The sequence below is a fragment of the Phaseolus vulgaris genome, chromosome 4, assembly GCF_000499845.2.
Source record: "Phaseolus vulgaris cultivar G19833 chromosome 4, P. vulgaris v2.0, whole genome shotgun sequence".
In the NCBI taxonomy this organism is placed as follows: Eukaryota; Viridiplantae; Streptophyta; class Magnoliopsida; order Fabales; family Fabaceae; genus Phaseolus; species Phaseolus vulgaris.
The window spans coordinates 7,934,767-8,078,945 of record NC_023756.2 but is presented as its reverse complement, the minus strand read 5'-3'; the positions used below and the strand labels follow the sequence as shown (position 1 = coordinate 8,078,945).

At 31.5% G+C, this 144,179-nt stretch overlaps 11 protein-coding genes and 1 long non-coding RNA gene across 21 annotated transcripts in view; 3 read left to right on the top strand and 9 right to left on the bottom strand.

Annotated features, from left to right (window-relative positions):
* LOC137837151 (protein FAR1-RELATED SEQUENCE 5-like) overlaps positions 1-3,668 on the top strand; it is a 5,400-nt gene extending 1,732 nt beyond the window's left edge. For all 3 annotated transcript variants that reach the window (XM_068646031.1, XM_068646030.1, XM_068646032.1), the window contains exon 2: positions 958-3,668. In XM_068646031.1, the coding sequence (XP_068502132.1) occupies positions 962-3,397 (2,436 nt within the window). In that variant the 5' untranslated portion in view covers positions 958-961 and the 3' untranslated portion in view covers positions 3,398-3,668. The remainder of the gene's footprint in view (positions 1-957) is intronic.
* Positions 3,669-4,040: 372 nt separating this feature from the next.
* On the bottom strand, positions 4,041-8,431 carry LOC137837152 (protein WVD2-like 4). 4 transcript variants are annotated; one of them, XM_068646034.1, is made up of 9 exons: positions 8,239-8,431; positions 6,984-7,586; positions 6,362-6,904; positions 6,176-6,231; positions 5,994-6,062; positions 5,752-5,827; positions 5,596-5,658; positions 5,371-5,484; positions 4,041-4,531 (listed from the first exon to the last, which is right to left on the bottom strand). In XM_068646034.1, the coding sequence occupies exons 1-9, from the start codon at positions 8,308-8,310 to the stop codon at positions 4,283-4,285; spliced, it is 1,845 nt and encodes a 614-aa protein (XP_068502135.1). In that variant the 5' UTR covers positions 8,311-8,431; the 3' UTR covers positions 4,041-4,282. The 4 variants fall into 4 exon arrangements, with proteins under 4 accessions (XP_068502135.1, XP_068502134.1, XP_068502137.1 ...); XM_068646033.1 differs by having other exon boundaries at positions 6,362-6,907; positions 8,239-8,398; XM_068646036.1 differs by having other exon boundaries at positions 6,984-7,624; positions 8,239-8,379.
* A 9,702-nt stretch (positions 8,432-18,133) lies between these two features.
* On the bottom strand, positions 18,134-27,165 carry LOC137837150 (peptidyl serine alpha-galactosyltransferase-like). Of its 2 annotated transcripts, none has more exons than XM_068646028.1 (9): positions 26,891-27,165; positions 26,290-26,679; positions 25,030-25,200; positions 24,397-24,640; positions 24,014-24,214; positions 23,265-23,740; positions 22,736-22,900; positions 22,307-22,550; positions 18,134-19,293 (listed from the first exon to the last, which is right to left on the bottom strand). In XM_068646028.1, exons 2-9 carry the CDS (start codon positions 26,580-26,582, stop codon positions 18,643-18,645), a joined length of 2,445 nt encoding a protein of 814 aa, XP_068502129.1. In that variant the 5' UTR covers positions 26,583-26,679; positions 26,891-27,165; the 3' UTR covers positions 18,134-18,642. The 2 variants fall into 2 exon arrangements, with proteins under 2 accessions (XP_068502129.1, XP_068502130.1); XM_068646029.1 differs by having other exon boundaries at positions 26,910-27,027.
* Positions 27,166-32,768: 5,603 nt separating this feature from the next.
* Positions 32,769-35,586, top strand: LOC137837149 (pentatricopeptide repeat-containing protein At1g79490, mitochondrial). Of its 2 annotated transcripts, XM_068646027.1 has the most exons (2): positions 32,793-32,930; positions 33,096-35,586. In XM_068646027.1, exon 2 carries the CDS (start codon positions 33,168-33,170, stop codon positions 35,433-35,435), a length of 2,268 nt encoding a protein of 755 aa, XP_068502128.1. In that variant the 5' UTR covers positions 32,793-32,930; positions 33,096-33,167; the 3' UTR covers positions 35,436-35,586. The 2 variants fall into 2 exon arrangements, with proteins under 2 accessions (XP_068502127.1, XP_068502128.1); XM_068646026.1 differs by having other exon boundaries at positions 32,769-35,586.
* Positions 35,587-45,629: 10,043 nt separating this feature from the next.
* LOC137837148 (myb-related protein 315-like) lies at positions 45,630-47,114 on the bottom strand. The gene is made up of 3 exons (XM_068646025.1): positions 46,888-47,114; positions 46,667-46,796; positions 45,630-46,345 (listed from the first exon to the last, which is right to left on the bottom strand). The coding sequence occupies exons 1-3, from the start codon at positions 47,018-47,020 to the stop codon at positions 45,781-45,783; spliced, it is 828 nt and encodes a 275-aa protein (XP_068502126.1). The 5' UTR covers positions 47,021-47,114; the 3' UTR covers positions 45,630-45,780.
* A 7,280-nt stretch (positions 47,115-54,394) lies between these two features.
* Positions 54,395-55,846, bottom strand: LOC137836416 (uncharacterized). 2 transcript variants are annotated; one of them, XR_011085261.1, is made up of 5 exons: positions 55,421-55,846; positions 55,101-55,336; positions 54,674-55,024; positions 54,528-54,597; positions 54,395-54,451 (listed from the first exon to the last, which is right to left on the bottom strand). XR_011085261.1 is itself a non-coding variant. In XM_068645136.1 (3 exons), the coding sequence occupies exons 1-3, from the start codon at positions 55,835-55,837 to the stop codon at positions 54,853-54,855; spliced, it is 825 nt and encodes a 274-aa protein (XP_068501237.1). In that variant the 5' UTR covers positions 55,838-55,846; the 3' UTR covers positions 54,412-54,852. The 2 variants fall into 2 exon arrangements, 1 of the variants encoding a protein (XP_068501237.1); XM_068645136.1 differs by having other exon boundaries at positions 54,412-55,024.
* Positions 55,847-69,079: 13,233 nt separating this feature from the next.
* LOC137837147 (uncharacterized) lies at positions 69,080-70,846 on the top strand. Its single transcript, XR_011085373.1, has 5 exons — positions 69,080-69,664; positions 69,755-69,963; positions 70,074-70,289; positions 70,372-70,525; positions 70,668-70,846. It is a non-coding gene; the product is annotated as an uncharacterized lncRNA (long non-coding RNA).
* Positions 70,847-77,329: 6,483 nt separating this feature from the next.
* LOC137836415 (glyceraldehyde-3-phosphate dehydrogenase, cytosolic-like) lies at positions 77,330-80,934 on the bottom strand. Its single transcript, XM_068645135.1, has 11 exons — positions 80,901-80,934; positions 80,312-80,412; positions 79,625-79,740; positions 79,445-79,544; positions 79,063-79,209; positions 78,909-78,969; positions 78,732-78,829; positions 78,426-78,568; positions 78,236-78,319; positions 77,970-78,059; positions 77,330-77,647 (listed from the first exon to the last, which is right to left on the bottom strand). Exons 1-11 carry the CDS (start codon positions 80,929-80,931, stop codon positions 77,602-77,604), a joined length of 1,017 nt encoding a protein of 338 aa, XP_068501236.1. The 5' UTR covers positions 80,932-80,934; the 3' UTR covers positions 77,330-77,601.
* Positions 80,935-85,745: 4,811 nt separating this feature from the next.
* On the bottom strand, positions 85,746-86,717 carry LOC137838240 (uncharacterized). The gene is made up of 2 exons (XM_068647494.1): positions 86,315-86,717; positions 85,746-86,080 (listed from the first exon to the last, which is right to left on the bottom strand). The coding sequence occupies exons 1-2, from the start codon at positions 86,715-86,717 to the stop codon at positions 85,746-85,748; spliced, it is 738 nt and encodes a 245-aa protein (XP_068503595.1).
* Positions 86,718-92,206: 5,489 nt separating this feature from the next.
* Positions 92,207-95,537, bottom strand: LOC137836414 (glyceraldehyde-3-phosphate dehydrogenase, cytosolic-like). Its single transcript, XM_068645134.1, has 11 exons — positions 95,424-95,537; positions 95,114-95,214; positions 94,874-94,989; positions 94,678-94,777; positions 94,292-94,438; positions 94,136-94,196; positions 93,959-94,056; positions 93,650-93,792; positions 93,479-93,562; positions 92,872-92,961; positions 92,207-92,546 (listed from the first exon to the last, which is right to left on the bottom strand). Exons 1-11 carry the CDS (start codon positions 95,452-95,454, stop codon positions 92,504-92,506), a joined length of 1,014 nt encoding a protein of 337 aa, XP_068501235.1. The 5' UTR covers positions 95,455-95,537; the 3' UTR covers positions 92,207-92,503.
* Positions 95,538-102,149: 6,612 nt separating this feature from the next.
* LOC137837146 (probable carboxylesterase 11) lies at positions 102,150-106,733 on the bottom strand. Its single transcript, XM_068646023.1, has 2 exons — positions 105,652-106,733; positions 102,150-103,212 (listed from the first exon to the last, which is right to left on the bottom strand). Exons 1-2 carry the CDS (start codon positions 106,446-106,448, stop codon positions 102,675-102,677), a joined length of 1,335 nt encoding a protein of 444 aa, XP_068502124.1. The 5' UTR covers positions 106,449-106,733; the 3' UTR covers positions 102,150-102,674.
* Positions 106,734-125,272: 18,539 nt separating this feature from the next.
* LOC137837145 (serine/threonine protein phosphatase 2A 57 kDa regulatory subunit B' theta isoform-like) lies at positions 125,273-133,161 on the bottom strand. Of its 2 annotated transcripts, none has more exons than XM_068646021.1 (3): positions 132,786-133,161; positions 130,909-132,433; positions 125,273-126,182 (listed from the first exon to the last, which is right to left on the bottom strand). In XM_068646021.1, the coding sequence occupies exons 2-3, from the start codon at positions 132,133-132,135 to the stop codon at positions 125,799-125,801; spliced, it is 1,611 nt and encodes a 536-aa protein (XP_068502122.1). In that variant the 5' UTR covers positions 132,136-132,433; positions 132,786-133,161; the 3' UTR covers positions 125,273-125,798. The 2 variants fall into 2 exon arrangements, with proteins under 2 accessions (XP_068502122.1, XP_068502123.1); XM_068646022.1 differs by having other exon boundaries at positions 130,909-132,449; positions 132,786-133,130.
* Between the last annotated feature and the right edge of the window lie 11,018 nt (positions 133,162-144,179).

Genomic DNA, 144,179 nt, shown 5'->3' with positions numbered 1-144,179 from the left:
CACTCTTCTCTTTTTCAAATATATGAAATATACATCAGCTGAGTATGTAACTCACTTATTTCTTATCACATATAAATTCAAAACCCTTGTTAAAATTATGTTGTTCCATACCATTTTTTTTCCTGTTAAAGAAGTTTTAAATTAGTTATCCTATCCTTTTTGTCCCTCTAGAGAAGAAAAATGTAGAGTGATGTAAATGAACATATGGACGATCAAGTGATGTTTGATTGAATCTAAGGGTTTGAAATGAAACCCTGGTTTTCATTGAATCACATCAACTCTTTGGTGCCATCTCTAACATTCTATGGTGATGTTGAGACAACCCATGACTTCTGTAGCAACATTCTATTCTCTCCCCGTGGCAGTGCTCTGTTCTTTATCTGAGACTGAGCTTCTTTTGGCCTTTTCATGTGTCTTTCTTCTTTGTTATTTACTCTGTTCCCTTTTGTATGTCTTCAATTTTTGGTGATCTAAAATTGTCTTTAAATTTAGATGTTTTAAAATTTTGGGCATTTGTATATTTATAATATTTGTAACTATTTATATTCTTTACCGATTTCATCTATAATATACTATTTTGAGCAATTATAATATTTATGACATCTGTCCCACCTCGATGTTTTCAGGATTATCCAGGATTCATAACTATGATTTAAAACTTTTGAAGTATTTTTTTCCTTCTAACCTGTAGCCTAGAGATCTTATAACATGTTTTGTTCTGATATAATTTGAAATTTCTGTATTTGGATACCTTCAAAATCACAGTGGATACCCCAAAACCATGTAAAAAACATTATTTTTCCAAAGCAAGTTGCTTCCCATTAAATTAAAATTGGTTATGGCTCCTCTCACCACCACCCTAAACACCTTATTAATGTGTGTATTATGCTGTCTGTCATGTGTTGCTGCTGCATTATTCGCCCTTACATGTTTTCCTTGTGTATATTTTGAGTACAGGTTGATGGAGGGTACTGAACCTGATATAGAAAGGCAGCCCCTGGAAGATGCAGAAAAAGAATGTCCAATATCTGCCGAGGTGGTAATTGATATGGGGCAAGAGAGTCAGACTCGGAACCCCAGTGATTCTTCTGTAGCAGACACTATTAAGGTCATTGACACTGGGAATGAGTGTACAGATCCGAATGTTTGTCCTGTTGACCATAGTCACATGGAAATTAATGATGAATGCCAGACATCAAATATTTTCCATGTTGACAAATTTCATAATGATAATGTCAGTAGTGGACAGCTGTGTGAGAACCCCTGTGCTACATCTGTTAATGTATCAATGCCTAGTACTGATGTGAAAAATGAGAACGAAATATATGTGGCACCAAAAATTGGTATGGAGTTTGAATCAGAAGACAATGCTTACAAATGTTATAGCATGTATGCTGTCCAGAAAGGTTTTAGCGTAAGAAAGGATTTTGTCAACAAAAGTAGGATAAATGGTGCAGTGGTATCCAGAAGATACACATGCCATAGACAGGGTTATCGGCCAAACAAAAATGGTACATTCTTGAGGAAATTTCAGCAGGAAACAAGAACTGGTTGTTTGGCACACATGACTATTGCTCGTCAGCCAAATGGCAAGTTTCAGGTCACTCATTTTGAAACTGAACACAATCATGAGTTTGTAACACCCTGTACTGCTCATATGTTACCGTCACAGAAAAGATTGAGTTTTGCTCAAGCTATTGAAGCAAACTTAACTGTATCCGGGTTAGATGAGGTACCAAAACTGGGAATGGGATTTGACTCAGACGAGCATGCATATGAATTTTATAATACATATGCTGGACGTGTTGGTTTCAGTGTAAGAAAAGATTATGTAAATAGGAGTAAAATTGATGGTGCTGTGGCATCTAGACGATTTACTTGCTTCAGAGAAGGTTTTCGGCAGAAAGACAGACGAGATATGAATCCAAAGAGACCTCGGAAGGATACTAGAATTGGATGTTTGGCCCAACTGGTTATTTCTCGCCAACCTGATGGTAGGTATCATGTTACACACTTTGAAGAAAAGCATAATCATGAACTTGTTGCTGCTTGTAGAGTGCACTTGTTAAGATCACAAAAGGGGCTAACTGCTACTCAAATTGAAAACTTAGTAGATGGGTCCAACTTGCTGCCTACATCAACCTCTGAAACCAATTGCAAGGCTCGTCTTGGTTCTGATCCCATAGGCCGTGATTATAAACTACCTTTCAAATGTACTATCAACATAAAAGAGGGAGAAATTGAAAAGATTAAGCATCACTTCCGAAGCAAGCAATCAAAGAATCCTTCTTTCTTTTACGCATTCCAGCTTGATGCTGATGATCAAATAACTAATATATTTTGGGCTGATACAAAGATGATGGTAGATTACACTGATTTTGGTGATGTTGTTTGTTTTGATAGCAGTTATAAATACTATAAGGACTCCCGGCCATTTGTTCCATTCCTTGGTATAAATAATCACCAGCAAATGACTATCTTTGGGGCTGCACTTCTTTATAACGAATCTGTAGAATCTTTGAAGTGGCTGTTTGTAGTTTTCCTTCAGGCAATGTCTGGAAGAAAGCCAAAGACAATACTGACAGATCTAGATGTTGTAACAGCTGAAGCACTCAATGCCATACTACCCGAAACAAATCATCGAGTTTGTGTATGGCATGTCTATCAAGATGCCCTCAAGCATCTGAGTCATGTTTCTGCTGGATCTGATTCTTTTGTAAATGATTTAAGAAGCTGCCTTTTTCATCACGAGGAGGAGGACTATTTTGTTAATGAATGGAATGCTCTCATGGACAACTATAATCTGTGGGAAAATGAATGGTTACAACAAATATTTGGAAGCAGAGATCGATGGGCCATAGCATATCGAAGACAATTTTTTTGTGCCGACATAGAAAGCATGCTACTGAGAGAAAATCTTAGTGGCAACTTGAAAAGGTACCTAAAGCACGACTCCGACATTCTTCCACTTTTCAAGTATCTTGTTAAAGTTGTTACTGATTGGCACTACAAGGAATTAGATGCCAATTTTGACATGAGCCAGCGTATGCCACCGCTGCTGGGGAATATCATTACGTTAAAGCATGCAAGTGCTCCATACACACCAAAGATATTTGAGTTATTTCAGAAAGAATATGAAGCATGTTTGAATCTAGTGATAAAGCATTGCACTGAAAATGGATCGTTGTATTATTATAAAGTTAGCGTATATGAACAGGCACGAGAGTATTCGGTCACATTTGATTCTTCTAATGAGACAATCAGCTGCTGCTGTATGAAATTTGAGTATGTGGGGATATTATGCTGCCATGCATTAAAAGTTCTTGACTATGTGAACATAAGGATTGTTCCATCTCGCTACATATTAAAGAGATGGACAAAAGATGCTAGAGTTTGACCACTATATAGGCAAATTGAAATTGTAAATTGGAGGGTTTAGACTAACCAAGGGTGCCGTTTTGTAACCATGGCAGATACAAAGTAGCGTTTCACTACCAGAACAAGCAGCTTATGTAATGTTTAGTCAAAGGTTAGCTTTGTAACCTATGCAACCTATGTAATGTTTAGTCTGAAAGCTGTACATCTTCCTGAAAGGTTAGCTTGTAAGTCAAAGATCTAGATACAGAAACACACTCTGATTTTGAAATAAGCAAATAAATTTCCATAAAGGATTGGTCTCAAATATATGTAAATTTTAATTAAATTCACTATATAATGATATTATGTTCACAATATCCTTCATTTAATTTAGGCCTTATTTTCAATGACATTTTTATACATATCAAATTTCAATGAAGAGAAGTTTAGCATAAAAAGGTGGTTTTTAAATGAGGTTACTAGAAATAAATAATGTAAACTAACTTTCTTAATTGACAAATAATTTTTCTCTTATTTATATTTGAGACTATTGTACACTATATACTTCCTTTGGTGATTATAAACCAATTTGCAATTCCAGTTATATAACTGTGATTTAGTATTTTCATTTCTAGGCACCACTATCTTAGAGTAGGAAGATCTAGCTACAGCTTGAGCATGAATTCTACAAAAAATCTAATACATTTTAAAATAATGAATTGGTCAACAATGGTGAGGGTGAGGGTGGAAATAGAAAAAGGAATATCATGTCAGAAGGCCAGTAATGACCAATGTTGCTATATACCCAGAATGCAACAAGGCTAACACTTATGATCATGGAGTCTAACTAATGTGATACAATACAAGCTACATTTACAAGTTTGCACTAATCTTTCCTCCCATGGTTAATTTGGAATCAACATGGTTAATATTTGTAGTTTCTAGCATTCTGGAATCCGTGCTGAATATTTGGTGATGCATTCTCATGAGTTGGAATTGTGGTGGAAGTTGAAGTTAGAGGATGAGTCAAGGTGCGACCACTCTTTCCCTGCAAATGCTTAGTGCCACTGGTTTTCAAAACAGGTCTGTTGGGAGGAAAATAAGTTTTACTCTCTGCCATAGTGGGAGTGGATTTCCTTCCATCTTTACTTGTTTCAGAATGTGTCAGTAGGTCCTGGAAGACAGCAATAGAACTTTTAGCTATTAGTAATCAGAAAGTTCTGATGGAAAAAAATTAAGTGCTTCCTGATCATGGACTTGTTATAAACCATAATATGTTTCAATTACTTTTCTTCCATTTTAATTTGTTCAGATAAAAAAAAAATATTTAAAAAATTAGCGGATTTTCATTTCTGTACAAAAAAATCTTTGTTTTTTCATTTTTAAAAAAATTGAGATCATTATTTTAGTCTTTGTGGGATATATGAATTTTAATTTTTGTACCTAAAATTTTCTTGATTTTATTACTTTTAATACTTGATAAATAAATAAAAATGATTTATTGATAGTCATATAATACTAGTGTCATACTAGAATAAAAAAGTAGTGCTTTTTAATGTTAGAGGAATAAAAATAAAATACACAGAAATTAAAACTCATTTATTTCATAGGACTATAAGGTCTCAAAAATATTTAAGCAAAAGAATGAAAATATAAGAGAGAACTGATAAAGGAGTAGGTAAGATACTGAAAATTTGCTCACCACTATCATGGATTTGAACTTGTCTGGTTTGAAAAACATTTATTGTTTTTATCTTTTAGTTTTACTTCTAATTATGAACACGACACATAACCACTTTGTTTGAATTTCGAAAGTTTCAAAAACAAAGTGTATATTTTATTTTTGAAGAAAACAAGCGTGCAGGAAACACAGAAAATAACTTTGTTTTCACCGTTATCTATGAAGACTTTCAAAAAAAGAAACTAAAGTAAAAACAAAATCTTGTCTCAAATATAAAACAATCTAGAATTCTCTGCATTGTCCAATTCTGAACTGCAATTTGAGAAAAATACCTTTTTTGTCTCACTCTTCGATGTTTTTCTTTCCTTATAAAAATCAGGTAGTGGCCTTGCTTTGAAGCAAAAGCTTTGGCGCAGTTTTCTAATAATCTCAGTCTCTGTTTTCTCCTGCAAAAACGAGGATTGGGTGTAATTGATTAACTAAATTCCAAGGAACAAAGTAAGATAAATCTCACAACAATGTTTCACTTGGTATTAATTTTACTTGTCACCACCCACCTTGAGTTTGGTATGCAGCTGCACTTTTTGTGCTTCATTAGCATTGAACTTTTCTTCAAGTTTCTAAAATTGATGAAGATCAACAGATAAGTACTTTAATAACCAAAGTCTCATAATCAGCTGAATGTAAGAGAAAATTAAGGTTTTTGGTTTTGCCTTCTTTCTTCTTGCAGCCCTTTCTTCTGTCCTCAAGCTGAAAGGGGATGATATAATTGGGGACTTCATTCTGTTTCTGCATGCAAATAATACATTGATAATAAAGGTCTAAAGACAATAACAATGAAAACAAAAGCCCCTTAAAGATCAATACAATATACTGGTAAAAGAACTTGCAAAGGTGTTAGACCTTAACAATCAATAACTAGAGAAACAAAAGCCCCCAAGTGGAGATAACTTACTCTCCAGAAAGAAAGCTCCATTTAGGACCACCCGTATGTGCTGATGATAAATCAAGAGGTGTTTTGTTCCTGAAATTTTACAATTTCCATACTCAATACAGGTTGCGAAAGAGCTAGAAACAACTGAAAGCAAACAGTTTCACATTATAAGTATAATTAACAACATGTTAGAAACCATGTACCTTTTCTTTTCAGTTAATGGGGTCAATGAAAAATGCTTTTGAATCTCCTTGGAAGCCTGCAATTGGAAAATGACTCACTTTAGCATCCTTGATGGAAATTGCAACATGAATGAGCATGACAAAATAAAAGTAGGAGGCTTGGAATAGGGTGAAAATTTTCAAAAGAAACAAAAGGCTGAAAAATACCATAGTTGGAGTTCTTATAGGAGTCAAGTTATCCTTTGAAGCCTTGGAAGGACCAGCACCAACTCTTGTACTTTCAAACTTTCTCATGACTGATGCAGTCAACCTATTAAGTTCCCTAATGGGTGTAAAATTAACTGATCTTGGAGTAGATCTCTTTTTATCTGCAGTGCTTAATCCAACAGGCATATTGTTCATTGGTGTAACAATATTATCTCTTCTGAAAGAAATAGCAGCAGTTGACTTAATAGGTGTAGCAGTGGACTTGGAAGGTTTATTGCTCATTGGTGTAGGAATGTTATCTCTTCTGAAAGAAGTAGCAGCTATGGGTTTAGCAGGTGTAGTGTTGAACTTGGAGGTTCCATTTGCAGGTTTTATGCTCATTGGTGAAGCAATGTTTTCTTTTTTGAAAGAAATAGCAGCCGTGGACTTGACAGGTGTAGAGGTGAGCTTGGAGGTTCCATTAGCCTTTGACAACTTTAAGGAAGAAACTGGGGGTTTCTTCTTGCCCACACTAGCCAAAACTTCCTGATCAGATATAGAGACCTGCTGCAATAACAAGTCAGTGCCATGACCTCAAAATATCAAAAGAAAAGCATTCCATGAAATAAATTAACATAATAACCTTCACTAATGGTGTCAAAATTGGTGTTACAGTTACACTAAGCTTTTCATTTTGCTCCCTTTGTGCATCAAGATCTTCAAGCTGGTTTTGCAATTCAACCTCCATTGAATTTCCTACAACGGCAACTTCTTCCATCTCTGCCTCAGTTCCCTCAACCTTGACACTTTCAGGTGTAACACTTGCCTCTACACTGGCTGTGAGTTGGACCATGGCATTATTCTCATCAGAGGTAACACTCAAAACCTTTGCATCTTGCTCTACCTCGACAACCACTTCAGAATTTCGAGTTATTTGGGAATTATGAGTGACAGTGTCATTGTTATTGTCATTGTTAATTACTCCCTCGCCTTCTCGTTCAGTGGCATTGTTTTGTGCCCCATTGTTTGCTTGTTCAAGCAATGCAGCAGCCTTCTGAGCAGCAAGTTTCCTGTAGTGAGCTTCAAAGAAAGCCTTCTTCTGTGCAACAGATCCAGGTCTTGAGTACCTCTCTGCTTCCTCCACATAGCGGTTGTGGGAGAAACTGGACCACTTCTCCCATGCCAGGGACTCTGACATGAACCTCCCAAACGAAATTGACTGCCCAAGTGCATGAATCGGGTTGTTCTGAAACGCACAAGTTTCACAGTTTTTTCAAGGTGAACCTTCATTGAACATAGAAAGAAAAATCTCCTCTTGATTAATTGCACCCAACAACACGCCAAATTAGAAAGCTTCAATCAATTATGTTATTGTAACCCATCAAACATTAATCAATGTCTTTGGGTTCTTGTTCACAAACCATGGGTTGACCTCTAGAAAAACATCATTTTCCCTTCATTTCTACTTCTCAAACTGACCCAAGACCCAAGACCCAAGAATCATGTTCCTATTTGCTAACCATGTTATTCTGTGGATGAAACTTAAATTGCACTCTCTAAATTACATTCCAAGTCCATGTAAAATACTACACTGTTATTTGTGGAAGAACTGTACTCTTCAGACTAAGATTTGAGGTATACAATTACAAACAAACTACATATAATCCAAGAGACCACCAAACCCAAAAGGTTGTATGAATCTACATGCTTTTGAAACGAACACCCTTTTGAAAGTGCAATTTTTTTTTCTCTTTCGTTCCATTGTTTCATACTCTACATGCATGTCCAAGTAAAAGAGTAAGAAAAACATATAAAAAAAACATGGAAGTTATTTGAGGGGATTAAGAATGCAATAATTCATATCCCAGAAAACAGAAGTGACTGGTGAAAGAACTGACCTCATTGGCTTCATTGGAAATGCCTGAAGCATAGCAGAATGGTTGCTGCATGAGACAAGTCGAGTCCCCCATGTTCCACTGCAACGTCCAAACCTCAAAAGATCCAAACTTTACCACATTATTATTATGATTCTCTTTGTTAGTATTAGCATTATTAGTATTGGTGTTATATATTTTTATGTATGTGACCGTTTGTTTGTGGGTACATCCACATTCAAATTTGAAATTCAAATGAGAAGCATGGTTGGTTGTGTTGTGTGTGAATGATGTGTAAAAGCAGACAACTTTAACAGATTATAAAAAGTGAAGTGTTCTGCAATCTTCAATCTTTCATAGTTTCCACAGTGTGGGGCCCACTCAAAGGTCTTTGAAAGAGAAGGAGCCTCACACTTTTTTTAAAAAATAATAATAATAATAATAATGTATAAAATGATATTACAGTAAATTTTATTGTTTTTATTATGATTATTGTAAAAGTTGAGTTAAAATTTACAGATGATAGTGTTTTAAGTTTTATTTTTTCACTATTCTAACTCAGTGAAAAAATAGTGAAAAAATAGGAAAACTGTGGTAAGATTGTTCAGTCAATAACTAAATTCAGACAATAATCAAATAATTCAAACTCTTGTGTTCAACTTCTTTATTATTTTAAAAGTTATATTACCATTTTAATTATATATAGTTGACTTTTAGTGTAAAATTTATTTCAATTGCATAAAATTAAACTTTTTAAATTATTTTATAGGGTTTGGATTTAAGCTGGATTCTTCAAAAATGACGTTGAAATAAATAATAGTTAATGCGATTTTATTTTATGTTTGGCTTAGTGTTTTTAATCTGTCCAAATCGAAGCAAGGATTTATAACTTTTACACTTTTATATGAATTTTACATGAAAATGAAAGATACACATTCAAACCAACGGTTAGTTTAGAATGGATTTTTAGTTTTTTCTGGTAAATTTTAGAATTGATTTATAGGTGAAACAAGTCTAAGTAACTTTTACGTTTTTGAAAAAAATTAATTGATTTATTAAGATTTTGAGAATAAATATCATTGAAACATCATTCATTTTACTTAAAAAATAAATTTAATTAAAATCAATGTTGGAAAATAAATTTCATTCAAAATTAATCTACCATAATGGTCACCCAAACATACTAAATAAGAAACGTGACCAACAGATTTTTTTGTAACTTTAAATTTAAATAGACTTATTTATGTTTTAAGTTCCTGAGTTTTATGATAAATTCTGCTAATGATCTTAAATTAGAAACTTAATTTAATTCTCCAAATTAAAAAAAATGTTTTTAACATCTAAAATTATCATTAAAAAAAATTATGAAATAGAAACAAAAAATAATTAGTTGTATAGTGACTAAATTAGAGACCATCGAGACTAAAAGAAATTTGATTTTTAAATTAATTTTTATTACATTAAATAGTTTCATTCTCTCAATATTTTAACGCGAAGAAACATTGTTAAGAGCGATAATATTTAACCTAGATTTAATAGAAAAAATAGAAACAATAGAGAAGTTGATTTATTTTTTTATATATATAATATTTTTTATAATTAAAATTAATTGAATAATTAAAGATGAATTTTTGATTTATTGATTAGTGGTATGTGTTGTAATGATTGTTCATATATCAGACTTGAAGGAGAAAGAATTTACTAAAGAATCATTCCTAATTTAGCAACAAATAAATAAAAGGATGTTTGATAAAGCATAAAAAAGAGGAATCACGTGATGTAATAATGGCAGTGACAGTAATTGAATTATGAATTGGCACGTGCTGTTTTTCCCAACGTTAGAGATTATTATGCACCAATCACATGGGGTGAGTCCCATGTCACTGTAAGTGGGTCTTAAGATATAATAAAGAGTAGAAAAACTACGAACATAGGCATGTCAATAAATATTTATATTTTTTTTTACTGAAAAACATTATTTATGATTAGTGTAAAATATATTCGGACACATTTCTCAACAATGAATAAAAAGAAAAATTAAAATGAGTTTCTTTTTATAAATTGGAATTAGTTTATGCATAAATTAGTTTGTAAAAACTATCTTATATTGTTTATTTTTTTTAACTTAATGCATAGTCAACTTTATCTTATGAAAAGACTTGTTTATTTTTTCTTCTAAATATTTATATAGAAAAATTGTCTAAATACATTCTTAGTTTTGGTAAAGTATTATTCCAGTCTTATAATACTTTTGTTTATTTTCAATTAGTCCGTTTGAAAAATATTTAATAGGGGTTAAAAGTAAATAATCTTCATATTATAAATACTAAAATAAAATGCATATTTTCTATGAAAACAAAATAATAAGAACTAAAAGCAAAAAAATTACAGGATAAAATAACCAAGTAAACTTTTTAAGGACTAAAAAACGTTGTATTTTTAGAGTCTAAAAATATTTAAGCCATGTTGAATATTAATAGAGGTCGAACCTTGTCACATTGCTTGGCATATGATAGAAAATGAAGAAAGAGAAAAGAATAAGTATCTTTTTGTATTAGTTAATAAAAGGAGAAAACAAATCACTCTATGTTATTTGTTTGAAAAGAAAAAGTAGAAGAAGATTGTATAGAAGATAAATGAGTACACTCTTGCACTAAGTTTTGTCCTTTTCAATTTATTATGGAATAGTGAATGCGAATTTAATTAAATAAGCATTCAAATGAAAGGTTTATAAAATTTATTTTTGAAAATATTTTAAGATCCACTATTTTTAAAGGCTAAATTATTTATCTAGTTCATATTATTGTTTTACTACATTAAAACTTTATTATAGAGTGAATCACTAACTGTCTCAAAGAGGAAAAAAATCGACTCTAAAATCAAATTTGCGTTGAATTTGTGTGGGTTAAAAATTGACATTTTATACATCAAAGCTAATAAGGTAGCGTTTAAGACTAATAGAGTGAGTTCAGTCCTTGTTAAGAGGAAGTTAATAGAGTGAACTCAACCCTGGGAAGCTAATAGCGTGAGTCAAACCCTTACTAAGTTGCATGTTTAGACAATATTTTGTGTTTAGATATGTAGTTATACAAATAGAAAAAAATGATAGAGTGGGTTAAGCCCTCTCTAAGTTGAATGCTTTGTCAAATATTATTTTGAAACAATGACTCAAATTAAAGGTACACATAATTGAAATAACATGAGAATGAAACTCCGTGTTTGTGTAATTTGAAATATTGGGTCACCATTTTTTCTTGTAAGATACTTACAAGTAACTTGTATTAAGTCTACAACAATAATAACCATGAGAAATGAACTTCATCAAATTAGACTTTAGTTGTATGCAGAGTACTATATGCAATCCACACCTAGAATCCAAACTCATAACCATAAAAATTAAACACAAACTCAACAATGAAATATCCATAACCAAGAACAAACTCACCTTTTAACCAAGAACCAAAAACGAATCAAGAACATAGATTTGAAGCATTAACTACTCCAACTCCTACCCAAACCTCCACACTATCTTAGCCAACAAGGAGCCTTGCAAGATTGCAACAACAACCTCCACACCAACTCACTTTGACCAACAACGCACCATAGAATGAGGAAAAGAACAAAATGCATAATCTAGGAATTTCGGAAAGTTGGAGAAAATGGCTAGCGTGGAGAAATGAGATGTGTTTTGGCTTTATAAGCCTTACCCAGCGTCAGCTAAACCCTAACAACCCTACCTAACACCATGCAATGACTAAGCCCTTGCACCTTAACCTAACACTTGTGAGGATTAAGCCATCGCATCCCCCACCTAAGACCTTGTGATGACTAAGCCCTAGCATCTCTATCCTACCTCCTTGCGTCAGTTATGCCCTATCACATACTTTATTTACATTTGCATCTGCCTAGAAGAGCATGATCGATACAAAGCTTGGTTGTGTCACAGTATAGTGTATTTCACCATATTTAACAATGTTTGGGATAGAGCCGACATTATGTTTTGGTCTCTACTTCATTGCATTCTTGTAATGTTTCCACTTTAAAGTTTAGTCTCTACATAATAAAATTTTAAATTCTAGTCTTCGAAAATAATTTGTGGTAATTTATCACAACTAGAAAGTATTAGTACAGTGACTTTATAATGTGAACAAAATGGAGACAATTTATAGAAGATAAATAAATAATTTAACCTAATTTTAAACATAAAACTCCTTTAAAAAAATTTCATGTTAGTTAGGTAAATGGAGAAGGGTAAACGAAGATTGAAAAAAATACTAGATCATTTTACAGACAAGATTATCCTTATGAGAATTTTGGGCGTGATTTATTGTATTTGTAAATTAAATTGATTCGTTATTATATTATTCAAGATATGATACATGGGATATAAATGAAAAGTGTAAATACATAAGTCCATATAATTAAAGTTGAGTTGTTTTAAATTTAAGATTGAAATGAAAGTGAGGTTTTTTTTTTATAGAAATGATGTAATTTTTAAATAATTACATAATTGGTAAGTTCTACAAGCAGATACAACTTTAGAATGTACAATCAACATATTTTATTTTTTCTTATGTGAAGTTGTGCATGTATGTTTTTTTAATTTTTTATTTTGTTTTATACTAAAGTCATGCTATCAAACATGTTTTTCAATTTTTCTTTTAATTTGAATTTTTCTATTTTTTTATTTTCGTTGAAGTCATGTTTCGAAACCCTAAACCCTAAAATAAATAAAAAATTACAAAGAAGTATGACTTTAACAAATATCAGAAAATATTACAAAATTTCGAATTTTAAAAAAGATTGAAAAATGTGTTTGGTAGAACAACTTTACTATAAAGCAAAAAATATATAAAAAAAATGAATGCATGCCCAACTTCATAGAAGACAAAAAAAAATATGATATGAATTGTAGTTGTGTTTGTAAGTACAACTTCTTCATTTTAAAATTAGGCTTCCTCACATGACTAAAAGCTCGACTACCCAATTGTGCCATTTTTTAAAAATTTACCCATTTTTGTAATTTTGGGTAAAACTTACATCATTTGTGTAAAAAAACCTCAAAATGGAAGGGACTTGATATGGAGGAGACTATTATATTAGAGCTTAAACAAACATATAAAGCGTGAACTTAGTAAAAAATGAGTTTCAATAGAAATCTAAAAGAAAAGAAAATTTTTCCTTTGGAAAGATAAAAACATTTTTTTTAAAATTTTCCATACTACCTTGTTCTTCTACTTTCCTTCCCATCTTTCAAAATTGCAATCTAAGGTGTCATTTACTTTCTAGGGCATTTTTTTTTTTTAGAATATATAATCTAGTTAGGAGGTAGATGGAGCAAGGATAAGTTGAATTTTATCTTCTCTCTTTAAACTTTCATCTTTTTTATTAAAGGTTGACATGCAAGGGTTTGGGAAACCAAACGCATGAGGTTAGCTCTTTTTTCTTAAGTAGATCATAAACTTGGGTATGTTTCCTTCGTTAGGTTTTGAATTCGGGTAAAAATTACATTATTTGTGTAAAAAACCTCAAAATGGAAGGGACTTGATATGGAGGAGAGTATTATATTAGAGCTTAAACAAATAGATAAGGCGTGAACTTATTAAAAAATGAGTGTTAATAGAAATCTAAAAAGAAAATAAAACTTTTTTTCCTTTGTAAAGACAAAAACTTTTTTTTTTAATTTTCTGTACTACCTTATTCTTCTACTTTCCTTTCCATCTTTCAAAATTGCAATCTAAGGTGTCATTTACTTTCTAGAGCATTTTTTTAATATATAATCTAGTTAGGAGGTAGATGGAGCAAGAATAAGTTGAATTTTATCTTCTCTCTTTAAACTTTCATCTTTTCCATTTATGGCACGCGGTAAGAGCTCGCACAGCTGCCGCAGGATTTGAAAAAGGAATAGGTAGACATGCAAGGGTTTGGGAAATCAAATGCATGAGGTTAGCTCTTTCTTCTTAAGTAGATCATAAACTTGGGTATGTTTGCTTTGTTAGGTTTTGAATCTTGAGAATCGCAGGTAGAAGTATGAAAATTAATGTTTTTGAAATTTTTTTTAGAGAAATGATGAATTTTGGTTATAAAATGGAGAAAGTAGAGTTTTTCTTGAAGTTATGAAGAAGTTGAAAGATGGGAGTTGGTAGCAAGTGTTATTCTTGTAGTTGAAAATTTAAGTGTGTAGTTTACATTGATATAACTGTTATAAATTATTACCATGCAACAAATATTATGGGTAGAATACGGTAAAATTGTCAAAATTGATCAAATTGCATTTGTTAAGTAGAAAAATATAGTGTATGATACCTATTAGACTACTAGAGTAGTCAAACTTACTTTTTTAACAATGTTTCCTAGTTTCATGGGCAAGTATTTGGTATAGAGTCTCATTATTTAAGTGATTAAGAAGTCCCTCAAACAGTGAATATGTTTATTAAATGATAACTCATTGTTTTGACAAGAAGAATGTCACACCAATTATCTTTGAGTTTGAAATGTCGTCGTCCAAGTGATGAGCATATCATTTAAACGATTGTTGAACATTTGAGTAAAGAAGGAGATTGAGATCAACTTCTTTTCTTAAGAAATATCAATAAGCAAAATATATATATATATATATATATATATATCTTAAATTATATGCATATATTAGCCTAGTTAAATATCTCTTAAAATATATAGTAGTTGTAATCACATTATTTTTTTTTTGCATTTATAACTTGTGATAAAAATATTAAATTGTTGCTATCTTTAACCTTGTATAGTATGAGAAAATTATTTATTAGTTAAGTTTGAAAGATAGGAATCATCAATTGAAACTATTCAAGAAAATGCATATTTAGACTTCATTAATTTTCAAATCATATAAATAAATATATTTAAATATATTAAAAGTGAGAAGTTAATTAATATTCTTGTATTAATTATTTGTTATAGTAAGTGAATGATGTACCTTCAATATTTATGAGCTAATATGTGAATGAGTAAACTCTATTGTTAAACTCCACTCTACTCTTATAATGGAGAAAAAGGAGTTGTTGATGGGTATTTAATGTTTTATTTTTACAAGTAGAACACTTTGTAGTGAGATCCACAATGAGATAATTTACTAAACTTTATCTTTTCAGATATGCTTTAACTTGCTTATTTAAAGTGTAAAAAAATTGTCTTGCAACACTTTTTTTGCAATGTTTAATGCTCAACTTGTGTTGTAGTTATGTTGTATCTGAATTGGCTGAAAATTTTGTTGTAGGAATTAATTTTGTTACTTATTATGAATGAGAAAGGTAGTTTATTGTAATATAGTTTAGAAATTAGTTTTTTTTATATTGATTGCAATTATAATCAACATTATGAATTAATTAATTAATGATTATAACTAGAATTAATATAGAAACTATTTTTTTTAACTCAATCTAATCTATATAATATAATAAATGACTTTTTTTACATTATAATTCTTCTGAGAACCTATTCAGAAAATGAAATTTCTACACTAATGAATATGTATTATATATATATATATATATATATATACTTTATTTATTGTTATAATAGTTACGTATGCGTACGTTCACTTTTGTTATGATAATAAAAGATAAAAAAGTATAATTAAAAATTAATTATTATAACAAGATTAATTAAGAAAAATTCATATTTATATTGAATTTATAAAAAATTAATTGCATAAAAATTATAGAAATAATCTTATTTATTAATTTTTATAATGTTATAATTATATAATAAAATTATTTTTAATTTTTTCAATAAATATTATAAAAAATTTAATTTTAATTAATAATTATAGTTATATAATAAAATTAATGTTAATCTTTATAGATATTTTTTTTAATAACAGAAAGTAAATAAATTAATACATATAAGGATAAAATAAATAAATTTGAAAAAATGATAATTAAAAAAGTATAATCTGATTATAATAAATGATAAGATAATGTTAATTTGAAAAATGTCAAATAAATCTTTAAAATTAAAGTTTTATAACATTAGTATGTTACACATGTAACGTATCATCATTGTGGTTTCTAAAATTGATAAATTAACAAATTTTAAATTAAGATTTTTTATAGTTATTTTTTTATTCATTTCAATGACTACTTTAATAAGACTTAATATTTTGAATAAAATAATAGTGTAGTTTTTTTTAAAAAAAGTATAATGTTTGAGTTATTTATAGAGACCGTTTGAATTATTGAGTTAGTTTGTTTCTCTTGTCTTGTTATTTGCATAACTTTATTTTCTAAGAATCATTCATTGTTATTATTTATTTGTATACATGTGAGTACAAATAAATAATAAATTCTTAATATTTAATTTTTTTTCTTTAAGTGTTTAACACGATTTTACTTGTAATAAATAAGTATTTTTTAGGAATGACTCAATTTTGATATAAAAAAAATTGTCAATGACTATGTTGAATTTATCTTTCTAATTTTTGTTTTCATAAACATGGGTTGGAACATAATTGTACCTAAAAAGAAGTAGGCAAAATAACATGTAACTCATATGTGACCCACATTATCCCCTTATTATTTTATTAAAATTTATGTTAACATAACTTATAGGAAAAAAAAACTTTTTTTAAATGCACATGCATTCTTGAATTCTATGGTTTAAGTTTTACTAATTTTGATCTTATAAAAAAATCCTTCAGCCACTTTACAAATATTTAATTACTATAGTTGTATAGTTTTTCTAAAATACACTTGAGACGGTTGACGTGATTTTTTTTTTTTTTAATCTTTTTACACTTAATTAATTAATACATCACACTTAAAAATACTTTTATTTAATAAATTATAAGTATACAATTAAAAAATATTTTTATTAGTAGTTATTATGACCTATTTGGTTATTTATGTTGTTTATTTAATTTTAAATTAGTTTATTTATGTTTATTTATTATGACATATGGTGGTATAATGATTATGAAATTATAATATTATAGTAGTGATATTTATTTATTTGTTTATGTTTTAATACAAACTTGTAATAGTCTTATATAGTTTAAAAATTAAGTTTAAGAATAATTTAAATATTTCAATGAGTGATGTTGTGCCACTTCATTTGAAATAATTAAAAAAGAGGAATGCTTAAAACATATGAGACTCGACACTTCTCTTAAATGGCATATCCGTGTCAGACACACGTATCGATGTCGACACTCGTAGAACACTTATCGGTGAAGTGTTTAATTCAAAATATATTTGTTAGATTTTTTAAAATTCTAGCACGGTTCTAACACAATTTTAAAAGGTATAAATACAATAATTTTTTAAAAACTCAAATTTATTGTATAAATTTTTATTATGATTATAAAAATAAGGAACAAATTCTTTTAAACCAGTCATGAAAAATATCTTCCTGCTCCCAAAAGAATCTGAAACATATTTTTGCACATAAATATTTATTTTCAATTTATAAATTCAAAACTATATAATATATAGATCTGTGTCCTCGTATCCTACATTGAGATTATACGTATCTCCGTGTTGTGTCAGTGTCCGTATCTGTGCTACATAGCTTAAAAACCTCTACATGTCATTCTCAATCTAAGACTCCTCTTGTAATTGGTTGAACCCTAAACCCTAAACCACCTACTTTTATGAATTTTACTTCTCATTTAATGACATTCTCCTGATTTAGAAGTGAGATCTACCAAAATTTGAAAGTTCCGAATGAATTTCAGCTAATTATAGAGATAGTCTTAGAAAGAGAGTGCAGAGAATGTAAGAGAAAGCATAACTAGCATTTTTCATTAAAAAATAAACGTAATCGTGAATACTATATCTCCATGATCATAATCAGATCATAAGGGGGTTACCTAGTTTATTTGGTGGCCTAGAAACCCAAGACAGCATCTGCAAACAACAGTTAATCTACAATAGTTGGTCGGCAATTAAATTCAACACAAGTTACATAACTTTTTATTATATAAGTGAGTTTTTACAGCAAATGTTGATAGGATTAAGATCCATTAAAATGTTACATGAAGACTACATATGTCAGTACTCAGAAAATCCCTTTGTTATCTATCAGAAGGAAAAAATGAAAATGAGAATTATGCAGCATATCCCTCACCTATGCTGCAGGATAATCCAATCTCTTGTTATACATTGCTAAGATCTTATGTTCTCTGGGTACAAAAAAAAGTACAAGCAATCTCAAATTAAAGAACAGAAGATTATTTTCTCTTTGCAAGTTTCTCAATCATTAATGTTCATTAACAATATCAAAAAATGGGAGGCTTTTTAGAGGGTCAGAAATAGCTTGCTTTGCACAAATGACCTCACACAGACTCACTCAAGAAACAAGTCTTTTAGCCTTCAATTTGTTTATCCTAGCATGAAAGACTTCAAATTCTGACCAACCAGCTTTACACCATAAAAAGGAAAAGGAACAGAATGTCTACAGAGGGACATCGCCGCGGCTGTACCGATCACGTCCGTTCATTTCCATGAAACCTGAATGCAAGTTTCTTCTCCTCCTACCTTTGTTTGGCCTAGTTCCTCTTCTTCTATGACCTGAATACACCACAAAAATCACAACCAAGAAACCTACTCCTGAAAATGCCCACAAGAATATCATCCAAAACCTAAAAGAACTAGGCATCTCATCTTTCTGAACACTTTCTGATTCATCCGTTGTGGTATGATTGTTTGTGGAATCATCATTTGCATTCAGATTGCTGAGCCTTGAGACTACACTTTCTTCTTTTCTTTCCTCCCCTTCTGATGTCAAGGAATTATTACCAGAACACTTTCTCTTATGGTGAAGATTCAGTGCTTCATTCAACGTCTTAGCACATTCTATGCTGAGCAGATCTCGCTGTAAATCCTCCGTGTTAGCTTGACCAAGTGTTGAGGAATCTGGTGGGTCCGGAAACTTGGCCCAGCATTTGTTGACCATGTCAACATTGCGCCAGTCTGCTTTGTCAAAGCTCCAATTCCCAACACTGAATTGCAATCCATAATGAAAGACTCTATATTTGACACCAGGTTGAGGAACATATCCCGGGTATATCAGTATCTCATCGTTTATAGTATGCTTTAATTTCAACTGCATCAATAAAGAACTGGTTAAAGCAGTGAAATATTTTCATACTCTAAAGACGAAGTAAAAAATTATGTGATGCAATACACCATGAAAGAAAAATACACAGAGCACCATATAGAGGTTAGGGAATGAAAATTTATGCTCATTATAGTTCACAATTGGGTTCTGAACAACTCAACCCAAAAGTGAACACCATAAGATTTAGTTTTGTCACTCACCCCTCAATAATAAAAGCAAATAATAGAAAGCACATCCCTTATAAATAAATACGGCCCTCAATTTTCTTTTATAATAGATAGAACAATTATCACTGAGTAAGAGTTCAATACAACCTCATGTGGTTTCTATTTATGTAATAGACATGCTTTGTCATATCCTTACTACTATGCTTTCAACAATTGCTTATTTTTAATCAACTAGAACTCTCCTTGCTCAGTCGTCTTTCAACAGTTAATATTAGCTTCATCACAGGATGGTCAACTAAAGTAAAACATCAAGCCTATGAAGCACAAACATTGTTGCAATGCAACACATCATAGAGTGTGTAAGTGTGTGTATAAGCTTCAAGATTTATGATGTCTTGACATATTTCATATAGGAGAAAATGAAACTGTAGTACTTGATGAAAGCAATTCAAGCAATTTCTTATGTAAGCAAATTGATAGAGAGGGCAATTTGAATAATAGTGAGGAGCAATCAGACAAGTGAAGGGAGGAAAGCAGGCCAAAAAGGTAAAATAGTTTTTGGCAATTACAATTGTTGGAACGGGAATAAAATAAATTACAAGGGTAGAACTTCAACGGGCTTTGTTTAGAAAGCCATGAAAAGATTATATTTTCTTTGCTTCATTAATTTATATAGATCAGAACCTTTAAATTTGCAATCAGTCACACTCTATACCATTGCATTTACTATCTATTATTTTTTTATTTTAACAAATGAAGAAACTGATGTTTGGAAAAGCTTCCCATTTGGACAGCACAGAACAATAGAATTTTTATTCTCAAATTTGTATCCTGAATGAATGCATGCTATATGATTCTACAAGTTATAATGCACACGAATCATTAAGGTGGCCAAAGAATTGGTTCCCAGCCATACGATGTTAGGTACTGATAGTTTTTTTTTGTCAGCATTAGGTACTGATAGTGATTAGTTAGTTAGGTAGTTAGTTACATTAATTAGTTACCTAATTAGGTCAGTGGGATGAAATATTTGAACAAGACATCTTATCAACAAATAAAAGGAGAGGTTGAAAGAGAGATCTATCAGTCATTGTGAGAAAGGATTGTTCTGTTAGAAAGAAGGGAGAGAACAAGGTCTCTCAAACTATGAAGGTTCAATAAAATTCATTTGCATTTGTGTTATTTATAGAAACTGGATCAGAAACTAAAAAGAAATACGAATTTTTATCGAAGATTAAGGATATGGATACCTAGCTAATGAACTAACTAATGAATAGCTCTAGGTACCTGTTCTAATACACCAAAAAAGTTCTGCTTAAGATGAGAATTGAAGTAAAGGATAGTTTATAAATACCCTCATCTGTTAACTCACTGAGATATTTTTAAGGACCAAATCATAAAGGCTAAATTAACATAGAGAACTAAACAACAAAAACATACTGAAAAGGCAAGACAAAATTTAGACACATTTTTGGTGATCTTTAAGAAACAAGAGAAAAGATGAAATATCTAAATTGCTCAAAGGAACTTGATTACTTGAGGATCACTTATATAGAGAGGGACAAAGTCAGGCATATCTAACCTTGAGAATCAACCTATATAAACACCAAGAATCAATATTGTCAGTATGACACTAAAAACAAAAAAATATTTTGGTCTGCTCCCATCAAGTAGGGAGAAGTGTCTGACCCTTTCAATTAAGCAATAGAGGCAAAGGTTTTACACTTCAATTGCCAATGCTAGTTTCTGCTAATTAGTGATTGGCCAAAGTGAGCTCTATCATGGATATAAAACAATAAAAGACGAGCGTAAAATAATGATAGAGTAGTAAGGCTGTAAGTGTTGGGGTATGACACTGTACATCGAGATCAAGTATGTAAGTAACTACAGATCTCATGTATTTTTGTTCGATTTAGTTCAAGCTATCAAGTGGCAAGGTCTCCATCAATGAAGAAAGAATGTGAAAGGCCCTGTTTATTTATGGATGGAGACTCTACTGTGATATGTTTTCTATTATTGTCTGCTGTTTTTCTTGATAAAATGATTAAGAATTAAGATTAAGCCATGTGGCAATACCCATGAAAAACCATTGTTTCTTTTCCCCACTCTATGTACCTTACACCAATAAAGAGTATGCTTCTTTCTTTATTTCACAAATGGTGATAGATCTAATCACCACTGAAAGACTATCAAATTCTGTAAAGAATTCAAAACATTGAAACTAAGAAGGCACAACAGCACAGAACCCTGGTATCTCTTTGGGAGCACCTGTCCCCTATCAACCTCGAGATAATGGCTGCAGCTCTGCACCAAATCTTGGAACACATTTGTGATTTCTTATTGAGAGTTCCCTCCTCCTTAAGATGGAGGGGCTTATAGCTCTTCCTATAACAAAGGTCCATTTCGCCACAACAGTTTATGTTCAATTTAAGCATTATTTGTATTCTTGCAAACAAAGTAAATTCTTTTATCTGTATGAATGTATGATGATTAGAGTTTTGACCATCCAAAAGACCTAACTTATATTCAATTTACATGAGTCTGCTTCAATTGTGTGTGGAAAAAATTGATAATCATAAAGCTATAATTGAAATTTGAGATTTGATTGGTTAGCTCCTAGAATAGATGTGATAGACACTCAAATGAGAGTCAAACGGTCCAAGCTCAAATTTGCGTAGCTCTTTGAAGGACAGCGCAAGTTGGAAAGCAAGTAGCAACTCAATGACAATAGATCTGTACCTGAAAAAGGCTATATCTCTAACACTATGACACCCATAATCATATCAAGATATAAGTTGATCATACATGAAAAGAATGTAAAAGCAAAATACCTCTGCAGCACCAAATGAGTAACCATACATCTCACTAATCCACCCAGATTCATATATGTCTCCTGTTATATTTCTTGCATAATGAGCTCTATCAGCTCGGACTTCCTCAGTTTTATGAAGCCAGAGCATAGCGAATTTCCGAAGGTCCTCTATATGCATAATGATTACACCGCCAACCTTGTCACAGGCCTCAGGATGGCTAGTATGTAATTTTGCAAGTTCATTGTCACAGCCAATAAGGTAGCTAGCATAGAAAAATTAAAACAAACTATTAAAACAAACAAATGAGTCATCATAGAGAATACACAAGATAAAACAGATATCAGCAGAAACATGTATTTACTGATCTAGCCAACTTCAATCAACAGCATTGCATCAATACCAACATTAAACAGTCTCATAAACATAAGTTTAGTTCAGTATACTTACTCATAGGGAGTTGAAACAGGATGACCACGAGCAGCTTTGAATTCCCATGGTGTTATTGGGCCTCTTAAGATCATGTCAGCATCAAGAATCACAATGAATTCAGCATCAATATTTACATGATTAAGCCAGTGAAGGACTGCAGCTGGTTTATTAATTGCTGGATACCTAAAATAAAACACACACTGTCATGTTTTTTTAGCTTATTATAGTATAAATCATTAGCCACATGAAACATTGAAAAGAAGTAGGCTCTCAATAGCTGCACACTACAGGTTGAAGCATTCGGTATCTTGTATATCATTTAAGCAGGAACAGTAAACATAAGGCAAAGATAAGAAGTTTAGCAGTATTAAATAAATAAGTTAAATTTGAGTTCCACCAAATACTGATAGACTAAACCCAGAATTTAATATTAACCACTTTGTCCCAATCATACAGTAAATGCTAGCATGGAAATAACAGGAAACTAACAAAACAGGTCCACATACTGCTACTGAAATTTGAAAGAAACATACAAAAACGCAATTACCAATCTCCTGTTAATGGATGTCGACTCATAGAAGGGACATAATGTGTTGGAGCCAAATCATGGCCTTTATACTTCTGTAATTCCTCATCGGAGCAGCTAAGAAGTCTAGTAATATTTCCAGGCTGTCCACTTCTATGGAAACTGTGCATAAGTCCTACAGTCTGCCAATCAAAGTATGTGGTGCATTCCGTTGAAAAAAGGGTATGGATTTTAGGATGTGGCTTTCCAGCACCATCATCTACATGTTCTTCTTTGATATCCTCCATCATTTGTAAAGTAGCAGGAGTAACATATTTTGGCTGAGTTAGTTCTGCATAAGCTTTGCTTTTCAAAAAGCTCAAGTATTTAGACCATACTGGTTTAGGGCAACCATTTGCTGCATGTTGTAATAAAAGGCCTTCATTTATAATGTTTATGCACTCTATGCTTAGAAACAGGCCTCGCCTTCGATTATCATCAAGTTCCAACTGTCTTACCTGCAATAAGATACTTTCAGTAAAACTGAAAAAACCTTATGCCATATTTATTTTCATAAGCATAGTTGAACAAAAACAAAGATTAAATACATGTAATAGAAATATGTGCTTGCTTATTAGAAAATGGTGAAGCATTAGTGCATCACAAATAAACATCCTTTTCTATAACACAGGAATTTCTTCTCCCAAAAGAGAAGCACACATGGGGGTGAAAAATTCTGGTTTTTCTCCAACCATGAGTTTCCTTTTATACAAGTATAATGGTTTATGTACCTCTTTGGGATATGGAGGTTCTGGAAAGAGACTATTACATTCGTATACAAGTCCATCATCGTGGTGAGCCAGTTTATTAAACGACCAATTCCCAACACTAAACGGCAGCCCATAGTGAAGAAGAATTGGCTCAATACCCTCTCGAGGAACATAACCTGGGTAGATCATTAAGTTATCATTGATCTTGTGCCGAAGTCCAACCTGTGAAGAAGAGGAGGGAACCCAAACAGGTAGACATAAAGAAGGATACATACAAAATAAATCAGTGGAAATTGAATCATTAAACACTACAGTGAAGCGCTAGATGATTGATACAGAGTTACGTCAAGTATATAGTTTATAATGCCTGAAATAAAAAAATCATTTTAAGGTATTGAACTCACCTCTGCAGCACCAAATGAGTATCCATACATCTCACTGATCCATCCTTTCCCGTAGATGTCACCAGTTATGTTTGTTGCCCAGTGAGCCCTATCTTCCCTAACTTCTTCAGTTTTTGAAAGCCACAAGGGAGCAAAAACTCGCAGGTCATCTATATGAAAGGCCAAAAGCCCACCAACTTTGTCACACAGTTCTGGATGTTTTGTGTGCAGTTGAGCCAAAATATTGTCGCAACCTTTTAAGTACCTGGAGACAGAATTTAGATATGTCTCAAGTTTTAATGGTGAGCCAAAGAAAGAAACAATAATATAAAATACAATATTTAAGTACCACTTTAAGAGATTTAATCAAGTTTATAACTTAAAGCAAAGCTCTCTAACTCATGCATTAGTAAAGGCCCTATCCCCTGATTCAATCGTCAAGTGAATGCATTATGGCCAATGTAAATACAAAAGGCCTAGGCTTCCAGAACTTCCATATTGTTATAAATTGACAATAGCCAAATGTAAGCTGCTCTAGTGCATTAGCATCCTTCCAAAAGTATCTAAAAATGGAAGTGATGATCAAGCGGTTTACACTACACCACAAAAAGAAAAGGAGTGAATAAAATGAATAAGCAAGAAAATAGTAAATACCCATAATAAGCTGCAACAGGTCTTTTTTTCTCTGCACCAAGCTCCCAAGGTAGAATTGGGCCTCGGATTATCATGTCTGCATCCAGAATGACAACCCAGTCAACGTTTTTTGCATCCTTACTGTGTTTAAGCCAGTGTACAACCCCAGCAGGTTTGTTTATTGCAGGATACCTGCATAGTGGATAGGAGATTTATTTTTCATCCTGCTATCTTCAGCAAATGGTTCTGCTTTTGTAATAACATAGGCGCATGAATTTGCCAAAGGGACGTGTTAAAATAAAATAAAATAAAAACACCTTAAAGGGGGTGATATGGGAATGAACAGACACTTAGGAGCATGTGGTTTGAGAAAACACTTTTTGTTTTTACTTTGTTTGCATTTTTCAAATGCTTGCATAGGACTCACTAAAAATAACTTTTTAATGTTTTCATTTTTTGTTTTCACTTTTTTCTGCATAATAAGAAATCAAAGTGAAAACAGAAAATGAAAATAAAGAAACATTTTCTCAAACCAAATGGTCACTTACACAAACCAAAGTACTAGCAGAATATTTTCATTATGAAGCAAGAGTATCAAGATTACTCATCCAATGCTCTGTATTAATTGGTGACAAGTCCAAGCTCAGTGGTCTTATGCACAAGGAAAAAATGCACATTGCTGACATTAGGAAATTTCTTGTCAACTTCACAAGTCATAACTGTACTAATCATAACTGTCGTACACCACACAAATCCACTGCTTATTTCCCATGAAGACTTTAGCCACCACACCAACCCACAATTTATATACCCAATGTTTCAAGAACTCACAGATCCTGCCCCTAGACATGCCTAAGGAAAGATCAACAGCGGGATACACAACTACACAGAACAACAAATCACAAGAGTTAAAAACTACCCTGGTAATTAACCAACTAACATTGGACAACCAGAACCAGAACCATGTCATTAACCTCACTCCACAACAAAATCACGCAAATCAATCCACATTCCACACTACAAATTCCAAAAAAGACAAAACTTAAATACAGTTTCATAGGCGTTTTCAGTGCTGATTTCCAGTCAAAATTGAAGTTTCACCCATAATAATCTATGTTGACCTTAGATAAAAATCTGTTACACGAATTACCGAAGGGAAACTCAAAAAACACCTCTCAAACTGCCTCTAACATTTGTCCTTCCAAAAATTACCCCATCCCACCCAAAAACAAAAACAAAATAAAAAACCTCTGCAACACTGATTATTTATCATTAGTTTACCAGTCACCAGTTCTGGGGTGTCTACTCATGGAGGGCACCTCAAAGGTTGGTGCCAAATGCATCCCCTTGTAATTCTTCTTTTCCTCATCAGTGCAGCTGAGGAGTCTTGTGATGGGTCCAGGCTGCTTGGCCTTCCTGTAACTGTTCATCAGCCCCACCGTCTGCCAGTCAAAGTAATTCTGACATTCCACGGAGAAGAGGGTGTGGATCCTCCCGGTCGGAGACTTCCTTGCACCTTCAATGCCCACCACACCCACCACCACCACCAACATCAAAATCCAAACTTTCCCCATCCCAGCTCGATTTCAAGGTCAGAAACCAAAAGGGTATCGCCTCAAAGATCCAAAATTCATCTCATGACTCTGATCTCTCCACGCTCAGCTTGCAATGCTGAAGTCAAAATTCCAAGATACATGTGTAAACAATATATACTAATATTATGACATGATGAGATGGGAGAAAGGGAAGATATTGTCCAATTCCCCAATTTGTGCTAAATAAACCGGTTAAAGAATAATAATTATACAGGTCAATAATTAAATTAAGCAATTATTAATGTGGGAACGAATCTTGAAATTGCGAGTGTAGTTGTTGTAATTACTTAAGAAAGTAGTGCATACTGTACACGTATGTGATGGTTGAATCTTCAACGCTTTGAGGTTTTTCTATTTATTTTTTGTTGTGTTGTGCGAAAAGAAAGGGTTTTTGATTTTCTTCGTGCATGTTGGTGGAGACTAGCTTCTGTTATTCTCTGGGAAGAGGAACATATATTGTTGTTCTCTAATCAATGAAGCGTCGTCGTTTGCTGTTCGTTAGCCTGTCTTTTCATTAAATCATTACTGTACTTTAAAAATCAATTGCTCCTTACTTTTTCCTAAATCAAAAGAGGCAAAATTACCCCTTTTTGCAATAAAAGTGAGATGAGGCTGCCTTTTTTCTTTTTTAATTTTAGGAAAATGTTAAGGAAGGAAAATGGTATAGGAGTCATTGGTACTGTATTTTTTTTATTTAAAAAAAAAAACTTTCATGTTAGGCATCACGATGTCACTTAAGATCTCAACTAGGCTGATACCTCATGTAACAACAATCATTTACCATCACATGAAAAAGTATTATTAAACAAAAGAAAAAAAAAATACAAATCTTTGATACTGTATTTTATTTGCCACACATTTTCTATTATTTGAAATTTAATAAAAAAAAAATTAAACTATAAACTATATATATAAAGAAGATAAATATTATATATATATAATGAGAGAGGAAAATGAAAATTATGAAACCATATATCACTATATATGTTATATAATAAACCATGAAATTTACATGGAGATATTTTATTCTTGTATTTTTAGTTTCTGTATGACCTCTTTTTATATATCAAAACAAAGAATTATTATCATAATTCGGACCATAATTCGGTTCTACGGTTGTCCTTTACCATCAATGCTAATAATAACTCATAAATCTATTTTGTTGATATCAAAGAGACTAAACCTAAATCTCCTATAAAATGTTACAATCCCATATAAAATGTTACAATCAATAAAGTATACAGATCTCTTACATTAAATATTTTCAATATATTTTTTATTTTGACATCGGATAATCTTTGCATATAGACCTCCCCCTCTTCTGACGATCCGACAACGCTGAATCCAAGTTCGATCCCTAGGAGAATCATTCTGAATTCACTTGGGAAGCTGAATCGCAAGAGGAGTTATCTCAATTCCACCTCAAAATCACTCTAAGACGATTTTCGATAAGAACATTTGGCATCCACTGTGGGACTTGAACTCATGACTACATGGTTAGTGATGTCATCTCAACAAACTTGATGTCAAAACATTGGTATTGTCTGTGGGAATCGAAAACTCGTTCCTTTAGCCTTTGATTGAGGGACTTGTTCTTGTACGTCCAATAATAGTCCCAAATCGCTTAGGTCAATGACAGTTTAAGAACAAAACCGTAATGGAACTTCGAGCTCCAAAGCGGATAATACCTCGGATGCGGTGATTGACCCTAATGTCATCTTAACGAACTTGAGTTCATAACATTTTCTATTATACTCAATTTGGTATATAAAAAATATTTTTTTCTTTAAGCATTCCTTCATAATATTGATAACACTCTATTAAACATAGAATCTCAAGATGGATTGGTCTATTACATAATCGTGAGAATTCATGAGTCTAATTTGGTGAAAAGAAGACTATGTAGCAAATTAAATTTATATCATGTTACATGTATGTATGTAATAACATAAAATAATGTATTTAGGCATTTGTTTATTTCAACCTCCTTAGTCAATGAAAATATTGTTTGAGTTAGAATAACTGATTAAAAAAAGAAGAGAAATAAAATCATTTTAGCTCAATGCATTTGAATTGATTAGAATGTTCTTCATTATTTTTCTACAAATATAAAAATATTTAAGAGATTAAAACATAATTTAATTTATTAAAATGTAACTAAAAGTCACAAAGGACTCTTAAAACACTTTCAAAAAACTTTCCCACTTACCAAATGATCAAATTAAGATAAAAGAGGAACACATAACATGTGGAAAATCTAAAATCCATCACTCTTTTTGCATTTTAAAAAGCATAATAATATTATATCCTTTGATTGATATTGATGCCTATATAAAATTTATTCATATTGATTTCTCACATATAAATTTATTAAGATAATTTCCTAAATATCGATTTATCGCATATTTATAAACTCTTTATCCTTACGATTATATGTTTATAGCAATTAACATTTCAAATCTATTTATAGCATTCAAATAGGTTAAGCATTATTATTTAGGTCAGAAACTTAGAGATATTTTTCAGTCAAATCTAAGGATCAAAATCATGATAAACAAGCATTACAAATAAAATGAAAATACAATCATCAATCAAGAATAAATATTATATTTTAATATCACATCAATGCATAAGAGTTTGAACAAATTACTCTCAATCTCAAATGGTAGAATTAGCCACTCATGTTGGCCATTACAAGCATGGAAAACAAGAAAAGAAGATCCAGAATGTTTCTCCTTGATGGTTGCCTCCTCTAGGGTTTTCTATCACCTTCTATTCTCACAATGATGTTTAGGGTTGTGTCTCACGCATCATATTTAACCTAGTTGGTCTTAGGCTAAGTGACTTCTCGCCTGGGCGTGATTGGGCTCACCTGGGCAAGTTAGACAAGGAAAAACACAACCTCTCTGGAGTGGTCTCTCTTGGGCGAGATTGATCTCACTTGGGTGAGTTCCTCATGAAAGCTTCTGGCTTAGGCAAGTTTGTGCGAGTGTGGAAGCGTTCCAGCTTTCCCTTTTTATCTTGGACATTCTCCTTTAGCCCTTTCATCTCCATTTTCCCCTAAAATCCTGAAATTAACACAAATTTGAGAATAAATCGTTCTTATTCATATTATAATCACAAAACAAGTAAAAAAGTTTAAACTCATAAATTAGGGGATAAATTAAAGTTAGTTTATCAATAAATATCCATAAGTACATGTATTTTAATATGAAATATTATTGAAATATGACCGTTATCAATAAGATGTATTATCAAAAAGGCTTGTTAACACTTGTTTTCACAAAACTCTCCCCCTTAGGTTGGATGCAGATTAATAAAATGCAATTTAAAAAGATAAGAGATATTTACGCAAAGTATCTTTTATATTCGTCCGTTTGAAAACCCATAATACGTCAAGTTCTTGATCAACACGAACTAGCAAACTAACATTGCAAGATATAAGACAAGTATTATTTGGACTTAACCACTTTTGGGTAAACATCGAATATTATTTGGACCACAAAACATCTGGTTAAGCACAAAGTATTGTTTAGAATGCAACTAGTTAAGACCAAGTGTTATTTGAAACACAACCACTCCTAGCTAAGACCAAATATTCTTTGGAGCACAATTACTCCTAGCTAAACAACTTTGTTTAAACAAAGGATGTGATATAAAATATCAAAAGTTTTGGTCACTAAAAGAGGGTAACATCCTAAAAAGGATACAAGATGATAAACATCAAGATTGTTTATGGTACGAGCTAACTTTACTTTATTTCAACAACCACCATCTTGACACAAACATATGTTAACTTTGGTCTAGTTATCTGTCGTGTAGGTCTCCAATGTTACTCCGATTTGAGTAAAAAGTCCCCTGACCTAGTTTTAATAAGTACTACCAACTATCGGGATGTTACTTGAAAAGGAGATTAACATTTAATGTTGCATTGGGTGCATTTAATGCATTTCTACACTCTCTCTCCTTGGATGCAAGAAGATGTGATATATGAGTTTGAAGCTTTCAATAGCCAGATAAAGATGTGCAATGAATTTCTAACAATCTCTATATAAAGCCACCCTTTCAAGAAGATGAAGAAAAGATAACAAATTGCTAAGTGTTGAATGCTATAAAAGAATGAGTGGCTTGGCTAAATCATGATAGACGTGAATTAGTTTTAAAACTTTTTCAAGTGATTTTCCCTTTCTTTAAAATATTTTAAAACACTTTCAATTAGAAAAACTAAATCCAATTAATTTGGAAATCAAGATTAATAAAAGATTGGTTAATAACAATATAAAAAAAAGAGAAAGATTGCACACAAAAATTATATTGGTTCATATCACAAATGATCCTATATTTAGTTTCAGTTATTCAACCTTAGAATAACTAAATTTCACTATCTTCAAAACTTTGTACAAGCACTCACACAAGCAACTTAATTACAAACTCAAGAAAGTAAAAAGAAAACTAGATCAACTCTTGAACACGCTCAAGAGGATATCAACCTAATCAACTCTTGATTACATAAGTGGACATACATTGGAACACTCCAAAAAGTTTAAAATAAGAAAATAATGTATAAAACTTCACAACAAAAGCAATACACAAAGTTTCAACACAACACAACACAACCCTTTATTTTAAATTTTGAAATCTTTGAAAGTTTGAAAATATCTCAAATGATCTTAATTAAATTATCTTTTTGTAGTGGTATTAGTTGTATAAAAGACTGATACCAAAACTATATTTATAGAGTTCATAAAACATTTATTACAAGCAAAGTATGATGCATTTAATCAATTATTTCAAATTGGTAATCTATCATTCTAAGTAAAACTTGAAAATCAGTTACAAAATTTTCTATTTTAATTGATTATGACACATGTTAATCGATTATTTATACTTTTCAATTAATTTTAAAAACAACATTTAACATGTTTAATTGATTATTGAACAATTTAATCGATTGTTTTCTTGAAACATATTTTCCCAACTCTCTGTTTTAATTGATTATTGAAATAGATAATCGATTAATCTGGTCTTAACTTCATCAAGAACAATATAATCGATTATTCAAAACCTTAATCAATTAACAAAGCCATAAAACTTTTTTAACATGATTTTAACTTTTCAAAACAACTTTTCTTTTTTATTATTTTTAGTATTGTTTGTGTTCTGACTAAAAACCTTGTATGCACCTTGTGTGATATACTCTCAAACACAAACAATGAAAGCTAAAAGACTAAATACATCTTTTAAGATCAACATCTTCAAACATCATCATCAAAACAATTTCTCTTCAGGCTTGGGTCTACTCTTCAAGTCCAACATTGAACGTTGCTGAAATATAAGTTAAAATCATTTTGTGTGAAAGGACTATGTTATGTTCATTAGGAATCTAGAAGAGGGTTTATCCTTTGCATACATTGAAAGATGTTGATCCTATATCTAGTGAGCAAACATGTGATTATTTAGATCACACCTTTTTACAAACCTTGTTATTTTTCCCAGGAGTGACTACTAGAGAATTCTTGGTTTTAATAAGGAGTGACTGCTATCCAAAAAAAATACTTTGGATTTTTAATTATAAATGATTGCGTTGCAGAAAATACTTAGGTTATTATCCAAGAGTGACTACATTCCAGAAAATACTTAAGTTAGCTAAGAATAATTGAGTTCCAAATAATACTTGGATTAATTTTAGCCATGAGTAGTTGAATACCAAATAATACCCATGTTGTAACTTGGTTATAATAAGTAATCTTCCAGAAGATATGTAGTAAAATATATAGTTATAATCATCAGATGAAAAAGTTTATGATAATGAATCATTATCATCTAATTTTTAATCTCAATAAATTCAATAGTTATCACGTCCAACATAAACCCTATTATACACTTGTTCATTCTAACCGGTTTAATATATATATGAGATAAATTTTATTTTATTTTAATTTTTAACATGTGAATTTTTAGGTTAATATTTTACAAAATTCCGCATTTTTTTTATCAAGTGTACAATTTTATAAATCTTTAATCCTTATTTTAATTAATTAAATTATTTCTTGATAGTAATAAAACCATAATGAGTAATATAAAATTAAAAATTAAACTAAAATTTGAGATTTTTAGGATTAAAGTTAAAAAAAAATGGAAATCACGAATGAAAACTTTAAAGTGACAAAATTTCCAAATGAAACATCTAAGTTAAAACTGAGAATGGAGAGAGAGACCACCTTGGGTTGAAGTGTCGCTGACACTGTAGGAAACGCATTTCAGGGTTTAAGCGGTGTGGAACCTCCCAAACTACAACCTTTTTGCTTGAACAGGAACATAAACGGTGTAAGTATTTCATTTCGTTCCTTATATTTCGCTTCTTCACATTCATCAATGATTTATAATCGCCAATTGCTTTCTTCTGCTACCAATATCTTCAAACTCACCCATGAATTCTCTCTTCTCTCTCGCGCTCGCTCCTCTGTTTCTGCACCACCCTTTACCCGAAAGTTAACGTTTTTGGCCTCTTCATCGAGATTTCCCTCCACCCCACGTTTCTGCAATGGCTCAAACCTTGTGGGGATGAGAGTCATGAGATGTTACTGCCAGGACAGTGGTGGGTCCGGGAAGTGGACTGAGGAAATTGAGTACTTAGATGAATCGGGTGGTGTTATTTACAAGGGTAAGGGTGTGAGGTCTGTGGAGCCTGGTCTTGATGATCATGTGATGGTGGGTGAGGTGAAGAAGCCCTTTGTGAATGCCCTGGCTGTGGCAAAAATTGTTGAGGTTGTGAAGAGGTGGAAGTGGGGGCCAGAATTGGAGACCCAATTGGACAAGCTACAGTTTGTTCCCAACATGACTCACATTGCTCAAGCGTTGAAGGTTGTTGGCGATGCTGATGCTTGTTTGAGTTTGTTTAGGTGGGCCAAGAGGCAGGCTTGGTATGCTACAAGTGATGACTGTTATGTCATGTTGTTTGATGCGCTGAATCAAAAGAGGGATTTTGAGGGGATTCAGTTGTTGTTTGATGAGATGGTTGGTGATTCGGCTGATGGGGTTTCCTTGTTTGCGGCGTGTAATAGGGTGATTCGGTACTTGGCTAAGGCGGAGAAGTTGGAGGTGTCGTTTTGCTGCTTCAAGAAAATAGTGGATGCTGGTTGTAAAGTTGATACTGAGACGTATAATTCGCTCATTACTTTGTTTTTGAATAAGGGTTTGCCTTACAAGGCATTTGAAATGTATGAGAGCATGGAGAAAGTTGGGTGTTTGTTGGATGGTTCGACATATGAATTGATGATCCCGAACTTGGCAAAGTCAGGGCGTCTTGATGCTGCTTTCAAACTCTTCCAAGAAATGAAAGGAAGAGATTTTAGGCCTGGTTTGAACGTCTTTGTGTCGCTTGTTGACTCTATGGGGAAGGCGGGCAGGTTGGAGAGTGCAATGAAGATTTACATGGAGATGCGAGGTTATGGCTACAAGCCACCCCCTACTATATATGTTTCTTTGATTGAGTCTTATGTGAAGTCTGGGAAGTTAGAAACGGCTCTAAGGCTTTGGGATGAGATGAGGATGGCAGGGTATAGGCCTAACTTTGGTTTGTATACTTTGGTCATTGAATCCCATGCAAAATCAGGGAAGCTTGACATTGCCATGTCTACGTTTTTAGATATGGAAAAAGCAGGGTTTCTACCCACCCCATCTACATATTCTTGTCTCTTGGAAATGCATGCTGCTGCTGGACTAATTGATCCTGCCATGAAACTGTACAATTCAATGACTAATGCAGGTTTAAGGCCTGGCCTAAGTACTTATACCGTGCTTTTAACTCTACTAGCTAATAAGAAGCTGGTGGATGTGGCTGCCAAAATTCTACTTGAAATGAAGACCATGGGGTATTCTGTAGATGTGACAGCCAGTGACGTTTTGATGGTGTATATTAAGGAAGGTTCGGTTGATCTTGCTTTGAGTTGGTTGCGTTTCATGGGTTCATCTGGGATCAGAACCAATAATTTTATTATCAGGCAGTTGTTTGAGTCATGCATGAAGAGTGGGTTGTATGAATCAGCCAAGCCTCTTCTGGAAACATATGTTAACTCTGCTGCCAAAGTTGATTTGATACTCTACACCTCCATTTTAGCTCATCTTGTCAGGTGCCAGGAAGAGAAAAATGAGAGGCATTTGATGTCTATCCTCAGTGCTACAAAGCATAAGGCACACACATTTATGTGTGGACTTTTCACAGGCCCAGAACATAGGGGACAGCCGGTGTTATCTTTCGTCCGAGAATTCTTTCAAGGTGTTGATTACGAATTGGAGGAGGGTGCTGCTAAGTACTTTGTCAATGTTCTTCTCAATTACCTAGTTCTTATGGGGCAGATAAATCGAGCTCGATGTGTTTGGAAGGTTGCTTATGAGAATAAACTTTTCCCAAAGGCTATAGTGTTTGATCAGCACATTGCTTGGTCCCTTGATGTTAGAAACTTGTCAGTTGGAGCTGCTCTTATTGCAGTAGTTCATACTCTTCATAGATTCAGAAAGCGCATGCTATATTATGGCATTGTGCCAAGACGGATAAAATTGGTTACCGGAGCAACTTTAAAGATTGTGATTGCACAAATGTTTAGCTCAGTAGAGTCTCCTTTTGAGGTGAGTAAAGTGGTTCTTAGGGCTTCAGGAGATTCAGTCATGGAGTGGTTTAAGAAACCAATTGTTCAGCAGTTTCTTCTGAATGAAATTCCTTCTAGGTCTGATATTCTAATGCACAGGCTAAACATACTTTTCCCTAGTTCTGCACCTGAAGTTCGATCTCTATCTCCTCCTAAGCCTCTCATTGCAGTCAGGGAAATGTAAACAGTTTTGACATCTATGGTTAGTAACTGGCGTTTAAAGTTTTATTGTTAGTCCAATGTCGTAGAGTGCTGCACAGTCTGAAAAGTGATGCTTAAAAAGACATGTACTATTTAAGAATTTGGAATATAACTCTGAAGATTCACATTTTTCACCTTTTGAAGTAGATGCATATACTATCTCATGATTAAGGTATTCATATATGCAAATTTTTGACTTCTCCCATTCTATTTGCTCTCTAAATTTTCCTTCATTCTTTTTCCACTTTTTGCTGTGGTAAGACTCTACTCCATGCAAAAGAATGACACCATTTAGAAATGCTGATAAAAGAAGCTGTTTTAGAAATAAACTATAAAATTTGAAACTTCTCTCCACTCAAACATCATTTAGCAGAAGAAACCACTGAGTAGGAAATTACATTAATGATAGTAAAATTACAGATAAAAGATCAGAAACTAGAAATCAGAGAGGGCTAGCTACAATGTGAACCGACAGAACATTATTATTGTGCCTTTTACTTGGAAAGTTACATTTAACTGACCAAGCTAAGGTATTTTGCATGAATCCTTTGTCAATATTATTTTGGCAAATAATCTAGTTATGCATGTCACTATAGAATCTTGTACACTAGTTTATAAATCTGTTTAGAATTAACTCGTTTATTAGAATTGCATTTGATTTTTAAAATAATATTACACATATTTTCATGTGGACTCGCTGGCCAGAATGTTTTGGTCTTATTATCAAGCTGCTGTAATAAAACATCACAAAATTATCTCTTCAGTAAATGGAGCAGCACATTATTGCCCCTAATGTTATAGTTAGTTGTTCTGAATTTAATTCTTTGATATATTTCCCTAGAGTAAATAATCGTCACAAAGAAGCAATGCTGATTTTGATAAACTCTCTATAATTCTGAATAACATTTATGTCTTCTTTTAGCTTTTGGGATCCTTTGTTCAAAAACAGTAATAGTTGAATGAGCACTCTAGCTGTGGATTACTTCCTTGTGCCTCCTTATTCTCTACTAATCTAAAGTGTATTTCTTTAAAGTGGATATATCTCTGTAACTTACGTCCCATATTCCATTAGTGATAGTATTTTAGTTTATGCTTCATGACTTCACCAAGTGTACATTCCAATAAGGAATCCAGCGGAACCTCTAAAACAAGTTTGTTTTGGTGCTTCTGCAATCTTAAATACATACTGTGGGATTTGTTAATGGCCTGAACTTTTCAAAGTGCTTTTTTGTTCTCCATTGTCAGGCCTTGAACCCTAAAGAATATAGTGGGATTCTTTAGTGTTAACATTCAAAGTTCATGTAATGTTTTATAAAGTTGCATTTTCTTGGTTGGATGCTTTGCTGATAATTGATATGTGCTGATATGATGCACCGTACAAAAGATATGTTTTGAAGAAAACAAATGCTAAATTATGGTACTGTGCCAAGATGGATAAAATTGGTTATTGGAGCTAAGCAAGTCTAAAGGTTGTGATTGCACAAATATTGAGTGAAGTAATAAAGTTCTTACTGTCATGGAGTGGTTTAAGAAACCAATCTTTTAGCAGTTTCTTCTGGAATAATGGAGTGGTTCACTGTAAAAACTTTTAATGTCTATGGTCAGTAACTGTTATTTGAGATGTTATTGTTAGTCCAATGTTATAGAATCGTGAACACCTTTTCATGAGTTCTGAAAGCTGATGCCATAGTCAGGAGGTGTGTACTATTTAAGAATTTGGAATATGAACTTTGAATGTGTGGTTATTCTTTCAGTGTGGTTTGTCATGATTACGCTACATACATGTAAAATTAGAGTTTTCCATCTTGGTGAAATTAGGATTTGTTATTGTGTACACTCTCATCTTTCTGGTTTATTTAATTGTTATCATTGAGGAAGTATTAGCCTTGTTTTTACATCCCCCATTTTTTCTCCCTCTCTAGATTTTCTTTCATTCTTTTTCCTCTCTTCTCTATCGTAAGACTCTACTTATCTATTGCATTTCCCTTTTTGGAGAGAAACTTTAGAAAAAAGCTATGGAATTGAAAGTACCTTTCCTTCAAACATTATTTAGCAGAAGAAATCACCTAATTGAAATTTATATTAATGATATTGAGGTGAAAGATTGGAAGCTCTAAACCTGGAAATCAGAGATTAAGTAACAATATGAACAGATAGTATGTTATTATTGTGCCTGTACCATGGAGAGTTATGTCAGACCAAGCAAAGGCATTTTGCATGAGTCCTTTGACACGATATCCTATTTTAGCAATAAATCTAGACACAAATGTCACTTCTGAATCTAGTTACCACTAGTTTATAAATCTTCAGTTAAATGGTATATTAAGCTTGCATTCTGATATAATTGATTAAATAATATTACATTTTACAAATGTTTTTGGTTAGACAAGGATGGTTTCTTGCTGGTCATAATGTCACAATCTTATTGTCAAACTGAATGTAATAAAACACTAGAGAATGATTTCTGCACTATGTAGAGTTGCACCATGCTTATCGAATCTTAAATCGAGAATATTTTATTTTTTGATTTTTTTTAGTTGTGAATTGGATCTTATTATGAATGATGAGATACATCATAAATAAAATATGATATTTTTAAATAAGAATAAGTGACATGAAAAACGCATTAGAAATATCATATATGAAAATGAAATTAATATGTTAAATTCACAAAATCAAAATATAATAATAAAATGAAAAATACTATTTTTTATATTTAAATTTTACATCTTAATTTTATGTTTTCATTCATGTCACTTAGATAATCATCTTCCTTTGATATAACATTCTCTTCTAACTCATTTTTATCCCCTTCCTCCACATCTTTAACCATACCTTCAATTTCATTATCATTTGCTTGCACCTATTAGAGAAATAAAATAACTTATTATAAGTATTATAACATTTATGATTATTTTAATTACACAAGTTTTATAGTTTAAACAAAGACATCTCTTCCTTTTCTTACTTGGAGCTCCTTCTTCAAGAGTAAAAGATTCATGTATATTCATCCATGAAAAATCATTTGGTAGACAAGAATCCTCCTTTTCAGTAATCCATTCATCATGTAATTCAATATCATATAAACATATGTGATCATAAGTATCATTTTTTTTCTCTATAACCTTTTGTCTCATCTTAAGTTGAAGGTTATACTTAATAAAAACAAGAACATTTGATCTTTGTTGTTTTAAGCGATTTCTTCTTTTAGTATGTACTTGATCAAATATGCTGAAATTTCTTTCGTACCCAATAGCACTATAAGTGAGACTCAAAACCCTTATTGCTAGATTTTGTAGCTCTTTACCCTTTCCTTCATAACCTTCTCACCAAAGAGAGACTGTTATGCTTTTTATGAAACTATTAAAATTAATTAAATGTTTTACTAGGATGCTTCTTATCCCTAGTAGCTATTGACATGCTTCTTCTCAACAATCCTTGTGTTTTTTTGAATATGTAAAGTTGTTGATAAAGTTGAAATCCAATCCTTCTATATGGGATTATTTTTTCAATGGTCTCATATAAAACTTCACAATCCACAATAAAATTTTTGTCATAAAGAAATCTGATTTAAAGAAAAAATTATTGAAATAAAAATTATTATTAATTTGCAATAATGATTAAGGTATAATTTAATAATAGTTACTTACTTAGAATTAAGGTAGTAAGCAACAATATGAAGAGACTTTTGTAATATCAAGTTCCAATGAGTATCAATTGTTTTTCACACCTTTTTGTATCAAGAGTCTTGATTTTTGAAATTTGTGGCTATTTGTTCTTTAGCTTTATCCATAACTTCATAGATATATGGCATAATAGGTTTTGCATCTCCATATAAAAGCCTTAACATTTTCACAAGTGGAGTTACACATTTTAAACAATATTGGATGAATTTCCAGAATCTATCATCACATAAAACAATGTTCACCACTTGTTTACCTTCATTTTTACTAGTTTGATTACTTGTTCTCCATTCTTGTGAAACAAACATAGCTCGAAGAACATTTTTCTATTGTGCTATGCATTGTAGGGTAAGAAAAACAGTTGCAAACTAATTCTTTTCCTTTTTGAATAATTTATATACAAGTTTAGGACTCCTCTGGGCCTGTAAATGAAAGTTGTGACCTTTTTAGCATTTGCAACGATATTATAAAATACTCAAAGCTCACCAATGTCTTCAAGAATTAAGTTAAGACAATGAGATTAACAAAGAGACCAAAATAATTTTGTTCTCTTCTCTATAATATTTTGTTGTTGCCACAAAATTAGAAGCACCATCAGTCACAACTTGCACAACATTATCCTTGTTGAACAATATGCTTTGATGCCTCCAAATTTGTGTAGAAGACTTGAAGAACCTGTTGCCCTGTGTGTGTGGTTTAGTAGTTTTTGACTTGTTAATTCACACATTGTATTGATCCAAACTCACTTGAATATTTCTCTCTTTTGAAAGAAATGTTTTCTAAAAAGATGAGAAATTTTAGTCAATTATTTTTCAAATAAACCAGTTGAAAAAGTTGTTACTCAAAAGTATTGAGACTAAAACAAGTTTTTCAACCTGTTGAATTGTCGAAACAACTGGTTGTTTGACACTTGGTGGTTTTCAAAATGTTTTGGAAAAACTTTTCTTTATTTTGTTTTTGCTGCCAAACTGAAACAACCGGTTATTTCGATAAAACAACTGGTTGTTTTATTTGAAATCCTTAACAGAAAACTTATTTCAATCTGTTGTTTTGGAAAACAATATGTTGTTTTTATAACAAAATTTTGTTAAGAGTTTGAAACTGTTTTTAAATGATTCCAAGTACTTTTGATTTATGATCTAACAATTTTAACTACTTCCCTGAGTCTATATAAAGATTGTTTTATGATCTTTTAAAGAACCTAAGATAGAGAGCTTATAAAAACGTTTTCAAGAAAATCAAGAGCTTTGGATCATCACTTGTGTGTTATATACGATTGGGTTTTCAATACTTATGTATTACTGCTTTGTAAAGCCCATGTGTAGTTTATTTCCTTCATTTGAGCACTATATTTTTGTGTAATATGTGTAAGGCAGTTTCAGAAAGGGTTTATGAAAACTATGGTGTTGCTAATGAGTGATGTGTGTTCTTGAGGGCTTCAAGATCATCACTCTTGGTGTGTGTTTGTAATATTTCTTTGATTACTTAGTGAATTCTCAGTGGTTAGCTGAGCACTGAATGTAGCTCTTGGTTAAGATCGAATCAGTATAAACCTCTTTGTGTGAATCTCTCTATCCTTTCTCTTATACACTGTTTTTAACACTGTTCTTTCTCTACTGGTATAAACAACCTGTTGTTTCGAGAAAACAATCGGTTGAATTTCTGTAAAGAACTATAAAACTGAACTTTTATAACAGAAAATCAATTGGCTGATTTTTCAAAACTTTTCGCTTTACTTCCAAACTTTGCGAAAATCTTGTGAAAACAATTCATCCCCCTCTCTTGTTTTGGCCACACATTCTAACAATTCTCCCCAATTTCTTCTATCACAAAATTTAATAGTTCAAACACTTGTTTGACATCCTTGATCACATTACTAGTATTAATTAAATTTTAAGAAAATTGTTCCACTTGGACTATTCACCAAAATGTTGGTAAGAGACCTTTCTTTTTCATCTGTCCAACCATCACACATCAAAGTACAACCACATTTCTCTCATTCAACCGTATATTTCTCCAAACTAGCTTGGATATTATCAATTGTCTTTTTCAAATAAGACACTCTAACTTCATGATAAGTAGGAGACTTTAAACCTTTTCCATATCCAACAAAAAAATTTAACATTTGAACAAATAAGGAGTTTCTTACCAAATTAAATGGTAAAACATTACCATATATACTTTTGAAAATGTCTAAATCACCCATTATATGTCTTTAAACACTTCATTTATGATTTTTTGCTTTATAACTCCTTGTTTCCCCTTCCTTAAAAATGACTCCAATGTCCCCTTTTTATTACTATCTTGGATATCAATTTCTTCAAAACAATCTTGACGATTTGCTTCTTTAATTTTTTTTTCTTTATCTTGTAATAACTTTATAAACATGTCTTTGATATTATGTGGAACAAATGTACATGCAATGCCATTTTCCTTTATTCCAAGAAGATGATGTTTCATTCTTGCAACACCACCCCAACAAGTGTGTGAACAATACTTACATTTGACTAGAAGTCTATGAGGGGAAACACTCTCACAGTGATTTCACGTAATATTTGTTTCTTTCTTTCGCTTTTTCTGGCTCATTACCTCTACCAAAAAAGTCAAAACAATCAACAATTGATTTTTTTTCAAAAATAAACAGAATCCTTGGAAAACTTATTTTTTTAGAAAAAAAAGAACCAAAAATACAAAAACAACTATATATAAAAAAATAATTTTTTTTATATAAACATATACTTAAACAATCTTATATAATAAAGTAAAACAAATACTTAAATAATTTTATATAAAAAGTAAAAAAAAATAACAAAAATAAACAACTACAATAATATATTTTAAATTGTAATTTAAAAGAATAAGAATAACTAACAAATAATTAATGTTTCATAAAAATGTACACCATACTACTCCTTCTACTTCCTTTAAAAGTGAAAAACACAATCTAAAAATATTAGTTGAATGCCAAAGTTAGACATATTCTTATATGTGTTGTTAAGACGCTAGACGGTCTAGTATCAGTTAGACGATCTAATACCCATTTGACAATATCATGATAATAGAGTTTGAGTTTTGATGATAACAAACACTATAAATGTGTTAAGATTTTTGACAAAGTTATTTCATGTGCAGACTTAGACATAAACACATTAAACAATCTATTAAGATTAAACATGATAGACAGTTATGTAGTATTAAAACCGTTAGACATTCTCTTAGAGTTAAGCTCATTAGAAGGTCACTATATTGAAAGGAGTAAATTTAAATTCTACAATATTAAATTTTTAGATAATCTCACACTAATTAAGCTATTAGACAATCTCATTGTGCTAGATGGTCTCACTGTACGAGACATGCTATATGGTCTCTTGATGCTCATCATGCTATATGATTTCAAAGGACAAGACGAGTTAGACGATACAATTATCATAAACATATTAGACAGTCACTTCGTCTTTTATGCGTTAGATGGTCGATCACGTTAAGGTGTTTTTAAACTCTATTGTTGTGCTCTTAAACTACATTCTAATCATACTTAAATGATTTTGAACTTTGTATTAATAGTATTTAACTATTCGAATCAAGGATTTCATTTGAATGCATCAAATGTACTGATTTGAAAGTATCAATGAAAAACAGAGCATTTCAAAAACTTCATATCTTAATTGTCTTGATGATATTTAAATGAAATATATCTTTTATAATGATTATAAACTGCTTTAAATATTTTTATGTTTCAACGACTAAAATTATACCAGTAAAAATGTTGTGCTAAACGTGAAAAAGTTTATGAAAAAACAGAGATATGGTTTACTTCAATGTTCAAAACTTATACAGACTTAGAAAGTTTTTGAAAATGTGTTACTATTAGGTTTATGGAATAAATGGTTTTTCAAATTATGATTATGAAATTAAATGAATATGATTCAATGATACCCAGTCATTTTAATAAAGATTATTATTGATTATGATGGTCAAATTATTTCCAGAAATTGTGTACAATACTGAAGATGCAAAGTACAATCAAATCAAAAGTTTCTATATAGTGTCTAACAGGAAACGAAGTATGAAATTTGTGCAGAATTTGCTTCTAGCAAAGCGAAGATTTAGCGTTCAAATATCTACAAGTAATGAAACATATCAAAGTCCAACGGTGTGATATTAATTGATTATGAAGTTCAAGATATTATGAAAGTAGAAGTTACCTTATAAAGCGTCTAATGATGAAACAAAGGTGCTATAGTGCAAATTGAAGCAATTTTCAAGCTAAGTGGATTAAAGTTTCAACGTTCAAATTTATACTAGAGTAGAAAGTATTCAAACTACAATGTTAACAAATACACACTCAAGACACACAAGAAATCTTCGAAGCATAAACTTCATTTTGAAGTGTCTAATGCCTAAATGACGATGTAAAAATTCAAACTTCAACGATCATCTTTTCAAAGCTATATAAAGAGATAAAAGATGAAGAAGAAGCTACAACAAGACATACAAGAATATCAAGAGAAATACAAGTTTGTGAGAATGTGAAAGAAAGTTTGTTTTATACATATTATATCTACTAGATAGAGCGTCTAGTCAATTTGAGTTATGTGCTATTCATTGTAAATTCTTCACTTTGCCTAATGATCTTTGATTGCTCTCTCTTTTGAGAGTGTTTTTTTTTTCTTATCTTAAGAGGTTTTAGTCTCAGGAGAGATTAATTTTTAGTGTAGATGTATTGAAACTTGTTAGTGAAAATCTCTTAAGTGATTTGCTTAAGGGGACTAGATGTAGCCCAAGGGGTAGGGTGAACCAATATTAATTTGTGCCTACTTCTATATTATCTTTGATAGTTAGACGTTGTTTTTACTTTGTCTTTAGATTCACATTTTGAGTTTAGGCTCTATTCAACCCCTCTCCTTTTCTAGAGTTAGATGTTCCTACATGTGCTATTTATGAAGAAGAGATTTCAAAGTCCATGCTATGCAAAGTGTTAAGGAGATGAGGAATACTCTATCTTTGTCAAGGATCAAAGGAGTTTAAGAGAAACAAGTTAACTCTACTTAGACATCACTACGAGATTTTCACTATGGAGGACAATGAGACCGTCCAATCCATGATTGCCAGGCTGTAGACTATTCTTAATATTATAAGATCTTTTGGAACCAACATTAGACAATACGAGATCAACGACAAGGTGTTGAGGACTCTCTCCCTTTATTGAGAGTCCATAAGACTACTTCAAAAGAACATTTAAGGACTTATAAGTCATGTCTCTATAAGAACTGGTAGGTATTTTTATTATTTATAAACATGTTTTGCAGAGAGATGTCAATATGGTCAAAGAAAAATATATTGCTCTAAAGATGTCACAAAAAAGAAATATGAAATTGTAGACAATGAATCAAACCTTGGATGGGAGACGATTCTCATAGTTAATTTTGATAATTATTAAAGTAATTTAACCCATAAATAAATTTAAATTATTCTTATATAAGTACAAATTGATTTGTGTTTATGTTTTTTTAAATTATTTCTCGCTTCTACCGGAAAGAACCTTTTTTTTTTATCGTAAACAACTCGATTTTTTTCTTCTTCTGTTTTGTTACTTTCTAAACTAATTTACATAAATATATTAAAAAATATAATAAATGACTATTTTATTAAAAAATATTTTTTCTAAAATAGTATAAATAAACAGCCCCGTTATTGAATATCTTAAGCATACTGATTAAAAAATAAAAATAAAACCTTTTACTACTAAAAAGTCATTAATGTACTTTTAGTGTGAGCTTCAACGCATTTTCAATCAAAATTCTAATAAAACCTTTTTATTTTGAATTTTTTTAACTAACATACATTGGTTATCATAAAAATTAAGAATAATTTTTAATCCTATAAAAACCCATATGATAAAGAGATAAGGATAGAAAATTTTCACATCCAAATGTCAATTATTAAAGTAGTCATCAATTTAAAGATCACATTCAAATGTTAATTATTAAAGATGAAATATATTCAAATGTTAAGTGGTATAACCCCAAAAAACTGTATTTTAAATTTGAAGAAGTCATCAACTTATCCAAACAAGATTTCAAGTAAGGAAATTTAAATGCATAAAGCTTTCTCCCCTCAAAAGGAACCAAAGGAGAACAACAAAAATGATTGATTGTAACAAGCAGCAGAAAGTGACCAAACAAGGAAAACCTTGGACACTTCATAATGATGTGTGTGACAACTTTAATAAAACAGTTACATTGGAGACAACAAAAAGTGGTGATCTTATCAACTCCTCATTTGTGACCCCACCCATGTAACAAGGATATGGTAAAATTAGTTCATATCTAAATTAAATTTAGTGTATAAGTTCATTTATAAAAATATTATATAATGCTTTTCAAAATTTAACTTTTGTATAAACTAGTTCTAAGTTAGAAATGAATTGTGACAGAAAGTGAGAATGTTAGTGAGGAGTTGAATCCAAGAAGTGGTGGAGAAGGAGCAAACCATGACAAAGTATCCAATTCACATTCAACAATATGGAATCACATCAGCAAAATCATTCATTTGGGGTTGGGGGATTGAAGGAATGAAAGTGGAGTTCTTCATGACAAGAAATTTTGTAGCATTTTATTGCTGCAGAGATTGTAAAAATGGAGCTTATTGCCTATTTTCCAAGAAGGGAAAATCTTTCTGAAGTGGACTGAAGTTATCCCATGAGAGAATGGAATCCAAACCCTCAACCCATTGTTGCAAGGAATTCTCCTGAAGATAAGAGGATTCATCTACAGAAAAGTTGCTGGAATCATCCAGTGAGAAAGAAGAACTACAATAAGAACTAGTGCTGGCTTTTGTTTCTTGGCTCATCCATGATCCCAAATCCAACTGTGAGCACAGCACTTCATAATTGTTAAAAAATCCAGTGGTATCATCCCATTTGACCCTGCTTTCTTCCATTTTCTCTTCTGTTTTTGGCTCTTCTACTGTGGCATGCATGTCCAAGGACTTGTTGTTCTCCACACCTTGGTCAGATCCATTTGAAGTGCTTTTTGGCTGCATGTCTGTCTTAACTTTGTCAGCACCAGACTTTTCCTTTTGCTCAATAGGCATCAGGGTGAAAGGGTCCAAACCAAGGAGCTTCAACCTCTTTTTGATTTTTGTGTTCCAATGATTCTTGATTTCATTGTCTGTCCTCCCTGGAAAATGTGAAGCAATCTTAGACCACCTGAAAAATGAGCTTCATTGTGTTAGAAGAAATTATAGTATCCATTGGTATCCTTTTAGACCACAGCACCCCCCTAGGATTATTTCAAAAAAGGTTTTAAGAGATTGTAATTTTGGTGGCATAGTTAAGGTTTTCCAACTTGCTTATTGTGATTGTAATTGTGGTCATATTTATCAGTAACTTTCTATAATACCAAGGATCACAATAAAATTGCAATTACATTTGCAATTTAAAAGGCTTCTTCACAATACACTGTCCAAAAGCCATGCCATATATTTTTGCTGCAAAGAAAATACAGAAAAATGTAACATACATATATACCTGTTACCAAAACATGAATGTAGTTGTATAATTTGATCCTCTTCCACTTCAGTAAATCCACCCCTCTTGAGGTCTGGTCTGAGATAATTAATCCATCTCAATCTGCAGCTCTTTCCACATCTCAACAATCCTTCAGAACCATGCCAAACAATGCACAATTCAAATAATACACAACTTTAAGAGAAAGTCACATGTGAACAATTTCTTCACAAAATAAATACCTGCTAGCTTGGGAACTGCTCTCCAGCATTGAATACCATTGTTGAGAATGAAATTCATAAGCTTGTGATCTTCCTCAATAGTCCAAGGGCCTCTCTTCAAACCAACCTTATCACAACAAGGTTGTCTTCCCATTATGGAACCTACCCTTTTGCCAAATCAAGATATTATTCCCTTGAGAGTTAACAAGTATGTGACATAAAAAAGGAGGGCACTTAAAAAAGGAGCTTAATTAAGGTTGAAGCAAAGATGCTGCCAGTTCATTCAGACATTTTAAATAAAGGCATGGTGTCCTTTGAGAGGGGTGACAAATGATTGGATGGAAGTTACTTTAGTTGAAAGCTGTGAAAGGCATGGAAGGGTTGTCATTATAAAATGATGGTCTCCACCACCCTTATTGAGACAAGATGAAGAGTTTCTGTTCAACCAGAAAATTTTTCAATGGAAGAAAAAAAAAACCATGTGTGAGTCCACCTTGTTGACAATTTTTCATTATTTGGAGCCAAAATCATCTCTTGTTCTTAGCATTCCTTGTAAGCACCATAAAAATATTGAGTTTGATGGGATTCCCTGGTCCCAAATGGCTGGCAAGCTTTGTCGTTGTAGGCAATTCCCCCTTTTCATCTTTCACTACATCTATATATATATATATATACATATACATTTACCTTCACCAAGTATGTACTGATATCATGAAATTCTTCCATTGATTTGGGGATTGGAACCTTGGTAAATTATGTACAACAAAAGCATATGCAAGCACTCAGAACATTTTTTTTTTAATTATGTATCAAACTTCAGTGCATGCTTTAGTTGTTCTATCTCAACTTCATGCTATATTTTGGTTAATTGGGTACGTTTTTGCCGTTTCTAGTATGAGTAACATTGAGGTTAAATTTATTAAGGAAAGTATTATATTCAAATTTTTGTGTATTAAAAAGATGTAATTGAGAGAAGAATTAAAAATAGTTAGTCAGTTTCTTTAATAGAAATTAATTAAAATTGATAAATATTTTACATTAATAACATGGTCTCTAAATTATGTATTGAAATTTTGTTAAGATAAACTTATCACTACAAGAAAATCATAAAATAGAAACCAATCTTTAGAAACCAAAATAATTAGTTGCAATAGTAACTAAATTAGAAACAATTTTAGAAACTAAAAAAAGAAATTGATTTCTAAATTAGTTTCTATTGTTAAATAGTTTTGAAATTGGTATCTAATTAACAACTAAAGTTTTTGCTACCAAATTTAGAAACTAAATAATTGGTTGTTAAAACTTTGATTGTCAATTAGATACCAATTTAGAAATTATTTAACAATAATAAAAACTAATTTAGAAACCAAGTTTTTTTTAATTTCTAAAATGGTATTTAATTTAATTACTATTACAACTAATTCTTTTGGTCTCTAAAAATTGGTTTCTATTTTATGATTTTCTTATAGTGTATGAAGTGGAATGCCCAAAATATATAAGAAAAGTCTCTCACACTTTCAACATCACATGAAGAAATTACATTTGACAATAAAAATTAGTTACTATATTAACTAAATTATATATTTTTTAAAAAATTTATTCAAATCAATCATTTAGAATTTTTGGAACAAGAAATTGTCAATATCTTCCATTTCTCCTTTCTACAGTAGATTTTGATCAAAGAATTCTTAACTTAGTTAAAAAAAAGTGACTAGCTCTTCTTTGTGTAATTTCCTTTTTCATAAACAGTGATGAGAAAATGTTTTAACATATTCATTTTGTAAGTTATACCATATGTAGGAGTAATTAATATCCCTTTTGAAAGTTCAAGATTTTATTAAAAAGTTTAAATATTTCGGAAAAGGACACTAATTTGCATAAATTTAATCAAAAGGGCTGTTAATTTTAATTATAGAAAGAGTAAAAAGGTTAGTAAAAAAGTGCATCTATCTAATTGGTACCTTTATTATGTACCATGTGTTTCACTTATCTTTTTTTACAGGTTAAAAACAAGTGATCAATTATTGTGAGTGAGACTGAAATAAAGTACAAGGGTACGGTTATATATGCACACATGTTAAATGTCAAAACTACAACATTGGTTTAAACCTAAGAGCTAATCAATTAATGTTAATTAACTTTGCATTACCCTAAGAGATCTTTTTTGACTAATGATTCATCATCATTAAGACTCTCCAAAGACCCTAAAATGAGGGGAAAAGGGCAAAGCTAGTGACCCTTAAACTTTAATCATAAGTTGCACACAAAAAATTAAAATTTAGAACCCACCATTCTCCTAACTAGGAGACATTAGTGTCACCAACATTTAGAAAATTTGCACCATATAATCAAACTTAAAGAGAGTTTATGCTAGGATTAAAGAGTGTGAGAAAAAAAAATTAATTATGTACTTCATTGTTATTAAATATAAGCCACTTCCAATTTCACAAGTTTTATTTAATGTTATTATTTTAAAAAATATTGGTGTATTTAATTTTAGGAATTATCTCCAATACATATGATTAAAGGTAATTTAGAAAATATATTCATGTATTGTATGAAATAAAAAAAATATTAAAGAAAATATCATTTTTAATATGTGTAAAATTAGTTAATTTTATTTGTATGGTTTAAAGAGTTTTGTGTCACGTTAATTCTCAGTTTACTTTGTTGAGAATGGAATATTCTTTTTGGATTAACAATTTTACTTGAAGTTGTATTTATAAATAGCACTGCATATATTTGTACCAAACTTTTGATTATATCTATAGTTCTTATTTATTTATTTTTTTAAAAAAATAGTCTTCTACAATTCTTAATTCTTATTTATTTTAGTAGTGAGTGAAAGTTACAAACATATATGTGTAACACAGAACAAATATTTTATGTAACTATCACTATTTTGTCTATGCTTTTTTATTATTATTTTTGTTCTTTATGTCTTTGTGAGGTACCCAAGGTACCCATATGGTTTTCGTCTCAAGTGCACAAATCAAAACTTGTGTGCTATGTAAATATTTGAAAAAGGTATAGTTTATGTATTTTTTTTTTAATATATGAGTTTTAGTTTAATTTTTTTATAATTTTTTTTAATAATATTTTTTTATGACAGATGATTGTTGTTATTTAAAATATAAAGATATAAGTCTGAGATGTTAATTTACATAATGATATTTAACGTGAAAATTTTTATATAAAAAAAATATTTTAAAAAAATTAAATATAAAAGATTTGTCACTATTTTTTTTTTAAGTTGCAATCTTTGTCAGGATATAACATTTTTTCTTCTATCTTACAATGAAAACAAATGATTCTTGAAGGTTATTGACTAATATTAAAATTAGGTTAAAACAAAGAAGCAATTATTACTTTTATTTTTTTACATTTATTTATGCAATTACACATATATATATATATATATATATATATATATATATGGAAAAAAATGTGAACTAAAGTAAATATATCTAAATGTATCTTTTGAGTTGGACAACCACCCCACTAAAACTTACTATCTAGATTTAAATATAAATAAAAATTAGGTTTGATAGACTTAAATATAAATAAAAATAATTTGAGTGAACTAGTAACACTCATTGGATCAACCATTTTAAAATATGCTGAATTTGAGTGAGAAAATTTGGAAATTACTGAACTTGATTCAATGAAGTGGTATTTTCTTTTGCAAGACAATCACACAAATGGGTCTATAATTACACAAAGCTATGCATTGCCATAAAAAAAAATAACTTTCTTTAATGCTATTAATTAAAAAATTCCTTATATTTAAATTTAGATATCATCTCCAATGTATGACTAGAAATAATTTAGTAATACTTCTTTTAGTGTATAAAACCAATAATATTAAACATATAATATCACTCTAAATTAGGATAAAATGAACTGATTTTTACTTATATTTAAGTTCACAACTCCATTTCAATTCAAATATAAAAATAAAATCCTATTTAGAGTTAAATATAAACAAATTCAAATAGTTTCGTGTATATTTAATTACATTATTTTAAAAGTAACCTATTTTAAACTTATGTACTATTTTAAGGATAATTTTAAAAAGTGTAATCATCCAAAATATTTATTGAACTTCTATACTCTATATAGATCACAATATTGTAATGTTTTGATTTGGTTTCATAAATCATAGAAGAAATTAACACCAAAATACTAAATAAAGACTTAGACTTTTATTAAAATAATTAAATAAAAGTTAAATTTAAAATCAGTAATTAGTTGTTATATTAGCTAATTTAAAAATTATTTATCAATAATAGAAACTAATTTAGATATTAATAATTTTTAATTTTTAAAATAATATCTAAATTTTAAAATGAATTTTTATTTAATTTTTTTTAGTGAATATTAAAGTTCAACTCATACATGGTTACTATATTGCATGTATCCTTATAGTTTTTAAAAACCATTTGACTCTATATGGCCTAAAAGGGTGATCAATGATCATAAAAAACAATTATGAGATCATAGCATATTTTAGGTCATTTTTATTCTTTGACTTTGTTATATGCTCAAAATTCATAATCTTTCCGACAGTTTGAATGGTTGAAATGCTGCCTACATCGTATTTTGAAACATGCAAAGACAAGGGGAGACAACAACATGGTACTCTTATGCATAGTAATAATAATAATAGTTATTATTATTATAATTGTAATAATAATAATAAGATAATAATAATACACAAAGTTGAAGAATATATCATCTTCATTTTTCTAAGGCTTCATTTTTCATTCATATCAATGTTCATATGCATCCCCTATAGTGTTCTGGCTTATATATAATAATTGGAATAAAAAATATTGTAGAATATAATCTTCCTTTCTTCTAGACTCATGTACATGCATCCACCCATAATATCGCACAATTACGGAAATAATTTTATTTAAGAAAAATATTCGGTGATGTGTTTGGTTCATGCACATAAATATTCTCTATTTTATGTAAGAAAGCCTATAATACATTTTTTGCAACTTTATATAATTTTTTTAAAACATCTGTTAGAAATATCCTTTACTTATTAATATCAACAATTGGGTTATAATCTACCAAAAAGTGACTAAAATTTGAAGGTTTATGTAAAATCATAGTTTCGATTTAAATACAAAAATTGATATTTTAATTTAATAATTGTTATTGCTATCGATATGAATTTAGTTTTTAAGAAATAAATTAAATCTACTGTTTTTTTCTTAAGCTATATTTTCATCATAATACATTTTTTATAACTATTTTTATTTTATTTAATGATATTTTCTTAAATACTTTAGTTTTAATTAATGTTATACATTTATTCACTCTATTATAACATTATTATTAAAAAAAATTGTTATCTTATGTGACAACGATAATTTTATCGTAAACTATGATGGATTTTGTGAAAAAACTGTAAAGTTTACGAGGAATGTTGATTATAAATAATTATAATGACTATTATATGATAAAGTTATATCGATGTTAACTATTCTACCATAAAAGTTAAGAAAAAGAATTTGAAGTGTATGAAACTTGGGAAGATTACACTTCATCACTACCAAGATCCCTCACAAAGACATCACACAATTCATCACAGAATCCCTTATCAACCATATATAATATTCTCATAAAGCTTTCGGAGAGAGAATATGAACAATTACACATAAACAGTAAGATTCAATTTAAAAGACAAGAAATTAGAAAAAAAAAATTGATACCTTGGGGATATAATGGTTGTGCGAGAGAGAGATGAGAAAATATAAAAATGGTATTATCAGACCTAATTAAAATTAGTGAGAGAGGGTGAAAAATAAATAAAAGTAAACTAAAAAAAAAGATTCCAAATTTGATAAAAGTAATTATCCATTCCTTTAACAAGTAAGAATGCTATAATTTTTATTTGTTGATACAAAATGTTATTAGTAAGTGAATTGAAAAAAATAATTTCATATAAAAAATAATTAACATCTTTGCTAATGGACATGTTTCCGAAGTTCTTAAGAACTTGGGAAAAATCTAGAAGTAAACATGGAGAGGGGTCTAATAGAGTAAATAGACATCATAAGAAACCCTACTCTCAGACAGACTGAAGGGACATTTAGTAGTTATCACAACGTTGACTCCCTAGGCACCATATACCTAAACATAATAACTTTCCAAAGAACCTAAGGTAAACTTTCCTCCCTTTCATGGTAGAGAAAATGTAGAGGAATATTTAGATTGGGAGATGAAGGTTGAATAAAAATTTGAATGCCACTAAGTGGATCATGAAAGAAAATTTTTCCTAACTACATTATGTTTCCAGGGACCAACTATGTATTGGTGGACAATAATAGTGAGAGACCTTAGCGTTCACAAGAATTCCCAAATTAGATATTGGAACGTGCTTAGGGCAACCCTAAGAAAACTCCATATGCTCTCCTACTATAAAAGGGAGTTGATGTACCAACTCCAAAGACTCCAACAGAAGGACAAAATTGTAGAGGAATATAGGCAAATAATGAAGTTACTTTTAATTAAGGCAAGAATAATAGAGGAACCAAGAATAGTCATGGTGAGGTTTTAGAGTGGCCTTAATCATGAAATCCAAGATAATAGGGTTAAACTTGTACCTTATAATGATTTAAATGATTTGGTTCAACTTTATGTTAGGATAAAACAACAAATTAAAAGAAATTGTAACAATATGAAAGACTACCTGATACATCCTATTATAGGACAAAGCTTAAAAGGGAGGGTTACTCCTCCACATCTAACGATGAGAGGTCACATAATAAAAGAGAGGGGCACTAGTGCAGATAAGTTAAACAAATGCGGCTATTTTAAATTTACAAATGCGGTCATAGAACCGCATTTGATCAACACGCATTTGTAAATCTGGAATTTACAAATGCGGTCCTATGACCGCATTCATAAATCACATTTACAAATGCGGTCATTTTAGGTAACCGCATTTGTATATTATTCTGAATTAGGGAGTGGGTTTGGGGTTTAGGATTTATGAATGCGGTCTTGGTAAAAACCGCATTCATAAATCACTATTTACAAATGCGGTTATTTACTAAGACCGCATTTGTAAATGCGAATTCACTATTTACAAATGCGGTCTTGGTAAATGACCGCATTTGTAAATAGTGCTTTTTTTTTTTGGTACATCCTGTTTTGTGCAGAAACCATATATTTAAATAACCTGCATAATGATTAAACCCAGCCAGACAAATACAAAAATGTAGTAACCAATTGAAATCATCAAAATGTACATTTACAAGTGATCAAATTACATATAATAAAACCACTAATGTTGTTTACTTATGCTAGAGTTATAAAAATTAATGAAGTATGTGGACCAAGAATCTCTAACATATGAAATGCCTTCCTCACTCATTGGTGTTTCTTCTGTGAATAACTGCATTGCAAAGTTGACATAAATTAGTTTCTAGATATATATGTTCAAGAATTATAAAAATGATTTAACATATACCTCCTTCCAACCAGCTTTAACACCTAGTCTTATAATGGTAATCATCCATTGCATAATGTAATAGCCACACTCATAGCTTCCTGGTTGTTTATTACACTATATAATTCAATAAAAAGTAATATGTTAGTATATTGATAAACAATGATAATAGAGAAAGAAAAAAATTACAAACCTTTACTCTTATGTAGTTCAAATTATTTGAACTGGATCGACCTTTTAGGATGTTATATCCACGCCATGAACTGGTTAATACAAAAAACCTCGTTAGTAGATGGTTAATTAGTAACATATACAAAGTTAAGTTTATACTATACTTACGTATCAATGATATCCTTAAATTTTGTGGGCATCTTCTTGTGTAGGGAACAGAACCACACAACAGTCTTATCAACCATTGATAAGACAAGTAACTGCCAATGATGCCTATATGATCATTGAAAAGAGTTAGTAAATATTTAAAACATGAAATAATAATAATTGATGACATATAATTAAACTTACTCATTAATGTAAGGGCATAAATAAATTTGTTTTCCCTCTTTTTCCAGGATGTTAGTGATGTATGCTTGAGTCTCAGTTGAGTTTGGTCCAACGGGATTAGTATATGCAGGATCTACGAATCCATACATATTTTCCTTCCCCTCAGTGATACAGACTCTATGCAAAAACCTACAAGTTTTTAGTTAAAGCATAATCAATAATAATTTAACATAAAGTAAATTGAATAATAGGTAAAGATACTTACATCATAAAAAATTGAATTATACTTATATTGAGCTCCTGGTTCCCAGATATAAATTCTGATAAATCTGTGTTGTAAATCATCAGTGGCAGTTCAGTGTTGATTTGAAAAAATGTATTATCCCACGGAACTGGAAAAGGATCATTGCCAATCTGACTAGCAATGAGACGTAGGGAAGCCATAGGATCGTCAACTGGAACCTCACGCTTCTTTTTCGGAGTTGGTGGCTGAAAAGGTTCCTACAAGATAAACAACATTTGTATTAAATTATATGTAATATATAAATATAAATAAAAAATAATATAATGAAACGAAATTATTACATGAGGTTCGGGCATAGATCGAATGAGCTCTCTGGGCCAGGCAACGAATGTCTGAAATGCATCGGCCACAGTGGTTACCTCATCTGAAGGTAGTGGAACACGAGCATCAGGAAATCGTACTTTTTCAATAGTTACCTTCGCCACATCAGGGGAGAGAGGAACGTTATGTAAGGTGGTGGCGTTTTTATAGACTTTTCCAAGTGCCACCACCCGAGGAAGTTTGCCGCCCACTACCAGTAGCTCACAATCCTCTGTCTGCCCATTGATATCATCCCCTGATGTTGGAGGAGCCGCACAACTCCCCTTTGTGCTCTTGGGAGTGGGACTAACAAGGGGTTCAATCGGCTCAGCACAAACTTGTTGCGATAGAAACTCTTGTCGCATTCGATCATTCTCCTTTTTCATCTCCAGCCACATCAAATCAGTCTCCTTTCTCATCTCCTCCATTATTTCTTCATGTAACTTAGTCTTCATTTGAGTTTCCTTCTTGGAGGAGGAGGATAGTTGTCGTTCTGAAACTCCAAAATAAAGTTTAATTCCGACCCCTTGTCCAGCGGCACGAACACGACCAGAGTGTTCAGGTCGTCCAATTGCTTCAACCAGGATATCGTGACGACCTTCAGCAACAAATGTACCGTCGGATTCCAAGGAATCCTGCAAGAGTACACAAAAATCATATTTTCAATCATTAATATAATTAATGCTTTAAAAAAATTGAAAATAACAAAAATAACTTACAATTTTTTCGATTATAACCCCGGATTGCTCGGAACTTGGTGCACCGAACTTTTTAATTCGGGCCCTCTTCCATTTTTCATGGCGAAAAGGTGGTGGAGGAGAAGTGACCCCTGTTTCCACATTCTCAGAATACGTCCCCTGTTGAGATTTCTCCTTTTCCACCATCAGTGTTTGCTCAAGTTTTCTATACCCCGAACGAGATATAACGTGCGGGGTAAGATTCTTCAAAGCTATCTCTTGAGCTTTCTTCCGACGATCCTGTCATAATTGAAATAAACAAACTGAAGTAAATAAGATAAACTTATTAATGTTATATAAACAAAAAAGTTACTTCACTTACCATCCAAGCCTCATTTTCACGGCTTTCTCTAAAAAGACGCCATGTCTCTTCATCAATATGTTGGTACTTTAAACATAGATTTTCGTCTTTAAGGTCGCCAAAAATGTATCTCGATGTCAGTCTTGACTTAAAGGTACGAAATTTAAGTGCGATATTGGATAATATCTTTGATCGAAGCGGTTCCACATCAGGAATGTCAAAGTTTGCCTGCAAAATAACATCATGAAATTAAAATTAATTAATCAATATTAAAAAGCATTATATGATAACAATAATAATGTAAAGCTTACCAGAACATCCTCCCATAGCATGTTCCGATCAACCTCTGAAACCTCATCCCATGAATTAATCAAAATGGAGAGCCTCTCACGAGAAACAACTCCAAGATAGCTCATAAACTCATCTGCCTTAGGACCAAAAGCCACTCCAGTGTTGACGTCAATGTCAACATGTGTCTTCTCACCAGCAGCACGTCTCAATGCAAGACGCTTCAATCTAGTAGGTCCTCTACTACCTCGCCCAGATCGAGGTCTGACTGGAGTCTGGTCGTCATCCATGTCTCTGTTAAAAAAATTAGGTAACAAACATTAGTTAATGTGCATCGAATTAAAATCATATAAAAATAATACATAAAATTATAAATGTTTATTTACATGTTGCATGTGGGTTGAATGTTTATATGTAAATTCCTTCACTGTGGTCTTTACGGGTTGCATGTACATCATCAAGTACATCGTCATCTTTATTAGTTATCATTGGTGTGAATGAACGAGTTTCGCCATATTCAATATCATCTATGGCTTCCCCTTGTTTTTTCCCGTGTAAAACGACATACCAATGTTCTGACGTAGGATCTTTCACATAGAAAACCTGAGATGCTTGTTGAACCATTATAAATGGCTCATCTCGATACCCTATCTTTCGAAAGTCCACTAGTGTGAATCCTGATTCATCAATTTTAACCCCACTTTTATTATCAACCCATTTACACTTGAAAACTGGAACGGAAAACTTAGTGTAGTCAATCTCCCATATCTCTTCTATAAACCCATAGTATGCCATTGATCCAAGTACTGGATTTGTATCTTTCGAAGTCGAAAACTGCATTGACTCGGCTTCAAGAGTAACACCAGAATTTTGAACTGTACTCTTTTCATCCAGGGACTTCGTGTAAAATATACAATTATTCACTTCGTACGCTGTACATGAAATGACATCAAACTTCAATCCAGCAGCCAACCAAGTCAAGGTCTCTGATGCCGTTGAATCCTTGAACACCTCATCTTTAAACCAAGGCATGAAAGTTCTATTATGTTCCATCAAGACCCATTTCTCTGCTTGTCTTGGGTTATTTGCCTTCACAATGGCTTTATGAGCTTCTATGTAAGGTACAACTTCATCTGTGTTATTCAATATGTACAAATGTGCTTGCAAGACTTCTGATCGAGATTTGCTTACAATATTCACACCACGTAAACATTTACTTGTAGAACGCCTGTGGTGCCATGAATTAGCTGGAACACCTATTGGATTTGCTTTTGTCATGTACTCTGAAAAAAATTCAATACTTTCTTCAGCTATGTACCTTTCAATCATTGAAGCCTCTGGACGATAATGATTTTTCACATAACCTTTCAAAATTTTCATATACCGCTCAACAGGATACATCCATCTTAAGTACACTGGTCCACACAATCTAACCTCTCTTACCAGATGCACCACTAGATGAACCATGATGTCAAAAAAAGACGGAGGAAAAAACATTTCCAATTCACACAAGATAACAACAATTTCATTTTGAAGTTCATCTAGTTTTGAGGGATCAATGACTTTACAACAGATGGAAGAGAAGAATGAGCACAAACGGGTTATGGTGTGTCTAACATTTTTTGGTAAGATCCCATGGATAGCTACTGGCAACAATTGTTGTATCAAGATGTGACAATCATGAGACTTCAACCCAATTAACTTCAAATCTTGCATTGACACTAGACTCTTCACATTTGAGGAATGTCCTTGTGGCACTTTCACACCCTTTAGACATTGACAAAAACTAATTTTTTCATCTTTTGACATTGTGTAACAGGCTGAGGGCAAATATGTACGCTTACCCATTTGTATGGGTGCCAACTCGCCGCGTATGTTCATCTCAATCAAATCTAAACGAGCATTTAGACCATCCTTCGTCTTCCCGTTAATGTTAAGAAGTGTACCAATTAAGCTATCACACACATTCTTCTCAACATGCATTACATCTATACAATGTCTGACTTCTAACCTCGACCAGTACGGAAGATCAAAGAAGATTGATTTCTTCTTCCAAATATTTGTCACAGATGACTAGTTTTTGGACTTGCCGAAGGTGTGGTCTATGTTATTTACCTTTTCGTAAACCTCAACACCGGTTAATGGAGTTGGTGGACCACTACCCTCTTGGTGTCCATTAAAGGCTTTTTTCAACCTCCGGTAAGGATGATGACTTCTAAGAAACCTCCGATGCCGAAGATATACTGTTTTCCTTCCATGTTTCAATTGTTGAGAAGCAGTGTCTTCTTCGCATATTGGACACGCTTTGTGACCCTTAACACTATAACCTGATAAGTTACCATATGCCGGAAAGTCATTGATGGTGCAAAATAACATGGCATGAAGCTTGAAAGTTTCATTAGCAAATCCGTCAAATACTTCGACACCCTGGTCCCACATTAACTTCAAATCTTCAATTAGGGGACTTAGATAAACATCAATATCATTCCCTGGTTGTTTCGGACCGGATATCATCATAGACAACATCATGTATTTTCGCTTCATGCACAATCCAGGAGGTAAGTTGTAAATAACTAGTAATACAGGCCATGAACTGTGATTTGTACTCATATTACCAAACGGATTCATTCCGTCTGTAGGTAAACCAAGTCGGATATTTCTTGATTCTTTACCAAATTCTGGAAAGTCATCATCAAATTTCTTCCATTGAATAGAATCAGCTGGATGTCGGTACATGCCATCGCATTTCCTCTCATCTGCATGCCATCTAAGATTCTTAGCATCGTCTGGGTTTGCAAACAAACGCTTCATCCTTGGAATGATGGGAAGATACCACATAACCTTCATTGGGGGTCCATGCTTTTCCATGTCATCAATAGAATCATCATCTTTTTGTTTCAACTTATAACGTGATAACCCACACCTCGGACAACTTTTCAACAATTCAAAATCTTTCCGGTATAATATACAATCATTAGGACATGCATGTATCTTTTTGTACTCCATACCCATTGGACAAAGAATCTTTTTTGCCTCGTAATTACGATTAGGTAGACTATTTCCCTCTGGAAGCATATCCTTCAACAGTTGGAGCAATTCCGTGAAGCTTTTATCAGTCCATCCGTTTATTGCCTTCAAATTCATCAATCTTAACACCGCCGACAACCGTGTGAAGTTAGTTGATCCAGGATACAAAGGAGTCTCTGCATCTTTTGACATACTTTCATATCCATGCGCTTTTGCAAAACACTCAGCTCCCACATCACGAATCATGTCCTCCAATCGATCATCATCTCCATCATCGTGTACTGCCTCATCCATGGTAGAACCCACATATTCTTCAGTTACGGAAACACGTGGTAAATTTAATAATTCACCATGCCATGTCCAAGTTGTATAAGATCGAAGAAACCCATCACATAGCAGGTGTTCCCTCATGATATTCACATCCAGTATCCTTCCATTCAAACAGTTAACGCACGGACACCTGATCTTTGCTCCATCATGACCACTAATAATCGCGTTACGCTGCGCAAATTGTATAAATTCCTCTACTCCCCTTTCGTACTCATCACTTATACGAATAGCATTAATCCAACTTCGATCCATTATATATTCTGGAATATAGTTAGGATTTTCTAATAATTAGTATTCTCTTCAATCTCACACATTTGCCGAGGGTCGAACACCCCCGGACTCAATCCAAACACGATATTTCTATTCTAAAAGTAACAATAACTAACATAACATAAAACTTTTATTAAAATGTAATTAACAACTAACTAAATATTTCACTTCTAAAATTAAAATTCTAGAACAAAGTTTAATACACTATAGAATTATAATTCCATAAAGATTAATATCATATTCATTTTTATTTAAGTAAAAGTAGTTTAAAGTGACAATTATAAAAAATAAATGATGCCAGGGAAAAAAAGAAAGATATGCAAAGAGAAAGTGCAAAAAATAAAAATAATTACAAAAATAGAATTTATATATAATATAAATTTAAGAAAATAGAAATTATATAATACAAAAATTCAAAATACACACAAATATATAAATTATTAGTTATTAGTTATACATTCCAAGTTGTATTAGTTATTAATTAAATATATATTATAATACAAAAAAATAAAAAATCAAAATATTAAATATGAATTCAAAATTTTAAATATAAATTCAAAATATTAAATAAATACAACACCAACCTTTAGGTTGATGGTGATCGGAGACGAAGACGAAGGCGTAGGCGAAGGCGGTGGCGGAAGCAGTGGCGGAAGCAGTGGCGGTGGCGGAGCAGAAAAAACCAGCGAACCAATAGAACAGTAACCACCTATATGCAGAAAACGAGTAAGGAAACGAAATGACAATGCCAAGGAAGTGAATAATGACAATGACAAAAACGAAAACGAAAACAAACGTTGAAGCAGAGAGAGCTGAAACTTACAATGCAAAGCGGAGAGAGCTGAGAACGTTGAAACGAAGAGCGGAGAAGACGAAAGTGAAAGTGAAAACCAGTGGCGCGCTTCTATTTTTAGGGTAAAATTGATTTACAAATGCGGTTCTAGGGTAAGACCGCATTTGTAAATCAATTTAATTACAAAAATGCCACCGCGTTTTTTACAAATGCGTTTAAACGCAAAGCCGCACTAAATAAATGGTCGTTGTTTTCAAATTTTGTACTAGTGGGGCAAGGAAAGGGAAATGGATAGAGAAAAAGAAAATTATATAATTATAAGAAATCCTCTAAAGAAACTAAAATAAGATATTTTCAGTGCTTCAAGTGTATTGAAAGAGACCAATATTCCTCTGAGTGCCCTCACAAAAGAAACATGATCTTAAAAGATAAAGACATAGGAAGTCAGGACAATTCATCTTTTTCACCTAGTCAAGAAGAAGTTGTAGTTTCTAAAGAAGAATCCTTGTGATGGAGAGTTATTGTTGGTGAGAAGGCATTTCCGAAACCAACTAGTTGAATTAACACAGTCACAATAGGAAAACCTATTTCACATATGTTGCAAAATCTTAGAAAATAGTTGTTCTTTGATTGTGGATAGTGGGTACTATTGCAACTGCTGTAATTATAGGTTGGTGGAAAAATTAGCCTTAACTACTAAACCCCACCAAAAAACTTACAAACTTGATTGGATAAATAATGATGGTGGTATATATAGTAATTAAAGAACAAGTGAGTGCACCCATTTATATAGGTAATTATAGTGAAAATTGTTAGAATATATGGCCTTAAACGAGAGGGGGGTGAATTGTTTAAGAAAGATTTTCGTAAACTTTTAAGCCTAGAATGAAAATACTTCAAGAAAACCTTGATTAAGAATTCAGTTTTTCAAAACATAAAGCAAAAGCACAATACTAAAAAAAAAATCGGTTGTTTTACCGAAACAATCGGTTGTTTATACTAGTTATCAATTGACAAAACTGAATTTAAAGAGATAAGGATAGAGAAATTGTACACAGTTGTTTATACTGGTTCACTCCAAACCCAGAGCTACATCCAGTCTTCTCAGAAACCCTGAGGAAATCCACTAAGCAATCACCACTTGATCACTTACACAACAACCAAGAGAATGACCTTGAACACCTCAAGAAACACACTCTCCTTGGTCAACACTAAGATTGCTGATCTTGAACCCCTAAAAAACACACAACCAATCTCAACAAACACAGAAATGAAACTTGTTCAACAGAGTACAAGGATTACACTTGTTACAGAAGATAATCTGAAATCAATACAAGCAGAATCCTATTCCATACACTTTGATCAATCACAAACTCTTAGCAATTTCAGCTCTTTGAAAAACTCAAAAACTCTTAGTAAAAACTTGTCAAAGATTAATTGTTAAATCTGTTTTTCTGAATTTATTCAAAGATGTAGTTTGTTATCAAATCTTAACGAACTCTTAAATTGCATTTAAAGATTGGTCAAAACATTTAATGACTGGAGCGTAAGCAGTTAAAACATTTAAAGCTCAGTCAAAGAGAAAACAGTTTTTCTGTTATGGTCCCAAAACAAACAATCGGTTGTTTCCTCGAATCAATCAGTTGTTTTGGTACTTAACAGTTCAACCATTTTAAAAACAGTTTTCAGTCTTTTTCTCAAAACACCTAAGTACAAACAATCGGTTGTATTGACAAAACAATTGGTTGTTTTAACTAAGTTTGAAAACATTTTACTTTCACAAAGATTGAGAATGCTAATGCTTTAGATTTAATCAAAGGGTGGATTACAACATCCAAACTACCCCAGAACTAAGCTAAACCAGCACAACAACATCAAGCATAGCAGAGGCTTCAACATCCTTCAAAGGATTTAGATTCTTCAAAGCTTGAACACCACTTGGTTCAACAAAAATGTTTGATGTGATATTATTCCTATGGAAGATGGGCACATTATATGTGGTAGGCCATGGCAATATGATCATAAATGTATACATGATGGCTACACCGACAAAATATTCTTCACTCACCAGGGAAGTCAAATAATTATAATTTCTCTCACACCTCGAGTAACAAAAGATGAAATAAAATTAAAAGTGAAAATAGAAAAAGAGAAATATGAAGGAAATATGGAAGAAGAATCCAGAGCTTAAAGCTCTAGAAAAATATGCATGCTCTTGCATTATTATGTTGAACCAGGTAATAATTTAACTTCACAACATTTTAAAAATCAACACTTTGTGGAGAAGTTGTCTGATTTTAGCAATGGACCTTAGAAAGTGGATTAAAATATTTTCAAAGAAGGCCTAACTTTGTTACCTAAAAGCTTTTGTAAAAATAAAGGAACATATTTTTCTAATATGTTTGTTAGAAACATTTGTATTTTGATACTGTTTGTTGGTTTGTAATGATGGATCCATGATCCTGGAGAAGACAATACTAACTTAATAAATAAAGGTGAAAGTCCTTGAACATCATACAAATATGAGGGCATATCTTTCTCAAGATGGGGGGGGGGGGGGGGGGTAACCACCAAATATTGGGCAGAGAAGACTAAAGTGGATGAAACTATTGAACATGATGCTTTGATGTCTCCAAATCTAAGTGGATTGCTTGAAGACCCTGCTGCTGGTTATGTGTGTTTCTTGTGTAGTTTGAATTTGTTAATCAACTCAAAGTAATGATCCAAGGTTCTTTGATTCAAAGTTCTTTTGAAAAAGATATGTTTTCTAAAGAAAGTGAAAAATCAACCTATTGAAATTTCGATTCAATCGGTTGTTTTACACTTAGTTTTTTTGAAAAGAATTTGAAAAAGCTTGATTTTGGTTGACTTATCTGTCAAGCCAATTCAACCAATTATTTCATGTTTTCAATCGGTTGATTTTTTGAAAACCTTAACAAAATTCTGTTAAGTTGATTTAATATGTTTTAACTGATTTTGGACCTTGCGTTAATTGCTTTTAACAACTGTTTGGAGTATAAATAAATGGTTATACGCTCCTGGTTGTTATTGATTCAAGATAACACTTTCAAATCAGTTTTTCCAAGATTGCTTCAAGCTTTGGATCTTTTCTAAGAGTGGAATATGATTGTGTTGTATCAAGTTTGTTTTTTATCTTTGATCATTCCCATGTTTATGACATTCTCTTTCATTTAATTATTGTATTCTGTAAAGACTGGTGTAGTGCAGATTCAGAGGGTGTTATGAAATCAATGGTGTTTTGCCAAAGGTGGTGTGTGTTCTTGAAGGGTTCAGGATCACCACTTTGGTGTGTGTTGTGTAATCAAGTTTTTTGATTGCCTAGTGAATTCTCAATGGTTAACTGAGGACTGGATGTAGCACTTGGTTAAAAGTGAATCAGTATAAATACCCTGTGTGAATCTTTCTATCCTTTCTCTCATTTAAAACTGTTTTTGCCTTGTTTTAAACACAACTGATATAAACAACCAATTGTTTCGCAAAAACAACCAGTTGAAATTCTGCAATCACTCTAAAAACAGTTTTTATCTTGGCTAATTTGATTTCTAATTGATTGATTCCTCATTGCCTTTCATTGTACCTTCAAAACTCTTAAAAATATTTCATAAACAATTCACCCCCCTTTTGTTTAAGACCTACAATTCTAACATAAACCTTATTAACACATTTGAAGAGTCTTCCTTCTTCTTAGATTTGTAAATAATTATAAAGAGTGATATAAGAATTTACATTGGGTCTTGTATTTTGAACCAAGTAGTATAGAATTTCATTTTGAGCCAAGTTTAGATGAGGTTAAAAAATTAACCCTAAAAGAGAAGTAAAGTGGCTAGGAAATTCTAGTTTGGGTGTCAAGTTAGGGTTAAGGTTAGAAGTGTTGACCCCAAGCTAGGGTATGAGACTTGGGCATCAAGTTAGGGTAAAAACTCTAGCTTGCTCGCAAAGTTCATGTAGCACCTGGGGTTAGGGTTTTGTAGCTTCCTTTGTAAGCTTATTTGGCACACATAGGGTTAAGGTTTGGGAAGCTTCTTTGGCCAACTTCTTCTCTTACAAATAGGATTGCTTTGTATGTGATTTTGATCTTTTGAATGAGTAATGAAATTCTGTAAAAATGCAGCCTCAACCTTGTTTGAAAGTTCCCTCTACGTTAGCACATCTTCATGTGTCTAACCTAAAACTTCACTGGAAGTTTGATATGAGTTGGATTGACACTTTAACAAGACACACAACATTAAGGAGACTTAAGGTCATCTCAATGGAGGATAATGCCATCCAAGAGAGAAGCCAAACTCATTGAACAATGAGTGTCATGTCCTTATCACAAACACTTGGCGGAATTGAAAAGGAAAACAAGAACAAAACAGAATGCTGAAAACAGAATTGGACTCAAGGAAGCTTAAGGAATCATCAATGGAGACATAGCCGTCCAAATGATGTTCCAAACTCAAATAAGAGTGCTATCTCCTTGTGAACATCCATGAAACAAGATTACAAATCAAAACTGAACCAAGAACACAAAGCACCGAACAGAAACTTAAGAAACAACATATGAACACAAAATTAAACGGTGAAAAGATGAAGAACACTTAAGAACTCTAGACTACCGATTGAAAACAGAAATGAAGATGAAAGGAAGGAGACTTAGGTGATTGAAGATCGGCTGGAATGGGAATTGGAGTTGCTCACGCCACTTGGTGATGGAGTCCCAAGATGAGTGAAGGAAGCCGCTACTTGAAGCTCTCCAAAAGCTCACAAGATGAGACTAAGCAATGAGATCCAAATCTCTCTCCAAATGAGTAGAGTTTCTCTATATCAATTATCCAATTCTGAATTTACAAGAGCCCAACCTCTCTATTTATAATAGAAGAGGGCTGAAATGAAACACAAATGAAACTCAAAGTTCCCTCCAAATTCAAATGCAAATTGGTGCCACCTAGTCATGAAGTAAGTGTGACCCACTTCCTATTCTCAGCACCTCCTAAAATGCGTCTACACCCCCCTTAACTATTCACACTTTTTATTTAATATTCACACCTCCTACAACTATACAAAATTAATTCAAATGATGCTCTTTTATTTAATGCGTGGCCTTGGGCTTCTTGGGCTTGGGCTTTGGGCTTGGGCCTCATCTTTTGAAAAGACTAATAAGAAGAACTTTAAATGATTTGGCCCTTGTCCATTCTTCCTATTAACAACATCTTTTTAATTCTCATCAAAGTTGGCCTAACCTCTTTTAGCAATTTACTTCCACGACATTTCACTTTTAAAAAACTTCTAACACTTCTAAATTTCCATTGCTTCCACTTCCATCTTCCATCCTCACGAAAGAATTGACATCAAGTCTTCAAACACAACTGTATCAGATCTTGTTATTTTTCTTCGTACATTAAATCGTTAGTTTTTTTTTATAAAACCCATGTTAGACATCACTTTGAAACATGACATCTCTACTAGGCTAATAGCCAAACACCAATAATTACGTGTCATCACATGAAACATACCATAAATCCAATATATAAAAAAGAAAACAAACAAACGTGAGGGGGACTAGACCAAACCCATGCAAAGAAATATAGAAATCTCCCAAGAACAACCTAAGTAAGATGATACATATGGAGTTTATACCTATTATGAAAAAGTCTAAGTAAAAACTGGAGGGCAAACAATCATACCAAACAAACTCAATCCTATTAAACAACCCTAAATAAGAAAGATTATCAGCACAATGATTACCCTCTTTGAAAATATGTGAAATTTTAAACTCTATGCCCTTGAAAAAAGACAAACATTTATTTCATCTACTTCAAATGGACCAAGGAACAAAATGTGAAGAAAAGAAAGTAAGACATACTAGGGTTGAATCGCTTTCTAGCCACAAACTCTTGTAGCTACTTCTTTAGCCTTATCAATAGAAATGGCAGCTTCTATAAGCTCAGTAAAAAAGGACAAATGAACCCTAAGAAAGGAAGAAAATCATCCAACAAACGCTGCCATACTCCCTGTAAAAATCCTCGTATAAGCAGACGATCGTACGATACGTGTTAACTTTAATCCAAACATCCAAGGTAAAACTCCAAATAACTCGGAGGGGTTGTAAAAATTTTCTAGATCTCGTTTTAATACCAAGGAATTTTAAAACAGAAAAGTAAGATATATCATTATTCATGAATTTATTAAAGGTGTTTCCTGATAATTTGATGTGAATCTTTATAAAATCAATGGTCGTATTCAAACTAATCTTTTGTTGAAATCTTTCATGATTTCTCATCCTCCAAATCATCTAGACCAAAAAAGGTAACAACATCAACCCTAATATGCTTAATCAAGGGACTCCTAGAGGACTTTAAGAAAGAGATAAAATCAGAAAAGGAAGAAAATATCGCCCAAGGAAAAATAAGTTGGAGCCAAGACCATATTTGTAGAGCAACATTACATTCAATAAAAAATGTGAGAAATAGATTCCTCATGATTATTACATAATCAACACATAGAGCAAAAATACACCCCTTTATGTTGCACCTCTTTGTCCGCATGCAACCTACTGTGTAAAATTTCCCACAGAACAAGAGTGTTTTTCGGCGATATAGTAGAGGACCATATACAAACACCCTAATTAGTATAAATATGAGAAGAGGAGAAAAAAACCGAGAAAAATTATAATATAAAATCCTAGAGTCTTCAAGCATCCAATTAGGAACATCCTTTCATTTGAAATAACAACATTTTTCATATTTTTAACCTTTGGCATAACAAACAAAGGAAAAGGTATACTTAAGAAGAATCAGTCCAAGCCTGTGATACGTTGGAAGAGAGTTTAATTATTTCCTTATAAGGAACAAAGAAAATCATAGAAAAACATCTAGAAGAGCACAACAAGTCATTCTAGAAATTAACATCTGCACCAAATCTAGTATGCTAAAGAATCACATAATATAAATCTCTAATACCTACCTAAATGGAGGAAGGGCAAGAAAAGGAGGATTTTATGATCTTAACAACCTGCCCTTCATAACGAGAGTCCAAGGTTTGTGAGTGTTACGGTGTTCTAGGATAAGGGCACAAAGACTGAGAAAAAGGAGAAAAAAGTCTATATAGATGAAATTAAAAATCACTCTCCCCCTCTATACATAGAATTTTTATTATATAGACCACATATATTATTGTAAGTCAATCCCTATAGGACAGTTATTCCCTTTGCTAACAGAAAGATATAACTATAAGATATTCCCTTACATATGACAGCTAATGTTTCTAAATGTAATCTTTGAACTTTGTGGGCTTTGTTATTTTCCTGATGGTCCTAGAAGATGTGGGCCTAGTATAAATTGCCTCCTCCTGGGAAACAACCTTGTCCTCAAGGTTGGTAGGTACTGGGTAAATTGGGGGCAAAATGAATTGAATTGTGGGCTTCAGGGTAGGAGAATTGGGTCGTGGGAATTGAGTGTAGGGCATTTATTGGGCTGGAAGTGGAATTATAGTCTTTGGGCTCTTTAGGATGATTTGTAAAAGGAAGGTTCTGGAGAGTGGGGGTAGATGAGGAGGTGGGGCCCGCTGGTGTGATTAATGTAGGTGAGAAATGGTTGGTAGGTGGCATAATTAATGAAGTAGGTGAGGTAGGGGAGAATTTTGGGTTTGCTGAGGGTAATAATGAATGCGCGTGGGTAGCTGATAAATTAGGCACGGTTGGGGTAGGTGAAAAGTTAGGGATAATGGGTGGTAGTAATGATGGGGTGGATCCACGTGGCTGAATGTTAATGGTTGGACTGTGCGGTTCAACACGAGCCATTGATGGTGGACACGTGGTGGGAACTGAAGTGGTTTGAGTGGGGTTTGATATTACCAGTTGGTTTGAAACTGTAGAGTTAGAAGCAGTGTTTGTAGGAAAAAGTGTGGGGATTGTGTGGGAGATGGTCGAGGGGGCAACATCCTCTTGAGGCATATGAAAGGAAGGAGGTGGTTTGGGTCCGTGATATGGTTTAAGCAAGGAGATGTGGAACACCGGGTGGATTTTGGAAGAGGGTGGAAGGAGAAGTTCATAGGAAACTTCGCCGATGCGACGGCTGATGGGGTAAGGACCGTAGAATTTCCGGGAAACCTTGTTTTGACCTCTTGCTAAAAGAGACATTTGTCGATAAGCTTGGCGACGAAGGAGAACCCAATCGCCAACGTCGAAGGTGTGATGGCGTCGACTCTTATTTGTTGTTAGTGCCATGCGCTGTTGCATTTTCGCGAGGGTGGCCTTCAACTGATGGAGCATTTGTGTACGTTCTTGGAGCGTGGTGTCAAGGGTGGGCTATGTGGCTATTCTTTGAACATAGTCGGGGATTGTTGGTGGAGGTCGTCCATATAGCACCTGGAAAGGAGTCGTGTTGATGGCAAAGTGATATGATGATTTGTACCCGAACTCCGCTAGATGTAAAAATTTGTACCAAGTTCACGGATTGTCATTGGTAAAACATATCAGGTATATTTCTAAACTCCTATTGATAACTTCTGTTTGACCATCCGTTTGTGGATGGTAAGCTGTGCTAAATTTTAATTTGGTGTCTTATAGGTGAAACGGTTCTTTCCAAAAATGGCTGAGGAATAGAGGATCCCGATCAAAGATGATAGACTTTGGAACTCCATGCAACCTGCAAATTTCAATAGAAAAACGGTGAGCTAATTGGGTGGCATTGTAGGAGATGGGTAGGGCAATGAAGTGGACAGACTTGGATAGTCTATCACAGACTACCCATATAACAGTGTGGCCAAAAGATGAAGGTAAATGGGTGATAAAATCTATGGTTAATTCTTCCCAAAGCTTGGCTGGTATAGGTATTGGTTGGAGTAATCCTAAAGGTTTTTTATTGCTGGGTTTGTTTTGTTGACAGGGAAGACACTGTTTGATGTATGTTTTTGTATCATGGTACGTTCTGGGCCAGTAGAAGGAGGTGGCTAGTCGTGCCATGGTCGCTTTGAGACCCGAGTGACCTGCAGATGGAGTGGTGTGAAATTCGTGCAACATTGTAGAACGAAGGGCACCCTTAACAGGAAAATAAAGGCGTTAACGATGGTAAAGGAGACGTCGTTGAAGATTGTATGCCGAGGTAGGTGATGACAGTAAATTTTGCACTTATTTTGTCCCTTCTTCTGATGCACAGTAATTGTATAATTCTGTGAGGATGTTAGGAATCAGTGAAGACTCGGCTAAAAAGAGGGATGATGGTGGTCTGGATAAAAAATCAGTGGCTTGGTTATGTCGTCTTGGACGGTATATGATTTCGAAGTTGTACCCTAAGGCTTGGTGGCCCATTTTTGTTGCTTAGGCGTGTGGCAAGCATTGGTAAGTAATGCCTCCAGACTTTGCTGATCTGTTATGATTTTGAAATGTGTTTCAATAAGATAGTGACGCCATTTTTTCACTGCCTCTGTAATGGCTAGCATTTCTCGAACATACACTGAGTTGTTTTGCATTTTTTTTACAGAGTTTTTTGCTGAAAAATACAAGAGGGTGACCTTCTTGAGATAGGACTGCACCAATGGCAACATTCGACGCATCTTTTTCAACGACAAAGGGTAGAGAAAAATTTGGAAGATGCAGTACTGGTGTCGTAGTTAATTTTTTTTTCAATTGTACAAAGGCCTCTTGAGCCGCTGTAGTCCATCTAAACTTTGTCAATTTTAGTAAATCCGTGAGTGGAGAGGCAAGAGTGGCATAACCGCAAATGAATTTTCTATAAAATCCTGTAATTCCCAAAAAAGCGCGGAGAGTGGTGAGGAATGTGGGTTTGGGCCAAAGGAGGATGGCCTGTATTTTGTCTGTGTTAGGGGTGACGGTGCCTTCTTGAATGAGATGGCCCATATAAGAAACTTGGGTAGTGGCAAAAACACATTTAGACTCTTTAACAAAGAATTTGTTGTTTTCCAATAACTCTAGAACTAGAGTCAGGTGCTGGATGTGTTCTAGCATAGACTGGCTATAAATGAGGATGTCATCAAAAAACACTAGGACAAAATGGCGTAAATGTGGTCTTAGGAGGTCATTCATGGCTGCTTGGAAGGTAGAGGGTGCATTAGAAAGGCCAAAAGGCATAACGAGAAACTCATAGTGCCCATCAAAAGTTCTAAATGCAGTTTTGTGGCAATCCTTGGGGTCTACTCTTATTTGATGATACCCTGAGCGGAGATCTAGTTTGGTGAACACCTTAGCCACAGTTAATTCATCCAATAACTCATCAATTGTGGGAATAGGGAAACGATCCTTCATTGTGATAGCATTTAGGGCTCTGTAGTCTACGTAAAAACGCCAAGTGCCATCTTTTTTTATCAATATAACTGGGGATGAGAAGGGACTGGTGTTGGGACGTATGATGCCTTCGATTAGCATTTCTTGAATGAGGGATGTCATAATGTGTTTATGGGCGTGTCGATAGCGGTAGGGTTTGATATTAACTGGGGAGGATTGGGGAAGGAGGGGAATGTGATTGTTGTGGGGGTGTAGTGGAGGGTGGCTGGGGTGGAAAAGAGGGACGTGGTGGGGGTAATAAATGTGGTGAAGGTTGGGGTAAAAAAGGTACCTGGCGTATAACACGTTTGGAGTTTTGGAACTTAGATTCCAATAACTTTGCGAGACCCATGACTTGTGTGATTGAGCTGGGTTGGAGAACAACCATTTCCCTCCGTATGTCAGGGATGAGGCGGAGATGAAACAATTTAGAATCATTTCAGGTGTAAGGCCAAAAACTTGATTGCAAAGTTTTTCAAAAACCTTTTGATATTCAGCTATAGTGCCATGTTGTTAGAGTTTAAATAACTCGGCCTAGTGGTTGGCATAAGTGGAGGGGCCAAAACGCAACTTCAAAGCCTACTAAAAGAGATCCAATCAATGAGTTCATGATTTTGATACATCTATTTGAACCAACTGAGGGCATCACCCCACATATAGAAAACAGCCATGTTTAAACGGGATTCTCAGGGAATGGTATAAAACTCGAAAAATTGATCAGCTTGAAATAACCAATCTAGTGGGTCGATACCATCAAAAAAAGAAAGCTGAATTTTAAGGGGGCGTATAGGTGAAAGAGTGATGGTGGAAGGAATGGTGGTGGTAGTGGTGGGATGAACGTTAGGTTGAGAAGTATTTGATAGAGGTGGTGGAGGAGCAGTTGTAGCATCTATGGAGAAATGCTCGATGGAAGTATTTGAATCTATAATAGGGCAGTGTTGTGGTGTGGAATGGATAGGGTAGTGAAAATGCTGGTGGGGGTATTGGTTAGGGTATCATGTTTAGATTCTAATGCCATTTGACGGTTTCCCATGGTTTCTTGGGTGGTATGGAATTGGGTATGCAAATCAGCTAATTTTTCTATGATAGTTTGAAGTTTTTCTTCCATATCTTTGATGGTTTTTGGGAGGCATGGAGGTAGGTCAATGAAAGCACCAAGTTGTTACGGTGTTCTAGGATAAGGGCACAAAGACTGAGAAAAAGAAGGAAAAAGTCTATATAGATGAAATTAAAAATCACTCTCCCCCTCTGTTACATAGAATTTATCTTATATAGACCACATACATTATTGTAAGCCAATCCCTATAGGACAATTGTTCCCTTTGCTAACAGAAAGATATAACTATAAGATATTCCCTTAGATATGACAGCTAATGTTTCTAAATGTAATCTTTGAACTTTGTGGGCTTTGTAATTTTCTTGATGGGCCTAGAAGATGTGGGCCTAGTATCAGTGACTATAAGAAAAGTTCTAACCGAGCTTTAGAATATAAGCTTTATTTTCAACCTGGAAATTAGTGACTTGCAACACACCTAGAAATTTGGAAGAACAAAGATATTCCAATTAAAAGTAACAATGTCTCTCTTCATAATACGACAAGTCCAAATAAAATTCCTAACCCACTGCTCAACCTGTTTAAGAAGAGAAATAGGTCATTTATATACATGAAAACTATAAGAGAAAGCTAAATATAATTGCATTAATTTTGAATCCATGTAGCTCTTTGTAATTTTTTATATGTTGTAGTTTGATGGATGCATTGTGTTTGTTAAATGGATGAAAAAAACTAAATGGAGAAGAAGAATTTGGTTGGTGAGAGAGGGGAAGCCAACTTCTAAGTAATTCTAAACTAGACACAAAACTAGTGCTAACAGAGAGTGAGCATAGAAGACAATTTTTGCACAAACTTGGGCAACATTTCTTTAGTCAATTCTAAGCTCCTTTACAAAAGGGCTAGCACTTGTATTTATAATGCTAAGAGATGCCAAAATTTAGAAAGTTTTAGCCTAAAAACTCTCCACTCCTAGGTTGACAAGTGTCCTCCTCTAATTGGAGAGAATCCTCTCCATTCCCATGATGACATTGGGATTTCCCTCATTAGAGCAAATCCTCTCAAATTATATGTTGACAAGTGGCCCTTCTTAATTAGTGGAAATCCTCTCCGTTGAGAGGATGGCATGTGGACTTTCATGCCTTCCTTGTCACTCCATACTTTCTATTTTCACTTTGGTCATTTATTTGTGCACCCTAGATGGTCTAGAGTTGCATTTGGTCCAAGGAGATCCAATTGTAACTCTAGCTAGAATTTCTTTTCCTATTTACAACCAAATTTAATTAACCCAATACATGGTCCATGAAAATAAGTCCAATACATAGCCTAAGTACAAGCCCAAATAGAGGTCCAATTTAAATCCTATACAAAAATTACCAAACTACACTACTCTATACAAATTTACAAGAATAAGAAAATGAAAAAGACTCTTAAAAATGGATGTTCTAATCAAAGTTCTATCTTCTTCCATCTTCTTATACCAAAGTTGTTGTGGTTTGATGGTCCTCCATCAATTAACCAACTGAATTTTTCCCATCATGCTTAAAATTTTTCATTTCCAAGATGCCAATTTAAGTCTAACTCGATACAACGATCGGAGAAACTGAGTTTTAGGAGACACCTACAAAAATGGAAACACCCAAATAAGAAAAAAAATGGAGCCTTAATTATAACTAAGAATAACATTAACTCATTAGTTTTTACATTTTTTTTTATTACTATCCATATATTCACACTTTTAATAATAATAAATAATAAATATATCTAGGTGATGTTTGGTAAGTTTGCAAGGAAAAAAAAGCGATGAATAATGCAATTACCTAAGAATTAGAAAAAAAATGTATTTTTTTAGTTTTCTTATTGGAGAGGTCTAAAATTATATCACAACCTAATATTACGTCACAATATAAAATTATGTCATGCATATAGAAAAAAAATGTTTGTGACAACATAATAGGAACATTGATAGATCTTGACGAAAATACAACAATTAATATAAACTCTCAATTTGATCTAGCTCATATAGGTATCGTTTAGAGCTTCATGTGACCATAATTGAAGAAGGAAAATACACATTTCCATCTGCATGTTATGCCATGTTTATCTCATGAAAAACATGACATTTTGTCAATTTCTAGTTGTTTTAAAAGTTCCTAATGGTTATTTATATAATATTTCTCGATGTATAGGTGTCTAGGGGGATGGGATGAAATATTTCCTCCTTCCTTTTTTGACATAATAACCCATTTACTCACTGACTTAGTAGATGATGCAAATATTGTTGGGCTAGTGCAATATTGTTGGATGTATCCTATTGAGAGGTACCTTCATAGGCTTAAATCATGAAAGAAATTAGGCTCGTCCAGAAAGACGTATTGTTGAAGCTGATTACACAAGAGTGTTTGAACTTTTGTTTGAGATATTTGGATGGAGTTAAGATAAGATTAAATAGATATGTAAGAAATTATGAAGATGATCTAAATAAGTTAAATAAATCAAAGTTAATTCTTTTTCTACAAATTTTAAAATCATTTCATGCAAAAAAAAACAAATCTATTGAGTTAAATGTAGTACAAAAAGATCAACCAAGAAATTATGTTCTCCAAAATTGCGATGAAGTCTCACATTTTTTTAAGTGATTTTCTTAATTGAACATTTATATTATTATTGCTATTTATAATTCATTGTAATTATGTATTTGTGATAAAGCTACACAAACAAGAATTCGAGAAAGAAAATTCACAATATGTGGAACAAAGACCACTATTTAAAAAACATGGAAGAATTAATTAAATGTTTGATTATTATTATATAACTTAAGCATGTTTACCTTTTTTACATCACTAGGTATTTTGAATAGAGAAGGCGATGGAAGAGTATGAATCCTTATTCCACATGGCTTGTGGAAAAATATACATGTATTTTGATATACAAGTTATTTGATAAATGGTTAGAGGTTTAATATAAAGGATCAAGATATGTAGTTGAAATCACATAACAATGGAGTTTTAGTTAGAGGTGATGAGAATATAGTTAATTTAGATCACTTTGGTGTCTGGACAGATATCATTGAATTAAGTTACTCTAATAAAAAATAGTGTTATTTAAATGTTTTGGTGGGATGTGTATTCAAAGGGAAGAGGATACAAGGAAGACAAATATTGATTTATTCTCGTTGTAATAAGCATAAATTGAGGACTAATGAGTCATGTGTCCTAGCTAGTTAAACTCAATGTGTATTGTGTCAAAGATACCAAAAATCGTAATTGGCTAGTAGTAGAGAAAACAAAGTCTTGAGATTGTTATGATATGCCTGAGAAAGCTATAAATGAGATGTTTCAAGAAAATGAAGAAATGGGTTCAATCGAAAAGTTTTATATAATGCATAAGATGAGCATGAATTTTCATTGGGAAAATATGACTTAGTCCAATCCAAAACTAATGGAAATAGAATGATGCCTACGAAAATCATTGAGATGAAGAAGGAGAAAGTGATGATGAAGGTATTGGTTTAATAGACAATGAAGAAAATAATGATATTAATGAAGATGATAATTGATTATTGTTTTATATCATTTTATAAAACAAACTTTGTTATTAGTTATGTTTATTTTTTTTAATGATCTAAATTTAAATGAATCATATCTATCCATATTAACCTAGCTACCTACCTAACTATTTCTATTTCTATATATAGAGAGAGAATAGTTTAGGTAGTTTAAATTTTATATGATGAATTTGAATTTGAAGTGAATATGTATGAAAACGGGAAACAATACAGGAAATGAATATTGAATTGTGTTTTAAAACTTTTTAAGGTACTTTACACAATTATCGTCTATTAAATGATATTCAAGTGATAATTTTATATTTGTCAAGAAACCAGTTGAATACGTTTCGATCCACGAAGCTTATTAAACATAACTATGATTAATTCCTGCTTTAATTATCTAAGATTTTTTTTGTTTTTAATTGTTATGTAACTTCTCTCCTTCTAAGTTAGTATATATGATAATAACATGTAAAATAAAAATATTGAGAGTGAGAGAGAAAGAGAGAAAGAGTATACACAATATTTTTATATTGGTTTGTATGATCTCACCGACTATGTCTAGTTCTTAATCAACTAATTGAGTTTCACTAATCAAACTAATGTTGCAAAGTAAAATACTAGTATTATTTGGGCTCGTAGTCACTCATAACTAACCCCTTAAATATTGTTTAGGCTCGTACATTACTAGAAAATCATTAAATAAAAACTAATTTTACAGACAAAAAATATTTAATTACTATATTAACTAAACTAGATACTATTTTACATACTAAAATTATTGGTATTTAAAATAGTTTTATATTATTAACAAAAATTTATAAACAAGTTTTTAAAATAGTATCTATTTAACAATACTTAACTATTATATGTAAGTAAAAGTGTGTAGTGTAGCCATAGATGATATTTCTTGTAGTCAAGATTACAAAAATCATTATTTTTTTATACTATCATTATTTGTTTACAATTCATCTATCTATTTTAAATAGTATATTATTTTTATTAAATGTTATTTCAGTAAATTTTGTGAGTTGGTTTAACATACGTCAAATTTAATTACATATATTCATCAATGCTGGCGTGTAACTTTTTGTGTTGCCCTATGAATTTTGAGAAAGATCCAATAATATGATACAAATGATTTTAATGAGAAGATTATGAAGTGCAAGATGACTTTAACCTTTCAAAATTCTCAACCATAAATACAACCAAAAAAATATGCATAATAAGTGTTGTCTCAAGTGAAAGAACTAAAACAAAATTGCTCAAGTAAAATCTCTAAAAAAAATTATGTCATTAGAGTAAATAGTAACATTAAAATTACATATTGAAAGTATCCTTATAAGAAGAAATCTAATATAAAAAAATGAAACAATTATCACTTATTGCATTTTACTACATTATTTCAAATACTACTAAATACTAATACTATACTATAAATTAATGATAAAACAATAAGGTATGAAGCAAAATATAGAAGCTTTGAAGCCTAGACCAAACTCTTCACAGCTCATAAAGAACATTATTCCAAGTTCACTTTACTGAGGCCATGTGTCGAATCAAGTCAACCACACGTGTGCTAGAAAAAAAGAAAGCAACAATGAGTTAAAGTAAGAGTTAAAAACAATTATCTTTAGGCATAAGTATTAACTCAATCACATAGAAGAGTGTATTTAGTTCTATGCAATTGTAAAGAGGAGATTATTCAAACTAAAATATGGCTTAGTATAAAAAAATTAGAGTTCTTTAAGGAATTAGTTGTTATCTAGTAGTTGAAATTTTTGTTTAAGCAATAGGTGAGTGTTTTTTTTTTTTCTTGTAGATATGGAATTTGAAAAAAAAAAAGAGGAAAAAATTAACAACTTTGAATGTAAAATAAAAAGGCATAGAAGTGTGTTTACCTATAGCCCCATTCATTGTCATACCAAGAGACAAGTTTCACAAAGTTATTGTTCAATGAAATTCCAGCTTTTGCATCAAAAATGCTTGACCTGCCATACATATAGTGATGAAAAAAATATATATACATAAACCCTAAGAAACAATAACAATTAATTGTCAACCTTAACTATTGAATTTTGCTACTAAATCTAAAATTAAACATGACTACCTTAAGTGCACATGCTTGATTATGATATACTAATTTATTAAGTTTAAGCATTATTACCTATTGTCACCAACAAAATCAGTAGACACAACATCATCTTCTGTGTATCCAAGAATTCCCTTCAAACTTCCTTCGGATGCTTCCCTGTGAAAAAAATGAATATATGAGATCATGAAACATTGAATATATTGCATCTACAAATATAAATAAAAACATTTTTTACAAGCTATAAAATTTAGTTTATTCTCACTTCATCGCAGCTTTAATCTCATCATAACTAGCTCCTTTTTCAAGTCTAACAGTCAAGTCAACAACTGAAACATCTACAGTTGGAACTCTGAAAGACATTCCTGTCAACTTATTATTAAGGGATGGCAACACCTTACCAACAGCCTGAACAATTCCAAAAGAGACATTGTTATTTTCAAGATAACTTTTGTGGATACAAAGTAATATACATATGAAGATGATACAAATTAGGAAATTAAGAGGAACATGTTTTAGTAAATATAAAATATACAAAGATAATACATTGCTTGTATTGTATATCAGATACCTTAGCAGCTCCAGTACTGCTAGGAATGATGTTGCAAGAAGCAGCTCTACCACCTCTCCAATCCTTCATTGATGGTCCATCAACAGTTTTTTGAGTGGCTATGTAGTATAGAAAGATAAGTTGTTTAAATAATGAATCATAAGAAATCAAAAGAAATTAAAAAAAATATACAATTACCAGTCATGGAATGAACTGTGCTCATGAGGCCTTCAACAATTCCAAATTTATCATGAATAACCTAAATATATTTGAACATTGTCACTTAATTTAGATTTTGTTTGTGTATAATGAGAAACTTTATTTGCAACTTCAATAGAATATAAGAAATTACCTTTGCAAGTGGAGCAAGACAATTGGTAGTGCAACTAGCATTGGAAACAATATTAATGTCAGACTTGTATTCTTTTTCATTGACACCAACAACAAACATTGGAGCATCCTTGCTTGGTGCAGAAATAACAACCTTCTTTGCACCTCCCTAACATGAAATGACATGACCCAATAATTAGGAAAAATGATTAAATATTATAAGTGTTTTAAGACATCAAAAATTAAAATATTTGGTTGATGAAATATTCTTCTTGAAAAATATGGTTTCCAGAAGAAAAAAAACATTCAAAGGAAAATTTACATGTGCAAGATGAAATTTTTTCACATTTTAACATTAATAAGTCTAGATCATGAATTAATAAACATAATTAATAATGAGAAACCTTCAAGTGGGCAGCAGCTTTGTCTTGATCAGTGAAAACTCCAGTGGACTCAACAATAAATTCAGCTCCAGCTTGACCCCATGGAATTTCCTCTGGGTTCCTAATAAAATAAGAAAATAATTTTAATATAAAATATTCTATCCACATCCAACTCAATTAATATATAAAAATAAATTATACCTTGCACCAAACACATTGACAGAACTAGTTCCAAAGAGAAGGGTTTTATCGTCCTTAATCTTAAGCTCACAGTTTTTGAATTGACCATGAACAGTATCATACTTGAACATGTAAGCCTGTAGAAAAAACTTCCAAATTACTAACCAATAAAACTAATTCTAGGAAGATTGTGTACTTTTTTTTTATCTAACTAAAGCTAAAAAAAATAACATTGTGGGGTTTCATCTTCATAACTGATTAGCATTTAGGAAAACAATGGAGACTTTCTAAATACACAAATACAAGTTTCGTATTTGATTCCTTAAGTAATTGATGTCAAATAAAATTTCATAACATATATTTATGTTAGTTTTTTAGAGTAAATAAAATAAAAATATAACACTAATTAGTCATAAAGAAATTTGTATAAGAGATCAAAACTACCTTGAATACAATAAGTTTGTGACTCTTTCTTCATTCTTACAAATTGTTAAACTTTTAAAACCATACCTAATTTCTCATAATTTAATACACATCTCTCTACATGGAATTTTGTAGCCAACAAATGTAATCAAACACTATTTAGCATGATCCATGCATGATAACTACTACAATTAAAAAGTAAATATTATCAACATATTAAACCACATGAAGTACACTCAAAATATTAATGTAGATGTTGGTAGAAGCAATATTTGCTTTATTTACCATGTAATCAGTTGTGATGAAAGGGTCATTAACAGCAACAAGTTCTACATCATCTCTTTGTAGGACAACCCTAGCCACCAAACGACCAATCCTTCCAAATCCTTCATCATCACCAAGAAGTGCACAAACACATTAACTATTACCAGGTACAAAAAAATATCAACAAATTTCTTTAATTGATAATTGTTGATCTAAACATTCATTATTGGACTCTAAGCCTAAGTCAACCTCATAAAATCGGTTCATGGGATAAGGTTTGCACCCACTTATATACAAGAAAATAACACAGCTCGTGCGTGGGACCCAATAGTGGGTGATACGATAGGTCCAACAAACAATCGCTAGGATAGGCTTTAAATGACTTTATACCATATTACAAAGTGGACTTTAAGCCTAACTAAACCCCATAAAACCGGTTCATGGGATGAGGTTTGCACCCACTTATATACAATGAAATATTCTCATCTCTAATCGATGTGGGATCTCCAACATTCACTTTATCAATGGCTAGACAATCCACATGTTGAGAAATTTGAGACACGAATCCAAAAAGAAATGAAAAAAAAAGAAAATGGAGTTATTAGAATACCATTGATGCCAATCTTTATTTTCTGCCCCATAATCTCTAAATGGTTTAGTTGACACAAAGGAAAAAAGGACAATAGAACACCGTGAAAATGAGTAGAGAAAATTAAGTGACAATGAGCAACATGTTCATAGCTATGTATATAAATTGTTGAGTGAAGGTGTGTGAAGGTAAATAAATGTAAGTTTTGTGTGTCATGAACCACGAAACTTCCATTACTTTCGAAAGAAAGTTTCAAAAACTTACATTGTCAAACAAAGAGAACAACAACTTTCATGTAGAATCGGTAAAAGTCATTTTTCTTACAAAATTATTGGCTAAAACTAAAAATAGAGTAAAAAAACGTGTTTTGAAACATGTAATAATATATATCTAATTTATTATTATTTTTGTATTTTAATTACCTAAACTATACAAGTTTACCACATCCTTCATTAATTTTTTTATTATACATCTTTAAATTATGTTTAAAACTTTAAAAATAATTTAAGTTTTAAATCTTAATTTTAATGTTTTGCGTAATTAATTCTTAAAATTTGTTTTTATTATTTTTTAAGTTTACATTTATTTTAAGTTTTATATTTTAAAAAGATAAGATTTCTGTAACTTCTTTTTTGAATGTAAGAAAGTGTAGTGAGTGGTACGACTTTGTTTTAATTTATTTTTCTTTTTAGGATATTTAACTTTAGTAAAAAATTACAACATGCATATTATTCCTTGATATTTAACTCGGGTAGAAAAAACTACAACTTGCATACATTCATCAATAATAACATGATGCTAATGATTTTTTTTAATTTTTTAATAATATTTATCATTCAATTAATTAATTGTAGTATACCACTATCAACATTCTTCATTGTTTTTTTTAATAAATAGTTACCATAATTTTATAAAAACTTTAATTATCTTTAGTCATTACCACATGTGTTTATACAACTAATCTTAGGAAGCCTTTTTTTTCTTTGATTTTTGCTTTAAATTTTAAATTTTTAATGGTTTCTTTTCAACGTTAATTGCATATTAACATCAATTTTTCTTTAATAAGTATTACAAAATAGAACAGAGATGAACAAAAGGGAACAGAGATGAACAAAAGAGTAAATTGAAGACAAAGGATATGAGAATGAATATCTCTTCTATCTTATTATTCAAATCAAAACAAATGGTCTGAATATATACAAGTAGTACACTCATTCTAGGGTTTAACTAAAGAAGGAAAGAATCAATAATTAAATACTAGAATCATAACACACAAGGATAAAATAAAGGTTATTCCCCTCTATAAAGATAAATACTGATAATTAGAAAAGACACCCAATTAAAGAGAAAGCAACTGATAATTAGAAAAGACACTCAATTATTCTTCTCTATAAAGAGAAACAATTGATAATTAGAAAAGACTCTCAATTAATATTAGGATCCTTCTGTAACTTTGGTATCCGTATCCTTTGATACCCCGCCACAAGCTGGAGAGCAAATATTGATGAGACCCAGCTTAGAACAAATATTCTTAAAAAATTGAGGACTTAAAACTTTGGTATAAATATCAGTCAGTTGCTCTGTCGTGGAAATGGGAAGCAAATGGATGAGACCCTTCTTTAATTTTTCCCTGACCGCGTGACAATCTATTTTTATATGTTTTGTATGCTCGTGAAATACTGGATTTCTTGCAATATATCTTGCTGAGTCATTGTCACAGTATAAAAGAGATGGTTGCTCAAAAGGAACTTTGAAATCTTGAAGAAGATAAGTTAGCCATTGAATTTCACATGTAACAGTGGTCATTGCCCCTGTATTCAGCTTCACAAGAACTCTTTGATATTGTTCCTTGCTTCTTTGATTTCCAAGATATGAGAGAATTCCCAAGATACACACTAAAACCAGTCACTGATTGTCTTGAATCACTGCAGGTGCCCCAATCACTATCACAAAAGGATTTGAGATGAACAGAAGTAGTGGAAGAGAAAAATAGACCAAGACTTGGAGCCCCTTTGATATATCTGAGAATTCTAATCGCCGCATTATAGTGAACAATTGTAGGCTTAGCAAGAAACTGAGAAAGTTGTTGCACAGAAAATGTTATGTCGGGTCAGGTATTAGTGAGATACATAAGCCTTCCAATCAATCTTCTGTAGGCTTGAATATCTGTGAAAGGAATACTTCCAGTAGAAGAGAATTTCTCATGATTATCAATAGGAGTGGGTGCAGGTTTGTAGGCTAATAGACCTGCATCGGTTAATAATTCCAGGGCATATTTCCTTTGATTTACCATTATTCCTGTCTTACTTCTTGCTACTTCTAGACCAAGAAAGTATCTTAAATTCCCAAGATCTTTAATCTTGAATGTCTGATTTAAGGCTTGTTTGATTCGAACAATCTCTTCTTTATCATTTCCTGCCAATATTATATCATCCACATATACCAATAATGATGTTAAAGATCCTTCAGAAGAATTAATGAACAAGGAATGATCATTCATAGATTGAGTATATCCCATAGAAAGCAAAAATGATGACAGTTTGGCAAACCATTCTTTGTTGGCTTGTTTAAGGCCATATAAAGCCTTTTTTAGTTTACAAACTTTTCCTGGTGGAATAGAAGTCAATCCAGGAGGAGCAACCATGTATACATCTTCTTTCAAATCTCCATGTAAAAAGGCATTGTTTATGTCTAATTGTTTCAATTCCCAATTATAAATAGAAGTTAAAGAAAGAAGCAACCTTATGGTGGTCATCTTTGCTACTGGAGAGAAAGTATGGTAATCAATGCCTTTTGTTTGTGTATGTCCCTTTGCCACTAACCTTACTTTATACCTTTCAATTGTTCCATCAACCTTATATTTTATTTTGAATACCCATTTGCAACCTATGGCAGCTTTGTTCTGAGGCAGAAGAGCAGTCTCCCAAGTTTGATTTGACTCTAAAGCAGATATCTCACATTGTATACCTTTTCTTCTCCAACAGTCATGTTTCACAGCTTCAGAATAAGTGTTTGGCTCAACATGTGAAGAAAGAGACATAACAAAAGATTTGTAAGAAGGTGATAAATTGATATAAGACAAAACAAAAATCAAAGGATATTTAACGCTTGAAGATGTACTGGAAACATTAAGATTACAATGATAACCCTTTAAATACTTAGGTGATTTTTTTATTCTTGTGCTCATTCGAACAAATGGATCTGATTCAGAACTTTGTTCTATATCATGATTTTCATTGAGGTTTTGGTCTATATGGGAACAATCTTCTTCTGAAACCTCAATTTGTGACTCACAATTATTATTACTGCTATTTTCAACATTATCACAAGGTGCAAGAATGGCTTGTGATGGCTGACTTAAGACAAATTGATCTTCAGCAAACAAAATTTGATCATTAACGTCAGGACTGTTAGTTTCATTGCTAGTATCTTGAACCCTTTGGTATGGAAAAACATGTTCATAAAAGACAACATCCCTAGACACAAAAATTTCTCTTGATTGAATATTCAACAAAATATATCCTTTTGTCCCCCATTGAAAACCAATAAAACACATTTTGATGCTCTTGGATCAAATTTTCTTCTATTTGTTGACAAGGTGTTAGCATAACATAAAGAACCAAACACCTTTAATCCATTAAAATTTGCATCAGTTTTGAAAAGCATTTCATGAGGAGAAGAATAGTTTAAAACATGTGTGGGAAGCATGTTTATAATATGCGCAGCATGTATCACAGAATATGACCAATAAATTTTAGGTAAATGAGATTGTATCATAAGAGCTCTTGCTACATCTAATAAATGACCATGTTTCCTTTCAACTATACTATTTTGTTGTGGAGTATTGACACATGATGTTTGATGTATTATTCCTTGACTGACAAAAAAATTAGTCATGAAAAATTCAGTTCCATTATCACTTCTTATTATTTTTATTGTTGTCTCAAACTGTGTTTGAACAAAAATAACAAAATTTTCCAAAACCATAACAACTTCAGATTTTTGTTTCAAAAGAAAAATCCATGTGTACCTCGAATAGTCATCAACTATGGTCAAGAAATATTTATGACCATGAATTGATGGTATTGAGTATGGTCCCCAAATATCTATATGAATCAAATCAAAACATTTTTTTGATTTAGATGTACTAATAGGAAAAGAAAGTATTTTTTGCTTTGCAAAATGACAAACATCACAAACAAAAGATTTTTTATATTTAACAAAAGGAAATTTATTCTTGATAACATCAATACATTTATTTGAAATATGACCTAATCGAAATTGCCAAAGGGTTTTTAGATCACTAGCACTGACATTAACAGTATTGATGGTGTGTGTACATTCAAAGGGTTTAATTTGAAATTTCTGGTAAGATGGGATCCTGAGTATATAAAGTCTATTTTGCGTCTTAGTGATTCCAATCATCTTCATAGTTATTTTGTTCTGAATGTGACAACCATTAGAGTCAAAGGTAAGAACACAAGATAGTTTATTAATCAATTTTTCTACGGAAAGAAGATTAAAATTGAAGCAAGGAATGTATAAAACATTGTCTATGACATGATTTTGATTGAGAAAAACACTTCCAGAATAATTGGCAATGACTTGATTTCCATTTGGTAATTTGACATAAATATGATCAATTTGATGATATAAAGTGAAATAAGTTAAGGATGAACAAATGTGATCAGTAACACCACTATCAATAATCCAAGAACTAAAAGAAGAAATAAAATTATTACCTGTTTGATTGGAGGGAATAATAGAGACTTGATTAGAAGCATTGCCATTGGATTTGGTCTGTTGTAAAAGAGCTAACAATGTTTGATACTACTCAGGAGTAAAACCAATTTGTTGAGACTCCACTTATGACTTTGAACCTTCATGATTCTGCTCATTATTATTGAAATTTGTATTCTGAAAAACTGCATTAGTATGACTCTGATCATGATTTTGATTTTTAAACTTGAAATGAGGTGGAAAGCCATGCTTTTTATAGCATGTATCAATGGTATGCTCTGTCCTTCCACAATGACTACAAATTTTGGAAGTATATCCTCTTCCATTGCTTCCTCTTCCGTATCCAACACCTCTGCCATAGGTTGTAACATTGTTTTTATAACCTCCTTTGCTAGTAGCAATCATTGCCTTGGATTGATCACCAAATATTTGCCTCTCTTGTTGTGTAACAAGAGAGCAAACTTTATTCAAGGATGGCAAAGGATCCATCAATAGAATTTGAGTTCACACAGTCGAATGATTATCATTTAGCCCCCTTAGAAATTTGATAATCTGGTCTTGTGTTTTATATTTAGAAACATTCACAAGAGTATTGCATTTAGAGGCACATGAAGAAGCGGATAGTGGGCGGAAAAGATCAAGTTCATCCCAAAGAATTTTTAATTGAGTGAAATAGTTTGTAATAGTCAACTCACCTTCTTTAAAAGAAGAAATCATCTCCTGGATATCAGAAATACGAATAATATCTCCTTGTGAGAACCTTTCCTTTAAATCATTCCATATGTCAAAGGCATTGTCCATACAGATGATGCTTTGTGTGATGGATTGAGAAACAGCCTTGAGAATCCACGAAACAACCAACATATTGGCTCTCTGCCATGTTGGAAACAATGATTTGGTACGATTAGGAGCTTCTATAGTTCCATCAATGAAACCTATTTTGTTCTTTGAAATTAGGCTCATTTGAAACGAGCGAGACCAATGATGATAATTTGGTCCCTCAAGAATAATAGGGACAATAAGAAAGGAAGGATTATCTGATGAACTAACATGGTAAGGTGAACTAAGATCTTGTGAGGGATCATCAACTTCACCCATGAATAAATGTAGCAAGCAGAGCTCTGATGATCAGAGCTCTGATACCATATTACAAAATAGAACAGAGATGAACAAAAGAGTAAACTGAAGACAAATGATAGAATGAATATCTCTTCTTTCTTATTATTCAAATCAAAACAAATGGTTTGAATATATACAAGTAGTACACTCATTCTAGGGTTAACTAAAGAAGGAAAGAATCAATAATTAAATACTAGAATCATAACACACAAAGATAAAATAAAGGTTATTCCCCTCTATAAAGAGAAATAACTTATAATTAGAAAAGACACCCAATTATTCTCTTCTATAAATAGAAACAACTAAACTAGAAAAGACTCCCAATTAGTATTAGGATCCTTCTGTAACTCTGGTATCCGTATCCTTTAATAATAAGCAAACATGATAATTACTAAAGACTAAACACATGGTAACTCACATCAACCATAACAAAGTTCAAACACATGTTGTGAGTGTGTTAGTTGGTTCATGGCAAATCCTGAATGTGCTTATTGAGTAGCTTTGAAGTGAGTGATGAGGAATGTGAGGGGAATGTATGAAAAATAGGAACAACACGTGTTATGGGAGGAGGGTTGAAGTGTTTTAAAAAATTTCTCATTTTTTGTTGTTATCATTTGTGCAAGTGTTTTTCGATGATACAAAAGATATATAACTACTTTGTAAAAAGATTTTTATAGTTAAGTTTTAATTTTCTCTTTCCTTCTTTAGTTAGTTAAATAATTATAATATGCAATATGAAAGATTAAAGAGAAAATAAAAGATACTCACATTTTTAGTTCGTCTAATCGCACAGGCTATGTCCAGTTCTTGACCAACCAGTCAAGTTCTACCAGGTGGACTTATACTGTGAAGTACACTTAATATTCTTTTATAAGCCACTTATATCTTAAAAAAAATATTATTTCCCAAGTTACTTCTAGCTCAACCAAGTATTATTTCAACAAGTCACCACTGACTTAACTTGAGTATTCTTTCAAATCCTAGCAATTTCTAGTTGATCCCATTCAAGTACTATTTTACCTAATCACTTCTGGCTCAACTAAGTATTCTTTTGACAAGCCACTCTGACTTATACAAACACAAAGTTTTGGTGATTAACACATCACGTACTTATCTCACTAGAGAGGATAGCGTATTTCGACGTATACAAGGTTTAAACTCTCTCACTATTTATTGGATTGAAAAAAAAATGTTCTTACAAATATTTAGGACTAGAGATTTTAGCAAAGTTTTGACACTTGAAAATTTTGGTTATGGTTTTTGTCCTTTTCTTCTAAAAGAGTCTATACATAATCTTTATAAGAGATGATTGTTGTAAATCATTCTCTGCTTGTTGAGTAGCTTTGAATTCACTTAGTAGCCTTCATCTTCCTTCTGCTATCGCTTATCGAGATATGACATAGAAATGCAATAAATACGTTCCATTCAACATTTATTGGTTTTCTCTTCTTTACACAACTTCTTTGATGGCTGGCAATACTTATTTTCTTATGTTGCATAACTTTTTACATCTTTGAGTTATAAAAGCGCACAACATACTAGGCATATAGTTTGGCAAGAGTTTACTTGCTTTCTGTTAGATAAAGTTGGCGAACATTTCTCGAAATCCCAAATATATTCTAATAGTGCTTTGAACTTGGGCATGAATCTCTTGATGACAAATGATAAAGATAATCTCTGCATCTTCAAACTTAAGCTTTAAAATATTCTTCGTGAGTGTCAGCTTGAAGTCTTAATTTGAAATTATTGTCTAATCTTTAATAACTTATTAGACGAAGTGGAACTTGGGATAGTGCTCTATCATCTCTAAGACAATGCACATGCATTCATGGTCTGCTTAATGTCTATCGAACATAGTTGCTTCATGTTTATCTAGCTATAAGATTGTTGTATTGTAAGCGCTCAATCAAAACATTTAGGGTGTTACATTTTAGCTCCAATAGAATGGTATCGTCTAGTCTTGTGTGTAGACATTCCGCCCAAGGTAGACATGTATAAAATAGTTTGAAGACACAAACTATGTAGAGAATGCTGATACCAGAAAATTACTTTCTATATATGTTTTACATTGTTTGAAGTTGTAATTTGTTGGAAAGCTAGTCTATAATCTATTGTGGTTCTTTATCTACTACCTAGGAAAAGTATATAGCACTCACATAAGGAGTGAAGGATGCATTGTGGTTTAAGGGGATGATATCAAAGCTAGATATTATGCAGGAGGGTGTGACTATACACTGTGATAGTCAAAGTGCAATCCATTTTGTTGATCATCAAATTTATCACAAGAAGACCAAACACATAAATATTAGACTACATTTTGTGACAAACATCATTGAGTCTAGAGAGGTTAGGATCATGAAAGTTGCCTTTGAGGAGAATCTTGAAGATGTATTTACCAAGCCCTTGCCAAGATCGATATTCAAGTAGTGTCTAAAGTGGATTAAGTTTTGTTTTAGAATAAATGAGGGTGATGCAAAAGCTCTTTCATGATTTGGAGTCAATGTGGAGAATTGTGATTATTGTCTCTCAAATCAAGTGTTTGATGAATAACATAGAAGTTTGTCTACTAAGGGAGCATTTAATAGTGTCAAGTTTGGACAGACCATTTGACATATATGTTATCGTCTAAGACATGTATTAATGATGTTTAGGCTTAATGATTTTTTGTTATTATATTTTTCTAGATTTTATATATAAATAACTTTATTTTTTATAAATGGTATATTGTATCTTGTGAACAGTCTCTATGTATAAAACCTTCCATTGAATAAAAAATACTTTCTTTCAATCTTGTTCTTGTGTTTCTTGCTTATTATTGTTATGAATCCAACATAAGTGATTCTTGCAATCTTGCATACCAACTAAATATTCTTCTACAGAGACCTGAACAATAATCATGTCACCTTTGATGCAAGGGGTAGGTAGTTGGCTCAAAGTGGGTGACACATGCATTATTCAGAGCTTGTGTACAAGTTTTTGTCTAAATAATACATGCAATAGATCTTGAAGTGATCTTTGATGTGTTATTTGCATGATATCTACGTGTAAAGAGAAATCCTATAGAAAAGGGCTTCAAAACCAATGACAAAAAATTCAATAAACCCCAAAACAAGAAGAAAAATAGAAAACAAAAAGCAAAAGAAAAAACTATAAAGAACAAAGTCCCAAATGACCCTTTCCAAGAACAAAAAAATGTGCAAAACCAAATAAGAAAGGACAAGAAAATGCATAGAAAACACGCAGAAAACGATTTCACCGTAAAGAAAGACTCGGTAGTAGAGTAGCAAGCACCACGTGTGCAGCCAACCAAGGCAAATGTTCTCCGCAACAAAGAACAAACACATAGGGATGGCAACAAGGTGGAGTGAATGTAAATAAAAATATTAATTTGTTTTACTTAAATAAAAATTAAAGCAAAGTAAACATGATATTATCAAGGATTCAATGTCAAAAGGATATGCATTTTCTTTTCTTCAATGTTAAATATCAAGAAATAAATTATAATTGTGTAAATATCAAATAAGATTACCAAATAACAATTGGAGAAAGATCAAATAATTATTAAAAATAGTAAAAAGATAAAATAAGTTGATTTGATCAAATTCAAGATTTCATTTCCTAAAATGAAATACACAGTTTAAACAAAATCATCCGAAGGAAAAATGTCTAATCAAGGTGATAAATGGGAAAATACCTTCAAGATTTGAGCAAACTTATTGAGTATTGAACGAGTCGAATCGTTAATAGAATATAAAAACTTTCTTTAGCAAAACAAATGGTTTTTAAATGAAATGAAACTAAGGGTAAAATAGAACAAAGAAGATAAGTTTTTTATGTTACCCAGAAAATTAAGGGTTTGCATTGGATACTTCAAATTGAGAGTCAAACATTCTAATGCAAAAAAAAAATATTAAACAATAAATAAAATTATTAAAAATGAGTATAAATAAAAAAATGTATGCCCTAAAAACTATTTGATTAAATGAAATTGAGGTATGTGTTTCTTGAAATGCATTATACCATTTGGAGAAAACCACGCAAAGGAAATAATGTGTAATTAAAGTTGTTAATAAAAAAAAAGTACCTTGTGGGTATTTATGAACTTTGTGGATTTTGAATAAGTTGAATAGTTAATAAAGAATAAAAATAATTTTATAGCGAAATAAAAAATAAGGACTAAAAAGAACATGAATATAAGTTTCTTAGATTAACTAATAAACCATGAATATTTGAGTAATTTAAAACAAAGATGGGTATGAGGAGAGTAAGACAAGTATGAACATGAGGATGAGATTTATATGGACATACTCATCTTCATTCTCATACTCAATTTAAACAATCATATATTACATGTATGTCTCGTACCTATTAAAATTTGGAAATTCTTCATCAAAATCGTGATAGGTTTAAATAATACCTAGAGAGACTATTTTATTTATCATCCATACAAACACCAAATATCACATTAAAAACCCTTATTAGTCATTATTAAATTAATTAATTTTAATATACCCTTATAAACACTCTTTATTTTATTTTTTATTATTTTAAATGTAATAAGAAAAAAAAAGTAAAACTCTATTGTAAAACAAATTAACAGCAAAAAATGAATTTATTAATTAATGACATTGAAAGATGGTGAGTGAAATGAATGAAAAACAATAGTTGGTCATTATTATTTCTCAAATTTTGTTCACATTGTTTATTAGCAACAAAGATAGTCATGTGTCTTTAATATATGGCACATAAAAAAAATAAGTTTACTAAAATTATAAAATGCTTTATATTTAGGATTAATTTTAAAAAAAAATACAAGGAGCTACATGGGATAGTACTTGACACCTTACAACTCAATAAGCTTTTAGTCTTTTAGTTTTAGTGTAGGTTTGAATTCATGAGTTTTAAACATTAATAGATGTTGATATAGTTGTCCGACTAATATAATTGATCTTAACTTCTCCAACCTTATTTGGTTATTTAGTTTAATTGTTTTACTTTGATTTTAATGTTTATTTGACATAGATAATCAAATCACAATTTCATAATTTTAATTATAATAAAAACTCTTTTATATATTAGGGTCTTGATAAAACATGGTACAACCTACACTAAACATATCTTTAAATAATGTATTTTCTCATCGAGAAATTAGGTTTAAATCAATTTTATGGATTATGCAATTTAATGCATAATTAAACTTATTGAACCGAGGGAAGAGTAAATTATATATAAAAGGTTAGTGAAGTCCATCTATGAATTCTTTTATAAATTTACATCACTATCTTATCATTATTTTTATTTTAATTTCTTTCCATTGTTATATGTTCCCTTATTCATAGATATCAATAACCTTGTGAGTAGTCTTATGAATTTTTTTTACGAAATTTGAATAATAAGCCATAATGTTAATAACTTAAATGAGAAGGAGGAGTACGAAGTGCACCATATATATACAACTTGAAAAGTCTCTCGAAATTTGGATTATCATTAATATAGATATCAACTACAAAAATTTTGATGCCAAAGAAAAAATCTTAACTTGGAAATTACCAATTAAAACTATCATTGACAACAATATTCCAAAAGTAAGTGATAGACAACAATCACTTCTTCAACTTTTGTTACATTATTCCAAACACTACTACTACTTATGATAGAGAATAAGCCGAATGATGAACCAAACTCTTTGTAACTCATTGAGATAATTATTCATTTTACTTTGATACTGAAAAAAAATTGAGATTTGGACCAAGTTCCTTGTATCATTACACTGAGGCCATGTGTCGAATCAAGTCAACCACACGTGTGCTGCAAAAAAAAAAAAGAACATTGAGATGGAAAGTAGGATATAAAAAACATTATCTTTATGCTTTGTATATTAAATAATGCACATTTGAGTGAATCATGTGTAGGGTACTTAGTTGTATGCAATTGCAAAAGATGAGATTCTTGAAGCTAGAGTAGCATAAAAAGTGATGAGCCAGCTTTGTAGCAATTTATGTTTAAACAATTGTGAGGTTGTTCCATCCAAAGTTTAAGTTGTTTTTATATATCTTAGTGTGGTTTGGATCATGCAGCTTATAGATTTTAAAGGGGAAAATATCACTTTGAAGGGCATAGAAGTGTGTTTTACCTGTAGCCCCATTCATTATCATACCAAGAGACAAGTTTCACAAAATTGTTGTTCAATGAAATTCCAGCCTTTGCATCAAAAATGCTTGACCTGCCAACATATAGATCACATGGTAAGATTATCTATCATAGTATAGAAAGTAAATCAAACATAACTTATTCTTACAAAACTGATATTATATGGTGTAAAATGACTTTATATTTAGTTAATATGAGAATTTTAATCTATTATTGTCACATCGAGACATATACATCTTAAATGTGTGACTATATATTTGTGAGACTCTGATAGCGTTCTGATAACAAATGAAACAATATACCTAACAAATCTCATTACGATAGATTTTGATGTCATATTAAAAAGTGAATTTAAGTTTAAGTCATCCTTACAAAATCAACTTATAAAGTGAGGATTATTCCATTTATATACTATAAATTAGTCTTATCTTTAGTCGATGTAGGATTCCAACAATAATAATGAAATGAAAATAACATGTTATTTCAATATAAACATAAGCCACCAATATTTATTTATTAACCCTTATAGCTAGATTATTCTAACTAAGTTAAAATCACACAGTTGACCATCTTAGATTTACATTCATCACCTGTTGTCACCAATAAAATCAGTAGACACAACATCATCTTCTGTGTATCCAAGAATTCCCTTCATACTTCCCTCAGATGCTTCCCTTTGAAGAAAAAATGAATATGAGATGAGGACTCGTTGAGTATATTGCATATAAAAATAGATTTTTCAAGATATAGTTTATTCTCACTTCATGGCAGCTTTTATTTCATCATAACTAGCTCCCTTCTCAAGTCTAACAGTCAAGTCAACAACTGAAACATCTACAGTTGGAACTCTGAAAGACATTCCTGTCAACTTATTATTAAGGGATGGCAACACCTTACCAACAGCCTGAACAATTCCAAAAGAGACATTGTTATTTTCAAGATAAATTTTATAGATACAAAATAATATACATATGAAGATTATACAGATTAGGAAATTAAGAGGAATATAGTTTAGTAAATATAACATACACAAAGATTATATAACATTGTTTGTATTCTATGATAGATACCTTAGCAGCTCCAGTACTGCTAGGAATGATGTTGCAAGAAGCAGCTCTACCACCTCTCCAATCCTTCATTGATGGTCCATCAACAGTTTTTTGAGTGGCTGTGTAGTATAGAAAAACAAGTTGTTTAAATAATGAATCATATGAAATCAAAAGGAATTCAAAAAATTATGCATTTACCAGTCATGGAATGAACTGTGCTCATGAGGCCTTCAACAATTCCAAATTTATCATTAATAACCTAAATATATTTGAACAATGACACTTAATTTAGATTTTGTTTGTGTGTATAATGAGAAACTTTATTTGCAACTTGAATAGACTATAAGAAATTACCTTTGCAAGTGGAGCAAGACAATTGGTAGTACAACTAGCATTGGAAACAATAGTAATGTCAGACTTGTATTCTTTTTCATTGACACCAACAACAAACATTGGAGCATCCTTGCTTGGTGCAGAAATAATAACCTTCTTTGCACCTCCCTGGTATCAAAGAATATGACCAAACAATTAGGAAAAACTACCAACATGAGAATTAAAATTCCACAATAAATTAACATGGTAGTTCATGAAATATTTTCTTGACAATAAAAGGGATTAAAGGAAAATTTAGAAATACCTAACTAAGATATACCTAATTAATTTTAAGTGAAATTGATTTTACAAAATCAATAATGATAGAGTTGTTTGAATAATATTTGTATACAGAACTAGTAATAAACCTTCAAGTGAGCAGCTGCTTTGTCTTTATCAGTGAAAACTCCAGTGGATTCAACAACAAAATCAGCTCCAGCCTCACCCCATGGAATTTCCTCTGGGTTCCTAATCAAATTAAAAGAAATAAAACCTATGAAATTGCTTCATTCTATATATATATTAGTAAAATTGAATTAATAAATAAATAAAATGAAACTATACCTGATTCCAAACACAGTGACAGAGCTACTACCAAAGAGAAGGGTTTTACTATCCTTCATCTTAATCTCACAGTTCTTGAATTGTCCATGAACAGTGTCATATTTGAACATGTAAGTCTGCAAGAAAGAATTTCATATTATTAATGGACAAAACTCATTAAATTACTAGAATTAAACAACATTAATTATATATATATATTAACTATGAGAAACATGTAGAATTAATAAAAAATTGATTTACCATATAATCAGTTGTGATGAAAGGATCATTAACAGCAACAAGTTCTACATCATCTCTTTGTAGGGCAACCCTTGCAACCAAACGACCAATTCTTCCAAATCCTTCATCATCACAAGAAAGTGTGCAACATTATGCATGTGATTAACTATTAACAAGCTACAAAATAAGCATCAATAGAATTTTCTTTGGCTTTTAATGTTGCCGAAAGATAAAGCACACATCTCTTTATCAATGGTTAAAAAATTCAGAGGTTGAGCAAATTTGACACATAAATCCAAAAGGGTTGTGAAAAATGGCGTTTTTGATGTACCATTGATGCCAATCTTGATCTTTGGAGCCATGATCTCTCTTCTGGTTTAGCTATAACACGAAAAAAAAGAGTGTAATAGAAGGCAATGAATGTGTTTTGAGAAGATGAAGTGACAATGGAAAAACATTCTCATAGCTATTATATATATAATGTAAGGAAAATTATGTGAAGCGAAATAGGTGTAAGTGTGTGTGTCATGCACCACAAAAATCCGTGGCTTTCGAAAGAAAGTTTCAAGAACTTACATCACTGAATCCTAATAACAACTTTCATGTAGAATCGGTATAAGTCAAATTTCCTTAAAACAACTAAGAGCTAAAATAAATAAAAGTCTAAAAGATAAACTTAACTACTCATAATGTATTTCAGACTTTGTGATAAAAATATATTCTTTCTTTGACTTAGTTTTTATTTTCTACTCAAAATTTCTCATATAAATGTAATTTATCACTAGTTTACTCTTTCTCTCTCCATTATGGTTATCAGAAAAAAATAATTTGTAAGATATTAAATAGTTGAAATTTATATTATTTGTATATTTTTAATGAATAATAGAATAATTCAAATTCATAAGATTTGTCAAAATAAGTAATAATTTTATTTTAAAAATTAGTAGTTAAAGTAGAAATTAAGTATCTATTTTCGGACACACATATAATAAAAAAATTTCGTTCCTCTTTTTTTTTCCTTATCTATTTTCTCACTAATCCATTTGTTTCTTCAATATTATAACCATGAATTCATATTTTTTAGAAAAACAAAAATATTTTCTATTTATGATTTTTGAAAATTTTAGTGTACTTAAGTTCTTTTTATTAAAAATATTTCTTATAAACGTATTATAATTAAATAAAATATATTTTTTAGGATTTAATTTTATCATATGAATCACGAGTAGATAAATTATTTACAATCTATATTATTTCTTTACACAAATATTTCAGGTCTATTAGGTTGGTCGTTGTCATGGTTAATAATCTGGATAAAAATTCTAGCATTTCTAACATCTTGAACATTTTAAATTTTTTTGTCACCAAGAAAAATATTTGTACCTAGAGAACATAATTCTTATTTATCATTGTACCTAAATATAGGCAAGAATAAAATGTTATTATTGTTGTTGTTATTGTTGAATTAAAATAATAATAATAATAATTAGTTTTACTAAATTAGATATTATTTTATATACTAACAAAATTATTGATATCTAAAGCAGTTTCTATTATTAATACAAATTTATAAATTAGTTTTTATTATTAATAAAAATTTATAAATTAGTTTCTATTATTAATAAAAAATTTATAAACTAGTTTTTAAATTGATATCAATTAGCTACCAAAGTTTTAGCTACCGACTTTAGAAACTAAATTAATGGGTAGCTAAAACCTTGGTAGCTAATTAAATATTAATTTAGAAACTAGTTTAAATATTTTATTAATAATAGAAATTAATTTAGATACCAATAATGTTTTTAGTCTCTAAAATAGTATATAATTTAGTCAATATAGTAACTAATTATTTTTTTGTCTCTAAAATTAGTTTCTATTTAATGATTTTCTTGTAGTGTGTCTAAAAATATTTAAAATTATGCTTAAAACATGTTATTTTTTCCTCTAGATTCTTAATTTTGACTGTATTTGATGATACAAATTGTTTTAGAGCATATGCTTTCTCATCATTTACAACTTTATCTTGTTTGAGCATTTCTCGGAAGGAAAGGTTTAAACTTTTGTTTGAGTTTTGAATATTGAGGAGATTCTCATGGGAGGGATCATTCTCATTTATGCCATCAAATGATGAGCATGATGATTCAATAGCAGAAAGAAAGCCCAATATAAGATTGGAATGTACCTTTTCATCTATGTCTTCCATCAGACATATATTTGTATGCTCATCTGAGCCAAAGTTTGACCTAGAGTCTGAATCTTGCCACATAGTTATCAACTCTTCTTCTTGAATCTGAGCTTTTTTTTTAGCTTCGGACACTCCAACCTCATGAGCCCTACCTTCTTGCACTCAAAGCAAATGATATCCTGCTTTGTCAAATGGAAAATGTCACAAACAATATCCTTATTTATAAAAATGATAGGATTTTTCTTGGTTATAGTTTCTAATCTCTCGTGTGAAAGGTGCCCCAATCTAAAGTGTCAGAAACTTGATTCTAAAATGTTTTCTATCATAACATTGTTACCAGAACCCCTACTACTTTCTTTTGAATCTTAACCATCAACAAGTACCTCTCCCCCCTACTTGTTTATCCAAACCAATCATCCTCATGGATTTCACATCTAGCAATTGATAGTTTTCAAACAAAAAACTTGCAAGACACTTATAATTTTGACACAAATAAGGTTAAAAATGAATTTTTGGAGAAACAATACATTTGACAAAATACGGGTAGGAGAGAAAGTTATTGTACTACAAATCTTGGCCAAATATTTTATATCCATTAGGTAGAGTTACACTAAGAGACTTAGTTTCATGAAAGGTATTAAATAATGTGAAGGCACAACACGTATGGGAGTTAGAAAGTTGATTAGAGGAGCAAGATAGAAAAATGCATATTTTACTTGAGAATATATCAAATAATGTACATAAATTGGTGCTAACTTAATTTTAAGTGTAGTTGCAAATTCGATTGTTGTTGCGAGCAAGTTTCTATATTGTTCTTTAGTGATAACTTGTTAAGAATTGCTTGAATTCACTTTTATTGGTTGGTCCTTATTCTCCTTACTCTTTTCTTGGATAATATTGTGCATTGTATAATTATTCTTGGAACCAAAGTTGAGATGATACATATTTTTCTTATAACATACATCAACATTGTGTCTATTATTTTCACAATGAGAACATGAGAACAAACATTTCTTGAGACATGTCTCCTTGTTATTGCCTTTGCATTTTCCAAAGTTCTTTCTCTTAGTGGTTTCAACAAACACTTTGGTTTCTTCAACAAACTTGGGTTGCCTTTTCTTTCATGTTGAATTATCATAGAAAAGAATTTGTTCATAGAAGGTAAAGGATCCATCAACAATATTTGAGATTTAACAATCTTAAAATAATCATTCAAACCATTCAAAAATTGAATAATTGTATCTTGGTGGTTGGAATTTCTTGTGTTCCTCATTGCTTAACAATTACATCAGAAAAAACAAGTGCAAGTAAGAATTAGCTTATAACATTCAAACTCCTCCCAAACCCTTTTAGCTTAGAAGTCATTGCTTGAAGTTATGAATTTTCTATTGAAGTTTTGAAACATAGATCAATTATTCTGGTGAGAATCGTTCCTTTATATCAAACTAGATGTCTAACAGTTCTCATGAAAATAACACTCTCTTCTATTGATGGAGAAAATGAAATTCATGATCCATGAGTGCATTAAAGTTTTACATCTTTCTTACGAAAAATTGTGTGAATCAATAACTAGTGGTACCAAAAGAGTTCCATAAACAATTTTATATTTATTTTTCATAACCAAAGTTCAACAAATTATATTGGAGATCCCACATCGACTAGAGATTAGGACATTTCATCGTATATAAGTGGGTGCAACCCTCACCCTATGAGCCGGTTTTATGGGGTTGAGTTAGGCTTAAAAACTCACTTCTTAACATGGTATCAGAGCCATTTTCGAGCCTATCCTAGCGAGTGTTTATTGGGTTTATCAGGTCACCATTATCGGACCACCCATAACATATATCTCCACGCACGAGTTGGTAGTCTCGGCGTGAGGGGGGTGTGTTGGAGATCCCACATCGACTAGACTTAAAAACCCAGTTCTTCACAAATTATTCTAGTCGAAGACTAGTTCAAGTGTCACAAAACGCTATGAAGACCTTTACTTGAATAAACATAATAATGACTTGTCGGATCTTGAGAAAGATCAAGTATAGTAATCACACCACTCCTTTTGATCTTAAGTTATTATTTTTTGAATTTCTCATCATTAGAGTTTCACAACGGAGCTCACAAATAAAGGGGCTTTAGATACCATAAAAAGAAACATTGAAACGTATTTTTGTAATGAAAAAAAATATATAAAATGATTATTTTATACACAAAATAAAGAAAACACAACAAACTAAAAAAAAACATGACATAATTAATTTCATAACCGTGTAATGAACTTTCTCGTATGTTAGTTGTTACACTAAATAGATAATTAAAATTTATTGATGTTGTGATGGATGAATCCTCTAATAGAAAATATTTTTAAATTTAATGATTTTTTTTAAAATGATTTAATTCAATGAAGGATAGATTAAGTTGGATTGAATATAATAAAACAATAGAGAAGAGAAACTCAACCTAATTTAATCTATCCAATTCATTACTATACCGTCCAAATCATTCTATCACCATGACTTTATGAGCATTTATACATGGAACAAACAACAAATGTGATTATATCTTGTTATAATTATGAAGTTAAAAGTTGATATTACACACTTTTAATTAGAATTAGAAAAAAAAATTAAAATGTCTTGTTTTTCAAAATATATACAAGACTATATATATAATTAACAAATTTTATATATATTATTATAATGAAAATTAAGTGCTAAGCATTAAAAATAAATTTGTAATAAAATATATGAAAAACATAGTAACAAAAATAATTTACTTTTCATTAATTTTTATAATTATATAATAAAAAAATCAATTTTTTCATAAAAGCTAAACAGTTGGTTAACAAATATTAGCATGAAAAAGGTAAAAACGATAGAAAATGTGTACACGAAAAAAAATTATAAAAATAAATTCTCATCATAATAAAAATAATATTATACTTAAAAAATTAAGGATAAATAGTCTGTTCATAAAAACAAATATTAATATATTTTATTTTTATTATAATAAAAAACACTATAGTTATATTAAAAAAATTAATTTCGTTAATTTTGTTAAATGAGTAAGGTAATTGAACACATTTTTTGTTTTTAATAATTATAGTGTGTGTTTATTAATGGAAAGATCAACATTAATATGGAATTAATCTTAAAAAAAATTGTAAATTTAAAATTTTTAGTAATTATTTTGAAAGTTAATCGAGGTTAATTTTCTCTTTAATAAACATATTTAACAACTACTGAAGACAAAATATATATTCAATTCCTAATCATCAACAAAGTTCAAACAAAATTAATGGAATTAATTTTTTATTATTAAGATTGTGATTGTTTTTGTTATACTAAAACAAAATATAACAATGCTTATTGTATTAAACCGATTACTTATCCAAAACTTAATTATTATAATAAAAATATTAAGACATTTATATTAAAATTTAAAAAAGTATATATATATATAGTAGTTATATTTTATTAATTTTTATATTATTTATAATTATTCATTACAGTAACTAATAAAATGAATTATTTTTATAAAGAAAAAAAAATAGTAAAAGAGAATGTACACAAAAGAAAGACCACTTACAAAACATGTATCATTCCAAATAGTTTTACATGATTATCTAATAAAGTTTTACTACTTTGCCACAAATATTGTCGTATTCCTTAATATAGTACAGTGATGAAGTAAATTCATATTAGATATTTATAAAAAATATTTTTTTTATTTCATAATCTTAATTTACTAAATTTCACGTAAGTACAGATAGTATTGTAATGAGTTCTCATTTTTTCTTACTAGTATGAACATTTTCAATCTAATGGTAATCTCTTCTCTCAAATTAATAATATCAAAACTATTAATAACATATGTCATTCATGAACATGAAATGTCATTTGTAAACTAACATGACCATCATTTTTTTCGAAAAGATTATATTAATTTATTTTTAAAAAAAATTGGACCAAATTCAACGTGAAAAATAGTAAAATTAAAAAATATGATCACAATAATAATGATAGGGGAACTTTTTCCCACAAATGATTTAGACATTTTTTGGGTAAGAACAACAGAAACACATATTCAACACACTATATTTTCACCTTCCTCAAACAAGGCGTATAATACGTTATATGATACATAATGTACAAGTACAACTGATTCTCTTCAATTTTTTATCTTCCTACATGGCCACAACTTCCTGCACACTATAAATACTTTGGCTCACTCTTTTTTATTCTAGAAGGGATATTCCCAAATATAGATTTACATTTCAAAGTCATTCTGAAATAGAAAGGGGTGAGCAGAGATTTTTAAAGTGTGCAGAAAGAAATACCCTTCCTGCAACCATGGTTACGTCTGGTATAGTCATGGTTACAGAACAGTCAACAGAGATTCCACCTAACAAATAAGCCCAGAATGTGACAGATTTATGAACCTGTCCAGACCCCACTGGGTCAGAGTGGTGGCTCCCATGCCCTCAAAGTGCTTCCAATACTGAGACGGTATGAAGATGGTTTCAAGTTTTAACAATGATAAACAGCCTATACCATCTCTTTGCATCATATGAGAGGTTCAATATCTGGATTCAAATTCAACCTCCATATGGTTTCCCTACCCCAGGAATTCAAGGGGAGGAGGAATGTGTGGGCAATTACCTCAAGATTTGTGATAATAGCCGAGTTAATCCAGTGAAGATCACAGCATATTTATAGAGCTCAACGTCTAAGAGTTAACCATCAACAAGAAGATAACGATGGAATAATTGTCCTTAATTGCGAACATTGTGCATAACAAAGTAAACTAAGCAAATTCGTTCTAGCTTTTGGCTAATATTAATTAAAGAAACTCCATAGACAATCACTAAAACGTATCTTATGGAAATTGTTTTTTTAATCTGAAATCTTAATCATATCGAAGAACAAAAAGCTGGTCTCTTGTACAAAAATTAATTAACAATGAACTCCTACTTCAAGGGCCGTACAGAAAAAAGAATCGACTGGAGACTGCATGATTGGTGACCCTAATGCTAAAAGAATTGATGACTAGATTTTATATGGAGAGAAATAGTACATCATAATACACAAGGAAAAGAGGAACAGAGGGGCTTCCAACTGCAGTGTGAATAAGGTGAAAGGATCTCTCACTAGCTCAACTAATCCGCTCTCAAACAACTCTATCTTACAACAAGAACTGACAGGTGGAGGGAACATGGAACCGGTCAACAACGAGGACAGCAGGACCTTGTCAACCATCCAAACAAATCTTATGATATAATCACATACATACCCCCTGGGCAGGCATATACCGGTGCTAGCAGAACACCGAACTTAAGATAATTTCAATGATGAGGGAAAGGTTTTTTCACAGATCATCCTCTTAATTTCTGGTATATCCTACTCAATATGAGAACTCGTGACCTCGAAGGGAAATATATTTCTTGACCCAGATGGCAATGTCCTCAGCACAAACCTGGGCCTGAGGGCTTTTGATAAGTATGTCAAGTGTTGCAAACTCATGGACTGCATCTTTATACTCATAAACAGGTGCATCAACATTCACCTTCCTAAGCTCCTCTGAATATGCAATGGCACGGTCTCTCATCCAGTCGTGTTCTGCCACCACTGTCAATGTTGGAGGTCTCAGCTTTAAAGGAGGACCCTGGCCTGGGATAAGGGGATTGGCAGCTGGATGGTCTAGGCTAAACTCCCCCTCAGGTAGAAATAGTTTCCATGCTAGCATACACATGGCCTTGTCATAAAAGTAAGAGTTTGCCAACTTTATTTCAGAATGAGTGGGCACACTTCCAATAAAAAATGGATACATCAGGACCTGTGCCACCACCTTGACAGGGTCCAGAAGTTTACCTGCTTCTACAGCTTTCCGAGACACATAGTCTGCAATATTTGCACCACAACTCGCACCAAGAAGTACACATCTGATACCAAAGAAATATAAATAAAAGGTTAAGCACTGAATAAGTGGTTCACCTAACTCCCGACAAAAAAAATTGCGTAACATACAACACAGCAGCTTATCTACAAACCAAGTTACCCTTAAACTTTCTTTCTCTTTTTCTTTTTTTTAGATTTCAAACAAGATCAGTTATGTAGAGGCACGGCATTCCAAAATTGCCTCCATGTCCAAAGGAGGTAGATCAAATCTTTCCAAAAGCAATCACTTAGATGCCGAATGCCTCCTAACATATGCTCTAAAAAGTAATTTACTATTTGAAAATTTCCATTTTCAAGAAAAATTTAAATATAAAATATTAACAATATGAAATAAATAGAATAAGATTGATTTCCAAACTAAGTTCCATGGTAAGTATTGAAGTTGTTAAAGAAAGACAAGACAGCAATAAATCTTAATGCAGGTTTTGTAGAGATAAACAGAAAAGATTCAACAAGATCAGAAATTAAACCAAGATAAACATAATTCTAAAACAGAGCATTAAAAGGAACCGAGAAAGGCATGACACAAAAATGGTTAACAGAGACAGCTACAAATGAGAAAATGGAAGTTTCATGGGAACTGTGAAGCCATTATTATAATAGGCTTCGTTATAAGCACATGTAGTTTAATCAATATACTATTGGTTGATTGTAATGGTAAGTGTTAGCTCTAAGTTCATATATTGGAATACACTGGCATCACCAAAGTTGAGACAAATTCCTGTACATTTCAAATATGTAACACAAAAAATTCTAAACGCAACAGAAATTCCAAAGAGATGGATGGATGCTATTATACATATACATATATAGGCAATGACAATAGAAAAAACTAGCAGATAAAATGGAACGAAAATTTAGAAATAAAAAAGCTGAAATCTGATACTGGCAATATAGAAAAGATATCTTCAGACCAAGACCAAAGAAAGGTCAAATCCAAAGAGAAAAAAGGTTCACATAAACTAGTGTTTCAGAACCTTAGGTCCACCAGTCTTTTTTCCTTTATCATCAAAACCCTCTAATTTCCACCAGGATGGTCTGTGCTACCATCGAGTGACAACCACCAGAAGAATATTCTTCAGGACATCATCCCCTTACCTCCTCTCTCTCTCTCTCTCTCTCAATGCCATTTGTGCTTTTCCGCACATCTAGGATGATATGTTATAAGAACTGGGTTAATTAGCTACAGACATTATCTAAAAGTGAATGAACTCATGTTATCGAACATGATTTCTTTAGATAAGATGCAAAATGAAGGTTACTCCTACAGAGAAGAATCAGCTTATCTAGAATGTTAAGTTAAAAGAACCAGGATAATTAGCTACTGACACAATCTAAAAGTGAATGAAATCATGCCATCAAATATAATGTCTTAGATAAGATGAAAAATGAAGCTCACTCCTTCTATTTACAGAAACCAATACCAATTTGGAAAGTGAAATGGGTAACTGTGTTATCCTACCAAGCAAAGAGTGGCAAAAGAACTATATACACAAGTAAGAAATTTCATTTGATTAGAACCTAAATAATTAAATAAACAAGAAAGGAGAAAAGACAAGATAATGTGATGATTTTTGAAAACTATATCTACTAGAACAATATACCATAACTCATGCACCCCAAGAAAGGAATTTCATCACATAAAAGAGACTGTTCTCTCTAGTCTCTACAACAACTGAGAATCCCAAACCACATATATGCATAGATCTATACTTTTGGCAGATGAAGATGCATCCAAATGAAATTTATTCAAGAATAACTCTAAAGACATCTTCCCTAAAATGACTCTAAATCAAACAAGTGAAACAAAGTGAAAGAATAACTCTAAAGACATCTTCCTAGACAGCACTAAGATTCTGTTTAGATAAATTTTTCCATAAACATTTAAAACAGAAAATAAAAAGGGAAAACAAATCAAACTTTTCTCATGTTAAAATCAGCTTATGCCCGCAACTTTTGGAGAAGTTAGATAAAAGAGTTTATAGGAGAAACTCAATTCATTTACCTTTTTCTAATTTTATCTTCTATACATACATATTATGGAATAACTTTTATCTAAACTGGACCAAAGTCAGTATCGAGTTCATTTGCGATAAACATCAGATTAACAATCCCAACCAAAACATGTTGCCATCAAACTGAAAACCCCACTGCTACTCAACCTGTCACCTCCTCCCTAACTCATAGATGCCTTGATCAAATTGATACACTGCTCTACACTCTCTAATCACTATCAACACTTGAAAAAGACAATGAAGACAACAAAAACACCACACCCTTCATTTCAATCACAACAAGAATCATCATATTCGTATCAGTATCACCCCCAATCTGAAACTTCAAAATGTACAAACAGATAAATCTACAAAATTAATGTGGAAATAAATCAAACGAGAGGAGATAACAGAAAAGTGAGTTCCAACCTTGATGGATTTCCATGAGCAGCTAACCAAGGCTCAACCATTGAGGCTCCAAAAGAATCAACAATATGCTTGTGATGACCCTCCAATTTCCTCCCTCCCAACGACTTACTACACTCCGCCAAATTCGCCTGCTTCGCCAGCCAATTCAGCACCTTCAACCCGTCCTCAAACGCCGCCGGGAACCGATTCTCCGGCGCCAACCGATACCCGACCGCCACCACCACCGCGTCGCAGACCTTCGCGATCCTCCGGCAGAACAAATCGTTCGCCACCGAATCATTGCTCCCGCTCACCCATCCCCCACCGTGGAACTGTAACACCACCGGCAACTTTTTCCGGCAACCATCCACCGACGGCGAGTACCCCCGGTACTCTCCGAGACTGCTCCGCCGCGTCTCCTCCCGCGGCGTAAACACCAAGGGGTCGTAGCTGTTGCGCCTCACCGCGCGCGACGACGCCGTTTCGAGTCTCACCCCGGATCCAGGTTCCGATTTCGAGATAGGTTTGGTCTTGGGTTCGGGCGACAGTGCGGAATCCGGAAGAAAGATTCGGACGGAGAGGGAGGTCAGGGGATCGATGTGGATGTCTTTGGTGGCGACGCCGTCGGAGAAGGAAGGGTTGGCGGCGGCGACGGCTTCGTCGGGTCGGGTCGTAACACCGAACAGGTTGGATTCTTCGGGCGGGGCTTGGATCCGGTTCTGCAAACGGTTCTTTAGGAGAAACTTAAAGAAGACGCTGTAGAGTTTCACGGCCACGGTCGGCATCGCTGGTAAAATTAAAGACTCAGGGGTTTGCATAAACCGAATAACCGTTAATTAGGATAATTCCATGGCTTAATTTGAACCCAAATAGGTTAATTAAGCTTGAAATCACATGAGATTAGGGTTTTTTCGTTTTGTTTTGGGTTTGGAAGTTTGAATTGAATGGTTCTGATTTGAAGCTTGGGTTTGAAAATGGTGGCGAAGGGAAGAGCGAGGAAGAAGAGAAGAAAAGACGAAGACAGCACGCAAAGGCAAAGAGAAAAACAAATGCGATTTGAAATTTTCTTTTTCTTTTCTTATTTTTTAAATAAAATAGTCTTCGCCTTTTTTCATAAACAAGCTATTAATGTATGGGAATAATTCAATAATTTATTAATTTATAATATTTTTAAATTGTCGGTTTATAATTTTATATTTCGTTATTAACTTTGTGCATTCCCATATAAAATATTATTTTTTAAAGGAAAATATATTAAATTTAAATATGAAAACGTAAAACAAATCATATATTAAAGAAAAAATTTCAATTTTCGCTGATTCTGTGTTTGAATTGATTTCAATCTTAACTTTGAACTGATTTCAATATCAAATTGAATTGATTATGTTTGTGATTCCCAAGTTATTGAAAGAATAAATTAATAAAAATATTTTTCTTGGTTAATAATAATAAATATTCATTATTGATTTTCAATTTGATATTTATAGTTTTTTATATTGATGACTCAAATTAAATTATTTTCTTTAAACTAAATTAAATACTGTTGATGTCTTTTTATCTTCAAAATATACATGATTTATTTTTAACCCGTAAATATTAAAAATAGGATAAGTGTATTTTTGAAAATGGAAAGTATGATTTGAAATTTAAAATTATTTACATTTAAAAAATTACTTTTCTTTGTCAGACAGTGATAAATGATAATTATTAACTTTATAATAACATGTTTCCACTTTTCAATTATTAATTAATTATTAATGGTTGATTTTTGTTTAATTTTTGTTATGTTTGTTAATGTAATTACTTATTTAATGTATAAAATAACCTTAGTTTTATAAGAGAATTGTTTATCTAAATCTTCTTTACTTTATTTTTCTATAAAAAAAAATAATTTAAGTTTATCCATAAATATTAGATCTAAAATAATGTTATCCTTAAAAATGAAAATTATGATTCAAAAATTAAAATAGAGTTCAATTTTTAAAACAAAAAATCATTTTCACTGCCTAGTATTAGTAAATGTTGTTTATTAATTTTTCAATGTCATGTTCACTTTTAATTATCAATGTTTTAATGTTTTTGTGTTTATTGATTAATTAATTTAATATACATATATATATATATATATGTATACATAATTACTTTAATTTGGGAGAAAATTGTTTATCCTAAACCTATTTACTTTTATATATTAAGATAAGATGTTCTTGAAAAAACAAATCAATCCAAAATTTTATATTTTTATTGGCTAATGATAATAAATGTCAATGTTAATATTTGTTTCTATTAGAGAAATGGACCTAGAGAACTATTGATAAGTTTCATCTTCCTCCTTTCTATAGGACGATTGGGTTATACTTCAGCTTCCTCTTCCAAGCCTCTCGCTATTCTCTCGGTCTCAGTTGCTTGATCACTCGGTCTTCTGGAGAATACCGAATGGGGGATACCTGCAGAAGGCACTCTGACACTAAAGTTAACAAAAGGGGTTTGACACTCGGTTGTCAGAGCACAGTAATAAATGACGTACTTACTTCTTGGAATGTGCACTATTTATATTATTTTAATGGGTTTACCTTGTTGGATCGGATTAGTGAGGTGGATTGTGCTTAAAAGTGTATTATCTAATTCTTAATGATGGTTTACCTTTACTGACCTTGATTGAGCGTAATTTGATCAAAGGTATCGGTCGGCCCACACGGGCGTGTGTTGTTTGGTCGGCTCGACTGTGGGAGTCAAACCATGGAATTGACTGTTAGGTGCAGACGCAGGATGTCACACACCAAGCGAAAGGCCTGGATTGACGCCAGGTATTCGGGTGAAGTTGGGTAGGCGCCACGTTAAGCGTCTGAAGGACACCCATCGTGAAGTTATCAAAATGAAGAGAAACATGTAAGTCCGAAAAAAGACACGAATACATGTAGAAAAAAGGGGGGCCGGTACCAGACCGACCTATACCCACGTTTTCTGTCGGCAAGCAGGGCTCGACACTAAAGAAACTCGGACGTGCATCCACCTTCAGAATCGGGTACCTCCCCAAAAACTTGGCGACAGATTCCTCGGTCGAGAAAGTAGAGGTGATCCCAGTCACCTTAGGATCTGCCCAACCAAACTCCACTCGAGAGATGACTTGCTTAGGGGAGTCCGACAGGTCGACAGCATTGACTGGATCGTCTCCCCTGACCACCTCTACAGGGTGCGGCACATGAACCGCACCAACCGATAGGAATCGGTCGTAAAGGAACCGCAAGACAGAGATAGAGATGAAGACGAAGAAGAAGGGCGCACAGGAAAAGGAGAAGGGGGAGCGGAAGAAAAAGAAGTAGGTCGAGACAAAGAAGACATCACTAACCTTATAGAAATTCGAAATACTGAAACACAACAAAAAGACGAGGGAACACTCGGGTCTCAGAGCAAATATAAAAAAAGATAGCACAGTATCTCAACACTGTTGGGACTACTATTTATAGCCTCCAAAGGCCTTAGGAGACGAAGCATCACAAGGATCTCAACTATTAGATCTCCTAGATCCAACGGCTCCCAATGCTTCGCGTCCAAAAAACCCTTCATTAATGCGGGTCACATCACGCGCGCAGGCGCTGCCTGAAGTCACGTCAGGCCTCGGGAACTCCAACAGTCACATTAAACTTAGAAGACCGACCGACACTCAACATTCAAAACTCTTCGGATCAATTTATCCTCGAGTCTGGGGGGCAAGTGTACTGGTATGAACAGAACGGTCAATACCATGGCTCGGCTCCCACAGCCGGGTCGACCGACGACACACACCCGTGTGGCCCGACTGATACCTTCGGTCCAATTATGCTCAATCAATGTTAGTAAAGCTAAACCATCATTAAAAATTAGGTAATACACCTCTAAGCTCGATCCACCTCACTAATCCGACCCAACAAGGTAAGCCCATTAAAATAATATACCACACATTTCAATAAGTAGGTACGTCATTTATTACTGTGCTCTGACAACCAAGTGTCAAACCCCCTTTTGCTGACTTGAGCGTCAGAGTACCTTCTGCAGGTACCCCCATTCGATATTCTCCAGAAGACCGAGTGATCGAGCAGTTGAGATCGAGGGAATAACGACAGACTTGAAAGAGAAAGCTGAAGTATAGCCCAACCATCCAATAGAAAAAAGGAAAACGAAACTCATCAATAATTCTCCTATCTCCATATTTTGAACAATATTCTTCATTTCATTCAACTTTTACATAATAGTCGTACACACAAATTCATAACTCACGTTTTCATCTTCTCCGATTTTTAGTTATATTGTATGAATTTCATCCATCTAAATTATTTTATCATAAGATAAATATTTAAAAATGATATTTTCTCTCAAATTCTATAATTTTTGCATTAACAGATCTATTCCCTTTTGCTCCTATAGCTTTTATTTTTAATTTTACAGTTAATCCATATTATTACATTAATAATGATATACATCATCAATTATAAAACAAACATATGATAAGAACCAAATGTCAAGAAAAATTCAAGAATTAATGTAGTAGAACAAAATCATTAAACTTTTCAGTGACTAACACTATATTTTAGTTTATAATAAATTAGTATTGAAAATTAAACTATAGAAATCTAAATGGTTAGATCTATAGTGTCACACCATACAGTTTGTGTGGAAACTGTAGCGCATCCTGCCACCTTCCGACGCCACCACACATTCCACGTGGCATGGACAGGTAGATCCCCGACACACATTCAAATAATGTTCACAACAAACAAACCAGACCACAAACACCGACATAATGTAATTTTTAAAAATAGTAGACGCCAAATAGAATATTTTTTTAAAAATATTACTAAATGCTACGAGAAATAATTAATAAATGCTATGAGAAATAATAAATGCTTTGAAAATAATCAGTAAATGCTTTGAGAAATAATTAATAAGTATTATATTTACTGTTTTTAAATCGCTGGTCGGTGTTAAAAATTAAGTTGGGTGAATTTTATAATTACAGTTTAAAATTTATATTAATTTTTTTATATTAATTGATAATAATATAAAAAAACACATGTTTATTTCGATTTTCGCGTAGAAACTAAAACTACCCAATATTTGTACAAACTAATACTTGAGCTTAATAGACGATTTGTTTATAAGAAAAATTTACTTTATCAATTAAATAAATTAACCTTAGTATAAAATTTTAAAGAGATATTCATTTTTTATGTGGTCGTTATAAATTAATGAATTTAATAACTATGCAATTTTATGTAAAATTCTTTCACTACGAATGGATAAAGCATTACTGGGTTGCATTTTAAAATAGTTTTAATTAGGTAAAACATCTCTTTACAGAAGTAAAATACTCTCTTTCATTATTGATATGTCCTAAAATCATGAACAAATTTTATTCAATATGAAATGATATTCATACATTTTTTGTGATTTTTAATTGTTACATTTCAAATCGTTTGATCCTTTAGCATTTATAAAAAAAATAAAAAAATAATTTTGATTGTCATTTTTAATTTTAAATGAAATAATAATTTTTTATTTGAATATCAATGTAATACTCTCATAAAATTATTTATTTTAATATAACATCATTTGAGGTATATACAAAGTATTTAGTATTTTAAACTCCAAAATATCTTAGATGAAACTCTTTATTGTTTTTTTAAAATTTGTGGATGAGGTATTAGTGTTTGAAAATTTTGTAGAATTTCATAAAATAAAAATTGTTTGAGATGAAGATTCATATTCGTTTATCCTCGTCAGACAAAGTTTCAATTTGTCTAAGCTCCTAGATTTGTCAGATAAAAAGTGTTAAACTCAACTTTTGTTAATCATTGAGTCAGACGCAGTATTTCAGATGAATTCTTTTGGTGTCTATCATAATATTGATTTATTCATAAAACTTATATAAAATTATTCAAATTATTTAATAATAATTTTAAACATTGTATTGAAATAATAGTATTTATAAATATGGAATGTTATATTTTACAAAACTTATGAAATTCCTCAACACCTATAAAAATTGAGAAGAAGTAGAAAATGAGGTTTATAATGTTCAACTTGTAACATCTCTATATTTTTATCATATTTAATAAAATATCAAAATAAATATATAAACATAATATAAATATGTTTAAATTTTTTTATATGCTATTTTTGAAAAATATATCCCTCTTCATAAAACTTTAAATATTTACATAAAATTAAAACAAATATTTAAAATAAAATAAACATTTTCATCGTCAAACTTCTCATTGAAAAACTTTATTACATGTTAACATCATCTGCTCCCGCGTAAATACACGATCATCATAGATTAAAGAAAACAACCACAAAACAAAGCAAATGGTAAGCTAACCATTTTTAAAACTTTTAACATAAATATAACTTTAAATATCAACATAAAGCCATCAATTCGCATACATTTTTCAGAAACCATCAAGTGTCTATCATAATTCATCTTTCTCATGTAAGACTTCTCCTGACTCATAACACATAGACACTTGACTCTGTTAGAATTGTAGGCCTAAAACAAGAGGGGGTGAATTGTTTTTGAACGTTTTTCAAAAACTTTAAAGGTATGGAGAAAGTCAATGAAGAATCAAAGCCAAAGGAATGAAAATGCTCAAGTTACAAAACTATTTTAGTTGATTTCCAGAAAATCAACCAGCTGTTTATGCGATTCAACCGGTTGTTTTTATCGGTAGTTTATAAAAACAACTTAAAACATATATAATTGAGATAGAGAAAGACACAATCACACAAACAAACTTTATTGGTTCAGTCTTACACCAAGAGTTACATCTAATCCCCAGAAACCACTGGGTATTCACTACAAAAAAAGTGTATATTGTGGCGGTTATTTTCGTATAAACTGGCGTTTATAACCGCCACAATATACGCTTGTGGCGGTTTCCCAAACCGCCATAGAACTGGCCGCCACAAAGTTTAATGTGGCGGTTTTACGCTACCCGCCGCAACACCCGCCACTTTAAACATAGTGTAAGTAGTGACGTTTTTAACTAACGTAATTTTAATTATAAATAAATAAAATTTAACCACTTTTTTATAATCTTTTTTATAATTTGTTTTATACAATTATAAAATTTAACCACCATTTTTTCATAATAAAATAAAATAATGTATAAATTTGTGTTTAAAATTACAAGACATAATTGTTCAAAAGTTCATACATCCCTAATCAAGTTTAAAATTAAAATACACATCCCTAATCAGTTTTGCTTTGAGCACTTGATCCTATTACTTGATTAGGTGATGGAACAACACTTCCATAATCTGATGCATGAAATAAATAATTTTAAGTTAATGAATTTGTATGTTTATAATTATAAAATAAAAGACACCAATAAATATTTAAATATATTAATACCTCATTGTGGATGTAAGAAACAAATTAGCTTTCATTGTCATTGTTATTCGAAACTAGAAAAACATTTGTGACCGAATGAGGTGAGAAGAATCCATTTGATGCCTCGTGAGTCTGAAACATGAACCATTTATCTGACGATTCCCATTAACTTATAGCATAAATACGTTGAAAAATTCAGATCCTGTTAAATATTGTAAGGATCTAATCGAAGTACACAAAATCCTCTGTAAAATAGTCCAATTCTATGAAAAATGTCCATGTGCAGAAGAGAATTACAAAATGAAAACCATCTCAAACTCATTCATTTATCTGATTTCAACTTTTGCTCTTCTCCGATCAAATTAACAGGACAAAAAGAGTTTCATTGTTTTTCACTCTAAACCTACTTATACTAAATTGATTATGATATAAACTTAACTTATATCTGCTGTTTTTATAGCAATAAATAAAATGAATTAAAAGGACTAGGGATGTCGCAATGCTTATAGAACAACTAAAAGATCTTCTTCAGTAATACCCAATCTTAACATTCCAGCACCTCATTAATCATCTATAAAATTGCTGCTATGTTATTTACATTATTAGGTTATTTATATATTGTTGTTCTATTATCAGTCTTAATCCAGTGGCAGTGGCATATATATACTTACAACCTATGTAACACATAAACAAACACGGACACTGATACGACATAGACATGGACACGAAGATACGTATAATCTCTAAAATGTAGGACACGGAGACACGGATCTATATATTATATAATTATGAATTATATAAATTGACAATAAAGATTTATGTGTACAAGTATGTTCCAAATTATTTTTTGGAGCAAAAAGATGTTTTTCATGACTGGTTCAAAAAGATTTGTTTCTTATTTTTATAATCATAATAAAAAATGATACAAACTTAAGTTTGAGTTTTTATAAAATTAATGTATTTTTTCTTTTTAAAATTGTGTTAGAATCGTATTAGAATTCTTAAAAATCCAACAAATACTTTTTGAATTGGACACTTCACGAATACGTGTCCTATAAGTGTCATACGAGTGTTGGTGTCCGATACGAGTATCTGACACCGACACACCATTTAAAAGGAGTGTCCAAGTTTCATAGCTCACAACTCCGATTCAAAAATTCTATAATCATACTTAAACAACTTTATAACGATTAGTTTACGAGTTCACTGATAAACTAAATCTAACAAGTACATAGATACATACATGTATGAAAAATAGAATGGGATACAACTAATGATTCTCTCTTTTCTTGGCTCTTCTTTTAGCTTAGTCACTAAACTAATGATATGTTGCAAACTTACACTTCTCAAGCTAGGAGTTTGCACTAAGGCTATTGAGCAAATTATCCAAAGTATTCTTTTTCAGCAAATTAAGCTCCCATTGAGCTCGTACTTCTTCCCTTGCAGCCCCAAGCAACAAATTAACATGTGATGTAGAAGTATTGGTACAACTCTATAGCAATATGCTTCCATTTTCTATATCAGCTCCATAAAGCACTTGGAAGTGATAGAAATTTAAATGTAAGCAGAACAACATATAATAAGGGAAACAAATAGTGTCATTATCCACCCCAAACATCAATACACCATTCAATCACTATATTTTAAACTTTCTAAACAATCCAAATATATCTCAAAATTCACTTAAACACATAACTAAGTTCCTTTAATCATGTTTTTAAATAAAATTTAGAATTTTCACTTCAAAACAATAGGCAATAATAAACTAGGCTTTCAAAAGCAAAACTAAAAATTTTAAGATTTTTTTTTCAGTCTAGCTTGGGTGAAATTTGCTCATTTGGGTTTAGGGTTTGAGCGAGAGTAAACCCGAGAGCAACCCCAAAATTTACCCCATTTCGCCTGAGTGAGATTCCTTCTCGCTTGGCCAAAAATGGACCCGAGAGCAGTCCATCTTTCCATTCTATTCTCGCTTGAGTGAGATATGCAGAGAAATCTACATAATTATGCCTAATTTCATCATTCATAGTCAAACAAAAACAATTTAAATAACTCGTTTCATTTCAAAAGTAACTTACACTATATCAACCATACAAATCAACCAAATTTTTAGATTCAAACATAAGCATGTACCATAATTCATCCATATCAAAATCAACATATTCACATTTTATTTCAAACAATATTATGCATTACTCATAAACAAACAATCATGCAAACAAAATTTGGATATGGTAACCACGTCACCCCCAGATCCAAATATTCTAGCTTATTGTTTTATTGAAAGTTTAAACTAGCTTCCCTTACCTGAACTTGAGAGCAGATGCTCACTAAGAGCTCCAGACCTACCAAAAGCTCAATGGTAGTTTAACTTGCACCATTGATAAAAAAATCTAATTATATCACTAAGATTTTGGGCTAACAGAGATTAACCCTAAAGCTAAAAAGAGTCACATGCAAAGCCTATGCACAGACAAACCTAACAAGTTCAAAATTTGACTAAAAGAGAAGACTGATCGGAGAGTCTTATAGTATTCAGTGCCAAGAGTCTGATGGCGGACTCTGATCGTCAAATTGATGAGCCAAGAGATCATAATCTTAGAGGGAAGGTGGAGGAAAAGAAAAAGGAGATTTTAGAGAGATTATGGTTTTTTTAAAATGAGACCTGAATAACTAAATTTCTATTTTATATATTATTTTAACATTAACAATAAAATATTCATGTATCATTTTAATTGTACAACTTCTACTCTAAGACTTTTTTTCTCGATCCTTAGATAACTAAACTTATTTTATTAGAAATTCTGATAAGTTGTCCTAAAATCTTAAAGAAAAGATGGAGGAGAAAAAGAAAAAAGTTTGATTGAGAAAAAGTTGAGAAATAAAAATAAATATGTATGGGATTTACATTCTCCCAACAACGAATTTTTTTATTCTCGATATATGTAAAAAATCACTTGCCATGGGAGGTTGTTAGACAAAATTTATATAAAAGTAGGTAGATTATGAAGTAAACTAGATATTATGATTAGTCTCTGAATTCAAACTTAATACTAGTCTTTCAAAAGTAGTCAATCATTGATTATATGTTATCATATGATTGATGATATTAGGTAGGCTTAACTTTTGATTGTTTATAATTTAATGATAATTATATTATGAACTTTATTAAATAGTTAATTTATTTTTGTTCTTTATGCCTTATTTTTTTCTAACATATTATATTTTAACATATGAGTAAATAGTTCAACATGAATAAAGACAAAAAGAGAGCATAAATTATTATATTTTTGTTTTGTTTAAATTTATTGTATATATGTGATTATGTAAAAATTAACTTGATATGTATTGAATATGTTTAATAGAGAATAAACTATATGTTACCTTTGTATAGGTATTTTTAAGATGTTACAAGTTATAAATATAATACAATATATACAATAAATATAGATGTTTTATATATATTTATAGATGTTGAAATGTTAATAGTAGTAATTAGAGAATTTCATAGTTGATTTTTTATTTTCTGTTTTGATTTAAAAAAAAATATTAAATGTAAAAGTTTCTAACTTTTAGCTACTACCACAAAAAAACCATCATCTGTCACTATAAATCATCAAACTTTTATTTTTATTTTATTTATTGCTATAAAATTTATCAACATGCCATCGATAAATTTTAAGCAAATATGATGAAAGAAATTAAGAAAATTGCGAATAATTAAAGTAAAATTCATTAAGAAATCTATAACAGAAGTAAACATGTTTCAAATATCAATTTGATGTAGTCTTCCATCCGTAAAAAGAAATTTAAATAAAATATAAACTTCAATTGAAAAACTATGTATTCTTGTCTTTTTGGGAATATTATATTAATAAAAGAGCATCCATGTTTGAATCTTCTTCTCATGCCCACTTTTCTTCCTATACAATTTTATAATTAATTGTAGCTATCAAAGGATAGATCTTTTGCACACAAAAGAAAAAAAAATATTATTTACTGATGAAAGATTACAAGGGCTGCGTGTAGTAGGGAATAATGATGCATGATGAAAAAGAAACCTAAGATGAATTTATTTGAAAATAGGATAAAGAAATCTCTATATTTTGTGGGTGGTTAAAACTTGAATTTTTCAAGAACACAATTACATAACACTTAATTATTCTTTTGTGACTTAGATTAAGTTAGATCGTTGAAATGAATCATTCCAAAATCCTATATTAGTATGGGTTGTATCGGTCAGGATTGGACGATCGAATAGAAGTCCAATACTTGGTTAGGATCGATCTACGTCATCATATCCTAAGAAGATTAACAAGGCTAATCAACAACTAAACATTAGGTAATATGTTCTTAACTACAGTTCATAATCTTAATTCGGTCCAATAACAAAAGGTCTATGATAATCATATAAATAGACACAAATTTCAATAATCATGTATGTCATCATTATACACTGAATACACTGAATGTCGAATACCAAAATCTCACTTGAGCATTGGATTACCTTTTGCAGGTACCATCCAAGCTTGGAGTTCACAAGGATGATAGGTAGAGAGACAAGAGGACTATGAGGAGTTCAAACAGAGAAAAGATGAGCAAATCGACCGATCGAGAAGAAAGAACAATTGTTCTCTTGGTTACAACTTCGTTCGAGAACATGGATAAATTTATTTAAAAATAAAATTATTGTTATCATATAATATATGAAACTGGCACATTGTTTTATTAGTAAATGCATATGCAACTTGATAATAAAGTTAATATATAAATTTAAAAGGTGAAAAAAGTGAAAATTTAATATGTTTTAAAAAAATTAAAATCAAAGGTATACAAGTGTTTGCTTTGATTTTAATGTAAATCTTGTAAGACCCGATTTGTATTTATTCTAATGCACGGTCTTTTCTCTGTTTTTTCTAAGTTTTTATTCTATTTTCTTTCTACCTTCGTTCCTAAAAATCTCATATTTTATTTCAAAATCTAATTTCATTTTACAGTAGATAGAGAGTTGACTATCGTCTAAGTCGAAAACTTTATCTAAGATCCAAATTATTGAATGTTCTTTTTGTTTGAACTAGTGATTTCTTGAGAACATAAAGTTTGATGTAAAAGAAATTACCATAGATGACTGCAAGGGTGAACTTTAAACTAATAGTCTTTATGTATGAAAGTTTTAGTAGAGAAATCTAGTGTTGCATGTTGAGCCTTAGGTTGCATGTAAGCCTCTAATATTATGAAAATATACGTGTTTTAAGGAAGAAATATATTTTTCTAAGTGATTATAATCTGATTTCAAATACAAGTATACACTAATGATTAACCTTTGACTGTAGGAGAAAGTTTTTGTACAATAAGTGCTTGAAAGAGAAAGATTTCGAAAAACAAGAGCATATGTATTTAAGAGTTTTTAAAAATGTATTCAAAAGAATATAAACCTGATTAAAACTAATTTTTTCTTAAATATTTTAATTTGAGTAAATATGAAAAGTCTTGATAATATATTCTTGAATTAATACATAAGAATAGAAAGACTTGTGATTCGAAGATATTGTTTTTCAGAATACCAATGCCTTAATATAAAGATTATATTGATTATTGATATTTACGAAAAGTTTTTAAATGTGTTCTAGGAACATAGAAACACATACAAACTCAATATCCAGAGTTTTCATACTCATCGTCTAGCTAAAAAAATCATGTCGCTAATGAACGAGATTTGTGCAATCAAGCACTAAAGATCCCCTAACTCGACGTAAGAATGACTACCTGAGTATAAGCACCTTGCTGATGAATTTGTTGTTGAATTGCTTGTTTTAGCATATGGTAAGACGACCTAGATCGAAATGAATAGAGTCATCTGAGTATAGGCGCCCTATGAAGATGAATTTGTTATTGAATTGTTTGTTTTAGCACATGGTAAGACAACCTAGATCGGAATGAATAGAGTCATCCGAGTAGAGGTGCCCTGTGAAGATGAATTTGTTGTTGAATTGTTTGTTTTAGCACATGATAAGACGACCTAGCTCATATGAATAGAGTCATCTGAGTATAGGCGCCCTATGAAAATGATTTTTTTGTTGAGCACATGGTAAGACGAACTAGATCAGAATGAATAGAGTCATCCGACTTTAGGAACTCTGTGAAGATGAATTTGTTGTTGAGCACATGGTAAGACGATCTAGCTCGAAATGAATAGATTCATCCGAGCATAAGCGCCCTGTGAAGATGAATTTGTTGTTGAGCACATGGTAAGTCGACCTAGCTCGGTGTAAGTATGGTTATCCAAGCATAGGCGCCCTATGAGATTAATTTGTTTAGTACATGGTAAGTTGACCTAACTCGGAACAGACAAAGTTAACCGAGTATAGACACCCTGTGAGATTAATTAACCGAGTATGTGTGGCAAAGCATTTTTGCATGTATTTATACGTCATTGGCAAGTCTATTAACACCCTAATAAGGCATGATAAGATAGGACTCGGGTAGTCGAGTAGGCGCACTGCATTGACAAGCAATAAGGCACAGTAAGACGTAACTCGGTCAGCCAAGTAGGCGTACTGCATTGGCAAACAATAAGTCATGGTAAGACGTAACTCGTTCAACCGAGTAAGCGCATTGCATTGGCAAGCAATAAGGCATGGTAAGACGTAAGTCGGTTAGCTGAGTAGGCGCACTGCATTGGTAAACAATAAGGCATGGTAAGATGTCCTAGTCCGGAGTGAATAGAGTCATCCGGGCATAGACGCTATGTGGAGGTAAGGTTATTAGAGTTCATACATGGTAAGACTGTTGAAGATGGTTGCTGCCCCTTCAAAAGATTGTGTTTGATGAAGACTTCTATGTACATTTCATGTGTATTTTGCTTTGCTTTAAGTATGTCTTAGGTAGTGCTTAGAGGTTGTCTAAGAGTGGGCTTTTTGCTGAGTAACTCACCTCATAACCACTGGCCATGTGATAAGAACAAACATAAGTTTTATTAAACTGTTTTTTCACATGTTTTACAAAAAACACGTTTACTGCATAAAAATAAATCTGTTCTTTTCTAAATAAACAGATTCATTTTTACACTGATGCCTTGGCTAAGTCTTGTGAAAATTAGATTTTGTGCATCATGTATTTTGACTAAGTCTTCTATCTTTCAAAACGACTGAGTTTTAAATAGTTAAACTTTCTCTGTTTTCGTTTTGAAAAAATAAATCTGTTCATCTGTAAATAAATAGATTCTTTTTGTCTCTGGTGTCATGTCAAGCTTAAACGTTTTTTCAGTTTTATCTCTGCACCAGAATGGTTGACTAAGTCTCCTCACTTAACAAATTCTCTAACTGTTTTTGAAAATAAATCTGTTCATTTTATTTTCAATCTGTTCATTTTATAACAGCTTTAACTGTTTTTTAAAGTTTTGTTATAAGTTGGTTTTCTATAAAATGCAAACTTGTTTCTGAGTTTAAGAGTCGTTCATACATTTGCAAAAACAAGTTTTACAGCAGAGAATCAAAAGTTTACAAAGGATTAGCATTTGTTCTTCAAGATTTCGAAAATCACAAAGTGCTGGTTCTTGGTTTGGTTCCAAAAGCTTGGTGTGAGGTGCAGCTACTGTTCTAGCAATCTTGCCTACTGGTTTAAGGCAGATCTTTGTATCCTCAATCAGGTGTAGTCGTTTCACTTCTAATCTCCTGTAATAGTTTGGTTGAACACTCTTCTTGATAGGTTTTCTTGAAGAGTAGGTGTGAGCTGAAATAGGTTTTTTCAGCAAGAGTACCTAAGTTCTTGTAGGTTTCAAGAACAGTGGGAATTGTACTTGGTTGTACTGTGTTTTAGTGATTTCCACCTAGTTTTGGTGAAGACTGGATGTAGCTCAGTTGAGTGAACCAGTATAACTGCTTGTGTTCATTCTCTCTCACTCTCTGCAATTTCGTTTCTGCATAATTGATAAAACAGCAAAGAAATAAATCTGTTCAATTGAAAATAAATCTGTTCTTTCTGGGCACTGTGCATACTGTTCTTAATTTCTGAAAAAGTTGTTTGAATCTGATAAGAACATATAAAATCTGCTAAAAGCCACTGGAACAGATTGACTGTGATAGGTTGCTCAAGAAATTGTCAAAGCTATTAATTGAACCTTAAACAATTGCTTAAAGTTGAAGCTTGCTGTTCTGTGATTCATTGTTCTTAATTTCTGGAAAACTGTCTGGTTTCAATAAGAACACTGATAATCTGTTAAAGGCTAATAAAACAGGTTGTGTGTGATAGATTGTCTCACTAATTGTCAAGCCCTTAACTGAACCTAAATCACACGAATTGGAATTAAGGTTTGCTGTTTTTGTGTTTCACTGTTTTTCAATCTGATATCTGTGTGTGTGAATCTGGAAAATCTATCTGCATAATCTTGTGATTAACCTTGCTGTATTAAAAGCTTTTCAAACAAAAACAGTGCTGAAATAAATCTGTTCATTTTCACATAAATCGATTTATTTTCTGTAAAACTGTGTTAAACACTGTTTCTGCGAGAAAGTTTTAAAAGGTCAATTCACCCCCCCTCTTGAACTTTGGCACTATTAAACCCAACAAAGACGACCTAACTCGAAATGAATAGACTCATCCGAGTATAGGTTCCTTGTAAAGATGAGTTATTCAATTTGGTATGTGCTAAGACAATCTAGCTCGGAATGAATAAAGTCATTCGAGTATAGACGCTCTGAGAAGATGAGACTACTTGGTACGATATATGATGAAAATGATCGAGCCTGAGATAGGTGCAACTACTTGAATGGGCACCCTATGAAGTTAGGCATCGAGAAATCGATGTAGTAATCAGTTGAAGTATAGAGTTTTCCTAACTACGAAGGCATCGCTACTTGAGGGTAGACATTCAGTCAAGAGATGTGAGTAAACTCTTCACCTACTCTATGTGGAAGTTTCATGTCAGTTGCCAACGCTAGTAAGACTCTTCGCCTGGACAAGCTCGACTCGAGCCTAGGGGGCTTGTGTACTGAACAGTAGTGCTCGTGTGCTTGGGACCTCGGTCCAAGCAATTGGGTATGGTCGGCTCGACTTTGGGCCCAAAAGGAGGGTAATGGTCTTGACCCAGTTTCATTGGTAAGCCCGATAGAGAATAATTAAAATAGAAAAAAATAATAAGTTTGGTCATATGTTAATATAAAGTTGTTAGTTATATATATATATATATATATATATATATGTGTGTGTGTGTGTGTGTGTCGATATATATTAAGCTGTTAGAATAAAATATATGTGAATATACACAAAGTTGTTAGTTAAATAAATATCTGCATAAAGTTGTTATTTGAATATATAGAGATATTAGCTAAGTGGTGAACACCCGAGAATAAAGGTGTATAAGATTTTCTTCTGTTGTTAGCACCGTGAGTAAAGCTGCCCGTAGACAGAATATTGTTTCTATTATGCTTTCAGTTAAGATTATATTCTCGTTAATGAAAGCTATTAGAGGAATAACTATAAAAGGGACTTAAGACCCCCGGTAAAGGTATGTTGTTTATGAGTAATAAAGATTAAAACTAATTATTATTTTGTATGCTCTCAATGACTTTCGTCGGAGTGTGATCAAGCCCCCTCTGTCTCACGGGACGTTGTTCCAGTGTGCCAGAAGAAGACAAACTAGAAGCAAAACTTGCCCATCTAGTCAATCCGAAGGTCAACCGGTGAGAACAGATTCTTTAGCTATCCTTTAATTTACATTTTCAAAGTTTAAGATGAGCATTAAGATAATGATTATGTGTTATTTATGGGAGATGTGTTTTTTTTTCTTCTAAATATTTGTTTATGAAATGGAGAGGCAAGTTTTTTCTTCCTTTTTACTTAGGATTTCAAGTCTCTCACATGTACGAGCAGTTTTTTCTTTAGTAAGTTATTTGCATGATTGATAAGTTAGTCATTATATCTAATAGATCTCAGCTTAACCTATTAACAACCAATTATGTTCATGTTATGGGAATTTCTGTATGTTAAAACGCTAACATTAGCAACCAAACCTGATATTAATAAGTTATTTCTATTACAGTGCAATTTCTGCTCTTAGTAATGTTCTTTTGACTCTCAGTTTCAATGTACTGATCAGGAAGTTTCTTCCATTGCTTCAATGGTTATTTTCTTCATCACTTGGTTATGGAGCTTTGCCACTTGGTGGCTTTTGTCAGCTTTCGATAATAAATTCAAGTGTGTTTGTACTGAGAGAAATGTTAGTTCTTTTAAGCTTTGGATTCTCCGTAAATTGCCGAAGTGGTAAATTTTTTTATTTTTTGAACTCCATCTGCGTGTCAAAGAATTTGTTTAATGGCAAATGAAAATATTTTGATTATTTGCCATTGCCCCATAGAAAATTTGATGAAAAGTAGTATGTCAATTGTTATAATTTTTTTGCACCATGTTCTGTTGTCGATTTCTATTAATGGTATACATATTATTATCATTATTGGTATTATTAATATATATATATATATATAATAATAATAATAATAATAAGAATTAACAATAGAAATAATATATTATTCTGATTTTAATTTTTGTTATTATTGTAGATTCACTAACATGTTTTACTTGATCTATTTTAAAGATGATGAAATGATATTTTATGGAAGATATGTTTTTTTTTTAAATATTTGTTAGTGCGTTTTTCTCTCCTTTTTACGTAGGAATAAACATCATCCTTAAGTCAAAATGTCGTTAGAGAGTAATATTGATGGCGAATTACTCCAAGAATGTCGACAACTCTGATTGGTTGTCGAAATTTACGAGACCATTCCATAGAAGCTGATGTAAAACAATGAAGCTTGCTCGTCAACTCCGAAGCTAGCTCGTCAACTTCGAAAAGCTGCATTTTTAGGAATGCAACCATGGTGGAAATTTCCATCTGTTTAGGGTTTGAATGTCTTGGTTGATAGAATGGGATGTGCGGTGTGGTTGTTGGCAAAACAGTAGGAATTGGAATTAGGTTTCAATTGTTAAATTGAAAGTTAGGTCAAAGAACACATGTCATAAACTAAAATAAAGTTGTTGTGTAGACTGGCGATTGCGTGAGTTTGATGTTGTTGATGAAAATTATGCGGTCATATGAAGGAGTTGTGTCGTAAGAGACTGACTGAAGAGTAGGGTAGGGATCCTGACCCGACAATGAGCACGAGCGATGCGAGGTGGAAGTTAGATTTAATTAATATGGATAAAGATGTTTGACATTCTTGTAAGAATTGTAAATAATAGTAAGAATAAAAAGAAAAAGAAAAATTATCATTTGTCACTAAATGTTTCTCTTACTTCCCTAACTTTTAACTCCTTTTGATAATAAAATATTGTTGTTCTTGCCGGTTGACTCTCTTGCCAGTTGACTTGGGTGTAAAGCTTCACTTCTAACCTGTCTCCTTTAGAGAGGTTTTACCTGTTGATCACACTCTGACGATCAAGTTAGTGAGAGCGTACAAAATAAGATAAGTATTCAGTTTCAGTCTAGTATCTAGAAATAATGTCCCTTTACCGAGGTTCTCAAACCCTTTCTATTGAACATAGATTGTTTTTCAGGTAAAAAAAGTGATTTAGTTAGTTAGTTAGGTGTATTTATAGTTCTAGTTAACTAATAACTGCTTTGTCCCTTTATAAAGTTGAATTAAAAATATATTTATGAGATGCAAACTAAAACACTTATCTTACACATAAGACAAGTTATTCATTTTTAGCTTTATAAAGTTGAATTAAAAATATATTTATGAGATGCAAACTAAAACACTTATCTTACACATAAGACAAGTTATTCATTTTTAGCTTTATATTTGTCTTTTATTCTGTCACCATATCTTGTGATTAACATTTCACTCTAAACCATTCTTTATTTATTCTTGAGTTCAATGCGACACTAGATGCACAACTAATTTCACATTATTATCACATAATTTTCTTTAATATATTTCACTTATTCAAATCAATTGATGATGTCAAATTAATTAGCGAAAGATTAAAATTACGGTTTATTAAAAATGATTTCACGTGATTGTTTCATCAAACTATTTGATAACAAAAAGGTGATTGGATTGCCAACATGATTATTAAATAATCAATCAAGATTATTACTTAATATGAAACTAAAACTATTAACAGAGAAAAATATAAGGACAAAAAAAAGCCTTACAAGAACTGTGAAGATTGAGGGCAAAAATATTCAAGAAAAAATAGAGACAAAAAATAGTAAACCTTAAAATGTGGAAGAAAAACCACTTTTTCATGCCAATCTGGAATTTCAAAGACAAATAATAGAAAAGAAAGATTCCTTGAATACTTTCATCAGTAATAATACATTCACTAAATAATTTGCTTTCATCATGTCATATATAAAATAGAGAGTCCAATGGCCCAATTTCCTTAAACAACCAACTCACCTACACAAAAGAACCATGATTAACACTAAACATTGGCAACAAAAAATGGAGGATGCTTCCATCAAAGTTTTAGTATGAAAGCAGATTAAAGGTTGAACTCAAGCCATTGGAAACATCAAACAGAAAAGGCCAGCTTTAGAAAACAAATTCTCAAATACACTGTGGCTTGAGGCAACCATTCTTGTCCATGCAATCCAATATATACATTCATTCCATGCTTGTAAGACTAAGTTGGAGTTGTTTTGTACCCCACATTTTTTGGCCTTGAAATTTTATCATTGTGGCCAATGGAACCAACAAAAAGCAACACATTATCACCCCTTGTATTCTTATGCAACATAATGCAATGCAGCATAAGCTATGCTTTTCGACTCTCCAATGCCAATACCAAAACACAAGGATCACTCCAACTGAGTTCTACTTGCCTTGCCAGAAGGGGTATGAGAGGCAGTTCTCGGAGAAACCAGAACAGCTTCATTGGTTGTTGCTTTCATGCCTCCCATTTCTTCTAACCGCTTCCATCGGGCCTCACGCTTTGACTTCATATCCTTCTCTTGCGCTTCACTTTCCCGAACTTTCATCATGCACTCTTCGTAGAATTCAGGGTCGGTGTCCGCGAATATCTTGCGGACATTTATCGTCAAGCTTTGGACGGCTTGGTTCCAGTGGTTTCGAGCATTTTGTTCCAGAGCAGGTAAGACAATGGGAAGTATAATTTTGTGGTTCTGCTTGATTAAAGTCCCAATGTGATCATTATTCCACAAGAACAAAGCCCTCTCTGCTACCTGCAAATTAAGAAGCAATCAAAACATATGAAAGAGCCTGGGAGTAAAGTGATGTTGTAGTAAAAATATCCACTCTTCAGAATTATGCATCACAATGTCAGCAATTCATGCCATTGTTACGTAATCCTACCAAGAATGATGAGCCAACTCGGAATAAAATGGCAACACTTTTGCCTAATTTTTGGGAAAGGCATCCATAGCAGTGTTTAATAGTAAAATTACTTCTGATTTTATGTCTAAGGGTTTGTTTGTTTCATGGATTGTCAAATTATTCTTAGGAGAGTAAATTAGGTAACATGACATTGTCATGTTTGCTACAAGCCTTAAAATTCCTAGAGAGTTGATTTTGATTCCCAGGAAAATAACATTCCTGTTTTGCTTGGTTGGTTTTTGTTCCCATAGTGAGGGTTGGGTAGGTTACTTTTCCAAAGGAATATTGGAAACCTAACTATCAACTTCTATTCGTACTCTTTTTCTCCAATCATTTAAATTTTGAAGGAGTTTAATTTTTATGCACTGTTAATGGAAAAAGTGTTACTCTGTCAACCAATCATAAATCATTGTTGATATGACTGACTTTTAAGATAATTATTGTAAAAGTTAACAAACTTCCCAATAGATTATAATTGGATGACAGTGCAAAAACTTTCTACACTGTCATTGTACTCTTTGATAAAAGCATCAAATTCTGAACAAATATGTTTCTTAATTTATCTAGAACTAACATTACTAGTCATAGTATTCTTGAGAATATCATTCTTGACGATGCAATCTATCTTGAACCAAATGCCTCCTATTATCACTGTTTTTATCAGTACTAAAAAGAAAAGAATAATAGAAGCTTGCTAAACAATGGACCCTTGGCCAAATAAAGAATCCAAAATCCAAGCTATGATGAAAGAGGACAAGGAAAATTTGTGTATGTGCACGTGGGTGTGTAAGAAAGAGAATATTGGGTGCAATCTTTGTGGTTTGCAGAATTAAAACAAAATCTTCACTTTAGCCCCACCATTTTGGTTATCTATAAGAAGGGTGCAACATTTACCACTATTTGAATTTCATAGAATTTTTTATCCGAAAGTAAGAATATAGCATGCATATCTTATTGCCAAATGATTTTTTCAACTCTCAAAACTCATACTTGAGTACATAACATGTTTAACAGAAAAAAAAATTATGGCTTTACTCTTGACAATAAGTCGTGGTTAAACAAGTATCCAAACTAAAACATAAAGGCATTAGAATTTGTTCCAACACTCTAGATTCCCAGTAATGTACTTTTACAAGATAAATGTAAACTTACATTTTCAAGTGTGGATAATTGAATTTAAGAGAAAAATAAATAAATATAGGCCAGATGTTAAACTTGACAATCCAGCAAAAATTACAGACTAGCTATGAGACATTATTTAAAATAAATGAGGGGAATGATTACCAAAATAAAAAATTCAGGGATCCACTTGCCCCCAAAATTAGGGAAGTTTAATATTAAGAAAGCAAACTCCACCCTTTTTGTCTCAACAATTGCTTAAAAATCTTTTAAAACATTTTAAGATGATGTAACAGTAAGAGGAGCACAAGACCAAAGGACAGGGTCCCAAGTAGTACCTACTTTCTAATTTCAATAATAAAATAAGTTAAAAAATTACTAGACATCGCTCGGCATGATTTCTCCAATGGGACAACCTCCTCCCACTCTCCTATGGAGGCATGCACAGGGGGAAGGATAGTAACTTTATTTTCTTTAATTTAGCATAATTTTCAGTCATACACAATCAGTGCATACTGTATATTGTTTTACAGATGGAATAAGTAGCATCCTCTTCCCTTGCAATTCAAGAATCTCAAAAGACGGATCCTGCACTGCTAGTTATACAATGAGAAGTTAAGAACAGATGCAAGAACTTCATGCTTTGAAAGTGAAAGCAGAGGAAATGAAACTTCTAGAGGATTTATTACAATGTGACAGCTGAATGCACCAGCAGCAATAATAGGAAAAGGTTCCTCCAATATGTTAGAATGAGAATTTGAACCTAACTCAACCCCAAAAAACTAATAGTAAGTTGAGGTTTGCATCCTACCTATATATTGTATATTTTCCTTTTCACTAATCTATTTGGGATTAAACCATCACCTTGAGGTGACATTTAAGGGAACCCAACCCTCAAAAGAGGTCGCAACTTAGGCAAGTTAGGGGTAACCACAATTAAGGCGACTTTCCAATAGATACATTCCAATAAATGTAGTGAAGAGTGAATAATTTTGGAGCTGCAATTACAGTTTCTATAGTATATTTTGACTCCATAAAAGTACAATTATAGAGGACAGTAGTTGTGAGTTTGTCAACTGAGTGAGGTTTGGATAGTAATCAAACTCCTAACAAAATATGTTGTATACTTTGACCAAATTTCTCATACTTTTTTGTATGGCGATTACACCTATGAATTTACTTATCAACTACAGGCTCGTAAACCAATGTTGTCAAACTTGAGGATTCTAAGAGGATCGGAAAAGAGATAAAAACTCATAACTCAAGGATATTAACTCAACTCCTAAGAGTTAATAGTATATTCAATACATATTACAACTAAAAATAGGTTCATAGTTCATAAAATGGTCATGCATAAAACAACTAATAAACTATCCAAGGAAATCCTTCATATTAATAACTGTGACCGCTTGATGTCGTGTTGATGAGTGGCGGCAAGCGCAAGCGGCAGTGCATGGCAGCGATCGCAAGCAGCGGCAAACGACGGCGAACACAGCGGCGGAGAGGGCAAGCGGTGGCGAGAGATGGTCGTGGGTTCGTTTCGGGAGTTGGTTTTATGGGGTTCTTTCTGATTTGCTTACTAACCCTAGCAGAAAAGGAGACGAGTAGGAGAATAGAGACGGTCTAACGATCCTCCAATTCACCGAGCAGCACGCCTACTAGCACTGATCCGCGCAGCTCACGATCTGCCATCCGAGTCACCTCGCCTGCTCCTCCAAAATCGTGTAATCATACGAGTTTGCTAGTATACTCACGATTTTAACAACATTGTTGTAAACAAACACAATCAATGATAAACACCAAGTATAACTATTCTGGCTATCGTGTCTATAATAATAATATAGATGATAATACCAACTTTCAGTTTGCACATTTGTCAGCCCATTTTTACCCTTTAACTATTGCTGATGCACTGCAACAGCACACTCTCTCATAGGGGAAATTGACTATTATAGGGAGCCTAAATCTCACATATAGTATGGGGTGTTTGGTGAAGTACTTAAGTGACTTGATTCTCCCCTTGATAGCTACTGCTCTCAGACTTGGGAATTATAAGGTGATTGAAACCCACATTGAGTGGTATGGATGTTCAACGGAGTACATATGTGGCTCAGTTCTGCCCCCTTTGATAGCTAGTTTTTAAGGGAGGGTTTCCAGGAGCTTGGGTACTTTCAATTGATTGCAGGGTCCATTGCTAGAGTCTCGAAACAGTATATACCTACAGAAGGGCTAATCAAAAAGGCTGAGTGAGACATTGTAAAGTACAATAGTTGGAATGTCGGCTAAGAGGCAGTGCTATGAGAGGGACTTTGTATATTACAGGGTGTCTAGTTCCCACATTGAGTAGTATGGATACTTAGCAGAATACTCAAGTGGCTGGGTTCTCTCTCTTTGACAGCTAGCTTTTAGGGGAGAGTTCCCCAACTGTAGGGTGTTTATCACGTCCCAATTTTCTTATTCTTTTTGAAGAAGTGGTATGCTGTAAATTAATTGTTCTCGTTCTTCTCATTTTACAAGATAAAAAATGTAGACAACACACAAAACAATCTTTGTCTTTCCACTGGTCTATAATGAATGCATTCAAAGTCAACTGCACAGCATGAAGAAAATATGTGCACCATCTTTTCAGCAGCCCGTACAAATACATTTTCACTGAGTTCCCATTGCAGTCTACAGGGATCCCCAACAACAACCGCCCCACAAAAAAATTAACACAATTACACTCAATTCAGTAACAGAAACAGATTACCCAAATAACCTAGCAATTCCTCAAAGAAAATAAATTGTCATAGAAATAACAAAAAACCACAAATCTTTCACCAAAACTTTGTTCAAGCATTCTGAAAATCTATCAGAAAAACAAAAAAACAGAGATGTCTAAGTGAAAGCAATAAACATTGGAAACAGAAAAAGAAAGCCACATTAACCAATTCCTCCATCAATTTTCATAAGTAAAGTTCACAGAAATGAAGAAAATCATATTATGAGTTAAAAGTGGGCACACATTTTAAAAAAACTGCATGTAATCCAACATTAAATTATTATCAAATTGCATTACAATTTGTCTTGTGAGGCCCATATTTCCTGACTAACATATAAAACAAAATTAATTGTGGGTTTGACTTATTTTTGTCAACTTTTTCATATCTTTTAAGATCCATGTTTGGCTTATATTTTAAAGAAATAATTAATTATTTTTGTCAACTTTCCGAGAGAGCTTCAAAAACAGAAAAGAAAAAACTTCTCCAGAAATAATCCTAACCAAAAATGAACTAGGATATTATTTGAATATGAAAAGTGGTTTCTTCACCAATTTTCCCCCACAGTATGTCACAAATCAGGCAACAACCAACAAGCAAATTTAGGCTTCATTTAATCTATTTTGAGGGTTGTAAAATCATCACAGAAAACAAAAGAGAAAGTGGAAACATACGGAAAGTACTATAATTAACTAACCTGGAAATGTGAACTGCTCAAGCAATGACTTATTTGCCGGAACAAGGGTACCATGCATCGTTGAAACTCTGCAGGTTGAGTTGCTTCTAAGACTTCCTCTAGCTCCCCTATGAACATAACCTCCTTAGAACTATTTGTAATGGGCCAGTATTTTAACAATCCCCGTATAACAGTATCAGCAAGCTTGCAATCTTTTTCCACAAACTGTGTAATGCAATAAGATAATTGCTGGTGGTACATTGGTATGCATTTTGGTTTATGAAGAGGAATAAGTGCTCGCACAAGAAACAGCTTGTGCTCTTCTTTCAGTGGCAAAGCAAATCCATTGATTATACTTCCCAAGATTTCTAAGAGTTCTGCAATCCCATTGTGTTTCTCAGTTTCAAAAATGAAGCGGTAGAATATATTGTTGATTGCTTTTCTGATGAATGGTCGGTGCACCATAAACTTCCCATAAATACGATGAAGAACTGTCTTCAAGTATTCCCGTTCCCTGGAATCCTCTGAATCAAAAAGGTCTAACAGTCTCAGGACAAATGAATGATCAATATACCTTTTTGCCAACTTTGCATCAGTCTCAGGTGATGTGACAAACCTTAGAAGCAGTTCATACACAATTTGCAAGAAAGGCCATGCAGGGTCCATGGAAGGTTCTTCTTCATCTACATCAAATGCTTCAAGAGCTTTGTTCTCACGAGGAGGAGAAATAAATGTCCGGAACAAATTTATGGACACCATTTTTACAATTTCTTGCATCACAACATCTGTAAACTTCCCATTAGCAGATGACACATAATCCACAAGTTCTACTAATGTTTGTCGCTTAATTTCCTTTTCTTTGAGGTTCTTCGTAGGGTCAGTCATGTCAAATAAAATACAGCACATTTGCAGCTTTCTTATAAACAAATTCTGCTTCTCTGAATTTGGAACATCGCGAAAACTTGGCAAGGCTTCATAGGCAGAAACTGGAAAACTCCCATTCAGATTCAGTTGAGAGTTCATAGCTTGGGCAATCTTGTCACCATGATTCAATCCAGGAACCAAATTAGAATCAACAACGCCTGAAAGAGTTGAAGCAGTTGAATTTCCATAACGCTTGCCGGCTACATCGTTGCTCCTCGCACTTGTCGAAGGAGTTGAAGAGGGCGTTGATAACACCCCTCCTTCCCTACTTTCCCCCGATTTGGAGGGCTTCCGAGGGAGCCTATTTAATATCTGCTTGATCATAACTTAAAATTGGCTCAACAAAAGATTTTTGTTAGAACACACTCCTTATTGAAACTCTTCAAAACATACAAAGCAGCAACCTCAATCAGCAAGTTAGCCAAGCAAGTGCTAACTGAATCTCAGACAGAGACAACAGCCAATGAAACAATAACCTCTCTTCAGCATCAACTCTCTTAGCCATCATAAGATAGTATCATCTTTGCTAAACTTATCAACAAAAAACACTAATTGATGGCAGCCAGAGGATTCAGCAAAAAGTTCTTTATCAACATCCATGGTGCTTCTTATTATGACAAATCTGGAACACAAACAAACTGCAAACTCAAAAATTACCCCAAATCCCTAATATATTAAAAAAATAACAGGAATCCAACAAAATAACCCTCTCCCTTTCCTACCAAACTAAATAAATGGAACAACCCTCACAGTTATACCAACCCTTACGGTTATACCAAGACACAAACAAATAACCCAATTTTAAAAAGAAAAATAAACAAATAAAAATTGAAAATTGAAAATTCCCTTGTCCATTGATACCAACCAACTAATTTATAAATTTGTGTATCATTACGTAACATAACATAACACCGTAAGCACCAAGAGAGAAACTTTGACTTGTTCATTCAACTACAGTGAGAAGAAAGGTCTACCTCAACAATATAGCTGGATCAGACAGCAACAGGATCTGGGTCCGATCCACGAAAATCCCAGATGAAATTTCCGCTGAAAGGCGTTGAGGGACAATGAAACGCGATGTAGAACAACCTTAACAATCGAAATTCCAGGAAAAATAAATGGGTACGGAAGAAGAGAGAAAAAAAAAAAAAAGCAAAGGTTTTTTTGGTAGCAATTACGTAGTAAAAGAATTTTGAAGAATTAAGGATGCTGGTCTTTGCCAAAAGAAAAGATTGAAGTGCATCTTTGAAGGGGCAAAGAGAGAGAAAGAGAGAGAGAGAAAGAGAGAGAGAAAGAATAAAGTGAGAAGAAGCAAAAGCAATCACTGGCTGAAGTAGTAGTTCTTATTATGGTCTTGCTAGAAGAAAAAGAAAAAACAAATAAATGAATAAAAGTGTTTTTTTAATTTTTATTTTGCTGGTATTTCCCTTTTTTTCATCTTCTTTATCACTTTTCACTTTTTTTTTAATTTATCATCATAACAAATTATTTTGCACTATATAAATCATAATATAACGCATGTTGGGGAGAAGCAAGTTGCAAGTTGAATTTCTTTTTCCAGTTTGAAAACAAAATGTTCAGAGTCTCTACAATTTAAACATTTGTTACGTAAAATTCTTACACATGTATTCTTTGTACAGATTTTTTATCCTTATTATATCATTAGTTATATTTTAAAATTAAAAAATAAAATTAACTATTTATTAATATATATAAAGAGATTTCTCAATTTAGTATACATATTTTATTTTTATTCATTAAAAAATAAAAATAAGTTATCTAAATATTAAAAGTCTTAGACATTTTAATAGCATAACATAATTGCAAAGACTCTCAATAATATAATATACTACAAATTACTTTCTACTACTTTTTTATTATTATTAATTTTTTTTTCTTAAACAATACAAATATATGGAATGCTCTTTCTTATTAGTACTAATAAGGTAATTAAATATCACCCAATTATATTTTCTCTTCCCATAAATTGAATAGTTTCATTATAATTTAAATATACTAAATTTGTTTTTTAATATAAAATTATAATTTAGCGAAAAGAACTTAATTTGTGTTTTATTTTGTGTCATTTTTTTATCATGAATGATTTTCTAACGAGTTTTATACCATCAATGATTTTCTAACGACTTTTTTAACTAGTGATTACCATCACTAACCTCGTTTTATAGTGTAAAAATCAATTCCAACAGCTATTTTTAGTCTTGGATAGTAATAATAAATTATTATAAGTAGCTTTTATGTTATGAATAATAAAGTGATAGAATGGGTTATATTAATAAGGATCACATTAATAACAATTTGTTTACATATAAAAGTGGTTATAATAAAGAAATCTTCTTTATTTATGGTTATATATAAATATTTTTTTGTTAATTTTTTTTATAAAAGTTTTCTATTATATAACTTGACATCTCAACTAAACTAACATCTCATGTAACAACAATTATTTTGTCATCACATGAAAAAAGTATTATTAAAAAAATACAAAAAAAATTATAAAAGGATTAGACCAAAACTCATATGTTAACAAAAACGGTGTATAGGTAGACTATACATATTCATAAATAATTCTAAGAACATACTACATGGATGCCTATTATACCAATGAAATGATTATCTATGAATAAATTCTAAATTAGTCAACTTATCACACGCATCCCTTTCACGAAAAATATGAGTAACCCTAAACCTAATTTTCCCATAGTAATTAATAATTATATAGTATTTAACAATAATTATTATTTATTATAAATATTTTATATAAAAAAAGTTAATAATTAACATTCTAACAAATGTTACATACTTCATATATCTATATACATCCATATGATGTTACATTCTTCTACATATAACTCCTAAACTTGTACCTACATCTCCTCATGTTCATAGTACAATCATAAGAGTGTATAAGATAGACAACAACAAAAACAAAGTAAGTTATTTAAAATTTAAAAGATAATAATACAATAAAACAATTCCATTTAATTTCATTATAACAACAAAAACATTTGTCCTTACATCAATAAATAACAAATGATTATGCACATAAAAGGCAATGTCAAATTCAACAAATGACTAACACCTTCCGGATTACTTGTATTAAGTATGTCCTACCAGATATCAACATTTGATCCAATTTAAGACTTAAATCAATAACCAACCTAAGAGTCAAGGATCACGTGAGTTCATTTCAACACAAGTTGCATATCCACATATCATCGTATGCGAGAATTCCCCATCAACTTCTTAGTAACTAATATCTTAGTCTATGACTTAGAATATCAGTGAATCAATACGATTTTTGTTATATCGTATCCTTACTTAATACATTAAATAATTAAGGGTTTCATAAATTTGTGAATTTACATTTTCATACCTATATATATATATAGTCTAAATCCCTAAACCTTCAAACATTAAAGTGATACATTTAAAATATGCTTATAATGTCATCACAACATAATTAAAATTGTGCATATCAATATTATTTAAATAAAATAAACCAATAATATTTAACACAATATCCACTTCACATATCATGCTCTCTTACTCCATATCATGCTCGCTTATTATATTGCATCGTAATTAAAAAAAGAACTAATAAAGCATAAATTATTTCACAACAGTTAAATATAATAAGTTACACCAAGTTCTACTCATATAATCAAACTCAAATATAACTCATAAGAAAGCCAAAAGAATTGATAGTTTGATATTTGCTCACTAAAACAAACATAATTGGACTTCTAGACCTCCTTAGAAAGTTAATCCAAGGCTACAACTTTCGTGGAGATCAATAAGCCTAATTCAAAAAAAATGATCAATTTAGCAAATTTGACAAAAAAAATTCTTCACTTACTCGTAGGTTCAAATTCGTTGCACAAAGGGGATCCGCTGAGTAGATTTTTCACAATAAAACTAACTTCTTCTCTATCTCGAATTTGTTCGAAAGTTGAGGAGGGTAGTTGGGGAACCCACTTAGTGGTTTATGCAAAAAAATTGAGTTCTCTAGAGTTCCAAACTACTCGAACACCCTAAATTGACATTTTAGTCTATAACAAAATTAACACATATTGACATAGATTTCAACCACTAACTATTATTATTCAAATAGAGCATAACAACCTAAACTCAAGTGAAAGTAAACAACAAAGAGTTGCCTAATTTCAACTTATAACTTACACTTAACATTTTTAACTTTACAAGTTACTACTGACTCCAAACTAAAACAATTAAAGCATTTTACTACCAACATGGTCATCCAACATGGAAAATTTGATTGTCAAACTAATATTAATATCAACAAATCTTCAACTTACGTCAACACTACAAATCCAATTGAAACAAAATTAAGTAAATTAACCCTTTTTGCACTTACTTGCTCAAATTGGACAACATCAACTGACTTCCAAAATTATATTCACATAACCAAAGTTAATTATACCAAACTCAATCATACAATTCTAAACAAAACAACGAGTTATCAAGATGAACCTATCATACCTAAATTCAGATGTTTTAATACAATCTAACATTCACCAAAATTTCTTCCAAACTCTAATGTTCCGCATATCTTCCAAGTTCAATCTCAGCTAAAGGATAAATATTCAATAAGTATTCACCAACTTAAGCATTTACCTTTGCTTATTTAGAAAACAAATAAGAATAGTTTCCCTTACCTAAAAATCTAGCTACTCCCACAAAACTACAACAATCCTAGTCCTTGATTCACACAAGAATCTTAAACCTACCCGCATAATCCTTTCAACATCAAATTGAATATACCACTATGACTCTAAACTATCATAGATTCATCTTTGTCCAACACACTACACATACAAGCACACAACATAAGGATGCAAACCGCCCTTCTTGACAACAACCCAAGAAATAAGGGAACAAAGAAGAACTCATTCTAAACAAAAATATGGTAAGATGAATATCTTCTATTCCTTACTAGTTCTACTATGCTAGGTTCAAATCTTAAAAATGATGAACAATTAACTCAAAAAATCTAGAGAGAAGGTAAAGGAAAACTATTTTTGAGAGATTGTAGTTTTTATAAAATAAAGTGTCAATAATTTTGTTTTTTAAGCTTTTTTAAATTATATAATAAAATATTTCAACTTCATCTCATTTCAACCACATTCTTGTGCGTAACATTGAATACTTTGCTTCAAAATAACCACGACTTGAACCAATTTATCTAAGATGTAACATTGTAACACAAAACTGATAAAAACACCACAATTTCTTTCATTCAAACTACACAAATTTAATCTCAAGCTCAAATATTTAAAATTTGTTGAAACAACACAACCTTGAATAAAACTTAAAATATTGTGACCACGTCACCTTCACATCCATATCATCTATCCCAAGCTTCTATCAAAAAGAAAATGACTTCCCTTGCATGTAATTCCTTATTTCAAAGAAAGTTTCAGTTTAAGCAAGAAAACTACTCAAAATATAGAGATCTAGATCAAAACATCCAAACATAACCAAACCAAATTTAAGTATGAGCTTAAAAAAATTGATAGGATCACTTTTCTCAACTAATCCCACTACACTTGATGACAAATTCACAAGAAGAGAAATAAAATAAAGAATCTTTATACTAGACAAAAATATACTTTGTTTGAAAATTTGATAAGTTAGAAATTATCATTTTTCTCCTCAACAAAATGTAATTACATTCTAAAATAGATGAAGACTAAAAAAATAATTTAGAAAGAAGATAAAGAGAAATTTCAAGATAGCGAGAAATGAGAATAACGCATTACAATTAGAATGTTAAAAGATAAATTATAATTTAATTATATTTTAATTAATACAATTTTTTTTTTAGTTAAAGCTAAAAGTAACATGAAAAAGTATTATAAGTTAATTTTAATTTTACAATTTTTTAATAAATGTTTATAAAAGAATAGTGTTTTATCTGTCATTTGCCTAGTTTTATGAAAGTAGTAACTTTTTTAGAAGTAAATTTTTTTAAGGTATATTTTTTAATATGTAAGAATACGAATGAAAAATATTATTATTTATATTTTTTTGTATAAATATTACATATACTTTAAGATAAACTTATATTATGAAACCCATCATTGCATGACACTATTAATATGATTAGTATTAATATATAAAAGCATTCTAGTTTTTGTAATTTCTTCTATACATATTTTTTAAGAGTCTTACTCCTACTCGGTCTATATGTTTACATTTCTTTTATGATAATGAAAAACGAATATAGTTAAAATTTGGACATAATTATTATTGTAGTAAAAATAATCATTAAAATAAAAATAAAATAATAATAAAATATACTTAAAAATAATCATACAAATATTTTTGATTTTATTGATTTTATAAATATGTACTAAGAATAATCTTAGAATTTTTGTTCTTTATTGTGAATAGTCTTCTTATAGGTGATGAAAAATAAAAACTTCATGTTCCTATTTGACATTTTCATAACAACCGTAAATAATAATAATATATGAAACTAAGCTATTTAATTAAAATATAAGTTAAATTTTTTAATATAAAAGTAATAAAATGGGATTGGAAATTTGTTAGAGTGTCACCCAAGGTTGATAAACAAATATAATAATACGAAGAAGTCAACCTAGTCGCATTATTATAGATTTATTAATTGTTATAGATAAGAATACCAATTGTGTACATATTTTTTTTAGAATTTTATTCCTATTTTCACAATATTATGATAATGCTTTTGTATAAAAAAAACTGTGTTGACTGTTATTTTATTTTAGAAACTACTTTTTAGAAAATATTTGTGTTTCCATTATTATTTAATAAAATTTTAAGAAAATTGGTGTTAATAGAATGATTTTAAAATAAATGATTTGTAATAATATATCAAAAGTGTGATAATAACTTTAATTAACTGATAAAGTAAAATTACTTTTGAAGTGTAGTAAAATATTATATAATATTTCAATCTCAAATTTAGAATCAATTCTTTTAGATTAAAATTTTCCACTTTTTAAAATTAATATAACTTTAATCATATCTAATAACACTTGAATTCAACACTAACTATAATAAATTCATACTAATTGATCATGGCGATTGGTGGAAAATTTAATTAAGATATAGTGATTTGGTGATGATTTTTTTATATCATGATTTAATTATATCTTCCAGAGAAAATGTTAATATGCCTGAAAAACTATTTAAAAATTATATTTAAAATGGATAATGTCAATATAATGCTTTTTTTTATATTATGATTTAAATATGTTTTAAATTTACAATATGGCTATTAAAAGGCTATATATTTAAATTTTGGAAATTTTATAATATTTTCTTTAAAAATGGACAGGTATTGTTGCTGTTTCCAAAATTTCGTGACACACGTACCCACGTGTTGCACTTTTGTGCTAAAAGGTAATCTAAATAATACTATTTTCTGTCTTATATATATACACACACATATTAAAAAAATATTTTTCTACATATAAAAACTATATCCTTTTTTAAATGTATTAGATATTAAAATTTTTATTAATTTTATAGAGGTCTATTGATCAGCACGTTTATTGAAAAAAATATTTTTAAATTACAAAATAATATTATTAAATATAAAAGAAGTTTTAGTATCATATGATACGTACTTTTTTCTAATACATTGTATATTATTAATTAAAATGTTATGGATATTAATATTATAAAAATCTATTTTATAAGTTTAGAGGAGAAGGTTTAAACTAAATATAGAATGAAATTTTTTATTATTTAACAGTTATAAAGATTATATATAATATAAACTATTTTTTTATTTAAAATATTTTGTATTTCTAAACTCTAAAACTTTTGATTTTTTTTTTCAATTTTATGAGACTGTTTCTTATCCTTTGTTTGATTAGAACGTACACGAGACTATTTTATGAATTATTTTATATTTCTAGTTGATGATAGTATACAGGATAATTTAACTTAATCAAACTTTAAGTTTTTTATTTTTCTTATATTTTGATGTTTGATTCTTAGTATTTTTACATTGTTGAGTTTTTGTGGTTCCATGTGAAATTTTGAGTCAACTATATTAATTTTTTATATTATAAATATATAATAATGTGTTTAGTTTTTAATAAGTTCTTTTAAGAGTAATTTAGGATTTTCTTAACTTTTTTAAATTTGGTGTTATCCTTTAAGAAGCATAGACATTTAGGGAAGAGAAGTTAAATGAACAATATTTTAGTTTGAAAAAGGAATTTACAATTATGAGAATGAAAATGGTTAAAGTAAATGTTACAATATATCTTTGTTAATTTTGATTAAGTGTTTTTATAATGAAATATAAATCATAAAATTACTTTGTCTAAAAGACGTAAGTTCTTTTAAGTAACAAATTTTGTAAGATATAAGTGTTTCTTCTAATAGATGTTACACCATCTTCTAGTCTTTGTTTCATTTGATAATTGAAATCTAACTCAAATAATAAGAATAAAATAATATTTTATATGCTTATTTTATGTTTATCATGAATTTTTTATAAAATTCTCGTCTATGTTTATGATCTCTTAAAAGACACGATAAAGCTGCTCCACACAATAACCATCCTAACACGCCTTTATGCCAACTCTGGAAAGGCTATCTTCCTCGTATGTTCTATTGAATCTTTCTGCTAGGCCATTCTATTGAGGTTTTCATGCAACCGTCATCTGCCTTGATATGCCATGTTCTCTACAAAAATTATTAAACAACTCTAGATATAACTCAATGCCACTATGAGTTCTCAAACATTTAATTATCTTACCAATCTAATTTTCGACTAGAAGTTTCCAGTTCTTGAAGTTCTCAAATGCTTCATCTTTGGTTTTATGAGGGTAAACCTATTACTTCCCTAAGTATTTATCAAATATTGATAAGAAGTATCTGGCACCAGAATATGATAAAGTAGAAGATGGCCCCATAAATTAGCATGAATTTAATCAAAGGTCCCCTTCGTTCTCTGCTGACCCATGTTGCAATGAGTTTTACGTTTCTCTTGGATGTAGTGTTCATAGAATGCTAATGGTCAACTCTATCACTTCCAAACAGTCTTGTTTATCCAACTCCACTAGCTTCTTTTCACTTACATGACCTAACCTTTTGTGCCATAACTATTTTGGTGTAAACGGTCATTTCAAGAGTAAACGCTAACCTAGAGATTATAAGACCTTCCGAGGCATACAAACCATTCTCTTCAAACTAGGTACATACTTAACTTCTTCAAGCATTCTCTCTTTTCCATCATAAAGATGAAACTTAATCATTTCAATACCAATTACCTTGTAGGACTTGTTATCACCAAGACAAACAAACCCTTCTTCAAGTCCTACAAACTATTGAAACCATAGACAATTAGGTGTCATACGAAACGAAAAACCAAAGACACAATCATCAACACTACTCAACACCATGAGGACCTATGATGATTCATAACTGTCTTCTACTATAGTTGCTTCACCAAATGTAGACGGTCCATCAAAACATTTACTAGACCCAAAGGGTCTATCAGACTATCCACTCTTCTACTTTTGAGAAAAATATTTTCTTGTGTGACCTTCCTTCTTACAGTGATAACATCTAAAAGACTTCACTACGTTCCCATCACGAGTCTTATACTTATATATCCATCTAACATTTCCTCCCTTTTTATGATTAGATGGTCTTCCTTTTGCTACTAGACCATCTTCAGAATTTGATATCTTTACATCAAACTTCTCATTCAACTTTTTCGAGTTCAAGACAATCTAAACCTCCCCGAGAGAATTTTTTTTTCTCCCATACAGTAAAGTCTCCTTCAAATGATCATGCATCTTTAGCAAGGCACACAGTAACAAAAAATGCTTGATCTTCATCATTAATTTGAACAACAACGTTTTTAAGATCAATAATCAATTTATTAAATCCATCCAATTTTTCACTAACAACCTTATCACTACTCATCTTAAATGAGTACAACGTATGCTTCAAGTCTAGATGGTTAACAAGGGACTTGGTCATATACAAGCTTTCAAGCTCGTCTATAATCTCGTTACAGTCTTATCCTTCGAAACTTGCCTCAGAACCTTGTCACAAAGCTTAAAACAGTTGCACTATGAGTCTTCTCTAACAACACAATCCTATCCTTTTCGGTCATGGATTTGTCAAACTTGGATTCATCTTCCAAAGCTTCAATAAGACCTTGTTAAATCAAAAGAACACACATCTTTAATCGTTGTAGCTCAAAATCATTCAAGCCAGACAATTTATCTACTTTATACGTTGCAGAAGTCACGATGGTTGAACATAAACACAATTCATTGATCTGTCAAACCCTCAAACATATCACAAAAATGAAGAAAAATTCAATTTTTGGGAAGAAAATGTAAGACAGGTAGAATAGAGCATCAAGAATCACACACAAAACAATTTAATGTGGTTTGACTGAAAACTCAATCTACACCCGCAAACAAAATTTCACTATGAATAATATTTGATATTAAAACACTAAGCTTCTCTAAAGTTTCACAGTGAACTCTCACGTTAAAGAATAACCGTCAAATTCAAGTTCCTGTATACAAGACAAAAATTGTCTTACAACTTCTAACTAAGGACGTGTATCATAAGAACTAACCACATGTACAATGATTCAGTTACAATAAACGTGAGACACCATCAATTACTTGGAAGTTCCACAAAGAGAAACACGATTCAAGATTTAATATTCGGATTTTTCATAGATGAAGACTAACTTATCAACCGATTCTAATACTCACCAGACAATGACGAACAATTAGACGATCTGAAATCAGTAAACGATGACAAATTGATAGATGAACATACTGCTAGACGATTTAACACCTCCAAACGATCTAAAAACTCGAACTTAGATACCAAATCTTCACAATATCTTATATAATACAATATCTTATATTATTTTTATTTTGACAACGTTACTTCCACTAATAAACTTGTTAAGAGTGAACAAGAATCTTCAAACTCGTACTAAACGAAAATTAAACTTTTCAAAATATGACATATAACAAATGACCTAGTATTAAGTTTTTCCTCAAAAACTTTACCACAATGAAATAAATTATTACCTAGCAGTGTCAGCATCCATTAATGGTGGGTCCAATTCCATTGGCCATGAAGATCATAATATAATTTGGATTATCCTACTCAGACTTTGAAGAAGGTGCCATGAACACAGTTTAGGATGTGATTGGGATAAGCCATATTTTGGATAATAATTTCATATCATGATAATGACATTTTATTATTAAAAAACTATCAAGATCTTAAGGCTGAACCAAGATAAAAAAAAAAATTCATTGTTTCCAACCAGTTAATGAATAACTGTTAAATGTTACTTTCAAATAATTTTTCATACAAAGACCACACCAACATTGAAAGGAAATGAGTGGTTGAATAATTTCAATCATTACTCAAACATTATTGCAAAAAAAAAAAAGAAAAAAAAAAGAGTGAAAACCCTACCAGTTTCATTGTAATCGTACCCTACATAGTAGTATCATTAAAAACTTGAATTCTAATCATCAATTATTACAGTGTTTTATAAACTTCGAAGCAAAAATTATTACTTTAAATTATGGTGCACAAGATATGTAGAAAATCTCAAACTATATTTCACAAGCTATTGGTAGCTAATTTTATAAATAATTTTAAACTCTCGCGTATTATTGTAATAAAAGTTTAATATACTATAGAAATGGTTAACTTATAATTGGAAATTAACAAAAAATTTAAAATATATTTTAACATGGAAAATCTCTCTTCAAAAAAATCTTACTAGAATTACTACATCTATTTTCTAGCTATGTTTCACATATGTATCAAGATTTATTTATGCTTAGAAGAATCTCCATGCATTGGTTATTAGATTTTACTTTTCGGATTGATATATGTCTCGCTTAAATTGAGCCTAAATTCTCCACGGGTGATGTAAAATTATTTTTTTCATTAAGTTTGTAATTGAATTTTTTATAAGAAAAATTGGAATTAATTTGTTTATAAGTTAAAATTGGTTTATATATGACTTACTTTATAAAGATTTTCTTATATAATTTTTTTAAAAAAAAATTATTTTCAATTTCTTAATTTATAAGAAGTTTTTTTTTTTGTCACCTATTTTCTTTTTTCTTTTTTTATCCTCTAAATATAAAAGAACTTCTAGATTAATTCGTCCAAAAATATTCGTACTAATATGCATACTTTTACAAAATAATAAGAACTTTTTAATATAAACTTGAAAAGCATCAAACTATATTTACTAACATACATTCACTTATTCTTTTTTAAAGAAAAATGCTAAAAGGAATTGGTTCTTCTATAAT

Excerpts from the sequence above, each read along its gene's own strand:
- LOC137837145 (XM_068646021.1), bottom strand. The coding sequence starts at position 132,135 with ATGATCAAGCAGATATTAAATAGGCTCCCTCGGAAGCCCTCCAAATCG. Across the intron at positions 126,183-130,908 it reads TGAGCAGTTCACATTTCCAG|GTAGCAGAGAGGGCTTTGTT; the intron begins GTTAGTTAATTA and ends CTTAATTTGCAG.
- LOC137836414 (XM_068645134.1), bottom strand. The coding sequence starts at position 95,454 with ATGGCTCCAAAGATCAAGATTGGCATCAATG. Across the intron at positions 94,778-94,873 it reads GTCACTGTGTTTGGAATCAG|GAACCCAGAGGAAATTCCAT; the intron begins GTATAGTTTCAT and ends TAATTTGATTAG. Across the intron at positions 94,057-94,135 it reads CACAGTTCATTCCATGACTG|CCACTCAAAAAACTGTTGAT; the intron begins GTAAATGCATAA and ends TATACTACACAG.
- LOC137837148 (XM_068646025.1), bottom strand. The coding sequence starts at position 47,020 with ATGGGAAGACAACCTTGTTGTGATAAGGTTGGTTTGAAGAGAGGCCCT. Across the intron at positions 46,797-46,887 it reads AGCAGTTCCCAAGCTAGCAG|GATTGTTGAGATGTGGAAAG; the intron begins GTATTTATTTTG and ends ATGGTTCTGAAG. Across the intron at positions 46,346-46,666 it reads CATTCATGTTTTGGTAACAG|GTGGTCTAAGATTGCTTCAC; the intron begins GTATATATGTAT and ends CTCATTTTTCAG.
- LOC137837152 (XM_068646033.1), bottom strand. The coding sequence starts at position 8,310 with ATGGGGGACTCGACTTGTCTCATGCAGCAACCATTCTGCTATGCTTCA. Across the intron at positions 6,232-6,361 it reads CTATAAGAACTCCAACTATG|GCTTCCAAGGAGATTCAAAA; the intron begins GTATTTTTCAGC and ends TTCCAATTGCAG. Across the intron at positions 6,063-6,175 it reads CCATTAACTGAAAAGAAAAG|GAACAAAACACCTCTTGATT; the intron begins GTACATGGTTTC and ends GTAAAATTTCAG.
- LOC137837146 (XM_068646023.1), bottom strand. The coding sequence starts at position 106,448 with ATGCAAACCCCTGAGTCTTTAATTTTACCAGCGATGCCGACCGTGGCC. Across the intron at positions 103,213-105,651 it reads GCTCATGGAAATCCATCAAG|ATGTGTACTTCTTGGTGCGA; the intron begins GTTGGAACTCAC and ends CTTTGGTATCAG.
- LOC137836415 (XM_068645135.1), bottom strand. The coding sequence starts at position 80,931 with ATGGGGCAGAAAATAAAGATTGGCATCAATG. Across the intron at positions 78,970-79,062 it reads GTCTTGCTCCACTTGCAAAG|GTTATTCATGATAAATTTGG; the intron begins GTAATTTCTTAT and ends AAATATATTTAG. Across the intron at positions 78,830-78,908 it reads CACAGTTCATTCCATGACTG|CCACTCAAAAAACTGTTGAT; the intron begins GTAATTGTATAT and ends TATACTACATAG.
- LOC137837150 (XM_068646028.1), bottom strand. The coding sequence starts at position 26,582 with ATGGGGAAAGTTTGGATTTTGATGTTGGTGGTGGTGGTGGGTGTGGTG. Across the intron at positions 23,741-24,013 it reads AACCTCCATATCCCAAAGAG|GTAAGACAGTTGGAACTTGA; the intron begins GTACATAAACCA and ends ATCTTATTGCAG. Across the intron at positions 19,294-22,306 it reads ACTCATTTGGTGCTGCAGAG|TTGAAATTAAAGCATACTAT; the intron begins GTATTTTGCTTT and ends TTATTGATGCAG.
- LOC137838240 (XM_068647494.1), bottom strand. The coding sequence starts at position 86,717 with ATGGGTGAAGTTGATGATCCCTCACAAGATCTTAGTTCACCTTACCAT. Across the intron at positions 86,081-86,314 it reads GATTTCTTCTTTTAAAGAAG|TTTGCTCTCTTGTTACACAA; the intron begins GTGAGTTGACTA and ends CCTTGAATAAAG.
- LOC137836416 (XM_068645136.1), bottom strand. The coding sequence starts at position 55,837 with ATGTGGCTGGAGATGAAAAAGGAGAATGATCGAATGCGACAAGAGTTT. Across the intron at positions 55,337-55,420 it reads GATCTATGCCCGAACCTCAT|GAACCTTTTCAGCCACCAAC; the intron begins GTAATAATTTCG and ends TTTATCTTGTAG. Across the intron at positions 55,025-55,100 it reads ATAATTCAATTTTTTATGAT|GTTTTTGCATAGAGTCTGTA; the intron begins GTAAGTATCTTT and ends AAAAACTTGTAG.
- LOC137837149 (XM_068646026.1), top strand. The coding sequence starts at position 32,979 with ATGATTTATAATCGCCAATTGCTTTCTTCTGCTACCAATATCTTCAAA.